General features: G+C 52.1%; 5 protein-coding genes across 21 annotated transcripts; all 5 read left to right on the top strand.

Annotated features, from left to right (window-relative positions):
• Window positions 1-13,284: 13,284 nt before the first annotated feature.
• MEN1 (menin 1) lies at window positions 13,285-22,227 on the top strand. 3 transcript variants are annotated; one of them, XM_038764278.1, is made up of 10 exons: window positions 13,285-13,319; window positions 17,492-17,984; window positions 19,048-19,256; window positions 19,801-19,929; window positions 20,124-20,164; window positions 20,318-20,405; window positions 20,597-20,733; window positions 20,939-21,077; window positions 21,194-21,358; window positions 21,476-22,227. In XM_038764278.1, exons 2-10 carry the CDS (start codon window positions 17,540-17,542, stop codon window positions 21,920-21,922), a joined length of 1,800 nt encoding a protein of 599 aa, XP_038620206.1. In that variant the 5' UTR covers window positions 13,285-13,319; window positions 17,492-17,539; the 3' UTR covers window positions 21,923-22,227. The 3 variants fall into 3 exon arrangements, with proteins under 3 accessions (XP_038620206.1, XP_038620208.1, XP_038620209.1); XM_038764280.1 differs by lacking the exon at window positions 13,285-13,319 and adding an exon at window positions 13,556-13,584; XM_038764281.1 differs by lacking the exon at window positions 13,285-13,319 and adding an exon at window positions 13,572-13,594.
• Window positions 22,228-22,704: 477 nt separating this feature from the next.
• MAP4K2 (mitogen-activated protein kinase kinase kinase kinase 2) lies at window positions 22,705-38,736 on the top strand. Its single transcript, XM_038764684.1, is given in 33 exon segments — window positions 22,705-22,800; window positions 22,896-22,953; window positions 23,030-23,120; window positions 23,263-23,296; window positions 23,298-23,328; window positions 23,522-23,577; window positions 24,062-24,109; window positions 24,238-24,280; window positions 24,602-24,674; window positions 24,765-24,896; window positions 24,977-25,039; window positions 26,393-26,474; window positions 26,609-26,716; window positions 27,330-27,408; window positions 27,564-27,622; window positions 27,804-27,847; window positions 27,942-27,980; window positions 28,240-28,267; window positions 28,595-28,703; window positions 29,958-30,046; window positions 30,143-30,184; window positions 30,298-30,382; window positions 30,498-30,577; window positions 30,875-30,935; window positions 31,062-31,179; window positions 32,892-32,950; window positions 33,046-33,149; window positions 33,261-33,438; window positions 35,196-35,264; window positions 35,354-35,440; window positions 35,566-35,636; window positions 38,011-38,066; window positions 38,205-38,736. Coding segments are annotated over 33 exon segments (2,460 nt in total). The 3' UTR covers window positions 38,293-38,736.
• A 15,108-nt stretch (window positions 38,737-53,844) lies between these two features.
• SF1 (splicing factor 1) lies at window positions 53,845-74,144 on the top strand. 10 transcript variants are annotated; one of them, XM_038764690.1, is made up of 14 exons: window positions 53,845-53,977; window positions 60,221-60,349; window positions 63,254-63,329; window positions 66,641-66,793; window positions 66,995-67,084; window positions 67,792-67,975; window positions 68,119-68,234; window positions 68,347-68,454; window positions 70,533-70,713; window positions 70,943-71,198; window positions 71,587-71,646; window positions 71,798-71,977; window positions 72,696-72,900; window positions 73,395-74,144. In XM_038764690.1, the coding sequence occupies exons 1-14, from the start codon at window positions 53,947-53,949 to the stop codon at window positions 73,519-73,521; spliced, it is 1,896 nt and encodes a 631-aa protein (XP_038620618.1). In that variant the 5' UTR covers window positions 53,845-53,946; the 3' UTR covers window positions 73,522-74,144. The 10 variants fall into 10 exon arrangements, with proteins under 10 accessions (XP_038620618.1, XP_038620614.1, XP_038620621.1 ...); XM_038764686.1 differs by having other exon boundaries at window positions 53,845-54,451; XM_038764693.1 differs by lacking the exon at window positions 72,696-72,900 and having other exon boundaries at window positions 71,592-71,646.
• Window positions 74,145-82,414: 8,270 nt separating this feature from the next.
• On the top strand, window positions 82,415-104,659 carry PYGM (glycogen phosphorylase, muscle associated). The gene is made up of 20 exons (XM_038764321.1): window positions 82,415-82,767; window positions 87,407-87,508; window positions 87,640-87,718; window positions 87,984-88,087; window positions 88,345-88,476; window positions 91,242-91,353; window positions 91,719-91,801; window positions 91,998-92,141; window positions 92,772-92,864; window positions 93,797-93,943; window positions 94,081-94,244; window positions 95,081-95,195; window positions 95,643-95,744; window positions 96,058-96,205; window positions 99,087-99,145; window positions 99,673-99,814; window positions 101,382-101,589; window positions 102,610-102,744; window positions 103,398-103,464; window positions 103,584-104,659. Exons 1-20 carry the CDS (start codon window positions 82,525-82,527, stop codon window positions 103,731-103,733), a joined length of 2,529 nt encoding a protein of 842 aa, XP_038620249.1. The 5' UTR covers window positions 82,415-82,524; the 3' UTR covers window positions 103,734-104,659.
• Window positions 104,660-108,438: 3,779 nt separating this feature from the next.
• On the top strand, window positions 108,439-139,152 carry RASGRP2 (RAS guanyl releasing protein 2). Of its 6 annotated transcripts, none has more exons than XM_038764349.1 (17): window positions 108,439-108,590; window positions 112,156-112,297; window positions 112,989-113,091; window positions 114,911-114,973; window positions 119,798-119,929; window positions 120,166-120,316; window positions 122,352-122,525; window positions 125,489-125,605; window positions 125,951-126,232; window positions 126,383-126,460; window positions 129,047-129,169; window positions 129,367-129,482; window positions 133,776-133,917; window positions 134,643-134,679; window positions 135,080-135,259; window positions 138,871-138,932; window positions 139,055-139,152. In XM_038764349.1, the coding sequence occupies exons 2-16, from the start codon at window positions 112,225-112,227 to the stop codon at window positions 138,927-138,929; spliced, it is 1,830 nt and encodes a 609-aa protein (XP_038620277.1). In that variant the 5' UTR covers window positions 108,439-108,590; window positions 112,156-112,224; the 3' UTR covers window positions 138,930-138,932; window positions 139,055-139,152. The 6 variants fall into 6 exon arrangements, with proteins under 6 accessions (XP_038620277.1, XP_038620274.1, XP_038620279.1 ...); XM_038764346.1 differs by having other exon boundaries at window positions 112,151-112,297; XM_038764351.1 differs by lacking the exon at window positions 108,439-108,590 and adding an exon at window positions 110,624-110,676.
• The last annotated feature ends 1,204 nt before the right edge of the window (window positions 139,153-140,356 follow it).

Below are 140,356 nucleotides of genomic sequence, written 5' to 3'. Positions count from 1 at the left end.
AGCCCATGCTGTTTCCACTGCGCCACGCTGCTTCTCTGCAGGGAAGAAACTTGCCCAGGGTGACGCAGCGGACAAGTGACGGAGATGGGATTAGAACCCAGGAGGCTGTGACTCCCAGGCCCGGGTTCTATAACAGCAATAATAATAATAATAATAATAATAATAACAATGGCATTTGTTAAGTGCTTATTATGTGCCAAGCACTGTTCTAAGCGCTGGGGTAGATACAAGGTAATCAGGTTGTCCCACGTAGGGCTCACAGTCTTTATCCCCATTTTCCAGATGAGATAACTGAGGCCCAGAGAAGTGACTTGCCCAAAGTCACACAGCTAAGTGGCAGAGCTAAGTGGCAGGGGAGAGACTTGCCCAGGGTGACACAGCGGACAAGTGGCGGAGATGGGATTAGAACCCAGGAGGGTCTGACTCCCAGGCCCGGGTTCTATAACGGCAATAATAATAATAATAATAATAATGGCATTTGTTAAGTGCTTATTATGTGCCAAGCACTGTTCTAAGCGCTGGGGTAGATGCAAGGTAATCAGGTTGTCCCACGTAGGGCTCACAGTCTCAATCCCCATTTTCCAGATGAGATAACTGAGGCCCAGAGAAGTGACTTACCCAAAGTCACACAGCTAAGTGGCAGAGCCGGGATTTGAACCCACCACCTCTGACTCCCAAGCCCATGCTCTTTCCACTGAGCCACGCTGCTTCTCTGCAGGGGAGAGACTTGCCCAGGGTGACACAGCGGACAAGTAGCGGAGATGGGATTAGAACCCAGGAGCCTCGGACTCCCAGGCCCGGGTTCTATAACAATAATAATAATAATAATAATAATAATAATAATAGCATTTGTTAAGTGCTTATTATGTGCCAAGCACTGTTCTAAGCACTGGGGGGAATACAAGATAATCAGGTTGTCCCACATGGGGCTCACAATCTTAATCCCCATTTTCCAGATGAGGGAACTGAGGCCCAGTGAAGTGAAGTGACTTGCCCAAAGTCACACAGCTAAGTGGCAGAGCTGGGATTTGAACCCACCACCTCCGACCCCCAAGCCCATGCTGTTTCCACTGAGCCACGCTGCTTCTCTGCAGGGGACAGACTTGCCCAGGGTGACACAGCGGACAAGTGGCGGAGATGGGATTAGAACCCAGGAGCCTCTGACTCCCAGGCCCGGGTTCTATAACAATAATAGTAATAATAATAATAATAATAGCATTTGTTAAGTGCATATTATGTTCCAAGCACTGTTCTAAGCACTGGGGGGAATACAAGGTAATCAGGTTGTCCCACATCGGGTTCACAGTCCTAATCCCCGTTTTCCAGATGAGGTAACTGAGGCCCAGAGAAGTGAAGTGACTTGCCCAAAGTCACACAGCTAAGTGGCAGAGCTGGGATTTGAACCCACCACCTCTGACTCCCAAGCCCGTGCTGTTTCCACTGAGCCACGCTGCTTCTCTGCAGCAGAGTGACTTTCCCAGGGTGACACAGCGGACAAGTGACGGAGATGGGATTAGAACCCAGGAGCCTCTGACTCCCAGGCCCGGGTTCTATAACAATAAATAATAATAATAATAATAATAATAATAATAATAATAATAATAATAATAACAACATTTGTTAAGTGCTTATTATGTGCCAAGCGCTGTTCTAAGCACTGGGAAGAATACAAGGTAATCAGGCTGTCCCACATGGGGCTCACAGTCTTAATCCCCGTTTTCCAGATGAGGTAACTGAGGCCCAGAGAAGTGAAGTGACTTACCCAAAGTCACACAGCTAAGTGGCAGAGCCGGGATTTGAACCCACCACCTCTGACTCCCAAGCCCATGCTGTTTCCGCTGACTTGCCCAGGGTGACACAGCGGACAAGTGGCGGAGATGGGATTAGAACCCAGGAGCCTCTGATTCCCAGGGCCGCGCTGCTTCCCAGGGAGAGGCGCAGTAGAGCCTCTGGGAGATGCCCTCCGGGAGATGGGTCACCTCCGGTCAGCCCCAGTGAACACTCCCTTTGTCGTGGCTCCTCGTCCCGTTCCAAGGACGCCTTGTTTCTTCTTTTTATCAGCGGTCCGGCCTTCTTTGTGCCAGCTGGGACTCTCGGACTCTCGGTTCTCAGCCTCCCTTCCTCCCTCCGGCCCGCCCAGATGAGCCAAGGGCCGGAATTGGATCGGGCCTCCGTCCTCTGGGACACGAATCGATACACGCCCGGGTGGGATCCCAGCGGATGAGTCCAACGCCTTCAACCTTGGCGTTATCCTTGACTCCTGGAACTCGTTGTCCGTGCCCGCATTTAGTCTGTAGTGAAATCCTGCCAGTTTTTCCTCCACCGCGTTTCCCGGCTCCCCTTCTTCCTCTCCATCCAGACGACCTTTTAGACTGTGAGCCCACAGTTGGGTAGGGACTGTCTCTATATGTTGCCAATTTGTACTTCCCAAGAGCTTAGTACAGTGCTCTGCACACAGTAAGCGCTCAATAAATACGATTGATGATGATGACCAACCCTGCGGTCTGGATGATCTTGGAATCCGGGCTAAAGAAGCAGTGTGGCTTACTGGATCCAGCACGGGGCTGGGAGTCGGAAGGACCTGGGTTCTAATCCCGGTTCCTCCACCTGTCTGCTGTGTGACCTTGGACAAGTCACTTCTCTGGACCGCAGTTACCTCATCTATCAAATGGGGATTAAGAGTGTGAGCCCCATGTGGGACAGGGATTCTGTCCAACCTACTAACTTGTACCTACCCCAAGCGCTTAGTACAGTGCTCTGCACACTGTTGGGTAGGGACTGTCTCTATATGTTGCCAACTTGTTCTTCCCAAGCACTTAGTCCAGTGCTCTGCACACAGTAAGCGCTCAATAAATACGATTGATTGATTGATTGAAATACAATTGAATGAATGAATCCTTAGAACAGTGCTTGGCACATAGTAAGCACTTAACAAGTGCCATAATTACTATTATTGTTATCTGCCTCCTCACGGTCTCTCCCTGTCACTGGTTTCCCTGTCTCCTGTCTCTCCCCTCTCTCGCCTAAACTTCATTTTGCTCAAGAAGCAGCGTGGCTCACTGGAAAGAGCCCGGGCTTGGATTCAGAGGTTGTGGGTTCTAATTCCGGCTCTGCCACTTGTCAGCTGTGTGACTTTAGGCAAGTCACTTCATTCATTCATTCAATCGTATTTATTTATTTATTCCCCCTCGTCCCCCTCTCCATCCCCCCATCTTACCTCCTTCGCTTCCCCACAGCACCTGTATATATGTATATATGTTTGTACATATTTATTACTCTATTTATTTATTTATTTATTTATTTTACTTGTACATATCTATTCTATTTATTTTATTTTGTTAGTATGTTTGGTTTTGTTCTCTGTCTCCCCCTTTTAGACTGTGAGCCCACTGTTGGGTAGGGACTGTCTCTATATGTTGCCAACTTGGACTTCCCAAGCGCTTAGTACAGTGCTCTGCACACAGTAAGCGCTCAATAAATACGATTGATGATGATGATGATGATGATGGACCGCAGTTACCTCATCTATCAAATGGGGATTAAGAGTGTGAGCCCCATGTGGGACTGGGATTCTGTCCAACCTATTAACTTGTCCCTACCCCAACCACCTAGTACAGTGCTCTGCACACAGTAAGCACTCCATAAATATGATTGAATGAATTAATGCTTAGAACAGTGCTTGGCACATAGTAAGCACTTAACAAGTACCATAATTATTATCATTATTGTTATCTGCCTCCTCACGGTTTCTCCCTGTCACTGGTCTCCCTGTCTCCTGTCTCTCCCCTCTCTCGCCTATACTTCATTTTGCTCAAGAAGCAGCGTGGCTTAGTGGAAAGAGCCCGGGCTTGGAGTCAGAGGTTGTGGGTTCTAATCCCGGCTCCGCCACTTGTCAGTTGTGTGACTTTATCATTCATTCAATCGTATTTATTGAGCGCTTACTGTGTGCAGAGCACTGTACTAAGCGCTTGGTAAGTACAAGTTGGCAACATATAGAGACGGTCCCTACCCAGCAATGGGCTCACAGTCTAGAAGGGGGAGACAGACAACAAAACAAAACATATTAACAAAATAAAATAAATAGAATAGTTAATATGTACAAGTAAAAACTTCTCTGGGCCTCAGTGACCTCATCTGTAAAATGGAGATCAAGACTGTGAGCCCCAAGTGGGACAACCTAATAACCTTGCATCCCCCCCAGTGCTTAGAAAGTGCCTGGCACATAGTAAGCACTTAACAAATACCACCATTATTATTATTTCACTGCCTGAGTCACCTTCTAAAATGTCCCTCTACACACATCTCCACACTCCTCAAAAATTTCCAATGGTTTCCACCCCTCTCCGCAGCAGACAGAAACTACAGAAACTCATTCATTCATTCATTCATTCATTCATTCATTCATTCATTCAATCGTATTTATTGAGCGCTTACTGTGTGCAGAGCACTGTACTAAGCGCTTGGGAAGTACAAATCGGCAACACACAGAGACGGTCCCTACCCAATAACGGGTTCAACAGTCTAGAAGGGGGAGACAGACAACAAAACGAAACACTCGACCACTAGCTTTAAGATGCTTTAGCAGACCGACTGTCCCTTTTAGACTGTGAGCCCACTGTTGGGTAGGGCCTGTCTCTATATGTTGCCAACTTGTACTTCCCAAGCGCTTAGTACAGTGTTCTGCACACAGTAATCGCTCAATAAATACGATTGATTGATTGATTCTTTCACTACACCCTAGCTAGCTAGGACTCTTTATTCCTCCCAAGCTTATCATCTCCCTGGACCTTATTTTTGATTCTGCACTTACTGTGTGCAGAGCACTGTACTCTGTGGAAAGAGCACGGGCTTTGGAGTCAGAGGTCATGGGTTCTAATCCCGTTTCCGCCACTTGTCTGCTGTGGGACTTTGGGCAAGTCACTTCACTTCTCTGGGCCTGTTACCTCACAGCACCTGTATATATGTATATATGTTTGTACATATTTATTACTCTATTACTCTATTTATTACTCTATTTTAGTTGTACATATCTATTCTATTTATTTTATTTTCTTAATGTGTTTGGTTTTGTTCTCTGTCTCCCCCTTCTAGACTGTGAGCCCACTGTTGGGTAGGGAATGTCTCTATATGTTGCCAACTTGGACTTCCCAAGCGCTTAGTACGGTGCTCTGCACACAGTAAGCGCTCAATAAATACGATTGATTGATTGATTCTCCCACCTTCCTCCTTTAGCTCGGAGCCCTTCCTCCTTCTGGGTGCCCCCTCTTCCAGACCACAAATCCACCAAACCACAGATCCCCCTTTCTTCAAAGCCCTTCTGACAATCCACATCCAGGAAACGGTAGACCATAAGCTCCTCCGGGAAGCAGAGGGAACTAGGAATAGAGAACCAACCTGGGAGTCACAAGGACCTGGGTTCTAATCCCGGTTCCACCACATGTCTTGGAATCACGCTTAACTTTTTCCATTTCTCACCATCTTATTTTACTGTAAAAATGTCTGGGTGTATGAGTGAAGCAATATGATCCATCATCATCATCATCAATTGTATTTATTGAGCGCTTACTATGTGCAGAGCACTGTACTAAGCGCTTGGGAAGTACAAATTGGCAACATATAGAGACAGTCCCTACCCAACAGTGGGCTCACAGTCTAAAAGGGGGAGACAGAGAACAAAACCATACTAACAAAATAAAATAAATAGAATAGGTATGTACAAATAAAATGAATAAATAAATAGAGTAATAAATATGTACAAACATATATACATGTATACAGGTACTGTGGGGAAGGGAAGGAGGTAAGATGGGGGGGATGGAGAGGGGGACGAGGGGGAGTGGAAGGAAGGGTCTCAGTCTGGGAAGGCCTCCTGGAGGAGGTGAGCTCTCAGCAGGGCCTTGAAGGGAGGAAGAGAGCTAGCTTGGTGGATGGGCAGAGGGAGCAGGGCATTCCAGGCCCGGGGGATGACGTGGGCCAGGGGTCGATGGTGGGACAGGCGAGAACGAGGCCTAATGGGTGAGGAGATCAGCGGCAGAGGAGCGGAGGGTGCAGACTGGGCTGGAGAAGGACAGAAGGGAGGTGAGGGAGGAGGGGGCGAGGGGATGGACAGCCTTGAAGCCCAGGGTGAGGAGTTTCTGCCTGATGCACAGATTGATTGGTAACCACTGGAGATTTTTGAGGAGGGGAGTGATATGCCCAGAGCGTTTCTGGACAAAGATAATCCAGGCAGCAGCATGAAGTATGGATTGAAGTAGAGAGAGACACGAGGATGGGAGTTCAGAGAGAAGGCTGATGCAGTAGTCCAGATGGGATAGGATGAGAGCTTGGAATCCATGGCATTAGGATTCCAGAGGGGTTTTCCATTTGAGCTTTCCCATATGGCTTTCCCCATATTCTAACCGAGGATCAGCTCTTACGGGTAGTCCTTTGTCAAGACGCCTTGGGCACCTTGTCATCCTTAGACATAGGGTCCCTTCTAGACTGTTAGCCTGTTGTTGGGTTGGGACCGTCTCTATATGTTGCCAACTTGTACTTCCCAAGCGCTTAGTATAGTGCTCTGCACACAGTAAGCGCTTAATAAATACGATTGAATGAATGGATGAATGTCTGCTGTGTGGCTTTGGGCAAGTCACTTCAGTTACCTCATCTGTAAAATGGAGATGTCCACTGTGAGCCCCATGTGGGACAGGGACTCATGTCCAACCCAATTTGCTTGTGTCCACCCCAGTGCTTAGTACAGTGCCTGGCACATAGTAAGCGCTTAACACATAGCACGGTAATTACTATTATTATTAGATTATAAACTCCTTGTGGGCAGGAATCAGATCTACCAGTTCTATTACATTATTCTATATATATAGTATATGTATATATATATATTATATACTATATATAGTATATATATTATATATTATATAGTATATGCGTATATATTACATACTATATACAATACATGTATATATACACTATATATGGCATGTATATATTATATATAGTATAGCATAGTGTATATATGCACTATGCTATACTGTATACTATGTATATAGTGTATATATATACACTGTATATACTATACTATACCATGCTATGCTAGTCAATATATATATAGTGTATGTGTGTGTGTGTGCATATATATATATATGTATATATATACATATATATATATATATTAGGAGAAGCAGCGTGGCTCAGTGGAAAGAGACCGGGCTTTGGAGTCAGAGGTCATGGGTTCAAATCCCAGCTCCACCACTTGTCAGCTGTGTGGCTTTGGGCAAGTCACTTCACTTCTCTGTGCCTCAGTTACCTCATCTGTAAAATGGGGATTAAGACTGCAAGCCCCCCGTGGGCCAACCTGATCACCTTGTACCCTCTCCAGCGCTTGGAACACTGCTTTGCACATAGTAAGCGCTTAATAAATGCCATTATTATTATTATTATTATTCTCTGTGTCTCAGTTACCTCAACTGGAAAATGAGGATTAAGACTGTGAGCCCCCAGTGGGACAACCTGATCACCTTATAACCTCCCCAGTGCTTAGAACACTGCTTTGCACATAGTAAGCACTTAATAAATGTCATTATTATTATTATTATACTTTACCAAGCTCTTGGTATAGTGCTCTGGATACAGTAGATGCTAAGTAAGTACCATTGACGACTGATTCTTTTAGACTGTGAGCCCACTGTTGGGTAGGGACTGTCTCTATATGTTGCCAACTTGTACTTCCCAAGCGCTTAGTACAGTGCTCTGCACACAGAAAGCGCTCAATAAATACGATTGATTGATTGATTGATTGAGATTTTTCCCAATTAATTTTTCTTTCCCCCAGTTCATCTCCTCCTCTACCACCACAACTTTTGCACTCATAGCCACCGGTAACACTTAGGTACCTACCGATTTACATATTCTGGTTTTAAAGCACTTGATTTTTCACATATCCGCCTTTCCAGTTTCTTCCCCTGATTTGTAAATTCATTCAATTGTATTTATTGAGAGCTTACTGTCTGCAGAGCACTGTACTAAGCGCTTGGGAAGTACAAGTCGGCAACATCTAGTGACGGTCCCTACCCAACAACGGGCTCAAAGTGTAGAAGTAAATCATTTTTCTGTCTTCCCCATTGGATCAGAAGCTCCTTGAGGGCAGGGATGGTGTCTCTATTGTTTTGTACTTTCCCAAGCTCTTCATGCAGTGCTCTGCTCGCAGTAAACACTCAATAAATAATGAAAACGACTAATAATAATTGTGGTATTTGTTAAACGCTTACTGTGTGCTAAGCACTGTACTAAGGGATGGGGTAGATACAAGATGATTGGAGGGAGTAAGCGCTCAATAAATACGATTGTAAATATTTCAAACTGAAACTCCTTACCATCAGCTTGTACTTCCCAAGCGCTTAGTACAGTGCTCTGCACACAGTAAGCGCTCAATAAATACGATTGATGATGATGGTGATGAAAAGCAGCGTGGAGGGAGAACAGGTGTTGACTCTCCATTTTGCAGATGAGGGGACTGAGGCGCAGAGTAGTTAAGCAACTTGCCCAAGGTCACACAGCAGTCAAGTGGCAAAGGCAGGATTAAAACCCAGATCATCTGACCCCCAGGCCCCTGCTGCTTCCACGAGGCCATGCTGCTTCTCAATCAATAAATGCCACTGATTGATACTGAACGGTCAAGAACTTGGGCTGGTGCCCAGTCATCTGCACAGTGCTAAGTACAGTGCTAAGTGCTTAGTACAGTGCTCTGCACACAGTAAGCACTCAATAAACATGATTGAATGAATCTGTACTTCCCAAGAGCTTAGTACGGTGCTCTGCACACAGTAAGCGCTCAATAAATACGATTGAATGAATCTGCATGCTACGTGACTTCTTGGGAAATGTGAGTGATTGACAAGTGATGAGGTGACAGTTGGAATGCCTGGGAATTCAATCAATCAATCTTATTTATGGAGTGCTTACAAGAGAAGCGGTGTGACTCAGTGGGAAGAGCCCGGGCTTTGGAGTCAGAGGTGATGGGTTCAAGTCCCTGTTCCTCCAATTGTCAGCTGTGTGACTTTAGGCAGGTCACTTCACTTCTCTGTGCCTCAGTCCCCTCATCTGTAAAATGGGGATGAAAACTGTGAGCCCCATGTGGGACTACCTGATTACCTTGCGTCTACCCCAGCGCTTAGAACAGTGCTTAGCACACAGTAAGCGCTTAACAGATACCACCATTATTATTATTATGTGCCAAGCATAATAATAATTGGAAGTACAAGTTGGCAACATATAGAGACAGTCCCTACCCAACAGTGGGCTCACAGTCTATCTCACCACCAGCCTCTTTCCCACATCCTCCCCCTAGCCTGGAAGTCCCATCCCCTTCCATATACGCCAGTCCAACCACTCTCTCTACCCTCGAAGATCATACCTTCGCAGTGGAAGATCATATCTTCGAGTGGAAAGAGCTCGGGCTTTGGAGTATATATGTATACATGTTTGTACATATTTATTACTCTATTTATTGATTGATTTTACCTGTTCTATTTATTTTGTTAGTATGTTTGGTTTTGTTTTCTGTCTCCCCCTTTTAGACTGTGAGCCCACTGTTGGGTAGGGACCGTCTCTATATGTTGCCAACTTGTACTTCCCAAGTGCTTAGTACAGTGCTCTGCACACAGTAAGCGCTCAATAAATACGATTGATTGATTGATTGATTGATTGGAGTCAGAGGTCATGGCTTCAAATCCCCGCTCCACCAATTGTCAGCTGTGTGACTTTGGGCAAGTCACGTCACTTCTCTGGGCCTCAGTTACCTCATCTGGAAAATGGGGATTAAGGCTGTGAGCCCCCCCATGGGACAACCTGATCACCTTGTAACCTCCCCAGTGCTTAATACAGTGCTTTGCACATAGTAAGTGCTTAATAAATGCCATTATTATTATTATTATTATTGTTATTATAGCTCCTCCAAGATGCCTTCCCCGATTGAACCCTCTTTTCCCCGGCTCTTTATTGAGCACTTACTGTGTGCAGAGCACTGTACTAAACACTTGGGAAGTACAAGTTGGCAACATATAGAGACAGATCTTACCCAACAATGGGCTCACAGTCTAGAAAGGAATACTTACAAATAGAGAATACAAATACAAGAAGTGAATAAAAACAGAATACTTAATACAAAACAGAACATACAATTCAATAACCACATAAGGATGAGTAAAAGTTCATGTGACAGAGTCTTGCAGTTTGTGATTTTATTATTATTATTATTATCATTATAAAGTGCTGTCGAGTCATTTCCGATTCATGGCTCCATGGACACACTCTCTCCAGAACATCCTGTCCTCTGCCATAATCTGCAACCTTTCTAATGGTTCTTCCTTTATCGTCGTTATTCATTCATTCATTCATTCAATCATATTTATTGAGCGCTTACTGTGTGCAGAGCACTGTACTAAGCGCTTGGGAAGTACAAGTTGGCAACATATAGAGACGGTCCCTACCCAACAGTGGGCTCACAGTCTAAAAGGTCTAAAAGTCTGAAAGTTATGGTCTCTATCCATCTAGCTGCTGGTCTGCCTCTTCCACATTTTCCCTGGACTTTTCCTAGCACTTGTGTCTTCTCCAGGGAATTAGTTCTCGTGATTATGTGTCCAAAATATGTTAATCTAAGTCAAGCCATTTGGTCCTCCAAAGACCACTTTGGTTTAATTGGCTCCCAAATCCATTTGTTTGTCTTTCGGGCCGTCCGTGGTATTCGCAAAAGCCTTTTCCAAAACCACATTTCAAAAGAATCGATGTTCTTTCTATCCTGTTTTTTCACCGCCCAGCTTTCGGATGCTGGGAATTAATTGGGAAGGCTTGTGGGAGGAAGGGGCACGATCTGTAGGAGTAGGAGGAATTGAAGATTATTCTGGATGTAAACTCATTGTGGGCAGTGATCATGTCTACTAATCCTGTTGTATTGTACTCTCCCAAGCGGTCAGTACTGTGCTCTGTACTTAATAAGCGCTTAATAAATGCCATTGATGGACTGACTGATGGAATTTATTAAGCACTGACTGTTTGCTGAGCACTGTATTAAGCTCTGGGAGGGAAATTAGATAGTAAGGGAGGAGAAATAGGGTGTGCCCTAGTGAATAGAGCACGGGCGTGAAAGTCAAAAGGACATGAATTCTAATCCCACCTCTGACACTTGTCAGCTGTGTGACATTAAGTCACTTATCTTCTCTGTGCCTCAGTTAGCTCATCTGTAAAATCATCATAATCATCATCAATCATATTTATTGAGCGCTTACTGTGTGCAGAGCACTGTACTAAGCGCTTGGGAAGTACAAGTTGGCAACAAATGGGGATTAATTGTAAATTAATTGTAAATTAATCCCCATTGTAAAATGGGGATTAATACTGTGAGCCCCATATGGGATATGAACTGTGCCCTGCCTGTTTCCCCTGGATCTTCCCCAGAGGTTAGAACAGTGCCTGGCATGTAGTAAGTGCTTACCGAATACCATCATCATCATCAGATATGGTCCCCGTCCCCCAAAGTGCTCACAATCTAAGAGTGAGGGGTGGGGAGAGTGTAGGCGACAGCCACTCTAAAGAGAGATGAAAACTGATTCACTCATTCATTCATTCATTCAGTGGTATTTATTGAGCGCTTCCTGTGTGCAGAGCACTGTACTAGAGAAGCAGCATGGCTCAGTAGAAAGAGCACGGGCTTTGGAGGTTGTGGGTTCAAACCCCGACTCCGCCACTTGTCAGCTGTGTGACTTTGGGCAAGTGTCACAACTTCTCTGGGCCTCAAGTTACCTCATCTGTAAAATGGGGATGAAGACTGTGAGCCCCCCGTGGGACAACCTGATCACCTTGTAACCTCCCCAGCGCTTAGAACTGTGCTTCGCACATAGCGCTTAACAAATGCCATTATTGTCATTATTATTATTATTATTATTATTATTATTATTATTGTTATTATTACTAAGCTCTTGGAAAGTACAATTCAGCAACAGATAGAGACAATCCCTACCGAACAGAGGGCTCACAGTCTAGAAGGGGGGAGACAGACAATGAAACAAAACAAATAATAATAATGATGATGATGGTACTTGCTAAACACTTAATATGTGCAAAGCACTGTTCTAAGCGGTGGGGGGATACAAGGTGATCAGGTTGTCCCACGTGGGGCTCACAGTCCTAATCCCCATTATACAGATGAGGGAACTGAGGCTCAGAGCTGTGAGCCCACAGTTGGGTAGGGACCGTCTCTATATGTTGCCAACTTGTACTTCCCAAGTGCTTAGTACAGTGCTCTGCACACAGTAAGTGCTCAATAAATATGATTGAATGAATGAATGGATAAGTGACTTGTCAACATCACACAGCTGACAAGTGTCAGAGGTGAGATTAGAATCCATGTCCTTTTGACTTTCATGCCAGCGTTGAGAAGTGATTTGCCCAAGTAGACAGGTGTCAATAGCATCAAAATAAATAAACTGAATTATAGGTATAGACACATCTGATACAGATCAAAGTAACATAGCTATAATTCTATTTATTTTGATGGCATTGACACCTGTTTTGTTTTGTTGTCTGCCTCCCCCTTCTAGACTGTGGGCCCGTTGTTGGGTAGGGATTGTCTCTATCTGTTGCTGAATTGTATTTTTCAAGCGCTTAGTGCGTGCTCTGCACGCAGTAAGTGCTTCTAGACTGTGAGCCCGCTGTTGGGTAGGGACTGTCTCTATATGTTGCCAACTTGTACTTCCCAAGCGCTTAGTCCAGTGCTCTGCACACAGAAAGCATTTCTAGACTGTGAGCCCGCTGTTGGGTAGGGACCGTCTCTATACGTTGCCAACTTGTACTTCCCAAGCGCTTAGTACAGTACTCTGCACACAGTAAGCGCTCAATAAATACAATTGAATGAATGAATGAATTAATGGACTGTGAGCCCGCTGTTGGGTAGAGACCGTCTCCATATGTTGCCAACTTGTACTTCCCAAGCGCTTAGTACAGTGCTCTGCACACAGAAAGCGCTTCTAGACTGTGAGCCCACTGTTGGGTAGGGACCGGCTCTCTATGTTGCCAACTTGTACTTCCCAAGCGCTTAGTACATGCTCTGCACACAGTAAGCGCTCAATAAATACGACTGATTGATTGTGAGCCCACTGTTGGGTAGGGACCGTCTCTATATGTTGCCAACTTGGACTTCCCAAGCGCTTAGTACAGTGCTCTGAACTCAGTAAGCGCTTCTAGACTGTGAGCCTGCTGTTGGGTAGGGACCGTCCCTCTATGTTGCCAACTTGGACTTCCCAAGCGCTTAGTCCAGTGCTCTGCACACAGTAAGCGCTCAATAAATGCAGTTGAATGAATGAATGAATGACTAGGCCTCAGCAAGAAGAGGCAAGAACGGCTCCCACTTCCCCCCGCGGCGACGTTTCCCAGGAGCCCCCGCGCGGGGAGCGGGCGGTCAAAAACTACCAGTCCCGTCAGGCCTTGCGCGCGGGAAGGGCCTCCATTTCCCAGGAGGCACCGCGGGGAGCCCGGACTACATTTCCCACAATGCCCCCGGGTGGCGCGTCGCCTGGCCTGCCTGGGCCGTGAGCGGTGAGTGGAGGTGGGTGCAGGTCCTGGGGGGTGGGGCGGGGGTCATTCATTCATTCAGTCATACTTATTGGGCGCTTACTAGGTGCAGAGCACTGGGCTAAACGTTTGGGAAGGACAAGGGAGGGTGGTGATGGGAGCCTGGGCCCCACATGCGAGGCTCTTTGTCTCCTCCTCGACTGTGAGCCCGTTGGTGGGTAGGGATTGTCTCTATCTGTAGCCGAATTGGACTTTCATTCATTCATTCATTCATGCATTCATGCATTCATTCATTCATTCAATCGTATTTATTGAGCGCTTACTGTGTGCAGAGCACTGGACCAGGCGCTTGGAAGTCCATCTAGAGACGGTCCCCCCCCAACATTGGGCTCACAGTCTAGAAGGGGGAGACAGACAACAAAACAGCACCTATTAATAAAATCAATAGAATAGGAAATATGTACAATTGAAATAAATGGAGTAATAAATCCGTCTAGTACAGTGCTCTGCACACAGGAAGCGCGCAGTAAATGCGATTGAAGGGATGAAAATGCGGGCTGGGGGAGGGCCGCCAATTCGGCCTGGTGGGAGCCCGCTGTTGAGTAGGGACCGTCTCTATATGTTGCCAACTTGGACTTCCCAAGCGCTTAGTACAGTGCTCTGCACACAGTAAGCGCTCAATGAATTACTCTATTTTATTTGTACATATTTATTCTATTTATTTTGTTGATATGTTTTGTTTTGTTCTCTGTCTCCCACTTCTAGACTGTGAGCCCACTGTTGGGTAGGGACCGTCTCTTTATGTTGCCAACTTGGACTTCCCAAGCGCTTAGTACAGTGCTCTGCACACAGTAAGCGCTCAATAAATTACTCTATTTTATTTGTACATATTTATTCTATTTATTTTATTTTGTTAATATGTTTTGTTCTCTGTCTCCCCCTTCTAGACTGTGAGCCCACTGTTGGGTAGGGACTGTCTCTTTATGTTGCCAACTTGGACTTCCCAAGCGCTTAGTACGGTGCTCTGTACACAGTAAGCGCTCAATAAATTACTTTATTTTATTTGTACATATTTATTCTATTTATTTTATTTTGTTAATATGTTTTGTTTTGTTCTCTGTCTCCCCCTTCTAGACTGTGAGCCCACTGTTGGGTAGGGACCGGCTCTAGATGTTGCCAACTTGTACTTCCCAAGCACTTAGTCCAGTGCTCTGCACACAGTAAGCGCTCAATAAATACGATTGAATGAATGAATGAAATGCGATTGAATGAATGAATGGGAGAGGAGGGTCTTGGCGAGGAGGGGGAGGGGGTGGCGAGAAGGTGAGTGTGTTTGTGTGTGTGTGTATGTGTGTCGGGAAGGGGGGGCGGGAGACAGCAAGAGCGGGTCTTTTGTCTCCAGCGGCGTTGCAAGGGTTAAGAGCACCCCAGCCAGCCCTTTTTCATAATAATAATCATAATAATGATGGCATTTATTAAGCGCTTACTATGTGCAAAGCACTGTAACAAGCACTGGGGGAGATCCAAGGGCATCAGGTTATCCCACGTGGGGCTCACGGTCTTCATTCCCATTTTCCAGATGAGGTCACTGAGGCCCAGAGAATAATAATAATAATAATGATGGCATTTATTAAGCGCTTACTATGTGCAAAGCACTGTTCCAAGCGCTGGGGGAGATCCCAGGGCATCAGGTTATCCCACATGGGGCCTCACAGCCTTCATCCCCATTTTCCAGATGAGGTCACTGAGGCCCAGAGAATAATAATAATAATAATAATAATGATGGCATTTATTAAGCACTTACTATGTGCAAAGCACTGTTCCAAGCACTGGGGGAGATCCAAGGGCATCAGGTTATCCCACGTGGGGGCTCACAGTCTTCATCCCCATTTTCCAGATGAGGTCACTGAGGCCCAGAGAATAATAATAATAATAATGGCGTTTATTAAGCGCTTACTATGTGCAAAGCACTGTTCCAAGTGCTGGGGGAGATCCAAGGGCATCAGGTTATCCCACGTGGGGGCTCATGGTCTTTATCCCCATTTTCCAGATGACGTCACTGAGGCCCAGAGAATAATAATAATAATAATGATGATGGCATTTATTAAGCGCTTACTATGTGCAAAGCATTGTTCCAAGCACTGGGGGAGATCCAAGGGCATCAGGTTATCCCTCGTGGGGCTCACAGTCTTCATCCCCATTTTACAGATGAGGTCACTGAGGCCCAGAGAATAATAATAATAATGGCATTTATTAAGCACTTACTATGTGCAAAGCACTGTTCCAAGTGCTGGGGGAGATCCAAGGGCATCAGGTTATCCCATGTGGGGCTCACAGTCTTCATCCCCATTTTCCAGATGAGGTCACTGAGGCCCAGAGAATAATAATAATAATAATGATGACATTTTGCAAAGCACTGTTCCAGGTGCTGGGGGAGATCCAAGGGCATCAGGTTATCCCACGTGGGGGCTCACAGCCTTCATCCCCATTTTCCAGATGAGGTCACTGAGGCCCAGAGAATAATAATAATAATGATGACATTTATTAAGCGCTTACTATGTGCAAAGCACTGTTCCAAGCGCTGGGGGAGATCCAAGGGCATCAGGTTATCCCACGTGGGGGCTCACGGCCTTCATCCCCATTTTCCAGATGAGGTCACTGAGGCCCAGAGAATAATAATAATAATAATGATGATGGTATTTATTAAGCAATTACTATGTGCAAAGCACTGTTCCAAGCGCTGGGGGAGATCCAAGGGCATCAGGTTATCCCACGTGGGGGCTCACGGTCTTCATCCCCATTTTCCAGATGAGGTCACTGAGGCCCAGAGAATAATAATAATAATGGCATTTATTAAGCACTTACTATGTGCAAAGCACTGTTCCAAGCGCTGGGGGAGATCCAAGGGCATCAGGTTATCCCACGTGGGGGCTCACAGTCTTCATCCCCATTTTCCAGATGAGGTCACTGAGGCCCAGAGAATAATAATAATTATAATAACAATGATGGCATTTATTAAGCACTTACTATGTGCAAAGCACTGTTCCAAGCGCTGGGGGAGATCCAAGGGCATCAGGTTATCCCACGGTCTTCATCCCCATTTTCCAGATGAGATCACTGAGGCCCAGAGAATAATAATAATGATGGCATTTATTAAGCGCTTACTATGTGCAAAGCACTGTTCCAAGCGCTGGGGGAGATCCAAGGGCATCAGGTTATCCCACGTGCGGGCTCACGGTCTTCATCCCCATTTTCCAGATGAGGTCACTGAGGCCCAGAGAATAATAATAATAATAATGATGGCATTTATTAAGCGCTTACTATGTGCAAAGCACTGTTCCAAGCGCTGGGGGAGATCCAAGGGCATCAGGTTATCCCACGTGGGGGCCCATGGTCTTCATCCCCATTTTCCAGAAGAGGTCACTGAGGCCCAGAGAATAATAATAATAATGGCATTTATTAAGCGCTTACTATGTGCAAAGCACTGTTCCAAGCGCTGGGGGAGATCCAAGGGCATCAGGTTATCCCACGTGGGGGCTCACGGCCTTCATCCCCATTTTCCAGATGAGGTCACTGAGGCCCAGAGAATAATAATAATAATAATGATGGCATTTATTAAGCGCTTACTATGTGCAAAGCACTGTTCCAAGCGCTGGGGGAGATCCAGATGAGGTCCAGATGAGGTCACTGAGGCCCGGAGAAGCGAAGTGACTAGCCCAAAGTCACACAGCTAAGTGGGCGGGGCCGGGACTAAACCCCACGACCTCTGACTCCCAAGCCCGGGCTCTTTCCATCATCAATCGTATTTATTGAGCGCTTACTATGTGCAGAGCACCGGACTAAGCGCTTGGGAAGTACAAATTGGCAACACATAGAGACGGTCCCTACCCAACGGTGGGCTCACGGTCCAAGCGACGCTCTTTCCCCGCAGGCCGGCCTGCCCCGCTTCCTTCCCCGTCCCCCCGCGCCGGCGGCCGCCATGGGGCTGAAGGCCGCCCAGAAGAGCCTGTTCCCCCTGCGCTCCCTGGACGACGTGGTGCGGCTGTTCGCCGCCGAGCTGAGCCGGGAGGAGCCGGACCTGGTGCTCCTGTCCCTGGTGCTGGGCTTCGTGGAGCACTTCTTGGCCGTCAACCGCGTGATCCCCACCAACGTCCCCGAGCTGAGCTTCCAGCCCAGCCCTGCCCCCGACCCGCCGGGCGGCCTCACCTACTTCCCCGTGGCCGACCTGTCCATCATCGCCGCCCTGTACGCCCGCTTCACGGCCCAGATCCGCGGCGCCGTGGACCTGTCCCTCTACCCCCGGGAGGGCGGCGTGTCCAGCCGCGACCTGGTCAAGAAGGTCTCCGACGTCATCTGGAACAGCCTCAGCCGCTCCTACTTCAAGGACCGGGCCCACATCCAGTCGCTCTTCAGCTTCATCACAGGTTTGGGCCACGGGGCCGGCGCGGCGGGGGGCTCTCCTCCAACCCCGGGAGCCGACTCGGGGCTGAGGCAACCCCGCCCCTCATCACCTCCTTGGGAACCCGTGGTCTGGGGGACAATCGATAATAACAATTAATAATAGACCGTGAGCCCACTGTTGGGTAGGGACTGTCTCTATATGTTGCCAATTTGTACTTCCCAAGCGCTTAGTACAGTGCTCTGCACATAGTAAGCGCTCAGTAAATATGATTGATGATGATGATGATGATGATAATAATAACCATGATGATGCAGCGTGTCCACTTTCCAGGACGGTGGAAAGAGCACGGGCTTTGGAGGCAGAGGTCATGGGTTCCAATCCCGGCTCTTGCAACCGTCAGCTGTGTGACTTTGGGCGAATCACTTGTCTGTGCCTGTTACCTCATCTGTAAAATGGGGATTAAAACTGTGAGCCCCCGCCGGGACAACCTGATCACCTTGTAACCTCCCCAGCTCTTAAAACAGTGCTTCGCACATAGTAGTAAGTGCTTTAACAAATACCATCATTATTATGATTAAGCGCTTACTCCGCGCCAGGCACTGTTCTGATACGAGCCCATCGGATTGGACACGGTCCCTGTCTCACCTGGGGCTCCCAGCCTTAATCCCCATTTTACAGATTGAGGTAACTGAGGCACAGGGAAGGGAACTGACTTGCCTGAAGTCACACAGGTGACAGGTGGTGGAGTTTGGGATTAGAACCCGGGTCCTCTGATTCCCAGGCCTGGGGTCTATCCGTTAGGCCTCGCTACTTCTCTCTGAAGAGGCCCCGCACCCCCGGTAACTCCTAGAGTGGAGCTATTGAACCCTCTCTCCCTCTTCCCGGGGCCAGGGCCGGGCTCCATTACCTCCCCCCGTCGCCCCCCATCTTCCCCGGGCTCCAGCTGGTTCCGTCTTCGTGGACCCTCTCCCTGGAGTTCCCCGTTACCGATTCACCGGTGTTTGGGGTCGCTACCTCCCCCTTCTCGGGCCCTCCCGAGCTGGCCCGGCCATCACACCGGCCCCCCATTTGCCTTCCCCCCCCAGGAACCAAGCTAGACAGCTCAGGGGTGGCCTTCGCGGTGGTGGGGGCCTGCCAGGCCCTGGGGCTCTGGGACGTCCACCTGGCTCTGTCCGAGGACCACGCCTGGGTCGTCTTCGGGCCCGACGGAGAGCAGACGGCCGAGGTCACGTGGCACGGGAAGGGCAACGAGGACCGCAGGGGCCAGACGGTCAACGCCGGTGTGGCCGAGCGGGTAATCGACATCGTCCTCGTTTATCGGGCTGATGTTTCTGGGGAAACGACGGGGGACAGGAAGGACCCGACCCTTGCCCTCCTGGAGCTCCCTGTTCCAACAAGCAGAGGGGCAGGGGGCTGGGGTAGGCCAGCGGGGAGCCGGGCTATGAGGCGGAGTGGGAGCTGGGGGGATGTGCTCTGATCCCAGACTGAGGCCTTCCCAGACTGAGCCCCTTCCTTCCTCTCCCCCTCATCCCCCTCTCCATCCCCCCATCTTACCTCCTTCCCTTCCCCACAGCACCTGTATATATGTTTGTACATATTTATTACTCTATTTATTTTACTTGTACATATCTATTCTATTTATTTTATTTTGTTAGTATGTTTGGTTTTGTTCTCCGTCTCCCCCTTTTAGACTGTGAGCCCACTGTTGGGTAGGGACCGTCTCTAGATGTTGCCAATCTGTACTTCCCAAGCGCTTAGTACAGTGCTCCGCACACTGTAAGCGCTCAATAAATACGATTGATGATGATGATGATGATCCCAGTTCGGGTCCTCCCCAGAGCTGGCTGTACCTGAAAGGCTCCTACCTGCGCTGCGACCGGAAGATGGAGGTGGCTTTCATGGTGTGCGCCATCAACCCCTCCATTGACCTGCACACCGACTCTCTGGAGCTGCTGCAACTGCAGCAAGTGAGACCCTCCCCCCGATCTCTGGCCTTGTCGATCCCCCTCCCCAAACCCCCAGAGCGAACGCACCTTGGCACTCCCGGCTCCGTCCCCAGCCGCTTCCCCGCCCCCTCTCACTTTCCCGGGGCCGCGGGAAAGCTCCCCGGCCCCGGGTGGCTCTTCTGACTCCCCACCTGGCCCGTCCCTTGTCTCCTCAGAAGCTGCTGTGGCTCCTGTATGACTTGGGTCATCTGGAAAGGTGGGCGTGTGAAGAGACTACTGACTGGAGGGGGTGAAGCCCACCGGGCGGCCTGCTGGGATCGCGGGGTGGGGGTGGGAGGAGGGGGACGCTGGGATCAGACTGGGGCAGCCCTTCCTGGAGGGATGCTAGAGCCCGGTGGCTCTTCTCCAGGTACCCGATGGCCCTGGGCAACCTAGCAGACCTGGAGGAATTGGAGCCAACCCCAGACCGCCCCGACCCGCTCACCATCTACCATAAGGTGGGGCCTGGGGGAGGGCAGTGAGCATCGGGGATGGGAAGTCAAACCAGGGCAGCTGCCTCTCCACCCCCGGGACAGCTGACAGCACGGAAGCCCCCAGCCCTCCAGAGTGGACGAAGGGCAGGGAGCACTGGGGCGGGGCGGCGGGATGGGACCCCGCTGGCTCCCTGCAGCTCAGCTGTCGTCACCAGGGCATCGCATCCGCGAAGACCTACTATCGAGACGAGCACATCTACCCCTACATGTACCTGGCCGGTTATCACTGCCGCAACCGCAACGTGCGCGAGGCCCTGCAGGCCTGGGCTGACACCGCCACCGTCATCCAAGAGTGAGGTTCCCCCCCGGGCTCCCTCTCCTCAGCACACCCCCCCCACTCTCCTTCCTTGGCCTCCCCCTCTAGGAGCTCTAGGTCGCCCACCGTCCCGTCCTCTCCCTGAAGCCAAGTGGCCCACTGCTGAGGGCGCGGGGGGATGGGGGTGGGGAGCCCGGGAGAAGAGGATGCACCCATCCATCCTCTCCCGGGGCTCACTCAGTTACAACTACTGCCGGGAGGATGAGGAGATCTACAAGGAGTTCTTCGAGGTGGCCAACGACGTGGTGCCGAACCTACTGAAGGAGGCGGCCAGCCTGCTGGAAGCCAGTGAGGAGCGGGGCGGAGGGGAGCACCCCCAGGTACGGGAAGGCGGGAGGCCCGGCCCCCTCGGCCCTGTGCACACGAGGGTCTGGGGGACTTACGGGGGGACGGGGAGGGGAGGACCTCCACACCCCTGATGCGTCCCCTCCCCCAGGGCTCCCCCGTGCCCAGCTCAGCCCTGCAAGACCCCGAGTGCTTCGCCCACCTGCTGCGCTTCTATGACGGGATCTGCAAGTGGGAGGAGGGCAGCCCCACACCGGTGCTGCACGTGGGCTGGGCCACCTTCCTTGTCCAGTCCCTGGGCCGCTTCGACGGCCAGGTGAGCGGCCGGCCGGAGGGGCGGGGGCCTCGGGGAGAGGCTCCGTCGGCCGGGGGGTGGGAGAGGGGCCCCGGGCCGACTGAGATGCCCCCGCTCCATCCCCTCGCCCGCCCCCAGGTCCGGCAGAAAGTTCACATTGTGAGCCGGGAGGCGGAGGCCACGGAGACGGAGGAGCCGTGGGGAGAGGAGGCCCGGGAGGGCCGCCGGAGGGGGCCCAGGCGGGAGTCGAAGCCCGAAGAGCCGCCACCCCCCAAGAAGCCGGCCCCGGACAAGGCCGGGGGCCGGCGTCCCGGGGCGGCACCCGGCCCGGCGGCGCGGGGGCCCGAGGGCCCGGCCCCGCCCGCCGCGCCCCCGGCCTCGCCGCCCCCCGAGGGCCCCGTCCTCACCTTCCAGAGCGAGAAGATGAAGGGCATGAAGGAGCTGTTGGTGGCCACCAAGATCAACTCCAGCGCCATCAAACTGCAGCTCACTGCCCAGTCCCAGGTGCAGATGAAGAAGCAGAAGGTGTCCACCCCCAGTGACTACACGCTGTCCTTCCTCAAGCGGCAGCGCAAGGGCCTCTGAGCCCTGGGCGGGGGCTGTTTATGTGTTGGGGGGGTCTGACCGTCTGTTTGTGTGTATGTGTGTGTGGATAGAAGAACCCCCTTCCCTCTCCTTCCCCTTTTTCCCTCCGGCCCTGCATCCTAAGAGTTTTCCCTTCCTTTCCCGCCTTGGACGAGGCTCCATCTCCCAAGAGACCCTCCGCACCCCTCAGGGGCACAGATAAGCCCCCCGGTCTGACTTGTACATAGGTTTGTTTTTCAAACTCCACGGCGATAAATACATTTTCTTTTTTTTTTTCTTTTTTCCATAAAAATCCCGAGTCCCCAGGCCTGGTTTCTTTGAGCGGTGGGAAGGGGCTGACGCGCCTGCGCGCTGTGGTTGGTTGGGTTCGGGGGGGGGGGGTGCGCGCCCCCGAGAGGAGGGAGGCGCGCATGCGCGCGAACTCCCGCCTCGCCTGCGCCCCCTGGTGGTGGGGGCGCGCATGCGCGCGAATTCCCGCCTCGCCTGCGCCCCCTGGTGGTGGATGCGCGCATGCGCGCGAATTCCCGCCTCGCCCGCGCCCTCTGGTGGTGGGTGCGCGCATGCGCGCGCACTCCCGCCTCGCCCGCGCCCTCTGGCGGCGGGCGCGCGAGCCGCGGGGGATCCCCGGGCGGCCACGCCCCCTAGCGGCCCCGCCCCGCTCCGCCCCGTCCTGTGCGGCCGGTGCTGGTCCCTCCGTGTGTGTCCATCATCCCTGTGTCCATCCATCCATCCATCCATCCATCCATCCGTCCGTCCGTCCGTCGGTCCCCCGCCCCGGGGCCATGTCGCTGCTCCGGGACGTGTCGCTGCAGGATCCCCGGGAGCGCTTCGAGCTGCTGCAGCGGGTGGGAGCCGGCACCTACGGAGACGTCTACAAGGTTGGGGGGAGGAGAGGGGGAGTGGCGGCGTGGGGGTCCGGCCGGGGGCCAGCGGGGGTCCCTCCCTCGGCTTCACCGGTGTCTTCCCGCGTCAGGCCCGGGACACGGACACGTCTGAGCTGGCCGCGGTGAAGATAGTCAAGCTGGATCCAGGTGAGGCCCGGTGGGGCCTGGCCAAGGGGGGGAGAGTCCGTGGCGCCCGGGACCGACCACCAGTTTTCTCCCCCAGGAGATGACATCAGCTCGCTCCAGCAGGAGATCACCATCCTCAGGGAATGCAGGCACCCCAATGTCGTCGCCTACATAGGCAGCTACCTCAGGTGAGGCCCTGGGCGGGGGGCCCGAGAGGCATTTCACCCCCGGGCAGTGCCAGCACTTGGGGACCTCTTCTTTGCCTTCGTCGGTGGAAGGGGGTCAGGGATGGCATGGGGCCAACGCACCCCTCTCCCCGTTCCCTTTCAGGGGCGATCGGTTATGGATCTGCATGGAGTTCTGCGGGGGGGGGCTCCCTGCAGGAGGTTTATCAGGGTGAGATCCGGGCCTCGGCCCCCAGGGACCTGCCCCCTGCCCCCCAGCTCCCACCCTCTCCCAAGGCCCCAAAGTCCCGCCACACTTGGGGGCTGCCTTCAACACCGGGGGGAGGGGAGGCTTCCCCAAGCCCGTGCCTCAGTTTCCCTCAAGTTGGCCGCAGGCCCCGGCCTGAATCCGCACCCCCTTTCAGCCACGGGACCCCTGGAGGAGAAGCAGATCGCCTACGTGTGCCGGGAGGCCCTGAAGGTGGGTGGGCTCCTCATCCTGTGGAGCTCTGTCAAAGGGCTCCCCCGGTCTCCCCCCACACATCCTCTGCCTGATCTCCATCCGCTTCCCCAACTTTTCCCTTCTTCCTGCCTGCCTGCCCTGTTTTTATCGGGGGAGGTAGACTGAGGGATGCTCAGGACATGGCGCGGACAGGCAGGCGGACAAGCTGTCCTGGGACTGGGTGAGGAGAGGCCCCGGGGGACGGTGGGGGGCACAGGGCTGCGAAGGGAGGGCCCCGTGTGTTCCCCTGTTGCCGGAAGCCACTCGCTTCCCCCTTGGCTCAGCCACTTCCTGTCTGAGGGTGGGGAAGGGAGGGAGGAAGCCGCTTGGGTGGGGAGGAACCCCCCAACTGGGTCTCCTCCTAAGCCCTTCCACCCCTCAGGCCCTGAAGAATGGGTCCCCGGCGGGGCGCGCAGTGTCGGGGGGCTGGGGAGGCTGATTTGGTAGCCTCTCACCCTCCCAGGGTCTGCAGCACCTTCACTCTCAGGGGAAGATACACAGAGACATCAAGGTGAGGCGGAGGGAACCGGAAAGGAACGGGAACCGGAGGAAGGGCCGGGCCTGAAATGAGAGACTCACTATTTTCTCCTCCCTTCCCCTTCCCGTCCCTCTCTTCTCCTTCCTTCCCTGTCCCTCCAGGGAGCCAACCTTCTCCTCACCCTCCACGGAGATGTCAAGTTGGGTCAGTTCCCAAGAGGGAACGGGGGGCAGAACCAGGGCCGGTGGAGGGCACAGAGCTGGGGGAGGGGCCGGTTGGTGCCCAGGAGGACTCAGGGTCCCAGGGTGCTGGGCAGAGGGAGGCCTGGGGGCCGAGGTCATCGTCATCATCATCAATCGTATTTATTGAGCGCTTACTGTGTGCAGAGCACTGGACTAAGCGCTTGGGAAGTACAAATTGGCAACATATAGAGACAGTCCCTACCCAACCCACGGTCTAAAAGGTCGGGAGGAGGCACCCGGAGGTCTGGCCTCACACTTGCCGCCCACCCTCATCTATTCCCAGCGGACTTTGGGGTGGCAGGGGAGCTCACGGCGTCCGTGGCCAAGAGGAGGTCATTCATCGGTACCCCTTACTGGTGAGGGGGAGGACTGGGGATGGGGTGCGGGGGGAAGGAGGGGCCCTGGACCTTTCGGGCGGGTGACGCCCTCCGCCTCCTCACCCGTAGGATGGCGCCTGAGGTGGCGGCGGTGGAGAGGAAAGGCGGCTACAACGAACTGTGTGACGTCTGGGCGCTGGGGATCACTGCCATCGAGCTGGGGGAGCTGCAGCCCCCCCTCTTCCACCTTCACCCCATGAGGTCAGTGCCACCCCGCCCTTCTGACCCTCCAACCCCCGGCACTGACCTCTGACCCTCGGACTTTCTGACCCTACCCGCAGGGCCTTGATGCTTATGTCCAAGAGCAGCTTCCAGCCGCCCAAGCTGCGGGACAAAGCCCACTGGTGAGTGTCTTTTAGGAACCGGTTTAAATTTGCTCCCTTTTATTGGGGGCGGGGACGGGGGGTTGTGACACTTTCATTCAGTTGTATTTATTGAGCGCTTACTCTGTGCAGAGCACTAAGTGCTTGGGAAGTACAAGTTGGCAATCTATAGAAATGTTCCCTACCCAACAACAAGCTCACAGTCTAGAAGGGGGAGACAGACGACAAAACGAAACACGTGGACAGGTGTCAAGTCGTCAGAACAAATAGAATTAAAGCTAAATCATCATCAATCGTATTTATTGAGCGCTTACTGTGTGCAGAGCACTGTACTAAGCGCTTGGGAAGTAGAAGTTGGCAACATATAGAGACAGTCCCTACCCAACAGTGGGCTCGCAGTCTAAAAGACTAAAGTCTAAAAGTCTAAATGCACATCGTTAACAAAATAAGTAGAATAGTAAATATGTACAAGTAAAATAGAGTAATAAATCTGTGCAAACATATATACAGGTGCTGTGGGGGGGGATGGAGGTAGGATGGGGGGGGTGGGGAGGAGGAGAGGAAAAAGGGGGCTCAGTCTGGGAAGGCCTCCTGGAGGAGGTGAGCTCTCAGTAGGGCTTTGAAGGGAGGAAGAGAGCTAGCTTGGCGGATGGGCAGAGGGAGGCCATTCCAGGCCAGGGGGAGGACGTGGGCCGGGGGTCGACGGGGGACGGGCGAGAACGAGGCCTAACGGTGAGGAGGTGAGCGGCGGCAGAGGAGCGGAGGGTGCGGGCTGCGATGGAGAAGGAGAGAAGGGAGGGGAGGTAGGAGAGGGTGAGGGGATGGACAGCCTTGAAGCCCAGGGTGAGGAGTTTTTGCCTGATGCGTAGGTTGATTGGTAGCCACTGGAGATTTTTGAGGAGGGGAGTAACATGCCCAGAGCGTTTCTGCACAAAGATGACCTGGGCAGCAGCGGGAAGTATAGATTGAAGTGGGGAGAGACGGGAGGATGGGAGTCCCTACCGAGCAGCGGGCTCACAGTCTAGAAGGGGGAGACAGACAACAAAACAAAACATGTAAACCAAATAAAATAAGTAGAATAAATATGTACAAGTAAAATAAATAGAGTAATAAGTATGTACAAACATATATACAGGTGTTGTGGGGAGGGGAAGGAGGTAAGGTGGTAGGGAGGGGGAGAGGAAGGAAGGGGTTCAGTTGGCAGTTTAGTACAGTGCTCTGCATGCAGTTAGCGCTCAATAAATATGAATGAATGAATGGACGTTGGGTCGATGCCCGGGTCCGATGAGGGTGGACGGGAAGGGCCGGTGAGCGGAGGAGGGGGCTGGGGGCCCACGCCTGACCCACGGGGTGGGGGTGGGGCTCGTCCCCCAGGTCCCAGGACTTCCACCAGTTCCTCAAGCTCGCCCTCACCAAGAACCCTAAGAAGAGACCCACGGCGGAGAAGCTGCTGCAGGTGGGGGAGGTGGCAGAGGGGCTGTTTTCAGGGGGTGGCTGACCTTCAAGGCTGGGGGAGGGCTGAGGGAACGGTTTAATGGGCGAGGCGGGATGGCTGCTGAGCGCCCCTCCTCTCCCTCCCCCACCCCCCAGCACCCTTTCACGATCCAGGCCCTCCCCCGCACCCTCCTCACTCAGCTTCTGGACAAGGTCAATGACCCCCACCTGGGGGTCCCCTCCTCTGATGACTGTGACCTGGAGGTAATGGGGGCGAGGGGCTTCCAGTTGGGGAGAGGAGGTGGGAGTGGGGCCGGCTGGGGGGAGAAACCAGGCCTGAGACTCGGCCCAGGGAGGAGATACAGGAGAAGCAGCGTGGCTCAGTGGAAAGAACGTGGGCTTGGGAGGCCGAGGTCATGGGTTCGAATCCCCGCTCCGCCACTTGTCAGCTGTGTGACCTGGGGCAAGCCACATAACTTCTCTGTGCTTCTGTTACCTCATCTGTAAAATGGGGATTAAGTCTGTGAGCCCCAAGGGGGACAACCTGATCACCTTGTATCCCCCCAGCGCTTAGAACAGTGCTGTGCACATAGTAAGAGTTTAACAAATACCACCGTTATTATTATTATTACGGGGGTTGGAGGGGAAGGGGCTCGGTTCGGTCCTGGGTGGGGAGAGGAGTGTTTAGTACAGTGTTCTGCATACAGTAAGCGCTCAATAAATAACGATTGAATGAATGAATTGGAGCTGGGGGAGACGGCTGGGTCCGGTCACGGTTGGGGAGGGGGATGAGGAGCCGGGGACGTCGGGAGGCTCGGCCTGATCCTGGTTGGGGAAGTGAGGCGGGGCGAATCCTGACTGGACCCTCTTTTTCCAGACGTACGACACGTTTCCCGATACCATCTACTCCCGGGGACAGCGCAGCCAGGCAGAGAGGACCCCCTCGGAGATCCAGTGTGAGCACCTTGGGGAGCGGGGTGGCCAGGGCCAGGGGGCTGAAGGAGGGAGAGAGAGGGGGGGCTCAGCGCTGCAGACGGCCAGCACCTCACCCCCACCACCCTTTCTGTTCCTCGTCCTCCTCTTCCTCACCTCTCTCCCGCCGGGACCCCAGTTCACCAGGTGCAGTTCGGCACTCCGCGCAGGAAGGAAACCGAGCCTCTCAGTGAGCCAGTAAGGAGGGCCCCGGGGTGGGGACTGTCTCTATATGTTGCCAACTTGTACTTCCCAAGCGCTTAGTCCAGTGCTCTGCACACAGTAAGCGCTCAATAAATACGATTGATGATGATGATGATGGCCTCTGGGAAGAGGGAGCCGGACACGGTGACTGATAACTTCCTTCCTCTCTCCCCAGTGGGAAGAGGAGTGGACGCCGTTGGGGAAGGAAGAACTGACTGGGTGAGTGTGGGACGAGGACGGGGGTGAGGAGGTCGGGGCGGGTGGAGGCGGGTGCTGGCCGACCTCTGACTCCGCCATCTGTGTCCCATGTCAGGAGCTTGTTGCAATCTGTTCAGGAAGCCCTGGAGGAAAGGTGAGGCGGGAGAGCGGACAGGGCGGGAAGGGCATGTCACTGTTTATTGTTATTTTGTATTCTCCCAAGCGCCCATTGCAATGCTCCTGACGTAGTAAGCGCTCAATTAATATGATCAGACAAATGCTTAATGCCATTATTATTATTATTATAAACGATATGTTCTTCCATTATTGTACTCACAAGTGCACATGGAAAGTGCTCAATAAATACGATTAAGTGAACGAGGGCTCATCCACATCCCTTCTCTTCCCCTTAGGAGTCTGACCATGAAGCCTACTCTGGAGGTACAGGAGGAGCTGAGGGGGTGGGGAGGCGGGGTGGGGAGTGGTAGCCCAGCCTTTTCTTTTTTTTTAATGGCATTTATTAAGGGCTTACTATGTGCAAAGCACTGTTCTAAGCGCCAGTCTTCCTTAGCTTGGGAAACTGAGGTCTCCGGTTGCCGGATGGGGAGGAGGATCCGGTGTGGGGAGAGGTGGGCTCCGCCGTGGCGGGCCCGGGCCGGGAGCTCTGAGAGGACAGTGCCAAGGGCACCGCAGGGTGAAGGGGACAGGGGCAGCTGGGGGCCGGAAGGCTGGGCTGCCTTAATGACTGCTCAGGTTTTCTTCTCTTAGTCCCTGATCTTCCCCGAAGACGGGACGGCAACCGTCAAGCGGTCCCCGTTCCAGGGGACAGGATGCTCGGAACCTTCCGACTCCGTCGCAGCCGGCTTCTTTTCCACAGGTAGGGAAACTGACCGTTGCGTTGACTGCTGCCAACCCATTCAGCGCTTAGAACAGTGCTTTGCACATAGTAAGCGCTTAACAAATGCCATCGTTATCATTCGGTGGTAAGAAGAGGCAGGGGGAGGGAAGGAGAGCCTCTCTACTGAGAGCTCACCTCCTCCAGGAGGCCTTCCCAGACTGAGCCTTCCTTCCTCTCCCCCTCGTCCCCCTCTCCATCCCCCCCATCTTACCTCCTTCCCTTCCCCACAGCACGTGTATATATGTATATATGTTTGTACATATTTATTACTCTATTTATTTAGCTTGTACATATCTATTCTATTTATTTTATTTTGTTAGTACGTTTGGTTTTGTTCTCTGTCTCCCCCTTTTAGACTGTGAGCCCACTGTTGGGTAGGGACTGTCTCTATATGTTTCCAACTTGTACTTCCCAAGCGCTTAGTACAGTGCTCTGCACACAGTAAGCGCTCAATAAATACGATTGATGATGATGATGACCGTTGCATTGACTGCTGCCAACCCATTTAGTGCTTAGAACAGTGCTTTGCACATAGTAAGCGCTTAACAAATGCCATCATTATCATTCGGTGGTAAGAAGAGGCAGGGGGAGGGAAGGAGAGGAGGAGGGAGCGGAGAGGGAAGGAGGGAGGGGTCCAGAAGGGGAGATGTGAGGGAGGGAAAGTGGAAGGGGAGGGGGAGGAAAGACAGTGGGCAAGAAGGGAATAATAATAATGATGGCATTTATTAAGCGCTTATTATGTGCAAAGCACTGGAGACAGAAAGAAGACAGCCAGACTGACCCAGGGAGGGGATGGTCTCCCCCAGAAGCAGCTGAAGGGACTTGGGGGGCAAGAAAATCAGGGCTGGTTGGCTGGGTTGTGATCGTGCACCATGGGAGAATGTTTTGGGGAGAGGAGGAGGAGGAGGTGAGGTTCTGAGGATGTGGCGGGAATCGGTCAATCATCCATCAGTCCTATTTATCGTCATCATCAATTGTATTTATTGAGCGCTTACTCTGTGCAGAACACTGTACTAACTGCTTGGGAAGTACAAATTGGCAACATATAGAGACAGTCCCTACCCAACAGTGGGCTCACAGTCTAAAAGGGGGAGCGCTTACTGTGTGCAGAGCATTGTACTAAAAGCTTGGGAGAGTACAACAATACAGCAGACATTCCCTGCCCACAACAAGTGTACAGTCTAGAGGAGGAGACAGACGTTGATAGAACTATGGGCCCCGTGTGCCCAACAGGGCCCCAGGACCTGTCTCTACCTCCTTCGGAAACGTCCCCGGTGCTGTCCACCGAGTGGGCCACGATGAGGCGGAAAGAGGACACCGAGGTGCGTAAGCGAGGGGCGTGGGACTTGGCAGGGAGTGGAGATCCGCGGGCCTGGAGAGCCACCCACCGCGATCCTCCCACCCCCTTTTTCTTCTAGAGATCCTCTTGCCACGGCCTCCCCCCAACACCCAAAGTTCACGTGAGTGCCCTCTCCTTCCGCCCCACAACTGCCTCAGTTCTATAAGTCCCAAATGACTTCCCACTCCGCCCACCTGCCCCACCTGCATCCTTTCTCTTCCTGCCCTCCCCCAGATGGGCGCCTGCTTCTCCAAAGTCTTCAACGGCTGCCCCCTCAAGATCCACGCCGCCGTCACCTGGATCCACCCAGTCACGCGTGGTAGGGGGGTGTCACTTGCTCTGGGGGCATCGTGGGAGGGAGGCGGAGCGGGCATGGTGGCGTTCTGCTGATCTTTGTGCAAAATGGACCTGGGGCTTCTCGCCCCTCCCTCCAGATCAGTTCCTGGTGGTGGGGGCTGAGGAGGGCATTTACACGCTGAATTTGCACGAGTTGCATGAAGACACGCTGGAGAAGGTGAGAAGGGAAGGGTCCCGGGACCTGTGTGACTGGGATCTTCTTCCTGAAGATTTACCCCCTCTTCCCGGGAGCCCATCGCCTTCTCTCGGAATGGATCGGGAGAGCTCCCGGCGGGGGAGCCGGGGGGAGGGCTCCTGGCAGGGAAGCGGAAGGCCTGACTCTGGGATGGGGGGGATTGGGTGGGGACCGTCTCTATGTATTGCCGACTTGTACTTCCCAAGCGCTTAGTCCAGTGCTCTGCACACAGTAAGTGCTCAATAAATACGATTGAATGAATGAATGAATGTCCTGCAGCTGATTGCACATCGCTGCTCCTGGCTCTACTGCATCAACAACGTCCTGCTGTCTCTGTCAGGTGCGGGGCCTTGGGTGGAAATCAGTGGTGGTAGGAGGGCAGTGGGTTTGGCGGCGGCGGCGGGGGGGACGGGACAGGAGAACCTCTGACCATCTGACCTTGCTTCCCTCCCCGCTTGGCTCCCAGGGAAGTCGTCCCACGTCTGGGCTCATGACCTCCTGGGGCTGTTTGAACAGCGACGCCAACAGAGACAGGTCCCCCTCTCCATCCCTACCAACAGGCTCACCCAGCGCATCATACCCAGGTTCGCCGGCCGGGGGTGGCACGGGGGTGGGGGGAGGCGAGGGCAGGTGTGGGATGATGGGGAGAGATGGGAGGGCAGAACTCTGGGCAGTTAGGAACCAGAGGGGAGGACCCGAGCTGGGGACTGTCTCTATGTGTTGCCAACTTGTACTTCCCAAGCGCTTAGTACAGTGCTCTGCACACAGTAAGCGCTCAATAAATACGATTGATGATGATGAGGGTTCCAGCATGGACACCAGCAGGCCGATGCCCTACTCACCGCCCCCCCCCCCCCCCCAGGGGCCCATTTGTAACCTCCCCAGCGCTTAGAACAGTGCTTTGCACATAGTAAGCGCTTAATAAATGCCATTATTATTATTATTATTATTAGTTTTCCTCTTGAATACTGTATCCTCATGACAACACCTTGGATCCCATTTGGGATGCGATGGTAGCAAAGGCCTGGGTATCACCGGATCTGGGTCCTAATACTGGCACATAATAATAGTAATAATAATAATGGCATTTATTAAGCACTTATATTTGTACAAAGCACTGTTCTAAGCGCTGGGGAGTTTACAAGGTGATGAGGTTGTCCCATGTGGGGCTCACAGTCTTAATCCCCATTTTACAGATAATAATAACAATGGCATTTATTAAGCACTGCTTACTATGTGCAAAGCACTGTTCTGAGCGCTGGGGAGGTTACAAGGTGATCAGGTTGTCCCACGGGGGGTTCACAGTCTTCATCCCCATTTTCCAGATGAGGTCACTGAGGCCCAGAGAAATGAAGTGACTTGCCCAAAGTCACACAGCTAAGTGGCAGAGCTGGGATTCGAACCCGTGACCTCCGACTCCAAAGCCCGTGCTCTTCCCACTGAGCCACGCTGCTCTGTGACCTTGGGCCCGTCACTTCACTTCACTTCTCCGGGCCTCAGTTTCCTCATCTGTCAGATGGGGATGAAATACCTGGCCGTCCTTCCCCTAAGACCGTGAGTCCCACACGGATCAGGGACTGTGTCCCAAATGATTGTATGGTGGCTGCATAAGCGCTTACTGTGGAGTCAGCACTTAACAAATACCACAATTACGGTTAATTATTACTTTTAATAGCTGACTCCGTGGGTGCAGATCTGGCCCAGGGGCGACCCTGATTGGTCGCAGGGTGGACCCAGGGGCCAAACTGAGCCCTCCAGGGCTGACCTGCATAATAATAATAATAATAATAATGATGGCATTTATTAAGTGCTTACTATGTGCAAAGCACTGTTCTAAGCGCCGGGGTAGATACGAGGTAATCAAGCTGTCCCACGTGGGGCTCACAGACTTAATCCCCGTTTTCCGGATGAGGGACCTGAGGCCCGGAGAAGTGAAGTGACTTGCCCACAGCTGACAGAGCCGGGATTTGAACCCGTGACCTCTGACTCCAAAGCCCGGGCTCTTTCCACTGGGCCCCGTGGGGATGGAGGCGGGGAGGGGTCGAGCTCCGTCTCCCCCCTTCTAGACTGTGAGCCCACTGTTGGGTAGGGACTGTCTCTAGATGTTGCCAACTTGGACTTCCCAAGCGCTTAGTCCAGTGCTCTGCACACAGTAAGCGCTCAATAAATACGATTGATTGATTGAGGGTGGGGTCACTGGGCAGAAGGGCAGGCGAGTTTGTGCTTGGCCAAACCCGTGCCCTCAGCCTCTCCATCCCTCCGGCCCAGCGCCGACCCACTTCGTCCTTCTCCGCAGGCGGTTTGCGCTGTCCACCAAGATCGCGGACACTAAAGGCTGCCTCATGTGCCGAGTGGGTAGGGACCAGCGCGGCCGGGGTGGGGGGCGTCGAGGGGAGGGGTGAGCTCCTCTCGGGGGGCGCTCACCCCGCGTCCCCCCACTCCTCTTTCAGTCCGGAACCCGTACACGGAGAACACCTTCCTGCTGGCCGCCTTACCGGCCGGCCTGCTGCTGCTGCAGTGGTACGAGCCGCTGCAGAAGTTCATGCTCCTCAAGGTGTGGGGGCCACGGGACGAGGCGGGGAGGGTTTCGGGGGAGGCGGGAGGGGACCACCCGGCCCGGCCCAGGGTGGGCTATGGCCAGGTGAAACATCTCCTTCCCTCCCAGCACTTTTCCACCAACTTACCCACCCCTCTGGGGTTACTCGAGCTGTTGGTCCTGGAGGGAGAGGAGCTGCCCCAGGTGTGTGTCGGGGCAACTGGCCCCGGGCGACCTGGCCCGGAGCTCCGCTTCCACATCGTCCCCTTGGAGGCCGGCCCGGCCCCCAGCCACCCCGTCCCTCCAGGTGAGCCGGGACGGAGGGAAGGGAGTCGGTTGGGAGTTTACAGTCTAGAGGGGGAGACGGGCATGAATATAAATCAATAAACTACAGCTATGGACATGAGCAGCGTGGCTCAGTGGAAAGAGCCCGGGCTTTGGAGTCAGAGGTCAGGGGTTCAAATCCCGGCTCCGCCACCTGTCAGCTGGGCGACTTTAGGCAAGTCGCTTCACTTCTCAGTTCCCTCATCTGTAAAATGGGGATTAAGACTGTGAGCCCCCCGTGGGACAGCATGATCGCCTTGTAACCTCCCCAGCACTTAGAACAGTGCTTTGCACATAGTAAGCGCTTAACAAAATGCCATTGTTATTATCAGACAGAGAAGCAGTGTGGCTCAGTGGAAAGAGCCCGGGCTTTGGAGTCAGGGGTCACGGGTTCGAATCCCGGCTCCGCCACTCGTCAGCAGTGTGACTTTGGGCAAGTCACTTCACTTCTCTGTGCCTCAGTTACCTCATCTGTAAAATGGGGATTAAGACTGTGAGCCCCCCATGGGACAACATGATCACCTTGTAACCTCCCCAGCGCTTAGAACAGTGCTTTGCATATAGTAAGCGCTTAATAAATGCCATCATTATTGTTATTATTCTCTGTGCCTCATTTATCTCATCTGTAAAATGGGGATTACGACTGTGAGCCCCCCGTGGGACAGCATGATCGCCTTGTAACCTCCCCAGTGCTTAGAACAGTGCTTTGCACATAGTAAGCACTTAATAAATGCCATCATTATTATTATTATTCTCTGTGCCTCAGTCATCTCATTTGTAAAATGGGGATTAAGACTCTGTGCCCCCCGTGGGACAACATGATCACCTTGTAACCTCCCCAGCACTTAGAACAGTGCTTTGCACATTGTAAGCGCTTAATAAATGCCATCATTATTATTATTATTCTCTGTGCCTCAGTTATCTCATCTGTAAAATGGGGATTACGACTGTGAGCCCCCCGTGGGACAGCATGATCGCCTTGTAACCTCCCCAGCGCTTAGAACAGTGCTTTGCACATAGTAAGCGCTTAATAAATGCCATCATTATTATTATTATTCTCTGTGCCTCAGTCATCTCATTTGTAAAATGGGGATTAAGACTCTGTGCCCCCCGTGGGACAACATGATCACCTTGTAACCTCCCCAGCACTTAGAACAGTGCTTTGCACATAGTAAGCGCTTACTAAATGCCATCATTATTATTATTATTATTAACTGCATTCTGTGGAGGAATTCAGTCTGTATGGGGGCGGGACGCTTGCCTTTTTGGAAAGGAGTGGAGCCTAGGGTGAGAGCGGAGCCTAGGGTGATTGATGGGTGCCCTACTGAGAGCTCACCCCCTCCTTCCTCTCCCCCTCCCCATCCCCCCAGCCCTACCCCCTTCCCCTCCCCACAGCACCTGTATATATGTTTGTACAGATTTATTACTCTATTTTATTCGTCCATATTTACTATTCTATTTATTTTTATTTTGTTAATACATTTTGTCGTCTGTCTCCCCCTTCTAGACTGTGAGCCCGCTGTTGGGTAGGGACCGCCTCTCTATGTTGCCAACTTGTACTTCCCAAGCGCTTAGTCCAGTGCTCTGCACACAGTAAGCGCTCAATAAATACAATTGAATGAATGAACGAATGAGTAGGGCGCATCTGGGGGTGCTGGAGGGCGGCCTGGCCGAGTTCTGGAGGGGCAAGAAGGGGGCTGTCGTCAGCTGACCGGGCCTTTCTCCTCTCTCCGGCCTCAGAGGGGACACCCGGCTTGGCCCAGCAGGTGATCCAGATGGACAGGGACACGGTCCTCGTGAGCTTTGAACGTGAGTGAGCGCTGCCCCGGGGTGGGCCGGCCTCTTGGGGGGCTCTTCGTTCCCCCGGCGGGAACCGACCCCCGTCCTTCTCTCCGTAGGCTGTGTGAGAATAGTCAACTTGCAAGGGACCCCCACGGGAGCCTTGGCCCCCGAGCTGACCTTTGACTTCCCCATTGAGACCGTGGGTGAGTGAGAGGCCAGTAAATTCACACTTCTAGAGGCCCGGATTTGCTCCCGGAGGCCCAACGGGTAGGTTTGGAGGCCCGACTGGAGGGACCCTGCTTGATTTTGCTTCTCTCCTCACCCACAGTGTGCCTTCAGGACAGCGTCCTGGCTTTCTGGAGGCACGGCATGCAGGGCCGGAGCCTGGAGGCCAATGAGGTGAGGGCTGGCTAGCGGGAGGGCTGGAGTGGGGCCGGTTCGGGTCACATCCCAACCTCGCAACTGGCTTCCTGCAGTGCGCCGGGGCCCAGTCGCTGCTCCTGACTCCTCTGGGCAGGTCGAAATTTGCCGAGCTCAGGAAATGACCATCTAGAGGGGCTTCCGGGGGGGGGCTGAGCACTGGGGAGAATCTGGAGTGAGTTCAGCAGGGACCAGGGTGACCTGGAGAAGCAGCATGGCTCAGTGGAAAGAGCCCGGGCTTTGGAGTCAGAGTTCCTGGCTTCAAATCCCGGCTCCGCCAACTGTCAGCTGTGTGACTTTGGGCAAGTCGCTTCACTTCCCTGGGCCTCAGTTTCCTCATCTGGAAAATGGGGATTAAGACCGTGAGCCCCCCCGTGGGACAACCTGATCACCTTGTATCCCTCTCAGCACTTAGAACGGTGCTTTGCACATAGTAAGTGCTGAAAAAATACCATCATTCATTCATTCAATCATATTTATTGAGCGCTTACTGTGTGCAGAGCACTGTATTAAGCGCTTGGGAAGTACAAGTTGGCAACAGACAGAGACGGTCCCTACCCAACAGTGGGCTCACAGTCTAGAAGGGGGATTATCTGATGGTTTAAGGCAGGGAAAATGGATGGATTCCAGGGTTTAGCATCTGCCGTCTCCACCATTACCCAGGGAGGGAAAGGTTGTGACACCAGGAGCGGTCTGAGAGCCCAAGTAGTAAAGATAATAATAATAATTGTGGTATTTGTTAAGCGCTTTCTATGTGCCAAGCGCTGTTCTAAGCGCTGAGGTGGATACAAGGTCATCAGGTTGTCCCACGTGGCGCTCACAGTCTCAATCCCCATTTTACAGATGAGGGAACTGAGGCCCAGGGAAGTGAAGTGACTTGCCTAAGGTCACACAGCACACAAGTGGCAGAGCCAGGATTAGATTATTAGTAGTAGTAACAGTAGTAGTTGTGGGGAAGCAGCATGGCCTAGTGGAAAAAGGCACAGGCCTGGACGTTAGAGGACCTGGGTTCTAATTCCGGCTCCACCATTTGCCTGCTGTGTGATCCTGGGAAGATCACTTCATTTCTCTATGCCTCGGTTTCCTCATCTACGAAATGGGGATTAAAACTTTCTCCCTCCTACTCAGCCTGTGAGCCTCATGTGGGACTTGCGTCCGACCTGGTTATCTTGTATCCACAGAAGGGTTTAGTACAGTGCTTGGCACATACTAAGCACCAAATATAATAATATAGGAGTTGTAATAGTATTTATCGCTTATGGGAGGAAGAGCACTGTACTAAATACTGGGTGTGAATACACAGATGGTCCTTGTTCCTGCCCTTTAGGGGGCTCACAATCAATCAATCAATCAATCGTATTTATTGAGCGCTTACTGTGTGCACAGCACTGTACTAAGCACTTGGGAAGTACAAGTTGGCACCGTATAGAGATGGTCCCTACCCAACAGTGGGCTCACAGTCTAGAAGGGGGAGACAGAGAACAAAACAAGACATATTAACAAAATAAAATAAATAGAATAGATATGTACAAGTAAAATAAATAAATAGAGTAATAAATCCGTACAAACCTATATACATATATGCAGGTGCTGTGGAGGTAAGGCGGCACAATCTAAGGTCAGAGCTCTAGGAGCAGTGGAGGTCTGGGGGAGAAGACTGTAAATTCCTCTTTTAGATTGTAAGCTCTCTGAGAGCAAGACTCTTGCTTACCGACTGCATTGCACTTTCCCAACTGCTTCACACAATCCTCTGCACAAAGTAAGTGCTCAGTAAATACCACCAAATGAGTGATTGATTGAGAAGAAACCCTTGTTTCGTGGCTTTGGAATGATCCCCTTCTAGACTGTAAGCCCACTGTTGGGTAGGGACTGTCTCTATATGTTGCCAACTTGTACTTCCCAAGCGCTTAGTACAGTGCTCTGCACACAGTAAGCGCTCAATAAATGCGATTGATTGATTGATCCCGGTGGAGACTTGGTTTCCAGGTTTATGCTGGGACTGCCTGAGGTTTTACTTGTTGGTTTTTGTTGGGGCCATGTATAAAAAATGAGTATAAATCAGGGCATCCCTTCCTGGAGCCCTAAGGTTGTCTTGGCTGCTCCTGAACAGGGAGGCAGAAGAGACTGGACTCGGGAGAAGGATTGAGGGATTTGGAGTCTTAGAAAGCGCTTAGTACAGTGCTCTGCAGGCAGTGAGCGCCCAAAGTAACCTCGATTGAGTGATTGGAGGGGAAAGGCGAGGTATTTGTGCAGAGATGGCACCCTTGGGACAGGGAGAGCGCAGACCTCCGAGGGACGTGGGCGTCGGGGCCGTTCTCCCTGGCTCTCTCGCGATCTTGGTTTTCACCCTTAGGTGACTCAGGAGATCACGGATAAGACCCGGGTGTTCCAGGTGTTGGGAGCCCACAAGTAAGAGCAACCTCCTCCTGCTTCACGACCGCCCGGTCTCTGCCCGCTCCCCTTCTCCAGCTTCTCTCCTTCCCACCGGACTGTCTTCCTCCCTCCCTCTGTTCCCGCCCACTGACCTCTCTCCCTCCACCCCGCCAGAGACATCATCCTTCAGAGCCTCCCGACCGACAACCCCGGGGCTCACAGCAACCTGTACATCCTCACGGGCCACCAGAGCAGTTACTGAGCCTCGGCGGGCCCACCCCGGCCGACTCTCCGGGGGTTCTGGGGCCGGCGTGGCCCCTCCAGATGGTGCCTTATCCGCGGGGTCTCCCTGGGCAAGGCCAGGCTCCGTGGTCCCTGAGGGGAGACGTGTTCCTGAGAAGGGTTTTGGGGTGACCCAACTCACCGGGCCTCTGCAATAACTGGACCAGACCGAGCTGCTGTGATTTTATGCTCTCCCGCCTCTCCCCTGGTGCTCACCGGTCCCTCGAGCAGAAGCCGATCCTCCTGAAGACCGGGGATGGGGGCTGCTTGGCCTAGGCTCCCTTGAGCCAGCAGACCGGAGACGGTCCCCTTCTCCCAGCTTCTTCCTTCTCCTCCCGAACCTGGAGGCTGTCCTGCCTGGGTCCCAGGGGAATGTGGTATTTATGAGAGATTCCGTTGACATAAAGCGTGTTGGTTTTTCTTCCTTTGGTTCCTGCTGTTGCTTGGGAGGCGGGAGTGGGGGGCTGAGGTAGGGCGGGGAGAAATGATCACGATTACCACTGTACCCTCCAAGCTCTAAAGCATATGACGTTTTTTTTTTTTACCCCTCAAGAGGTAGGGTAGGGACCGTCTCTATATGTTGCCAACTTGTACTTCCCAAGCGCTTAGTACAGTGCTCTGCATACAGTAAGCGCTCGATAAATACGATCGATGATGATGGGGGAAGTTACGATTCTGGAAGGAGTTACCTGCAGCAGGGAGCGTGGAGGTGCGGCCAGATGGAAGAGATGAGGATGGAGAGGTTTCCCTGCCGGGAGTGAGCGTGAACCCGCTCACGTTCTTGTCTTTTCCACTTTTCATAATAATAATAATGATGATGGCATTTATTAAGCGCTTACTATGTGCAAAGCACTGTTCTAAGCGCCAGGAAGGTTACAAGGTGATCAGTTTGTCCCACGGGGGGCTCAGAGTCTTCATCCCCATTTTACAGATGAGGTAACTGAGGCCCAGAGAAGTGAAGTGACTGGCCCAAAGTCACACAGCTGACCGGGATTTGAACCCATGACCTCTGACTCCAAAGCCCGGGCTCTTTCCACTGAGCCACGCTGCTTCTCCTACATCTTTCATCTTTCTTTAGGAGGTCTGTTGCCAAACCCCTTCCTCACCTGACTCTGAAATGATGGGTTATGAGTTCAAATCCCGGCTCCGCCGCTTGTCAGCTGCGTGACTTTGGGCAAGTCACTTAACATCTCTGTGCCTCAGTTACCTCATCGGTAAAAATGGGGATTATGATTGTGAGCCCCACATGGGACAACCTGATCAACTTGTATCCTCCCCAGCGCTTTTCATTCATTCATTCATTCATTCAGTCGTATTTATTGAGCGCTTACTGTGTGCAGAGCACTGTACTAAGCGCTTGGGAAGTACAAGTTGGCAACATATAGAGACGGCCCCTACCCAACAGTGGGCTCACAGTCTAGAAGGGGGAGACAGAGAACAAAACAAAACATATTAACAAAATAAAATAAATAGAATAAATATGTACAAATAAAATAGAGTAATAAATACGTACAAACATATATACAGGTGCTGTGGGGAGGGGAAGGAGGTAAGGCGGGTTGATGGAGAGGGGGAGGAGGGGGTGCTTTGCACATAGTAAGCGCTTAATACCAAAATTATTATTATTGGACGGGATGGGGGGTGTCCCACCCGTGTGCTTTTTCCCAGTGCTTAGTACAGTGCTCTGCACACAGTAGCGCTATCTTGTCGCTACCTCAGCACTTAATACTGTGCTTGGGATGTAGTAAATTCTTAATAAATACCACAATTAATCAGTGTTTATCCTGGGACTGCCTGAGGTTTTACTTGTTGATTTTTGTTGGAGCCACATATAAAAAATGAATATAAATCAGGACATCCCTTCCTGGAGCACTCAGGTTGTCTTGGAAGCTTGACTGCTCCTGAACAGGGAGGCAGAAGAGACTGGACTCGGGAGAAGGACTGAGGGAGTTGGAGTCTTAGAAAGTGCTTAGTACAGTGCTCTGCACCCTTCCCTTCCCCACAGCACCTGTATATATGTATATATGCTTGTACATATTTATTACTCTATTTATTTATTTATTTTACTTGTACATATCTATTCTATTTTATTTTGTTAGTTTGGTTTTGTTCTCTGTCTCCCCCTTTTAGACTGTGAGCCCACTGTTGGGTAGGGACTGTCTCTATATGTTGCCAACTTGTACTTCCCAAGCGCTTAGTGCAGTGCTCTGCACACAGTAAGCGCTCAATAAATACGATTGATGATGATGATGATGATGCACGCAGTGAGCTCCCAAAATATCCTTGACTGAGGGATTGGATAGGATAGGACACAGTGAACCTAGGGTCTCCAGTCAGGAACAAAGGATAAGCCCCCAATCTGGAGCCTTCAGGTCTGAGAACCTGCACGGAGGAAGCGATTTTCATGTGGATGACTGGGATAGGGCCACTCGGATTCTCTCAGCAGCGTGGCTCAGTGGAAAGCGCTTAGTACAGTGCTCTGCACATAGTAAGCACTCAATAAATACGACTGATGATGAAAAGAGCCCGGGCTCTGGAGTCAGAGGTCATGGGCTCAAATCCCGGCTCTGCCAATTAGCTGTGTGACTTTGGGCAAGTCACTTCACTTCTCTGGGCCTCAGTTCCCTCATCTGTAAAATGGGGATGAAGCCTGGGAGCCCCCCGTGGGACAACCTGATCAATCAATCAATCAATCGTATTTTTTGAGCGCTCACTGTGCGCAGAGCACTGTACTAAGCGCTTGGGAAGTACACGTTGGCAACATGTAGAGAAGGTCCCTACCCAACAGTGGGCTCACAGTCTAGAAGGGGGAGACAGAGAACAAAACCAAACATATTAACAAAATAAAATAAATAGAATAGATATGTACAAGTAAAATAAATAGAGCAATAAATCTGTACAAACATATATACATATATACAGGTGCTGTGGGGAAGGGAAGGAGGTAAGACGGGAGGGATGGAGGGGGAGAGGAAGGAGGGGGCTCATTCATTCATTCGCTCATTCATTCATTCACTCATTCATTCATTCACACAGTAATTGCTTAACAAATACCGTTATTATTACCATTATTATTATTATTTTTATTATTATTATTATCCGGCTTCACCAATTGTCAGCTGCGTGACTTTGGGCAAGTCACTTCACTTCTCTATGCCTCAGTTCCCTCATCTGTCAAATGGGGATTAAGACTGTGAGCCCCCCATGGGACAACCTGATCACCTTGTAAGCTCCCCAGCGCTTAGAACAGTGCTTTGCACATAGTAAGCGCTTAATAAAAATGCCATCATTATTCTCTCGCCCCTGCCGGCTGTGTTTCCAGGGGGTCACGGGCGGGCAGGTGAGTGGCACTTGGGGAAGTGCCAGCGTAGGCCTTTGGTACAGGACCCACTTTAGGCGGGCGTGCCTGCAGCACGGTGCCAATCCTGTGCCGAAGAGGCCTCGTGGACCTCCATGGAGGTCAGTCGAGAGAGAAGTTAGGCAAGTTTGTCCTCGATTGTCGTTGGGTGGGGACTGTCTCTATATGTTGCCAACTTGTACTTCCCAAGCGCTTAGTACAGTGCTCTGCACACAGTAAGCGCTCAATAAATACGATTGATGATGATGGGGGGAAGTTATGGTTCTGGAAGGAGTTACCTGCAGCAGGGAGCGTGGAGGTGCAGCCAGATAATAATAATAATAATAATAATAATGATGGCATTTGTTAAGCGCTTACTATGTGCAAAGCACTGTTCTAAGCGCTGGGGAGTTTACAAGGTGATCAGGTTGTCCCATGTGGGGCTCACAATCTTCATCCCCATTTTACAGATGAGGGAACTGAGGCCCAGAGAAGTTAAGTGACTTGCCCAAAGTCACACAGCTGACAAGCGGCGGAGCCGGGATTTGAACCCATGACCTCTGACTCCAGAGCCCGGGCTCTTTCCAATGAGCCACGCTGCTTCTCTAATAATAATAGCGGCATTTATTAAGCGCTTACTATGTGCAAAGCACTGTTCTAAGCGCTGGGGAGGTTACCAGGTGATCGGGTTGTCCCAGGGGGGACTCACAGTTTTAATCCCCATTTTACAGATGAGGTAACTGAGGCACAGAGAAGTTAAGTGACTTGCCCAAAGTCACACAGCTGGACAGCTGGAAGAGACGAGGACGGAAGCGTGGAAGGCGGCACACCAGAAGCATGCAGCGCTTACAATGGTGCTTTGCACATAGTAAGCGCTTGATACATGCCATCATTAAATTGAATTACAAACCTGTGGGGAGGCATGCACGCCGAGTGGGTAGGGGAGAAGAGAAAGCGGGTGGCTGGGGGCTTGGCACCTAAAGGGGCAGTGTGGTGTTTTAATGGCTAGAACACGAGCCTTGGAGTCAGAAGGGCCTGGCTCCGCCACTTAATAATAATAATAATGACATTTATTAAGCGCTTACTATGTGCAAAGCACTGTACTTGTCTACTGCGTGACCTTGGACAAGTCATAACTTCTCTGTGCTTCAGTTCCCTCATCTGTAAATGGGGATGAAGGCAGTGTGTCCCATGTAGGACGTGGACTGTGTCCAACCTGATTCACTTGTACGTACCCCAGCGCTTAGGACAGTGCCTGGAACATAGTAAGTGCTTAACAAATACCATTTAATAAAAAATGAAGGTGGAGTGATAGGCTGATCTGGAAAGAGTAAGCTTTGCAGGTGAAGGGTGTGGTGTAGAACAAGGTGATGAGAAGCAGCGTGGCTCAGTGGAAAGAGCCCGGGCTTTGGAGTCAGAGGTCATGGGTTCGAATCCCGGCTCCGCCACATGTCTGCTGTGTGACCTTGGGCATGTCACTTCACTTCACTTCTGCCTCAGTGACCTCATCTATAAAATGGGGATTAAGACTGTGAGCCCCACGTGGGACAACCTGATCACCTTGTAGCCCCCCAGTGCTTAGAACAGTGCTTTGCACATCGTAAGTGCTTAATAAATGCTATTATTATTGTTAGGAGTCAGAGGTCATGGGTTCAAATCCCAGTTCCACTGCTTATCAGCTGTGTGCCTTTGGGCAAGTCACTTAACTTCTCTGGGCCTCAGTTACCTCATCTGTAAAATGGGGATGAAGACTGAGCCCCCCACCCGCCCCCGTGGGACCACCTGACACCTTGTATCCTCCCCAGTGCTTAGAACAGTGCTTTGCACATAGTAAGCGCTTAACAAATGCCATCATTATTATTAAGGTGTAAACACGGTTGAGCACCAAATTCCCCACCACCCGGATTAGTCAATGAGTCAGTCAGTCGTAGAACAGTGCTTTGCACATAGTAAGCGCTTAACAAATACCATCATTATTATTTATTGAGCGTTCGGTGTATGCAAAGTAATATACTAAGCACTTGGGAGAGTACAACATGACAGGCACATTCCCTTCCCACAACGAGTTTACACTCTAGAGGGGGAGACAGACATGACTATAAATAAATTACGGACAGGGTCGTAAGTGCTGTGGGACTGGGCGGCCGGAGATAAATCAAGGGAGCGAGTCCGGGTGGAACAGGAGGGAGTTGAAGAAAAGGAAAAGAGGCCTCAGTCGGGGAAGACAACAACAACAACAACAACAATCGTATTTATTGAGCGCTTACTATGTGCAGAGCACTGTACTAAGTGCTTGGGAAGTACAAATTGGCAACATATAGAGACAGTCCCTCCCCAACAGTGGGCTCACAGTCTAAAAGGGGGAGACAGAGAACAAAACCAAACATACTAACAAAATAAAATAAATAGAATAGATATGTACAAAATAAATAAATAAATAAATAGGGTAATATATATGTACAAACATATATACATATATAAGACCTCTTGGAGGAGATGGGCTTCCACAATCTGGGGACTCTGCCCCAAATGTTTCTGAGAGGGTGCAGCCTGGTCTATAGATGAACTGCCATCTGGGTAGGAATGGCAATTGTTTTTGATAATGCGCTGTGGCCGTGGACAGTGGGCAACCGTGTCTTTGTTGGCCACGGACCTCTTGTTTGTCCCTTCCCCAGGCCTGGAACTCCCTCCTCTTTGATGTCCTGGACAGGCCACTGATCTTCCCCATCTTCAAAGCCCTTCTGGAATCCCACCTCTTCTAGGAGGCCTTCCCCATTTTGCTTCTAACCTCCCCTCCAACGGCCATTGAGCACTTTAAGAACTCGCAACCTTGGGAAACACTTTTGCTCAAACCTTATTACATATCTCATTCTTTAAGCATTGCCCTGTACGCATTTCTTCCCTTCTTCCTATCCCTAATTTATTTTAGTGTCTGCTCCCCCCTACCCCCAGAGTGTGAGCATCTTGCGGGCACGGGTCTTATCAATAACCGTAGTGTACCCTCCCCGGAGTTTAGTAGTACTGTGCTCTGCTCTCAGTAGGTACTCAATAAAGATGATTGATTGACTAGTTGGCCAATTGACAGGGCTGCCAGAGGCTTTGGATATATCTAGGGCTGCATGTGGTGTCCCTGGGGATAGGGAGAAGCCAGCCCAACTCTCGATTCCGGGGACCCGAGGGGAAGATCAGGCTAGCCCAAGAGCAAACCCGATCTCTAGACTGTAAGTTTGTGGTGGGCATTCATTCATTCATTCATTCATTCATTCAATCTGGGAATGTGTCTCATATTGTTATACTGTACTCTCCCAAGCGCTTGGTACAGTGTTCTGCACACAGTAAGTGCTCAATAAATATGATTGACTGACTGACCGAGTCGGGTCAGGGTAGCTCCGAACCCGCCCCGGCCTTTCCTCTTGCTTCTTGGGTCTCAGTGAAGACGTTAGTCTAGAGGGATGGAAGGAGGACAAAAAGGAACTGGAAATGTTCTCAGTTTTTGCTTTGTAATAATAATAATAATGATGATGGCATTTATTAAGCGCTTACTATGTGCAAAGCACTGTTCTAAGCGCTGGGGAGGTTACAAGGTGATCAGGTTATCCCACGGGGGGCTCACAGTCTTAATCCCCTTCCAACAGATGAGGGAATTGAGGCACAGAGAAGTGAAGTGGCCCACGCCATCCCCCGGGCCTGGAATGGCCTCCCTCTGCCCATCCGCCAAGCTAGCTCTCTTCCTCCCTTCAAGGCCCTGCTGAGAGCTCACCTCCTCCAGGAGGCCTTCCCAGACTGAGCCCCTTCCTTCCTCTCCCCCTCGTCCCCCTCTCCATCCCCCCATCTTACCTCCTTCCCTTCCCCACAGCACCTGTATATATGTATATATGTTTGTACATATTTATCACTCTATTTATTTTACTTGTACATAGCTATTCTATTTATTTTATTTTGTTAGTATGTTTGGTCTTGTTCTCTGTCTCCCCCTTTTAGACTGTGAGCTCACTGTTGGGTAGGGACTTTCTCTATATGTTGCCAATTTGGACTTCCCAAGCGCTTAGTCCAGTGCTCTGCACGTAGTAAGCGCTCAATAAATACGATTGATGATGATGATGAAGTGACTTGCCCAAAGTCACCCAGCTGACAAGTGGCGGAGCCGGGATTTGAACCCATGACCTCTGACTCCAAAGCCCGGGCTCTTTCCACTGAGCCACGCTGCTTTATCTTCCTAAGTGGGCAGGAGAGCACTGAAATCCGCGCAGGGTGATTACCGTCCCCGGCTCCAGTACTGGGCCCGGCTGCTTTACAAGGCCCAGGTTGGGATTCACTGGGGTGACGCCGCCGTTGTCCCTGCTAGAAAGGAGGGATCTGTGAGAAGAGGAGATGGGTTCGGTTTTCCCCTCACCCACCTCGGTTCTGGGCTGTCTGGCATCATCATCATCAATCGTATTTATTGAGCGCTTACTGTGTGCAGAGCATCCTGCTGGTAGGACCGTGCTGCTTGAGCAGGGGACCTGGGCCCCTTTAACAGGTTGGCCTGCCCTTCACCTCTCCCTGCCCGGCAAAACTTTCATTCGCTCATTTATTTATTCATTCAATCGTATTTATTGAGCGCTTACTGTGTGCAGAGCGCTGGATTAAGCGCTTGGGAAGTCCAAGTTGGCAACATATAGAGACGGTCCCTATCCAACAGCGGGCTCACAGTCTAGAAGGGGGAGACAGACAACAGAACAAAACAAGCAGACAGGCATCAATGCCATCAGAATAGATCAACAGAATTATAGCTATATACACATCATTAATAAAATAGAGTAATAAATCTGTACAAATACACACAAGTGCTGTGGGGAGGGGAAGGAGGTAGGGCGGAGGGGAGGAGGAGGACTGTGACTGTGAGCCCACTGTTGGGTAGGGACCGTCTCTATACGTTGCCAACTTGTACTTCCAGGGACCGTCTCTATGTTGCCAACTTGTACTTCCCAAGCGCTTAGTACAGTGCTCTGCACCCAGTAAGCGCTCAATAAATACGATTGATGATGATGATGACTGAAGCGGGGACTTCTTGATATGTGGGATTTGTTGAGGCAGGATCCAGGACCGCCCCCTTAGACTCATTTTGAGCCAAGACTGTATCTACCAATTCTGTTGTAGTGGATGCTCCCAGTCACTTAGGACAGGGCTGGCCAGTCTATCAGTCAATCGTATATATTGGCGCTTACTGGGTGCAGAGCACTGTACTAAGCGCTGGGGAGAGTACACGATAACGGACGCATTCACTGCCCACAACGACAGTTGGGGCTCAATAAATACTAATAATAATTATGGTATTTTTAAAGTGCTTACTTATGTGCCAAGCACTGTTCTAAGCACTGGGGTAGATACAGGGTTATCAGGTTGTCCCAACGTGGGGCTCACAGTCTTAATAATAATAATAATAATAATGGCATTTATTAAGCGCTTACTATGTGCAAAGCACTGTTCTAAGCACTGGGGATGTGACAAGGTGATCAGGTTGTCCCTCGAGGGGCTCACAGTCTTAATCAGCGTGGCTCAGTGGAAAGAGCACAGGTTTTGGAGTCAGAGGTCATGGGTTCAAATACCCGCTCCGCCAATTGTCAGCTGGGTGACTTTGGGCAAGTCACTTCACTTCTCTGGGCCTCAGTTCCCTCATCTGTAAAATGGGGATTAAGACTGTGAGGCCCCCGTGGGACAACCCGATCACCTTGTAACCTCCCCAGCGCTTCGAACAGTGCTTTGCACATAGTAGCGCTTAATAAATGCGATCATTATTATCCATTCATTCATTCATTCAAATTTATTGAGCGCTTACTGTGTGCCGAGCACTGTACTAAGCGCTTAATAAATGTGATCATTATTATCCATTCATTCATTCATTTAAATTTATTGAGTGCTTACTGTGTGCCGAGCACTGTACTAAGCGCTTGGGAAGTCCAAGTTGGCAACATATAGAGATGGTCCCTACCCAACAGTGGGTTCACAGTCTAGAAGGGGGAGAACAGTCTAGAAGGGGGAGAATCGCTCAGAACAGTGCTTTGCACATACTAAGCGCTTAATAAATGCCATTATTGTTATTATTATTATTATTAATCCCCATTTTACTGATGAGGTAACAGAGGCACAGAGAAGTTAAGTGATTTACCCAGAGTCACACAGCTGATGTGGTGGAGCGGGGATTCGAACCCACGGCCTCGGACTCCCAAGCCCGTGTTCTTGCCACTAAACAACGCTGCTTCTCTGGCACTGATTCATTCAATCGTATTTATTGAGTGCTTCCTGTGTGCGGAGCACTGTACTAAGCGCTTGGGAAGTACAAGTTGGAGTACACTGATGACTGCTGGGTTGGTTTCAGGGGCTCCAGAGGGCAGAGTGCAAGTCTGTCTGCACTGAATTCAGCGTGGCTAAGCGGGCACTTAGTACAGTGCTCTGCACACAGTAAGCGCTCAATAAATATGATCAATTGATTGATTGATTGATCGGAAAGAGCCCGGGCTTGGGAGTCAGAGGTCGTGGGATCTAATCCCGGCTCCGCCGCTTATCTGCTGTGCGACCTTGGGCAAGCCGCTTAACTTCTCAGAGAAGCAGCGTGGCTCAGTGGAAAGAGCACGGGCTTTGGAGTCAGAGGTCATGGGTTCGAGTCCCAGCTCCGCCACACGTCTGCTGTGTGACCTTGGGCAAGTCACTTAACTTCTCGGAGCCTCAGTTCCCTCATCTGTAAAATGGGGATGATGACTGTGAGCCCCACGTGGGACAACCTGATCACCTTGTATCCCCCCCCAGCGCTTAGAACAGTGCTTTGCACATAGTAAGCGCTTAACAAATGCCATCATTTTTTTTTCCCCTCTGGGCCTCAGTTACCTCATCTATAAAACGGGGATTAAAACCGTGAGCCCCACGTGGGACAACCTGATTACCTTGCATCTAACCCAGGGTTTAGAACAGTGCTCGGCACATTCGTTCATTCAATCGCATTTATTGAGCGCTTACTGTGTGCAGAGCACTGCACTAAGCGCTTGGGAAGTACAAGCTGGACTTGAACTTGGACATAGTGAGCGCTTAACAAATACCATAGTAATAATAATAATATTTGGGTATGCCTGGTTTTGATTCATTGCTCTGGCACGTCGTGATGTTGGATGAGTCATTTTCCACTTTCCAGGCCTATGTCTCGGTTCTCAAAGCGGGATGGAGGCCAGGAGAATCCTCAAATATTCCCAGGGGCCGGCGAGGATTTTTTTTTAAAAAAAGGACAGGAAACCGGAATCGATCGTAAGTCTCAGTTCCTTTTTTACAGCGTGAAACTGCTTCCCTAGTTCCACCCCAGGTACAGGGAAGCAGCGTGGCTCAGTGGAAAGAGGCCGCGCTTGGGAGTCAGAGGTCATGGGTTCTAATCCCGCCCCTGCCACTTGACAGCTGTGTGACTTTCACTTCTCTGGGCCTCAGTTACCTCATCTGGAAAATGGGGATTGAGACTGCGAGCCCCACGTGGGACAACCTGATCACCTTGCATCCTCCCCAGCGCTTAGAACAGTGCTTTGCACATAGTAAGCGCTTAACAAATGCCATCATCGTTATTATTATTACGGCTGCCAGGGAAGAAGACCAAGGTGCTCTGGAAAGAGCCCGGGCTTGGGAGTCGGAGGTCACGGGTTCTAATCCCGACTCCGCCACTTGACAGCTGTGTGACTTGGGGCAAGTCACTTCACTTCTCCGGACCTCAGTGACCTCATCTGGAAAATGGGGATGAAGACTGTGAGCCCCACAGGGGTCAACCCGATTACCTTGTATCCCCCCCCAGTGCTTAGAACAGTGCTTGGCACATAGTAAGCACTTAATAATAATGGCATTTGTAGGGCGCTTACTATGTGCAGAGCACTGTTCTAAGCGCTGGGGGGAGACAAGGTGATCGGGTTCATCCCCATTTTACAGATGAGGGAACTGAGGCCCAGAGAAGTGAAGTGACTTGCCCCAAGCCATGATGTCTGACTCCCAAGCCCGGGCTCTTTCCACTGAGCCATGCTTAACAGATATTATTATTATTATTATTATTATTATTATTATTATTATTAAGGAGAACAGTAAAGAAAAGGAGCGTGGCTCAGTGGAAAGAGCCTAGGCTTTGGAGTCAGAGGTCAGGGGTTCAAATCCCTGCTCTGCCACTTGTCAGCTGTGTGTCTTTGGGCAAGTCACCTGATCACCTTGTAATCTCCCCAGCGTTTAGAACAGTGCTTTGCACATAGTAAGCGCTTAACGAATGCCCTCATTACTTTTATTAAAATGGGGATTGACTGTGAGCCCTCCGTGGGACAACTTGATGGCCTTGTAACCTCCCCAGCGCTTAGAAGGGGGCTTTGCACATAGTAAGCGCTTAATAAATGCCATCATTATTATTGTTATTATTAAAATGGGGATTGACTGTGAGCCCTCCGTGGGACAACGTGATGGCCTTGTAACCTCCCCAGCGCTTAGAACGGTGCTTTGCACATAATAGCAGCGCAGCGTGGCTCAGTGGAAAGAGCACAGGCTTTGGAGTCAGAGGTCATGGGTTCTAATCCCGGCTCCACCACGTCTGCTGTGTGACCTTGGGGAAGTCACTTAAATTCTCTGAGCCTCAGTTACCTCATCTGTAAAATGGGGATTATGACTGTGAGCCCCACGTGGGACAACCTGATCACCTTGTATCCCTCCCCAGCGCTTAGAACAGTGCTTTGCACATAGTAAGTGCTTAACAAATGCCATTATTATTATTAATAAAATGGGAATTGACTGTGAGCCCTCCGTGGGACAACCTGATCACCTTGTAACCTCCACAGCGCTTAGAACGGTGCTTTGCACATAGTAAGCGCTTAACGAATGCCCTCATTATTATTATTAAAATAGGGATTGGCTGTGAGCCCTCCGTGGGACAACCTGATCACCTAGTAACCTCCCCAGCGTTTAGAACAGTGCTTTGCACATAGTAAGCACGTAACAAATACCATCATTATTATTATTATTATTATTTGCACACAGTTAAGTGCCATCATTATTATTGTGAGTATTAAAATGGGGATAGATTGTGAGCCCTCCGTGGGACAATCTAGTCACCTTGTAACCTCTCCAGCGCTTAGAACAGTGCTTCGCACATAGTAAGCGCTTAATAAATGCCATCATTAGTATTGTGATTATTAAAATGGGGATGAAGACTGTGAGCCCCCCCGTGGGACAACCTGATCACCTAGTAACCTCCCCAGCGCTTACTTAGAACGGTGCTTTGCACATAGTAAGCGCTTAATACCATCATTATTATTATTATTTGCACACAGCAAGCGCTTAATAAATGCGGTCATTATTATTGTGATTATTAAAATGGGGATGAAGACTGTGAGCCCTCCGTGGGACAACCTGATCACCTGGTAACCTCCCCAGCGCTTAGAACGGTGCTTTGCACATAGTAAGTGCTTAATAGACGCCATTATTATTATTATTAATAAAGAGGAGAGGGCAAGGCCCTACTGAGAGCTCACCTCCTCCAGGAGGCCTTCCCAGACGGAGCCCCTTTCTTCCTCTCCCCCTCTCCATCCCCCTCATCTTACCTCCTTCCCTTCCCCACAGCACCTGTATATATGTATGTACATATTTATTTATTTATTTATTTATTTAACTTCTACATATCTATTCTATTTATTTTATTAGTATGTTTGGTTTTGTTCTCTGTCTCCCCCTTTTAGACTGTGAGCCCACTGTTGGGTAGGGACCGTCTCTAAATGTTGCCTACTTGTACTTCTCAAGCGCTTAGTGAGCCCACTGTTGGGTAGGGACTGTCTCTATATGTTGCCAATTTGTACTTCCCAAGCGCTTAGTACAGTGCTCTGCACATAGTAAGCGCTCAATAAATACAGTTGACGATGATGATGACTGTCTCTATATGTTGCCAACTTGTACTTCCCAAGCGCTTAGTACAGTGCTCTGCACACAGTAAGCCCTCAATAAATACGATTGACTGATTGATTGATTGTTATTAATTATTACATTCCGAGATCTTCTTGTTTATCTTCTGTTCTAGCCATTGTTATGAATTATTACATTCCAAGATCCTCTTGTTTATCTTCTGTTCTAGCCATTGTTATAGGTATATATGTTTGTACATATTTATTACTCTATTTATTTATTTATTTTACTTGTACATATCTATTCTATTTATTTTATTGTGTTAGTATGTTTGGTTTTGTTCTCTGTCTCCCCCTTTTAGACTGTGAGCCCACTGTTGGGTAGGGACTGTCTCTAGATGTCGCCAACTTGTACTTCCCAAGCGCTTAGTACAGTGCTCTGCACACAGTAGGCGCTCAATAAATATGATTGATTGATTGTTATTACATTCCAAGATCTTCTTGTTTATCTTCTGTTCTAGCCATTGTTATAGGTATATATGTTTGTACATATTTATTACTCTATGTATTTACTTGTACATATCTATTCTATTTATTTTATTTTGTTAGTATGTTTGGTTTTGTTCTCTGTCTCCCCCTTTTAGACTGTGAGCCCGCTGTGGGGTAGGGACTGTCTCTAGATGCTGCCAACTTGGACTTCCCAAGCGCTTAGTACAGTGCTCTGCACACAGTAAGCCCTCAATAAATACGATTGACTGATTGATTGATTGTTATTATTACATTCCGAGATCTTCTTGTTTATCTTCTGTTCTAGCCATTGTTATGAATTATTACATTCCAAGATCCTCTTGTTTATCTTCTGTTCTAGCCATTGTTATAGGTATATATGTTTGTACATATTTATTACTCTATTTATTTATTTATTTTACTTGTACATATCTATTCTATTTATTTTATTTTGTTAGTATGTTTGGTTTTGTTCTCTGTCTCCCCCTTTTAGACTGTGAGCCCACTGTTGGGTAGGGACTGTCTCTATATGTTGCCAACTTGGACTTCCCAAGCGCTTAGTACAGTGCTCTGCACACAGTAGGCGCTCAATAAATACGATTGATTGATTGATTGTTATTCTTACATTCCAAGATCTTCTTGTTTATCTTCTGTTCTAGCCATTGTTATATGCATATATGTTTGTACATATTTATTACTCTATTTTACTTGTACATATCTATTCTATTTATTTTATTTTGTTAGTATGTTTGGTTTTGTTCTCTGTCTCCCTCTTTTAGACTGTGAGCCCACTGTTGGGTAGGGACTGTCTCTAGATGTCGCCAACTTGGACTTCCCAAGCGCTTAGTACAGTGCTCTGCACACAGTAGGCGCTCAATAAATACGATTGATTGATTGATTGTTATTCTTACATTCCAAGATCTTCTTGTTTATCTTCTGTTCTAGCCATTGTTATATGCATATATGTTTGTACATATTTATTACTCTATTTTACTTGTACATATCTATTCTATTTATTTTATTTTGTTAGTATGTTTGGTTTTGTTCTCTGTCTCCCCCTTTTAGACTGTGAGCCCACTGCTGGGTAGGGACTGTCTCTAGATGTCGCCAACTTGGACTTCCCAAGCGCTTAGTACAGTGCTCTGCACACAGTAGGTGCTCAATAAATACGACTGATTGATTGATAGCGCTTAATGAGAGAGAGAGAGAGAGAGAGAGAGAGAGAGAGAGAGAGAGAGAGAGAGAGAGAGAGAGAGAGAGAGAGAGAGAGAGAGAGAGAGAGAGAGAGAGAGAGAGAGAGAGAGAGAGAGAGAGCTGCGCGCAGGCGCACTCGCTTCTTCCTCGAGTCCAGGCTTCCTGGCGCCTGAGCGCCGTCCAATCACAAACGTTTATTCTCCGGCGGGCGGGGGAGAAGCGGCGGACGGGAAGGAAGCAGGCCCCGCCAGCCAATCCCTTGGCAGCGCGGCTTACGTCACCGCCCCCGTAGCCAATGAGGAGCCGCCCCTCCCGGCCGTTGCAGAGCGCCCCCCCCAGCCCGTGGGGGGGTCCGGCATCCCGCCTCGCGCTGTATTAAGCGGAGCGCGCGCTGCCCCACTTCCTACCGCCCCCCCCTCCCCGCAACAGGCCGCCATTTCCTTGCCCCCTCCGGCAGCCCCGGCCAATCACGGCTCGCCCCCCGGCCCCGCCAATCGGCGGCCGCCGGCGAGGCCCCGCCCCCCCGCGCCCGGGCCAATGGGCGGCGCCGCCGTCGTCCGCGCCGCGCGCGCGCGCGCGCCCCCCCCGCCTCTTTGTGCGTCTCGCGCCGTCGCCGGGAGGAAGGGGGTGTCTCGCGCGCGCGCGCGCTCCGGAAGGCCGAAGACGGTGAAGCCGTTGCCGAGGAGAAGCGGAGCCGCCGGTGCCGGTCCCCGGGGGCGCCATGGCGACCGGAGCGAACGCCACGCCGCTGGGTAAGATGCACCCGCCGGCCGCGGCCCCTCCGGGGCTTCCCCCCCCCGGGCCCAAGCGGGGCTTCGAGCCGCCGCTGCCGCCGCCGCCTCCGCCGCCGCCAGGGCCCGGGCTTTTGGTCCCCGGGCCTCCGCCACCCCCGCTGATGGGACCCCTGTCTGCGGCCTTCCCGTTCGCGGCCCTGCCGCCGCCGCCGCCTCCGCCGCCTCCTCCTCCGCCGCCGCCGCCGCCCCCTCCGCAGCAGCCGCCCCCGGGGTCCTCGTATCCTCAGCAACAGCAGCAGCAGCAGCAGCCGCCGCCGCCGCCCCCTCCGCCGCCGCCTCCTCCTCCTCCGCCGCCGCCTCCTCCTCCTCCTCCGCCGCCGCCTCAGCCGCCGCCGCTGTTCCAGCACCTGTCGCCGCCTCAGCCTCAACCGCCGCCGCCCCAGCCGCAGCCGCTCCAGGATCAGCAGCCGGGCCCGGCCGGCGGGGGAGGAGGTGAGTCGGGCACAGGCGGCGCGCGGCGGCGGCTGCACGCGGCAGGGGGGCGCGCGCGTGCGCGTGCGCGCGCGCATGCGCGAGAGCGGCGGCGGCGAGTCGATCGTCTTTATTGAGCGCTTACCGCCCTAAGCGCTTGGGAAGTCCCAGTCGGCAACGTTCGTTCATTCATTCACTCAATCGTATTGATTGAGCGCAGGGGGGCGCGCGCGTGCGTGCGCGCATGCGCGAGAGGGAGCGGCGGCGGCGGCGGCGAGTCGATCGTCTTTATTGAGCGCTTACCGCCCTAAGCGCTTGGGAAGTCCAAGTCGGCAACGTTCGTTCGTTCATTCACTCGACCGTCTTGATTGAGCGCAGGGGGGGGGCGCGCGCGTGCGTGCGCATGCGCGAGAGGGAGCGGCGAGCGCTTACCGTCCTAAGCGCTTGGGAAGTCCCAAGTCGGCAACGTTCGTTCGTTCATTCACTCGACCGTCTTGATTGAGCGCAGGGGGGCGCGCGCGTGCGCGCATGCGCGAGAGGGAGCGGCGGCGGCGAGTCGATCTTCTTTATTGAGCGCTTACCGGCCTAAGCGCTTGGGAAGTCCCAGTCGGCAACGTTCATTCATTCATTCACTCAATCGTGTTGATTGAGCGCTTACTGGGTGCAGAGCGCCGTGCTAAGTGCCTGGGAAGTCCAAGTTGGCAACGTAGAGGGACGTTTCCCACCCAACAGCGGGCTCACAGTCTAGAAGGGGGAGATGGAGAGCAAAACGTATTAAGAAAATAAAATAATTAGGGTAAATGTGTGCAAATAAAATAGGCAATCGTGTCGATTGAGCGCTTACTGGGTGCAGAGCGCTGGACCGAGCGCTTGGGAAGTCCGAGGCGGCAACGTAGAGAGGCGGCCCCGACCCAACAGCGGGCTCGCAGTCTAGAAGGGGGAGACGGAGAACAAAACGTATTAAGAAAATAATTAGAATAAATATGTACGTATAAAGTAAATCGGTCAGTCAGTCAATCGTATTGATTGAGCGCTTGGGAAGTCCAAGTCGGCAACGTAGAGAGGCGGCCCCCACCCAACAGCGGGCTCACAGTCTGGAAGGGGGAGACGGGGAACAAAGCATATTAGCAAAATAAGTAGGATAAATATGTACAAATAAAATCAATCAATCAGTCAGTCGTATTTATTGAGCGCTTATTGTGTGCAGAGCGCTGGACTGAGCGCTTGGGAAGTCCGAGTCGGCAACATAGAGAGACGGTCCCGACCCAACAGCGGGCTCACAGTCTAGAAGGGGGAGATGGAGAACAAACCGTATTAAGAAAATAAAATAATTAGGATAAATATGTACAAATAGAATAAATCAATCAGTCAATCGTATTTATTGAGCGCTTACTGTGTGCAGAGCGCTGGACTAAGCGCTTGGGAAGTCCAAGTTGGCAACACATAGAGACGGCCCCTACCCAACAGCGGGCTCACAGTCTAGAAGGGGGAGACGGAGAACCAAACCTATTAACAAGATAAAATAATTAGGATAAATACGTACAAATAAAATAAATAGGGTAATAAATACGTACAAACATATACAGGTGCTGTGAGGAGGGGAAGGAGGTAAGGGAGGGAGGAAGGAGGGGGCTCAGTGTGGGAAGCCCTCCTGGAGGAGGTGAGCTCTCAGTAGGGCCTTGGAGGGAGGAAGAGAGCTTGGCGGATGTGCGGAGGGAGGGCATTCCCTCTAGAGACGGTCCCTACCCAGCAGCGGGCTCACAGTCTAGAAGGGGGCGACAGACAACAAAACATATTAACAAAGTAAAGTAAGTAGAATAGATGAATACAAGTAAAATAAATGGAGAAATGAATGCATACAAACATCTATACATGTATACAGGTGCTGTGGGGAAAGGAAGGAGGTAAGGCAGGGGGGAGGGGGAGAGGAAGGCCTCCTGGAGGAGGTGATGAGGAGGGGTCAGGGCCGCGAGGATTCTGTCCAACCCGATTTGCTTGTATCCAGCCCAGTGCTTAGTCTATATGTGCACATATTTATTACTCTATTTTACATGTACATTTATTTTATTTGGTTTATATGTTCTAATCTGTTAGACTGTGAGCCCACTGTTGGGTAGGGACTGTCTCTAGATGTTGTCAACTTGTACTTCCCAATCGCTTAGTCCAGTGCTCTGCACACACCGTAAGCGCTCAATAAATACGATTGGATGAATGAATGAATGAGTGCGGCGCGCGCCGTTGGTGGGGGGGGGGGGGAAGGGGGGCTGCGCACGCGCGTCCCGCGGGATCAGTCTGGGAGCCGCTGCTGCGCAGGCGCGCCCCGCCGAGGAGGGGGGGCGTTGTGCGCGTGCGCGCCGTTGAAACTGCGCGTGCGTGCGTGGGGGGGGGGGGCGCCGCCCCTGCTGCTGCTGCTGCTGCTGCTGCTGCTACTACTACTACTTGCTGAGCGCCCGCGGGATGTGGCTGCTGAGCGCCCCCTGCCGGGGAGAGAAAGCGCCCCGTGCGTGGGGGGACGGGGACGGGGTGGGTCGTGGGTTCGAATCCCCTCCCCACCTCCTGTCATTCAGTCGTATTTATGGAGTGCTTACTGTGTGCAGAGCACTGGACTAAGCGCTTGGGAGGTACAAGTTGGCAACATTCATTCATTCAGTCGTATTGAGCGCTTACTGTGTGCAGAGCACTGGACTAAGCGCTTCGGAAGTACAAGTTGGCAACATCTAGAGACGGTCCCTACCCAACAGTGAGCTCACAGTCTAGAAGGGGGAGACGGAAAACAAAATATTAGCAAAATAGAATAAATAGGTACAAGTAAAATGCTTCTCTGGGCCTCAGTGACCTCATCTGGAAAATGGGGGTGGAGACTGGGAGCCCCCCCGTGGGACAACCTGATCCCCTTGTAACCTCCCCAGCGCTTAGAACAGGGCTTTGCACATAGTGTTTTATAAATGCTATTATTATTATTATTATTCTGTGGGCCTCAGTGACCTCATTTGGAAAATGGGGGTGAAAACTGGGAGCCCCCCGTGGGACAACCTGATCCCCTTGTAACCTCCCCAGCGTTTGGAACAGTGCTTTGCACATAGTAAGCACTTAATAAATGCCATCATTATTATTATTATTATTATTATTATTCTGTGGGCCTCTGACCTCATTTGGAAAATGGGGGTGAAAACTGTGAGCCCCCTGTGGGAAAACCAGATCCCCTGGTAACCTCCCCAGCGCTTAGAACAGTGCTTTGCACCTAGTAAGCGCTTAATAAATGCCATTATTATTATTCTGTGGGCCTCAGTGACCTCATTTGGAAAATGGGGGTGAAAACTGGGAGCCCCCCGTGGGAAAACCTGATCCCTTAGTAACCTCCCCAGCACGTAGAACAGTGTTTTGCACCTAGTAAGCGCTTAATAAATGCCATTGTTATTATTCTGTGGGCCTCAGTGACCTCATTTGGAAAATGGGGGTGAAGACTGGGAGCCCCCGGTGGGACAACCTGATCCCCTTGTGACCTCCCCAGTGCTTAGAGCAGTGCTTTGCACATAGTAGGTGCTTAATAAATGCCATTATAATTATTCTGTGGGCCTCAGTGACCTCATTTGGAAAATGGGGGTGGAGACTGGCAGTCCCCCGTGGGACAACCTGATCCCCTTGTAACCTCCCCAGCACTTAGAACAGGGCTTTGCACATAGTGCTTAATAAATGCCATTATTATTATTATTCTGTGGGCCTCAGTGACCTCATTTGGAAAATGGGGGTGAAAACTGGGAGCCCCCCGTGGGACAACCTGATCCCTTTGTAACCTCCCCAGCACTTAGAATAGTGCTTTGCACATAGTAAGCGCTTAATAAATGCTATTATTATTATTACTATTATTATTCTGTGGGCCTCAGTGACCTCATTTGGAAAATGGGGATGAAAACTGTGAGCCCCCCATGGGACAAACTGATCGCCTTGTAACCTCCCCTGTGCTTAGAACAGTGCTTTGCACATATTAAGCGCTTAACAAATACCATCATTATTATTATTAATATTCCCTGGGCCTCAGTGACCTCATCTGTAAAGTGGGGATGAAGACTGTGAGCCCCCCCGTGGGACAATCTGATCACCTTGTAACCTCCCCAGCGCTTAGAACAGTGCCTTGCACATAGTAAGCGCTTAACAAATACCATTATTATTATTATTATTCTTTGGGCCTCAGTGACCTCATCTGGAAAATGGGGGTGAAGACTGGGGCCCCACGGGGGACAATCTGATCACCTTGTATCCTCCCTAGCGCGTAGAACAGTGCTCTGCACTTAGTAAGCGTTTAACAAATGCAGTAATAGTAACGATAATAATAATAATAATGAGGATGTCTCCTGCTCCTTGAGAATATAGTGCTTCCTGCTTCCCGCCCCCAAGTCCTCCCGGGAATCCCCGATGGCTTTCATTCATTCAATCAATCATATTGATTGAGCACTTACTGGGTGCAGAGCACTGTACTAAGCGCTTGGAAAGTCCAACTCAGCGATAGAGACAATCCCTTCTTCTCTGGGCCTCAGTTATCTGTTAAATGGGAGGTGAAGACTGTGAGCCCCCCATGGGGCAACCAGATTATCTTGTATCTACTCCAGCGTTTAGAACAGTGCTTGGCACGTAGTAAGCGCTTAACAAATACCACCGTCGTTATTATTATTTCCCCAAGGGCTGGAAGGCGGCCGAGCCCCCGATGGGCCTCCTCCAGGGAGGAAAGCAGCGCTTGGGCCTGGGACAGGAAGCCTAGGAAACTTCTGACTTGGAGGGGGTGGTGGGAGGAAGGAACTACTGCAGGACACTTCACACTATATTTTTAGGTCACTTTTGTGTCCTCCGACGACACCCCCAGAGTTTCTCGTAAGAGCCGACGTGCACAGTGGCCACCTGGCAGTTAAAAGTGAAACGCCACGTCTTCTTAGACGTGGGAGGAAATTTGGGCGTTCTTGAATGGTTCAAGATCTACCTCCCCAGGTTGACGGGCCCAGAAAAATCCTTTGTGCTCTCTCGCTAAACTACGGGCCGCGGACAAAGCGATCGAGAGAGGACCAAGGATTTTGTTGGGAGCCTTTGGTTTGGAAGCCGTTGCATTTGGGAGCTGGTGGATGGGGTCAGTTCTATAAAGGACCAGGACACTCGGGGGAAAACGCGGCGTTTTCTTCCCCAGGCTGTGCGTGGGTATTTGTGAGGGGACCCTCGAGCTTCTCTGCCATGTGTACAGCGCTCTGGGTGGGAGATTGGGAGCTGGGACGATTGGGAGATTGTAATCTGTCATTTGCTGAATAAACTTCCTCTGTAATTTCTTTAAAAAAAAAAAAAACCCACCCCAGCCCCACTTCGGCATTTTAAGATTGTGTCCTGGGAGCAAGCCAAGGTGCCACAAACTTTGTTAGAGCGTTGTAGCCAATGTATTCTGAAATCATTTTCACCTGGTTGACTTCTGGAGTAAAATGCTTCAAACTTCATTGTTCTTGGGGGGCGCGTTCTCTGTATTAAAGTTGTGTTAAACTGTATCCATTCGGTTAGTAGCAATAGTAATTGACCTGACAATCCTCGGTAAACCCTACTTAAAATCGGTTTGTGGTTAACGTGTGTCCCTGTGAAGCATCCCTGTTCCTTCCTTGCCAATTTAAGCCTGGAGTCACTGTCTCCCCCTGAGCCCCACTCGGGGACAAGCCACGGCTGCCGTGAACCAGGCTGGTCAATGGGTTCCGTCTTCTGAGTTTGATGGCTGCCAGCTTTGCTAGTGCCAGGTTGAAGGCTAATGGATCGCTTTGGCCCTAGACTTCCCGAGTAAGAAGCGGAAGAGGAGCCGCTGGAATCAGGACACCATGGAACAGAAGACGGTGATTCCAGGCATGCCTACCGTGATACCCCCAGGACTTACCCGGGAGCAGGAGAGAGCCTACATAGGTAAATACACGTTCTGCATCTGCACGTGGGGTCCGATCCGTCAGCCACTGTTTCCCAGGAGAACCATTTCCAGCTGTCGAAATGTTTTGAGGTGTCAGAACTGACGTTTAATCGTTTTTAATTTTTTTTTTCCCATTTTTAAAGACTAGAGATATTGTCAGGTGTAATGTCCTTATCATGAAATTGGGTCCTGTATTGGCGGCTCTTGGTCCTGGTTTATTCACGACAGAGCAATGTTCTTTTTGGGTGCCAGGAAGGTGCAGGGAATCCACTCTGAGGCCAGCTTAGTGTCCCACCTCTCCCCTTCCCCTTCAAACAGCTTCTCTAATAGTCTCAAAACATCTGAATATAAAGTATCGAGGTGAATGTCTCGTGTCTCAGTGGAAATGTCTTCAATGGAGAACATTGCAGGTGTCTCTCTGTAAAGCAAGTACCTTTCCACAGCAATGTCTTTATACGCCTCAAGTGTCATTTTCCTCCCCACCTACCCCCTCCTTCAAATGTGGTCTCTCGATCTTTACTTCATATAGGTTCTAAGGTTTAGATTTATCTCCCCTCCCCCCAAAAAAAAACGTATGAGCAGCTCGATTGGAGTGTCTAAAGGTGGTAAAGAAAATGCCTGTTTGGTACAAAGGATAACAAGTTTTCCCCACTACCCAAGTAACGTCAAAGATGGTTTGAGGCTTTTTCCTTCAGTATCTGTTCTGGTTTGGTCTCTGGAGAGCATCTTTAAGGAGGCTCTTATATTTGCTCATGAACTCTGCGGGGAAAGGGAAACTGCTTTGAGGTGGGGTGAAAAAATAAACATATATATATATATATATATATTTTTTTTTTAATACTCCCTATGCGGACACTGAATTTTAACAGTGAAGACTTCTGGGTGTCGGGAATAACTTGCACCACACAGGAGTTCCAATTAACCTTAAATTTACCAGTTCTATCCTTTTCATATTTTTTTCCACTAGAAAAGGTTTTAGCCAGACTTTGCCTTCATCTGCCAACACGTGCAAGCGATTACCAAAAGATGGAGCGCTAAATTTATTTCCCACTAACCAAGGAGACCGCCTTTAAAATGGAGACTGGTGGGGAACCTAAGAAAAACCAGCCTAAAAGCCTCTTCAAGAGTGGGTGCGATGGTGTTACTCTCTTGCTTCCTACATTTGCGAAACCACTGGCACTTTTAAGGCACTGAAGTGGTCTGTCTGGGTCCCTTCTGCAAAGCGTCTCCAGGCCCTCCTGGGTCCAGGCCCCCAGAGTCGACTCGCTCACCTTGGGAAAGTTGCCCTGTAGCGGAGAGTTGGGCAGTAGTGGACTGTTAAGGAAGGAGACCCCGGAGTTGGGAGAAAGGAAAAAAAAAATAACCAAGTCTCCTCCTCCCCACCCCACGGCTGCTTGTTAAAAGGACAAAGCCCCAAGTTATTTACAGCAGCAATCAAAGCAGAGTCAAAGGGCAGCCCAGAGTATCTCTCAGCAAACCAAAAGCCACAGAGAGTGAGACACAAAACAACCAGCGGGGAGGGAATTGCATTAAAGTCATTAGCGTGTTGGGCTTTATCCAGAAGGCCGAGGGATGAGAGGGATGAGGGAGATCGTGTCCCTTTGATGCCGTTAGGCCGGTTACGTCTCTCAACCGCTTCAGACCAACTTCAGGTCCTGGTTTCCAAAGCGGTCAGGAGCCTCGGGAGTAGTTCGAACCCGGCCCTGTGCAGAATCTCACCGGACGGGCTTAGCCGCCGTCCCAGTAAGCCACTGCCCTCGGTTAGGTGCTCCTGGCCCACGCTCTTCAGTGGGTGCCAAGGTAAGAAGCAGCCAAGGGCACCCAGTGGTTACCAACGCACCCTTTCCCCGACGGGTTTTATGCCTCCTCGCTCTTTCTACCTGGCTCTAGAAAGAAGCCAAATTCGTTGCACAGGGACACTGGGGAAAACATTTTTTACGTTACACTTAATCTCCTAAACGAATCCCTCCCTTTCCTTCTTCCCATACAGCCTCAAATGTCGAGAACCGGGTGTCGCTCGCAATTCCCGCGATACCGCAGCGGTCCCCAAACCGGTCCCTACGTCTCTGTGGCTACTGGTTTATTTCCGTTCATCGCCTGTAATCTAACACTCGAATAATAGCAGCGGCAGGTATCGGGGGCCCACGTCTAGCGTGGGTCCGGAGGCCTGAAATGAGGGGGGCACGCAAACTTACGGGTCAGAAGGTGTTAGCTGCATAAAGTGTCTCACTTGCCGAAGGAGGATATTTCCGGGGCGATGAACGTGCCCCAGTAGCGGGATCCCGCGAAAAAGCCAGAGTTCTCTGCTCAACCGGTGCCGCTTCTGCAGTTATAATCGTGTCACGTGTTAACTGGACCTCGGCCTGGAGGCTGTCACTCATTTATTGTAGGGAGCCAAAAAACCTCTTGCCAGGAGAGAAGGCTGATTGAGGGAGGACGGGGGGATCGGGGCTGTCCGCCGAGGCTCTGCTGTGGAAGGCCGAACTGGCCCGGGGCCTGGGCCGTTGACCCCCCACCCCCCAGCCCCCGCTCCACCACGAGCTGCTCTGATGGTGGCCGTAGCGGTCGGACAGCCTTTTATTTTTATTCTATTAACTTTTTAAAAAATCGCTAACCCATCTTCCAACCAACTGTTTTTGTTTGCTTCCTAATTGACGAGCATCTCTGAAGTGAAAAGTAGCTCTAGATGGTAATGGACGCAGCCCCGCCGCAGTAGATGATGGCGGTAGGTGGTTGGAGGTTTTTCTCGGTTTGGCTCGTTTTCCCCCACCCCCCCACCCCGATCAGTCGTCCCTTTCAAAGTCTCCGAGTTCTTCATGCTTTGATGATGAGATTTGAGATGTTTTTTGGTAACATTGTCTTTTTTCCATCCTTTTTTTCTTTCCTAACCTGGTTTCTTCCAGTGCAACTGCAGATAGAAGACCTGACTCGCAAACTACGCACAGGAGACCTGGGCATCCCCCCTAACCCTGAGGACAGGTTGGGAAACAGTTTTAACCAGCTGACAGTAACACTTTTACCTTTTTCTCAATACGTTTTTTGGTGGTATCATAATGTGTCAGTTCATTGAAATCCTAATATGACGCCTTCAATATGCTGTGTTTAGGGCTGGGGTGGAGGGAGGGGCGGGGCGGAGGGCTGGGGGCTTGAGGGGGGCAACAGGGGTCTGGGGAGCTACCGATTTCAATATTCTGGGTCCATGTAGCAGGCTAGAGTTGGGGCGGCCTTTTAATGAAACTTAATTTCTAGCAAAATCAAACCACGTGGCAGGGAAACGTTTCAGCCCTGAGAGGGACCCCGCCCGGTTTCCACCCGGTGGGTTTCGGAGGCTTGCCCCCCGGGAGGGCAAGTCAGGTGGCCAGTTAAAAAGCTGCCTTCGCAGAATCTGCTGTGGCCAGGAGCCCAGGGTTACCTGTGGCGGGATTTCAGCTTTTTAATTATTTTTTTTTTTTCCATTTTGGGGGTGTCTCGTTGAGTTTGAGCGGACTGGAAACCCACTTCGATCCGCTGATTCCTGCTCACGGTCTAGAGGCTTTTGAAAAAGCAGACGAGCTTTCTAACAGACCTTCTCTGCCCGTTACTATTACCGCCTTGACCGATGCCCCCGAGGGAGGGGCAGGGGTGTGTCACCTGTATTTTTGGGATGGAGGGTGGCCCCGGGTTTTTTTTTTTAATTTTCTTTTTCTTTTTTTTTTTTTTTTTTTACTTATTCATTTTTACAGTTAGTAAGGGAAAGGGGGCGAGGTCCTCAAATGGCTGTGATCACATTGTTCTTTCAGCTTCAGTCTCTTGACGTGGAAAGTTCACAAGGTGCCCCGAGAGGGCATCACTTTTTTAACAGGGGTTTTATTGGCTCGTTGATCCTTGAACAGCAGAATCTGGTTGCCTCCTCGACGGGCAGTAAGCCCGCCTTTTTCCCTGGGAATCTCTGTCAGAGCATGCAGATAACCGAAAACCTTTTGCTTTTAAAACTGGCGTTTTGTGTCTCTCTCATTTATTTTTGGCTTTTGTTACCCAATTAATGGTGCATTAAATCAGGAAGGTGATGTAATGGCTGCAGAAGCCACTCACTTATGCATCTTTCTGCTGCCCTCTGCCACGAAGCAAATTAACGTCCTTAATTCTCCACCTTGACCCTTTAGTTTTACTTATCACATGGAATTTCATTAATTTTTCACTTGCAGTGCTTTGGCTGGAGGGTGGGGTTGGGGCTTTTGGAAGGGTTGAGCCTCCTGGGTTACAGACCACAACGGTATAGTGCCTTTTTGGCTTTCCCTTCCCTCTCCCCCCACCCCTTCCCCCTCTAACCACGTGTTTACAGGTTATCAAACCATTCTCCACACTGTGAATTTATAACCCCCTTGCTCCCCAGAGGAAATGGGCTTAGCATTTAGTGTATTCTCATCCGCTGCTTTATCCGAGGTGGGGGAAGGAAAAGGAAACACGGGCCAATCTGAACGGCTAGAGCGTTAGTTTCTGCTTTTCACGTTTCCGAAACAGGAAGAGGTTCCAAAATGACTGGGGGGCCCAGGTGAGGCGGTGAGGCTTTTCAGTGACCAGCTTGGCGAAAGACCTGGAAACCTTAATTTTGACGTGCTCGAGTCAGTCCTGCCAGACCCAGGTGTGGGCGGGAGATTGGCCAGGGCCGTGGGCTCCTTTAAACGTCAAGCCCGTGCGGGGGCACAAACCCCAGCCAAATCGGAGTTCCTCCTCTCCGCCCTGCCGAGTCCCCGATCCCTTATCGGTGTGGTGGCACGGCCGGGGCCCGAAGAGACGAGCCTCTTCACGAAAGTTTCACCTTGAAATCCAGCCACTTTCCGCCCTTTCGACGTTGCCTTAACCTGCACGGTTTAAGATGTCTTTTAAGCCTTCTGTAGCTTAAATGTTTTGAAGTCGGTTAGTCCGCCCGGGGAGAGTCTTCGCACTGTGAACGGCTATTGGATTGTGCTAACCGTTGATCCAGGTGCTAGAGTCGGCGGTGCCACTTAGCCGTCATTAGTCACCAACGAACCTGACGTTTTATTCCGTCGTGTGTGTAACATGTGGCGCGACCCGGTTCCCTTTAGGCCGCGGAGACAGCGGGAGCAGCCGCTATGAGTCCTTGCTCTCCAGCTAGGCAAGGTTTTTCTCCGCCAAGGCGGGGGTGGGAGCGGGGTAGGAGCCTTGACTCTCTTCAGGATGTTTTTGGGATAACCTGATCCACACGGTCTCTTCCCTTCTTGCAGCTGCTACTAAATTTTGATTCAGAATGTCAAGCTGTGGTCCTTTTTATAACCTTAATCAAAATTCTAAGGGTGTAACTTCTCTCTTATTATTTTTTTTTTTGTTACCGCAAAGCCAGCTGTGGTAAACTGACCTTTTTATCATTGCTATTTTTTTTTTATTTGTAGCGACATTCCCTGCCAAACCCTCTCCCCCCCCGCCCCCTCAGAAAACATAAGGAGAATCTGCCTTGTGGGACATGTAAAACTGTGGTGGAGAAAGGTGGATTCTCCCTTACCACTTGCGAGGTCCAGACTGTAGGCAGGGGTTGGACCAGAAAAGTACATCTGCAGCCCCTCCCCGAAGCCGCCCTACCACTTTCTCATTTTGCTCTAACCAGACTCCCCAGCCTCTAAATCTGAAAACTGCCCGAGAGCACCACGGAAGCCTTGAACCGTCTCTGTCCGTTGCGGCGGCCACCCCGAGTCCCGGTCGCATCGGATTAAAAGAGTTCGGTGCTTCCTCTGTTTTCAGGGTTCAGGCACTGTTCTCTCCGTAGTTCCTGCGGGGTGAGGGTGGAGAGTCTCTCACTGAGAGCAATTACCTGTCCAAGCTTTGGGCTTCACTAGCTCACAGAGTTGGAAAGTTTGGGGCAGGTCGAACTAACTTCTTAAGAAATAAACGGCGGGGAGGGAGGGGGGGAAATCTTAAAGCCCCACTGCCCGATAATGCCTCACCACCCGATAAAGCACACGCAAAGAAAACTGCAGGCCGAAAACCGCTTTGGTCACGGCCGTCCGAACTGCCGTTCCCTTCTCGTTATGGGCAAAGATCACTTTTCCCCTCTGGTCCTTTGTAGTCACAAATCCACTTTGCCCCCACCCCAAACGGTGAACGGAGCCCATTGCTCTTTCCTGCCCCCCCCAACTCCGAACCCCCTGGATCTCAAAGGGACGGGGCGTGCCTCCGCAGGGTCGCACTAGGGTGTGAGGGGCAGGAGGGGCTGGGGCGGGGTCGGGGGGGTCGTATTGTCATCTGGCAACGGGGGGGCCCGGGTTGGAGGCGTAACGCCGTTTTGTTCCCCACAGGTCCCCTTCCCCCGAGCCCATTTACAATAGCGAGGGGAAGCGGCTGAACACCCGCGAGTTCCGGACCCGCAAGAAGCTGGAGGAGGAACGGCACAATCTCATCACGGAGATGGTTGCGCTCAATCCTGATTTCAAGCCGCCTGCCGACTACAAGTAAATGGGCGGGGGCCGGCTGGTCTTCTCGGGAAGGGGCAGGGGTCCGTGGGTACTCGGGTCGGTGCATCCTCTCCTCCTTCCCGAACCGGGAATTAATCGCCACGGGGCTGCTCGGGACTTCCGGGCTGCCGGCGAGAGGCGCCGAGGGCCGGTGGGGGTTTCGGGATGCCTCCAACGGACCCTCTGTTATCCCCGCAGACCTCCGGCCACCCGGGTGAGCGATAAGGTGATGATCCCCCAGGACGAGTACCCCGAGATCAACTTCGTGGGACTGCTGATTGGGCCCAGGTAAGCGACCGGGAGCCTGGGACTTAGGTGTGGAGCGCCCCGGAATGCGGGGCCCGACCGGCCAAACTTGTTCTGGCTGCTGAGGCCTAGTCCCCTCCTAGGCAGGCAGTCGATGAAGAGGCCTCGAAGGCATTTTTCCTTGCTTACTGCTCCCCTTTTCAGCAGTGAGGGTAGAGGGCGGAGGCCTAAGTTATCAATCGATGGTGTTCCTTGAGTAATTACTGTGTTCAGAGCACGAATACTAAACGAAAGTCGGTAGACGTGATCCCTGCCCATAAGGAGCCGAGCAGGAAGAAGGGTATTTTTTGAGCGCCTGCGTGATGCGGGACCAGGAGCCTGGGAAGAGGAGTAACAAAGTGACGTCTTCCTTGCCCTCCAGGGGCTTCTGCTTTAAAGGGGGAGGCCCACATCAAACTATCAATGACCCAGTCGAGGTAAATAAAGGTGACATGCGCTGTTAGCCATATGCCACAGGAGTTGATTCCCTGGGTCGGACAGCCAGTGACCGGAAAGACCAGGCGTCCCACCCCTTGACTCCATGGTATCCGCTAGCTGAGCGGTGCCAATCTGGAGTGCCACCCGCTCTGGGCTGGGCTGCCCCAGCCCAGCCTCCCGGTGTGAGCAGAGAAGCTGCGGGTGTTGTCGTCTTTTGCCTTTTGGGTTTCCTCACCTCGGGACTTGCGGTGGGGGGCTCTCCCCTTTTCCAGAGGCAACACCCTGAAGAACATCGAGAAGGAATGCAACGCCAAGATCATGATCCGAGGCAAAGGCTCGGTCAAGGAAGGCAAGGTTGGCCGGAAAGATGGGCAGATGCTGCCGGGGGAGGACGAGCCCCTTCATGCCCTGGTGACCGCCAACACCATGGAAAACGTTAAGAAGGCGGTGGAGCAGGTGAGCCGGGCAGCCAGGAGCAGAGATGGGGTTTGGTTTCCCACAGACCCAGCCTGGCTCCGGGCTTCCCCGTGTCCTGCGGGATGCACACCGGGGAGAAGCGGTCGATGGTCGTCACTCATCCCCCTGCCCGTCTTCCCCAGATCCGGAATATCCTGAAGCAAGGCATCGAGACCCCCGAGGATCAGAACGACCTGCGGAAGATGCAGCTGCGGGAGTTGGCCCGTTTGAACGGAACCCTGCGGGAGGATGACAACAGGTACGGAGCCGGGATGGAGAGACCCCCGCCTCCTCTCCCTCCCCTCCACCCGCATCCCCCCACCCCGGCGAAGCTGCCCGGGCCTCCCAATTAACTTTCCGTCTCCCGGCAGGATCTTGAGACCCTGGCAAAGCTCGGAGACACGCAGCATCACCAACACCACCGTTTGTACCAAGTGTGGAGGGGCCGGCCACATCGCCTCGGACTGCAAATTCCAGCGGTAAGGAAGGCCTCGGCCCACCCTCCGGGTTCTGGCGTGGGAACGGCGTGGCAGCATTCCCTCCTGGTTCCCCAGGAGCGGGGGAGCCAGGCCTGCCGATTGCGGTCAATTTGGCTGCATTATAATAATAATGATGACATTTTTTAAGTGCTTAGTATGTGTAAAGCACTGTTCTAAGCGCTGGGGAGGTTACAAGGTGAACAGGTTGTCCCATGGGGGGCCTCACAGTCTTAATCCCCAGTTTACAGATGAGGCAACTGAGGCACAGAGAAGCTAAGTGACTTGTCCAGAGTCACACAGCTGACAAGTGGCGGAGCCAGGGTTTGAACCCATGACCTCTGACTCCAAAGCCTGTGCTCTTTCCACTGAGCCACACTGCTTCGTTCAGAGTTGACCTTTTTAACCTGTTTGGAGCGGTCGCCGCCCAAGTTATGTGCTCCGCGTGAGAGTGTAGACCTTTGGACCCAGTCCCTTTATCTTGGGCGCGTCCCGCTCTCACCAGTGAAATTCCACGTCGGAATTTGGATTTTCCACTGAGGGAGGGCCTCGGTAAGGAACCGGCTAGGCTTTTGGGCAGCAGATCATGGGAGGCAAGGCCTACGGCTGCATAGGACCATTGGCCGTTGCGGGGCGGGGAGCCTCCACTGCCATCCGAAGCCTACAGGAGTGGCTTGTGTCGTTCTGTTGGGATAATAATAATGGCATTTATTAAGCACTTACTCTGTGCAAAGCACTGTTCTAAGTGCTGGGGAGGTTACAAGGTGATCAGGTTGTCCCACTGGGGGCTCATGGTCTCCATCCCCGTTTTACAGGTGAGGTAACTGAGGCCCAGAGAATAAGAATAATAATAATGGCATTTATTAAACGCTTACTATATGCAAAGCACTGTTATAAGCGCTGGGGAGGTTACAAGGTGATCAGGTTGTCCCACGGTGTGGGGCTCACGGTCTTCATCCCCATTTCACAGATGAGGTAACTGAGGCCTAGAAAATGGTAATAATAATGGCATTTATTAAACGCTTACTATGTGCAAAGCACTGTTCTAAGCGCTGGGGAGGTAGCAAGGTGATCAGGTTGTCCCATGGGGGGCTCGTGGTCTCCATCCCCATTTTACAGATGAGGTAGCTGAGGCCCAGAGAATGATAAGAATAATAATGCATTTATTAAATGTCTACTATGTGCAAAGCACTGTTCTAAGCACTGGGGAGGTTACAGGGTGATCAGGTCCCACGGGGGGGGGGCGCTCACGGTCTTCATCCCCATTTTACAGATGAGGTAACTGAGGCTCAGAGAAGTTAAGTGAGCCTTGATGGGTCTCGGCAGGGTTTAAGCGGTTAACTCTTAACACGTTCATCCCACCGCCTTAGCCGCCGGCTCTGCCGGCCGCTGCTTCCCGGCGGGGGGCACCTGGGCCAGTGTTTTGGCTGTCGGGGAGGCTGGGGACATTGTCCCTCCTCTGACCCAATAATAATAATGATGGCTTTTATTAAGCGCTTACTATGTGCAAAGCACTGTTCTAAGCACCAGGGAGGTTCCAAGGTGATCAGGTTGTCCCACGGGGGGCTCACAGCCTTCATCCCCATTTTACAGATGAGGTAACTAAGGCACAGAGAAGTGAAGTGACTTGCCCAGAGTCACCCAGCTGACAAGTGGCGGAGCTGGGATTTGAACCCATGACCTCTGACTCCAAAGCCCGGGCTCTTTCCACTGAGCCACGCGGCTTCTCAAGTTGACCCAAGTTGCGATGCGCTCCTTGGGACGCTGGCGGGGGCTCTCCGACCCTCGCGTCCGGCGGAATGGTCAGTGCGGTGCTGTCCGGTGGACGGCGTAACGGAGCTGGGCACGTCCCCCAAAGACCTCCTGATTTCGGCTCTTTCCCCACCCCAGCCTCCCCATGCCAAGTAGGGAGCTGATGGTGCCAGATTTCTCCAAATCTGGTTTGTCTCTAGGGCCGTCCTGTCTTCTGAGGTCGTTGGGGTGTCTTTGTGCACCAGGAGCCCTGCCTCAGAAGGGCTCACTCCTCGAACGGCTTCTGGGATTTCTAAATTGCGTGTGGGTGTTGTTTCTCCCCCCCCTAGGCCGGGAGACCCCCAGTCTGCCCAGGACAAAGCGCGGATGGATAAGGAATACCTGTCCCTCATGGCCGAGCTGGGCGAAGCTCCCGTCCCGGCTTCCGTGGGCTCGACCTCTGGCCCCACCAGCACGCCTCTGGCCAGCGCCCCGCGGCCCGCGGCCCCCGCCAACAACCCGCCACCACCGGTGAGTGGCCCTCGGCGTTTCCTGCCCCGGCTCTGCCTCGCCGGCCGTCTTGGCGGCGACGGGAGCCCCGGCGTGGGAGGGGAGGTGCTCGGATCCACCGGCGACATTGTCCTCTCGGGCCGTCGGGTCAGGTCTGCCTCGCCGTCCGCGGCGACCCCGCGGCCCGAGAGGGCAATGTTGCCACCCGGGGCGTACGAGCCGAGCAGCGACGGGAAATGCCCTCACGTAGTCTCTCATGTCCACCACCCAGAGCCGCCCGCCGTGGATGAACTCGGGCCCCTCGGAGAGCCGCCCCTACCACGGCATGCACGGAGGAGGTGGACCCCACAGCTTCCCCCACCCGCTGCCCAGCCTGACCGGAGGGCACGGCGGACACCCTATGCAGCACAACCCCAACGGGCCGCCACCCCCCTGGATGCAGCCGCCGCTCCCACCCATGAACCAGGGCCCCCACCCACCTGGGCACCATGGCCCTCCTCCAATGGGTAAGTAAGTGTCAGACCAGAAACCTTGGGGATTTGGGGCAGGTGGCGGTGGGGGTCGTGCGAGGGCACTGGGAGAGCTGGGAGCAGCTTTCGGAGGGCCCGGCCTAGCCTTTGGGGTGAGCATCCGCTCTTGGCCTTCCGGGGGCCCCAACCTGGGTAGCGGGGAGGGAGCTGTGCTCCCGTTCTGGCGGAGGGGAGCTGATCCTTGGGTCGGGCGGGGAGATGGAAGGATCAGCTCTTCCACGGGGCCAGTCAGGGGAGGGCGCGTGGTCCCGTTGAACCCACGCCCGCGGGAGCGGGGCTCCGGGGAAGGGGGCGGGAGCCGGGCCCGGCCCGGCCTGGCCAGACCAGGGGTCCTGCTAAGTTCCTGCCCTTTCCTTCCATCAAGATCAGTACCTGGGAAGTACGCCTGTGGGCTCTGGGGTCTATCGCCTGCATCAAGGAAAAGGTAACGAATGGGCTGGCGGGGTCGGGACCCCCTCCCCACACGCATTTCGGGCCTGCCGGCTCTGGTTGCGGCCTGAGGGTGCCGGACGCTCCCAGGCGCGCGATCCACCCCTGCGGTCCGCGAGCCCTCAGTAAACGCCGTCGGTTTGCAGGTATGATGCCGCCGCCGCCGCCGCCTATGGGCATGATGCCACCGCCGCCGCCTCCCAGTGGGCAGCCCCCGCCCCCTCCCTCTGGCCCTCTTCCCCCATGGCAGCAGCAGCAGCAGCCTCCGCCTCCCCCGCCGCCCAGCAGCAGTATGGCTTCCAGTACCCCCTTGCCATGGCAGCAAAGTGAGTGGACTGTCTTGCGCTCTGAGGCGGGTCGGCGGGATGGGTGTGTGGGTGTGGCGAGTGCGTGTGGCGTTCACGTGTGTGGCGGGGGGGCGCGCGTGCATGTGAGTGTCGGGCTGGGAGTCTAGGCAGCGGTCACCGGTAAGTTCTCCGGGGCCGGGAGCGGGTAAGGTCGCCCCGGTGGCCCTGGGCGTGTGGCCGGGCAAGAGACGGTCAGTCTTGCCGGGGAGCTCGCCGAAGGGGCCGGCGGTTGTCCGGAACTGGACCCGGATCGCAGCGGGAGCGGCGGCGCGCCCGGGCGCGGGGGAGCTGCATGGCGAGGGCAGGGCAGGCCAGGAGCGTAGCGCAGTTGGATGGCGAGGATGGGGGCGCGGAGGGTTGCTCCGGCTGGTTCTCGTGTCTGTTATCTCGGCCGCGGCTCCTCCAGGGGCGTCGGTGACCAGGGGCTGCTTCTTTTCAGCCCGGAGACCTTTAGGCTGACCCCCCCAACCCCACCCTTTGGGTGCGTCCCACCCGCCCGCCCCCACCATGCCCCTCGACCCAGCCCCCGCAAAAAGGAAACCGAACCAAAACCAACCAACCAATTTACCTACCGCATGCCGAGTCCAGAGCAGGCAGGCGTCCCCGGCCCGTTCCTCCCGGTCCCAAGCCGGCAGCCGCAGAGAGCCGCGGTGTGCCCCCCCCGCGCGTGTGACCTTGGGCTTCTTTACCACCCCAGATACGACGACTACCACCACGAGCGCTGGCACAGGGTCCATCCCGCCATGGCAACAGCAGCAGGCGGCTGCCGCAGCTTCTCCAGGAGCCCCTCAGATGCAAGGCAACCCCACTATGGTGCCCCTGCCCCCCGGGGTCCAGCCGCCTCTGCCGCCCGGGGCCCCCCCCCCTCCGCCGCCTCCGCCGCCTGGTTCCGCCGGCATGATGTATGCCCCGCCCCCTCCTCCTCCGCCTCCCATGGACCCTTCTAACTTTGTCACCATGATGGGCATGGGGGTGGCGGGCATGCCGCCCTTCGGGATGCCTCCAGCTCCCCCACCGCCTCCTCCACAGAACTAGACTCGATTTTTTTTTGCTTTTTGGTCTTTTTTTTTTTTTTAAAAGATATATATATTATATATATATATATAACTGGTCTCGTAAAACACACGCTGAACCTCACCATATGGAGCCAGACAGTGGGACGCACGCGTGTGTGTGTGTGCACGCTTGTGTGTGGGTGCGCACGCCCAGGGCAGGGCCGTGCCAGACCGGGGGGGGGGCCACCCCCCCCCCGAGCGGCCGAGGACTCGCTTGGGAGCGGGAGTCGGGGCGCCAGCTCGCTTTGGGGCTCTCCTGGCACCCCGTAGCATCGAGTCTCTTCTTTGTCTTCTCTCTCTCCTCACCCGCCTCCCCCCTTCCCCTCCAACGGGGCCGCCAGGATCCGTCCCCGCGGCGGTGGCCCGCGCCATGCGAGTGAGGACTTTCCGCGCCCACTGGTGACCCTCCCGGGCAGACAGCCCCAGCAACGCCCTTGGTGGACTGGATGGTTCGGCAAAGCGGCCTGACTTATTTTTGTGGACGGAATCGGAACACGCTGGCTCCATATCGTGAAATTTTTATTGATTTTTTTCTCCCCCTTCCTCCTCCTCCTCCTCCTCCTCACTTCCTTTTCTCCTCCTCTTCTCAGACTCCGTCCAAGGAGACGCTGTCCCCGGCCTTCTGCTGCAATTAGATCCCCTTCCGCTCCCCTCTTCCTTCCCCTCCACCTTCACATTCCCCCCGCTCTCTCCGGCGGGGAGAGGAGCAAACAGATCGGGCAAGCCGTCCGGTCCAAGGGATGTCGGGGCTGGGGGAGGGGGTGCGTGTCCGCTCGGCGCCGGCTGCCTTGGGGATCCGTTTGCTCCTCGCCTTGCCGGTTCCTCTTTAATTTTATTTTCTTCCTCCCCAAATGTCTGAATGTTTTGTGGTGTGGGAAGGGGCTCCTGCTCCCCTTCTTCTCTCCCCCCTCTCCTTCATGAAGTGATTACGTTGACAATAATGTGTAAAAATGCACTCTCCTCGCCGTTTTATCTGCAAAAATTCCTCTTGGCTTTTTTTTCGGGGGGGGGGGAGGGAGGGGCGTATGATTTAAGCACTGCATTAAAAGGGGGATGTTCCATTGAATAAAGCAGCAGTGTGGTTTTCTGGGTCTGGTTTCTTTTTCTTCTTTTTTCTTCCTCCTCCCCTCCCCCTTCATCTTCGCTGCCTCAGTCCTGGCCCGGGACTCACCCCCTCCTTCGGCTCCCCCCTTGGCAGGGGACAGTGGCTGTCAAGTTGTAGAACCCATTGAGGGTCTGGGCAGTGCCATCTGATGTCCTCCCCCGCCGCTCTAGTTTTTGGTTAAAGCACGGGACGGGCCCGGCCTTCCGGGCTCTGGGCCCCGCTCCCATCCCGCCCCCTTTCCGCTTCACCCCGCCGGCCTCTGCCCTTTTCAGGGCCTTCCCTGGGGCAGCACCTCAGCTTTGATCACCCCCGTTAGGGATTTATTTCGGTGGGCAGCCGCCTGACAGAGGCGCTGGGGCCCAGGGAGACAGCAGCATTAAAGGTCAGCCCTGCTAATCCCGCCCGTCACGCACAGAACAGCTAAAATTAAAACCGCCAAGTGGCTTTCTCTCCCTACAGTGGTGACTTCCAGCCCGCCAGCGCCTCAGCGGGGGGCGAGGAAGGGAAGGAGTGAGGGACGAATGAACCTCTGCCCAGTGCTCCTTGTTGCGCGCTTAGCATCTCTAAGTTCCTTAAGCGCCTTGACGCTTGTTTAGTAACACCCGGCTCGTGCAGCAGGGCGATGTGGCTGCTCTCCGAGGGAAACCGAGGCAGCTGGGTGCGGGGGGACCATTGCCCTCCCGCTGGCACCCAGAGAGCTGTTTACCCCGCTTTGCTGTTGCTTGGCTGCGCTGTCCCTGGGAGATTCTTTAAGGCTATGTCCCTTCCTTTGCTGTTATCTTTTTCCCTGCAAGTGCTTGTGTGCAGTGTGCTGTACTAAGTGCTTAGGAGAGTCCAATACAATTAGAAGGTAACAATCATTGCCCGCAAAGAACGGGTTAGCCTGACTTGCCGAAGCCCAATTCCTAAATAAGGCCGGGGCATATTTAAGTCGGCAAGCGGGGAGTGGGTCCAGTTTCATCCCAGCCGGGGGCGGGGGAGACCGAAACGTGTCCTCGGGTCTCTCGCTGCTCCTCCTCCTGCCTTGGTTTCCCCCCCGGTGGACTCCCAGGGTGGTTAATTAGCTCTTTGAAGCTTTGGAAGAGGCGAAGTGGTGCTATGTGGGTTTTAGAAATAAAATCAATAAATGACTTAACCACAGCCCAGCAGCTAACTGGTCCGTTTCTCTCCCCCGGGGCCCGGCTGCATTCCACCACTCTCGTTGGCTCTGCCAGCTCCGCCTCGCTTAAAGAGCCCGGCGAGGAACACGACAGCTGCCTGAGGCCCCTCTCCAGAGAGCTCCGAGCCCGGAGTGGGAAATGGAGGTGCTGCGAGGAGGGGTGGGCCCCCCGATCCCACCAATCCCACCAGGAGCTAACGTCAGGGGCAGGGAATAGAGGCTGGTAGCCCGGCTCCCTGGACGGAATGCCTGCTAGTCCCCAGGGTCGGGAAAGAAAGCGTATAATGAGAGTCCATCAACACCATGCGGGCCCCCTTCCAGGCTCTAGTTTCTCCAGAATTCTCCCACTTTTTCCCATCCCGGGGGGGGATCAGGTTGCTGAGAACCGAAGCCGTTTGGGAAAGGTCGTGGGGAATTTGAGTTGGGGCTTCTCTTACCAAGGGCCGGCCAAGGACTTGGGCTCCGGCTCCAGAGAGACTCCCGAGCCCGAGACGGGCCCCGAGGAAGGAGTGGTAGGGGGCTGCAGCCCCCCTGGAGAAGACTGGGTCCTCCTTACCACTGCCAGGAAGGAAATGGGTCTAGGGAAGGGGCCGGGGGTCACTGGCATCGGGACTGACCCCACCCTGGCCCACCCGCCTTCCCAGGCTTGCTCTCCCAAGCCAACTGGGATAGTTTGTCCCTATTCTCAGGGCTTGGCTTTTAGACTGTGAGCCCACTGTTGGGTAGGGACTGTCTCTATATGTTGCCAACTTGTACTTCCCAAGCGCTTAGTACAGTGCTCTGCACACAGTAAGCGCTCAATAAATACGATTGATTGGATGATACACCTCCCCACCCTACCTATAATAATGATGACATTAATAATAATAATAATTTTGGTATTTGTTAAGTGCTTACTATGTGCAAAGCACTGTTCTAAGTGCTGAGGAGGATACAAGGTGATCAGGTTGTCCCATGTGGGGCTCACAATCATAATCCCCATCTTACAGATGAGGTAACAGGCATAGAGAAGTGAAGTGACTTGTCCAAAGTCACACAGCTGACAAGTGGTGGAGGTGGGATTTGAACCCATGACCTCTGACCCCAAAGCCCGGGCTCTTTCCACTGAGCCACGCTGCTTCCCCTTAGCACATTGTGCTAACTATGTGCAAAGCACTGTTCTAAGCGCTGGGGAGGTTGCAAGGTGATCAGGTTGTCCTCTGGGGGGTTCACAGTCTTAATCCCCATTTTCCAGATGAGGTAACTGAGGCCCAGATAATAATAATGGCCTTTATTAAGCGCTTACTATGTGCAAAGCACTATTCTAAGCGCTGGGGAGGTTACAAGGTGATCAGGTTGTCCTATGGGGGGCTCACAGTCTTCATCCCCATTTTCCAGATGAGGTAACTGAGGCCCAGAGAAGTTAAGTGACTTGCTCAAAGTCATACAGCTGACAATTGGCGGAGCTGGGATTTGAACCCATGACCACTGACTCCAAACCCCGGGCTCTTTCCGCTGAGTCACGCTGCTTCTCTACCCTACAGGGCCTGGGTACCCTAAAATGATAGAGTAGTTGTGGGTGGCTGGTTGGCTGGCATCTTTTGTACTCCAAGGATAAAGGGCAGGTTCAGTTGCCATGCAAGGAAGTGTGGGCCTTCCCGCTGGCCTCTTTCAGGCCGCAGCAGCGTCTGCTCCAAATTGGGCCTCTCCAAGTCTGGGGCTGATGGACGGAGCTGGTGGTTCACAGAGGGACCCGGGGGGGAGGTTTACCTGGGTTCTCGACACGTCGTAAGGGCCAAGTGGATAAATGGACAGGTCAGCTCTACAGCATCAGCCTCCTGGCCGATCTCACTGCCTCCCGTCTCTTTGCTCTGCTGCGTGGATCCTTTTTCTAAAGAAAAAAATTCAGTCCATGTTTCCCCACGCCTCAAGAACCTCCACTGTCTGCCCATCCACTGGTACACCGAACAGAAAGGCCTCACCCTTGGCTTGAAAAAACTCAATCACCTTCCCCCCCTCCAGTTTTACCTTGCTGATTTCGTACTAGGACCTGGCACAATCACTTTGCTTCTCTAACCCCAATCTACCCAATTACACCTTGATCTTGCCACCCCTGCCCATGTCCTGTCTCTGGCCTGAAACTCCCTTTATAATGGGCAGACAAACACTCCTTCCCCCTGCCCCAGAAGCCTTATTAAAATCACATTTCCAAGAGGAAAAGTCTTCATTTCCCCTACTCCCTCTCCCTTCTGTGTCACCACTGCTTCGGGTCTGTGCCCTTCGTTCGCTCCACCCCTCAACCCCACAGCCCTATAACACTTATGTCCGTATCTGTAGTTTATTTTAATGTCCGTCTCCCTCTCTGGACTAAGCTCATTGTGAGCAGGGAATAATAATAATAATAATAATAATAATAATAATAATGATGGCATTTATTAAGCGCGTACTAGGTGCAAAGCACTGTTCCAAGCGCTGGGGTGGTTACAAGGAGATCAGGTTGTTCCCAGTTTTCACCCCCATTTTCCAAATGAGGTCACTGAGGACCACAGAATAATAATAATAATGGCATTTATTAATCAATCAATCAATCAATCAATCATATTTATTGAGTGCTTACTGTGTGCACAGCACTGTACTAAGCGCTTGGGAAGTACAAGTTGGCAACATATAGAGACAGTCCCTACCCAACAGTGGGCTCACAACCTAAAAGGGGGAAGTGCTTACTATGTGCAAAGCACTGTTCCAAGCACTGGGGAGGTTACAAGAGGATCAGGTTGTCCCACGGGGGGTTCAGAATTTTCACCCCCATTTTCCAAATGAGGTCACTGAGGCCCACAGAATAATTATGATAATGGCATTTATTAAGCGCTTACTAGGTGCAAAGCACAGTTCCAAGCGCTGGGGAGGTTACAAGGGAATCAGGTTGTCCCACGGGGGGTTCCCAGTTTTCACCCCCATTTTCCAAATGAGGTCACTGAGGCCCACAGAATAATAATAATGGCATTAATTAAGTGCTTACTATGTGCAAAGCACTTTTCTAAGCGCTGGGGAGGTTACAAGGGGATCAGGTTGTCCCACGTGGGGCTCACAGTCTTCATCCCCATTTTACAGATGAGGTAACTGAGGCTCACAGAATAATAATAATGGCATTTATTAAGCGCTTACTAGGTGCAAAGCCCTGTTCTAAGCGCTGGGGAGGTTACAAGGGAATCAGGTTGTCCCACAGGGGGTTCCTAGTTTTCACCCCCATTTTCCAAATGAGGTCACTGAGGCTCACAAAATAATAATAATGGCATTTATTAAGCGCTTACTAGGTGCAAAGCCCTGTTCTAAGCGCTGGGGAGGTTACAAGGGAATCAGGTTGTCCCACGGGGGGCTCACAGGCTTCTACCAACTCTTATTATATAGTACTTTCTCAAGTACTCAGTACAGTGGCTCACCCACTGTATGTCCTGGATTGATTGCGAAAAGCAGCGCGGCTCGGTGGAAAGAGCCCGGGCTTTGGAGTCAGAGGTCGTGGGTTCGAATCCTGACTCCACCACAAGTCTGCTGTGTGACCTTGGGCAAGTCACTTCACTTCTCTGAGCCTCAGTTACCTCATCTGTAAAAATGGGGATGAAGACTGTGAGCCCCACGTGGGACAACTTGATCACATTGTATCCGCCCCCGGCGCTTAGAACAGTGCTTTGCACATAGTAAGCGCTTAACAAATGCCATCATTATTATTATTATTAACAGCCAGATTCAGATAAGCGCTTAGTCCAGTGCTCTGCACCCAGTAAGCGCTCAATAAATACGATTGAATGAAAGAATGAATTCAGGAGGTTGCAGGACGGACAGGATTCTGGGACAACGACGGGTAGGAGAGCCCAGGGGGGGCGGAGGGAAGGACTTGGGGGGCTTTTTGCCCCCACCCCGGTGGGCCCGGGGGGAACTACGGTTCCCAGGGAGCCCTGTGACCGGAAAAGGCGACGATGTTAGTCTGTTGGTGAGGAGCCAGGAGCTGTAACCTGACCTCCAGTCTCTGAAGGTCACAGTATTTAAGGGCTCCTTTGAAGGACAGCAACAGAAGGGGTTAGGGTAGGATCGCCTTTGGTGGGGGAAGGGAGTCCTTTTCCAAAACATGTTTTTCACAGGGGGAAATCCCCGGGTTCAGGATCCCTGAGGCCTCTCCGTCAGCACCCTCAACTCTGCCCTCTATTTTCCCCAATCCTGACCCCCCAGTTGAGCACCCAGAGTGCAAAGCACTATACTAAGCCCTTGGGAGAGTAGAACAGTGTCCCCTGTCCTCAAAGAGTCTAAAGTCTAGTCTCCCCAACTTTCCCAACTCCCCTTCCCCACCTTTCCCTCTGTATAAACATACATACATACATACATACCTCTGTACAAACAAACATACCTCTAGTATGTTTGGTTTTGTTCTCTGTCTCCCCCTTTTAGACTGTGAGCCCACTGCTGGGTAGGGACTGTCTCTATATGTTGCCAACTTGTACTTCCCAAGCGCTTAGTACAGTGCTCTGCACACAGTAAGCGCTCAATAAGTACGATTGATGATGATGATATAACCAATGCACTTGGGTCTGTAAGCAAACAGGCTTGGGAGTCAGAAGGACCTGGGTTCTAATCCCGGCTCCGCCACGTAGTTGCTCTTTGTCCTTGGGCAAGTCATTTAATTCCCCTGGGCTGCAGTTACTCATCTGGAAGCAGTGTGGCTCAGTGGAAAGAGCCCGGGCTTTGGAGTCAGAGGCCGCGGGTTCAAATCCCGGCCTCGCCACTTGTCGGCTGTGTGACTTTGGGCAAGTCACTTCACTTCTCTGGGCCTCAGTTCCCTCATCCGTAAAATGGGGAGGAAGACTGTGAGCCCCTCGTGGGACAACCTGCTTACCTTGTATCTACCCCAGCGCTTAGAACAGTGCTTTGCACATAGTAAGCACTTAACAAATACCAACATTATTATTATTATTATCTGTGAAATGGGGATTAAGACTGAGCCCCCTAAGCACTTCGATACTCACCCCAGCCCCACAGCAATGAGGTACATATCCTTAAACTTGTTGCCTTATGTTGCCAACTTGTACTTCCCAAGAGCTTAGTACAGTGCTCTGCACACAGTAAGCGCTCACTAAATACGATTGACTGAATGAATGAATTAAACACTCCCATTTCCCCCAATTTATTTTAATGTCTGTAAGCTTCTTGAAGACAGTGATCAGGTCTGCCAACTCTAAAGTATTGCACTTTTCCCAGCACTTAGTAGAGCGTTCTACATACGGGAGGCATATAATAAATACCATTCGTTGAGGGAATCAATCCTCAGGGCCCTGTGAAAGGTTTTCTAAAACCTAGCCGTGTCTCCTCCCCCAAATTTCACCTTAAACTCAGATGACCTGGTTCTTGGCCCTTCCCCTTTCAGGCCCCCAGCCCTTCTCTCTGCCCAGTTCAATTCAATTCAAGGGCTTACTCTGCGGAGAGGAATGTACTAAGCGCTTGGGGAAGTACAAAACAATGATAGAGGGACAATCCCTGCCCACAATGAGTTCCCGGTCTGGAAAGGGGGAGACAAATATCAATACAAATAGACAGCAATACATCTGAGAATACATTAGAGAATACATTAGAGAAGCAGCGTGGCTCAGTGGAAAAGAGCCCGGGCTTTGGAGTCAGAGGTCATGGGTTCGAAAGCCGGCTCCACCAATCGTCAGCTGTGTGACTTTGGGCAAATCACTTGACTTCTCTGTGCCTCAGTTACCTCACCTGTAAAATGGGGATTAAGACTGTGAGCCCCACGTGGGACAGCTGATCACCTTGTAACCTCCCCAGCGCTTAGAACAGTGCTCTGCACGTAGTAAGCGCTTAATAAATGCCATCATTATTATTATTATCTGAAATTCTATCTTGCTCCACTGCCGCTCTTCAGAGAGAGAGAGAGAGAGAAAGGGAGCCGGGGCTCAGACACCCGGGTCCCTTGGCAGTCCCCTCTGATCAGGAAGTCTGGACAAAACACATCCAAACGGCATCTGCTTCCCCGCTGAGATGAGCCAAATGGCGTGACTCCCACCATCTGTTCTCCCCATTTCCCAGGGAACCCCCTCCCGAGGGTTTGGAAGAGGAATCTCTTCTCGGCTTGGACCCTGAAGAGATGAGGGACCCTGATTTCTCCCCTCTCCTACAGACATTAAAATAAATTAGGGGACATGGGAGAGGGTTAGGCTATGTACCTCAGTGCTGTGGGGCTGGGGTGAGTATCGAAGTACTGAGAAGCAGCGTGGCTCAGTGGAAAGAGCACGGGCTTGGGAGCCAGAGGTCACAGGTTCTAATCCCGGCTCCGCCACATGTCTGCTGTGTGACCTTGGGCAAGTCCACTTAACTTCTCTGAGCCTCAGTTCCCTCATCTGTCAAATGGGGATGAAGAGTGTGAGCCCCACGTGGGACAACCTGATCACCTTGTATCTCCCCTAGCTCTTAGAACAGTGCTTCGCACATAGTAAGCGCTTAACAAATGCCATTATTATTATTATTAAGGGGCTCACAGTCTTAATCCCCATTTTACAGATGAGTAACTGCGACCCAGAGCAATTAAGTGACTTGCCCAAGGTCAAAGAGCAGTCAAGTCAAGGAGCTTGTGGCCTGGTGGAATGGGGCCTTCAGGTAGGGGAAGACTAAGGGAAGCAGAGGTCATGGGTTCAAATCCCGGCTCCACCAATTGTCAGCTGTGTGGCTTTGGGCAAGTCACTTCTCCGGGCCTCAGTTCCCTCGTCTGGAAAATGGGGATGAAGACTGAGCCCACCCCGTGGGACAAGCTGATCACCTTGTAACCTCCCCAGTGCTTTGCACGTAGTAAGTGCTTAATAAATGCCATCGTTATTATTATTATCGTTGAAGTGAGCGATTCAGAGATTAGGCCTCTGGGCTCTTGGGGAGGGCGGGTGACCCGATCCAGCGCCGGCCACTCAATCCTCAAAATAACTCCCTCGGCGCAACCCCCAGGACCTACCCTATGCATAGTCATGAGCGGCAGGGCCGGGCCTCATGTATAATGCAGCGAACGAGTTCCTTAACCCTGGACAGAGGAGGGTGGACCCACCACTCGGGACTCAGGGGTTGGAGGCGGCATCCGTGGCATCGGCCGCAGAAGCGCAATAACGTCGACCGGATCCCCCCACCGGTGCCCGCAGACCACCCCGCCTCCCCCAGCTTCCTCGTGCCCGGCGACACCCGCTCCCCCGCCATGTCGCTTCCCCTGTCGGACTACGACAAACGCAAGCAGATCAGCGTGCGGGGCCTGGCCGGGGTGGAGAACGTCTCCGACCTGAAGAAGAACTTCAACCGGCACCTGCATTTCACGCTGGTCAAGGACCGGAATGTGGCCACCCCGCGCGACTACTTCTTCGCCCTGGCACACACCGTGCGGGACCACCTGGTGGGCCGCTGGATTCGCACCCAGCAGCACTACTACGAGAAGGACCCCAAGGTGCCGTGGAGGACGGAGTGGGTGGGGCGAGGGTTGAGTGACGGCGGGCCCCGGGGATGCCGGAGGACACCGAGCTGACCTCCGGGGCTGACTGAGCCACGTTGGAGGCTGCAGCTGCCGTTAACAATCACAATTGTAATAATAACAATGGTATTTTTTAAGCGCTTACTGTGTGCCAGGCACTGTACTAAGCGCTGGGGTGGATACAAGCAGATCGGGTTCATCATCATCATCAATCGTATTTATTGAGCGCTTACTATGTGCAGAGCACTGTACTAAGCGCTTGGGAAGTACAAATTGGCAACATATAGAGACAGTCCCTACCCAACAGTGGGCTCACAGTCTAAAAGGGGGAGACAGAGAACAAAACCAAACATACTAACAAAATAAAATGAATAGAATAGATATGTACAAGTAAAATAAATAAATAAATAAATAGAGCAATAAATATGTACAACCATATATACATATATACAGGTGCTGTGGGGAAGGGAAGGAGGTAAGATGGGGGGGATGGAGAGGGGGACGAGGGGGAGAGGAAGGAATGGGCTCAGTCTGGGAAGGCCTCCTGGAGGAGGTGAGCTCTCAGTAGGGCCTTGAAGGGAGGAAGAGGGCTAGCTTGGCGAATGGGCAGAGGGAGGGCATTCCAGGCCCGGGGGATGACATGGGCCGGGGGTCGATGGTGGGACAGGCGAGAACGAGGTATGGGTTGGACGCAGTCCCTCTCCTATGTGGGGCTCACAGACTCAATCCCCATTTTAAAGATGAGGGAACTGAGGCATGGAGAAGTGAAGGGATTTGCCCTAGGTCCCCCAGCAGACAAGTGTCAGAGACAGGATTAAAACCCATGACCTTCTGACTCTTAGGCTTGTGGTCTATTCTCTACGCCACTCAGTCAGTCATTTGTATTTATTGAGCGCTTACTGTATGCAGAGAACTGTATTAAGCGCTTATTGGGATAACATAATAACTTTGGTATTTGCTAAGCACTTACTAAGTGCTAAGCACTGTTCTAAGCGCTGGGGTAATCAGTTAATCAGGTTGCATACAGGCCCTGTCCCACATGGGGCTCACACTCTTAATCCCCATTTTACAGGAGAAGCAGCGTGGCTCAGTGGAAAGAGCCCGGGCTTTGGAGTCAGAGGTCATGGGTTCAAATCCCAGCTCTGCCAACTTTCAGCTGTGTGACTTTGAGCAAGTCACTTCACTACTCTGGGCCTCAGTTCCCTCATCTGTAAAATGGGGATTAAAACTGTGAGCCCTCCCCATGGGACAACCTGATCACCTTGTAACCTCCCCAGTGCTTAGGACAGTGCTTTGCACATAGTAAGTGCTTAACAAATACTATTATTATTATTACAGCTGAGGGAACTGAGGCCCAGAGAAGTTAAGTGACTTGCCCAAGGTCACGCGACAGACACGTGGCAGAGCCGAGATTAGAACCCAGGTCCTTCTGAGTCCCAGGCCTGTGCTCTATCCACTAAGCCATGCTGCTTCCTTAGGAGAGGACAATATAACACAAAACAGATACATTTCCTGCCCACAACGAGTTTGCAGTCTAGAGGGCCCTGGGGGTTCTTCTCCTCGGTCCTCCTTAATAATAATAATAATAATAATAATGGCATTTATTAAGTGCTTACTATGTGCAAAGCACTATTCTAAGTGCTGGGGAGGTTACAAGGTGATCAGGTCGTCCCACGGGAGGCTCACAGTCTTCATCCCCATTTTACAGATGAGGTAACTGAGGCACAGAGAGGTTAAGTGACGCCCAAAGTCACACAGCTGACAATTGGCAGAGCCTGGATTTGAACCCATGACCTCTGACTCCAAAGCCCGGGCTCTTTTCCACTGAGCCACGCTGCTTCCCCTCCCACCCCCCACCGGCCGGCCCCCCAGGGGATCGGGTGGCAGGGGTCAAGTCAAAATGTCAGGAACTTGATACCCAAGGGGGGAGAGGAGAGCTGGGAATGCCCATCCTGATGGAGTTTAGAGACTCACTGGGCTGGAGGATCTGGGCTACTGCTGCTGGGACAGAGGCCGGGGGTGTCCCTAACCCAGGGTCCGGCCGCTGGCCCTCTCCCCCCTGACCCCACGGATTGACTACCCTCTGGGCAGAGCTCTGAACTGAACAGTGTGGCAGCCACAGAGAGAGGACGAGACACTGCCCCCATCCTCTATTCATTCATTCATTCATTCATTCATTCATTCATTCAATCGTATTTATTGAGCCCTTTCTGTGTGCAGAGCACTGTACTAAGCACTTGGGAAGTACAAGTTGGCAACATATAGAGACGGTCCCTACCCAACAGTGGGCTCACAGTCTAGACACACACAGTCTAGACACAGTCAATCAATCAATCAATCAATCGTATTTATTGAGCGCTTACTGTGTACAGAGCACTGTACTAAGCACCTGGGAAGTACAAGTTGGCAACATATAGAGACATACAGAGTCTAGTCTTTTAGACTGTGAGCCCACTGTTGGGTAGGGACTGCCACTATATGTTGCCAACTTGGACTTCCCAAGCGCTTAGTACAGTGCTCTGCACACAGTAAGCGCTCAATAAATACGATTGATTGATTAGATTAGAAAGTCTCTAGCCTCTAGGGACTCACCGTCCAGCAGGGAGACAGAACAAACAGACCAGCCAGGCCAACTCCAGGAGCGTAAGAGGCCTTGGGAGAAGGACGGACATCCGCCAAGCTCCCTCCGCACATAATAATAATAATAGCATTTATTAAGCGCTTACTATGTGCAAAGCACTGTTTTAAGCGCTGGGGAGGTTACAAGGTCCAAGCTAGCTCTCTTCCTCCCTTCAAAGCCCTACTGAGAGCTCACCTCCTCCAGGAGGCCTTCCCACACTCAGCCCCCTTTTTCCTCTCCTCCTCCCCATCCCCCCACCCTACCTCCTTCCCCTCCCCTCAGCACCTGCATATATATTTATACAGATTTATTACTCCATTTATTTATTTATTTTACTTGTATGTATTTATTCTATTTATTTTATTTAGTTTATATGCTTTGTTTTGTTGTCTGTCTCCCCCTTCTAGACTGTGAGCCTGCTGTTGGATAGGGACCGTCTCTATATGTTGCAAACTTGTACTTCCCAAGCGCTTAGTACAGTGCTCTGCACACAGTAAGCGCTCAATCAATACGACTGAATGAATGAATGAAGAAGCAGCGTGGCTCAATGGAAAGAGCACGGGCTTTGGAGTCAGAGGTCATGGGTTCAAATCCCGGCTCCGCCGCTTGTCAGCTGTGTGACTTTGGGCAAGTCACTTCACTTCTCTGTGCCTCAGTTACCTCATCTGTAAAATGAGGATTTCTGTGAGCCTCACGAGGGGCAACCTGATCACCTTGTAACCTCCCCAGCGCTTAGAACAGTGCTCTGCGCATAGTAAGCGTTTAATAAATGCCATCATCATCATCAGTGAATGAATGAAATCGAAACCCAAGGGCCACCCTGGCGACCATTTTCAAAGACAGATCAGGGAGGGCCAGGGTCTGGGGGAATTGGTCAGGTCACAAGGACATGGGTACGGTAAATCTGGGGGTGGGAGGAATATTTCTTTCCTAGGATAATGAGGAGCCTGCTTAGGGCTACTCCACATTTCCAGCCCTGGCGTTTCTCATTCGCTCAATCGAATTTATTGAACACTGAACTAAGCGTTTGGGAGAGTACAATATACCAATAAAAAGACACATTCCCTGCCCACAACAGGCTTACAGTCTAGAGGGGGAGACAGACATTAATCTAAATGAATAAACCCCACTGCTCACCCACTGGGGACTGAATCAGTCTCGGAGGCATGGGCGGTGGGCCACCTACTAGACACCGGAAATCCAGGGCTCGGACAAACTCCGGCAGACCAGAAGTGTAGACCAAGAGGCCACCCCTGTTCCGGGAGCTGCCCACAGAGGCAGTAGCTGTGTCACTCACGTCCCAGTGCCGGAATAAGATGAGACCCGAGGGTTCCACATATCCATTCATTCATTCATTCAATCGTATTTATTGAGCACTTACTGTGTGCAGAGCACTGTACTAAGCACTCGGGAATTACAATTTGGCAGCGTATAGAGACGGTCCCTACCCAACAACGGGCTCACAGTGTAGAAGGCGGAGACAGACAACAAAACAAAACATGTGGACAGGTGTCAAGTCGTCAGAACTAAAACCCCTTTTAGACTGTGAGCCCACTGTTGGGTAGGGACTGTCTCTATGTGATGCCAATTTGTACTTCCCAAGCGCTTAGTACAGTGCTCCGCACATAGTAAGCGCTCAATAAATACGATTGATTGATTGATTGATTGATTGATATCCAGAATATCCAGCTGGGCCCCAGCAACTGCCTCCAGAGTGGAAAGCAATAGGGCCATGTCAATCCATCATGCCATCAATGGGATTTACTTAGTACCCATTATGTTCAGGACACCATCTTAGGTGGCTATCTATGCACAGGGCACCATCCTAGGAGCTCGGAAGAGTGCAACAGATTCAGAAGACACTGTCCCTGTCCTTGGGGGCTTAGAGTCAGACCACTCAGTCCCAGCCAAGGCCAGGGTCCCTTGGGCCACCTGAAGAGAGGGAAGTCGGGGGGTGGATTGTCGGGGAGGAAACTTACTCCGTCTGCTCTCCAGAGGATCTACTACCTCTCGCTGGAGTTCTACATGGGCCGGACACTGCAGAACACCATGGTGAACTTGGCCCTGGAGAATGCCTGTGATGAGGCCATGTACCAGGTATCTGGAAGCAGGAACCACCGGGAGTCGGGGAGATAGTCCGGGGGTCCCAGAGGGCTCGCTGGGGTCGGTCCTCCCTCGCCCCTGCCTTGATTTATTCCCTGACTGCTTCCCCCACCCTTCCCCCGCAGCTGGGCTTGGATATGGAGGAGCTGGAGGAGATAGAAGAGGATGCCGGGCTTGGGAATGGGGGGCTGGGCCGCCTGGCAGGTGAGTCGAAGGTGTTGTGGAGGACCTCAAGGAGTGGGAGTTGCCTCAAGGAGGCTGGGAAAGAAGGGCTGAAGTCCTCTCCCAGGGAAGCCAGGGAGGACCCATGGAGATCCCACGGGAATGTCAGGAGGGACTACGGGGGCAGGAGTTGCTGGGAGGTGGCGAGGGGTGGGGGTCGTTCCCCGTAGGAACGGCTTCCAGAAGTGGGGCGGGCTCCCGGAGGCCGCGTCCGAGATCCCTTGCGACCTCGCCGTTCTGCCTCCAGCCTGCTTCCTGGACTCCATGGCCACTCTGGGCCTGGCCGCCTACGGCTACGGGATCCGTTACGAGTTTGGGATTTTCAACCAGAAGATCAGTAACGGCTGGCAGGTGAGCATACTCTGCAGCCCTCCCAACTCCTCCTGGGAGCCTCCTTTCGGTTTTGTTCTAGTAGGCTTTGACACTCCAGCCCTGAGCCATCTGCATCTTGGGCCAGGCGGAGATCGTCTCTTTTCCTTCCCGGGGCCTGTCTCCTGTCAGTCACCCGGAAAAACGCGGAAGGGGAGGGAAGAGCCATTCCTTGCCTCCACCTGGAGTCGCTACGGGGAAGGGTCGGGGGGCAGAGCTGACGCCCATCTCCCGGCCAGATGGAGGAGGCTGATGACTGGCTGCGTTACGGGAACCCCTGGGAGAAGGCCCGGCCCGAATTTACCCTGCCCGTCCACTTCTACGGCCGAGTGGAGCATACCGACCAAGGAGCCAAATGGGTGGACACCCAGGTACGTTTCTGGCCCGGGGGGATGGGGATGAGGGTTAGGACCAACAGAGAGAGTCCAGCCAGGACCAGCTGAGGGAGAGAAGTCCAAATTCACCAGGTGAGAGGAAGTGGGGGAATTCCCTCCCAGGCTCAGCCCCAGTTAGGCACCGATGGTATCCATCAACTGCAAACGACCGCTCATTCGGTAACGGTCACTCGGTATTTGCCCTCGGCTTTGTGGGTTATGAAGGGTTGAGCTGTGATTCAGTTGAGTGGATCAGTTATCCGCACCGATGTAGCGCAGAGTCAATAGCTGTTGATCATTCAGGGGTTTTTGATTATCACTAGGTGTGGGAGCTGCCCGTTAGTCGTGGATTTTTTTAATAATTGTATATTTTTCATGGTTTTCGTCAAGCTCTTACTATCTGCTGGACACTCTACTAAGCGCTGAGGTAGATACAAGCTAATTGGGTTGAACACAGTCTATGTCCTTCATGGGGTGTGCAGTCTTCATCCCTATTTTACAGAAGAGGTAACTGAGGCACTGAGAAGTTAAGTGACTTACCCAAGGTCATACGGAAGACAAGTGGCAGAGCTGGGATTAGAACCCAGTCCCTTTTGACCCCCAGGCAGGTGCTCCATCCACTAGGCCAAGCTGCTTATTGACTGGACATTGATAAGTTGGTTTTGAAATGGATTACATATAACCTATTGAGCAATTAATAGTTTCATTCAGCATCAAGGATGGAGGCTGAGTTGTTAATAATTCGGTAATGATTTATTAGTGGCTATTACTCATTGCTGATTACATACACACACACACACAACTGCTGATTAGACATACACACATACCACACCCCCACCATGATCCCACCTTACTGCGCTCTGCTTGTTATAAAAAACGGAGACCAGTTTTGTATCCTCAGAAGCAGCATGGTCCAGTCAGGATTTATTATTTGTTTTCCCTCTCCCTTACACCATGAGCCCCATGTAGGACAGAGACTGGATCCAATCTGAGTATCTTGTATCTACCCCAGCGCCTAGAACAGTGCTCTGCATATAGTAAACACCTAACAAATGCCACAATTATTTATTATTATCCTCACTGAGGATGAATGTTCTTCAAGTCCGGGCAGGGGGCACTGGGCAGCGATCAATTAATTAATCAATAGTGTTTAGTGCATGCTTACTGTGTGAAGAATACTATACTAAATGCTTGGGAAAGTCCAATGCAGTGTAGTTGGTAGACAAAATCCCTGCCCTTAAGAAGCCAAGCCAAGTTCTGCTGCCTGGGCATCTAGAGTTCTAGAGCCATATGATGATAATAATAATAATAATAATGATGATAATAATAATGGTATTTGTTAAGCAATTACTCTGTGCCAAGCACTGTTCTAAGTGCCGGGGTAGATTCAATGTAATCAGGTTGTCCCACGTGGGGCTCAGAGTCTTCATCCCCATGGAGCTTCTAGACTGTGAGCCCACTGTTGGGTAGGGACCGTCTCTATATGTTGCCAACTTGTGCATCCCAAGCGCTTAGTACAGTGCTCCGCACACAGTAAGCGTTCAATAAATATGATTGAATGAATGAATGAATTTTACAGATGAGGTCACTGAGGCCCAGAGAAGTTGAGTGACTTGCCCAAAGTCACACAGCAGACAAGTGGCGGGGCCGGGATTAGAACCCATGACCTCCGACTCCCAAGCCCGGGCTCTTTCCACTGAGCCACGCTGCTTCCCAATGTGATGTCCAATGAAAAACCGTTACCAGGAGTCACAAGGAACGATTACCGACACTGGAGAGCTGGGGGAGACCATCCCAGATGGTCCAGCACCCTGCTAATAACAAGTGATTGATCGCAGCTCCCCCACCTCCCTGCCCCATCATTGGGAGGGAGAGTTCATTGTAATCAATAGCTGGCTAATCACCAACCAAGAATGACTCACGATGGGTGACATTTAATAATCGGCCATCGATCACTTGTACGCTGGACCAACATTGACTCCTGATCTTTAACAGTCGGTGACGATTAATGACCGTTTCATTAATTGTTCATTAATACCGCTACTATGGCTGTTCCCTTGAGCCTAGACAGCTCAGAGACCGACCTTCTCCGGGAGGAAGGGGCTGAGGGTTAGGATGGGGGCTCCCCAGCCACAGGGGCCCACGACGGGCAGCTGCAACCCTGTGGTTGCCGTCTCCTTGTATGACGAGAGGCGATGCTGCTGTCTTGAAGCAGCGTGGCTCAGTGAAAGGAGCCCGGGCTTTGGAGTCAGAGGTCATGGGTTCAAATCCCGGCTCCTCCACTTGTCAGCTGTGGGACTTTGGGCAAGTCACTTTACTTCTCTGGGCCTCAGTTACCTCATCTGTACAATGGGGATTAAGACTGTGAGCCCCGCGTGGGACAAGCTGATCACCTTGTATCCTCCCCAGCACTTAGAACGGTGCTTTGCACGTAGTAAGTGCTTAACAAATGCCATTATTATTATTATTATTATTGTCCTTGCAGGAGGCGGAGCCAGGCAGGGACAGGGATCCTTCCCCTCGCTTTACAGGTGGAACAGAGAGGTTAAGGAACTTACCCCGAGTTGCACAGTGCATCGGTGACAGGGCTGGAGTCACTGTCACCAGTCCTGTCTCCCTTTCTGCCCTGGGTTGGTGGCGACCGAGTGACCCGTTGGCCCTGGTTCAGAGCCGCTGGCCAGCTCCCAGGAAACCAGGGTCCTGAGCCCGCTGTGGTCAGCCTACAACTCCTGGAGGCCTCTGACCGGTCCATATGTCCGTAGGTCGTGCTGGCCATGCCCTATGACACCCCTGTGCCCGGCTATCGCAACAATACTGTCAACACCATGCGGCTGTGGTCTGCCAAGGCCCCCAATGACTTCAATCTCAAGGACTGTGAGTCCCTCCTGTGCCATCTCCCTCGGATCCATCCTCTCCGATCCCCCCCCCGCCGACCCTGGCTGGCACTAAGGGGAAGTGCTGGACTCTTCTCCCCGATCGCCTCCCGGTCCCGGACCATGGAAAGGGTTGGGGGTGGGCCATCAGGACTGCCCACTCCCCCAGTTTGCCTTGTCCATGCTGGAGGGTTGGGCTTTCTCACTGACCCAAAGACTAACAGATGACTGTTCCCCCTGCTCCTCAGCCCAGGCAGTGTTCCCGTTGGCTGGTGTATGGCCATTCCCCCGCAGAGGTAGGCACCGCTCCCAAAGCCAAGGCGGGAGCTTCCATAATTCTTCTTCCTCTCTCTCCACTCCCTCCAGTTAACGTCGGCGGGTACATCCAGGCTGTGCTGGACCGGAATTTGGCCGAGAACATCTCCCGAGTCTTATATCCCAATGACAACGTGGGTAGCAATCCCCTCAGTCGGGATGGCCGGGGGCGGCGAAGGAGCTGGAATGGGTGGAAGGGTGTAGAGTGGAGGGAGACAAGGAGGCCTCGTTGTGTGGGGAGGGTGGCAGGTACCAGGGTGTCAGCTCTCCCACACCCTTGTGGCCTCCGGTCCGTGTTCCCCCCTTTTCTCCCCCCTCCGACCCCCACAGTTCTTCGAGGGGAAGGAGCTGAGGCTGAAGCAGGAATACTTCGTGGTGGCTGCCACCCTCCAGGACATCATCCGCCGCTTCAAGTCCTCCAAATTTGGGTGCCGGGACCCCGTGCGCACCAACTTCGAATACTTTCCGGAGAAGGTACCCACAGGCGGAGGGACCCTGGGGGAGAGGGCGGTGAGAGGCCGGCCCACAGAGGCTTCATCCAGTAAGGGGTGTTGTTGGCGGGGGAAAGTGACTTGTTCCTGTTAGCGGTATTGCTCCACCCGACACCCGCCTTTTGGAGATAAATAATAATAATAATAAAACAATGATGGCGTTTGTTAGGCGCTTACTATGTGCAAAGCACTGTTCTAAGCGCTGGGGAGGTTACAAGGTGATCAGGTTGTCCCACGGGGGGCTCACAGTCTTAATCCCCATTTTACAGATGAGGTCACTGAGGCACAGGGAAGTGACTTGCCCAAGGTCACACAGCTGACAATTGGCAGAGCCGGGATTTGATGAAAGGTGGCTGGAGGGGGAGCAGTGTGGGGCCGTAGGTCTGCCCATCAGGAGTTCCCAGAGAGGCAGGGGTAGGAAAAACTTCCTTTTGGTGGGGATATTGGCCTTTTTCCCCAGAGGAAGCCACACGGGAGCTTGACCGGGAAAACCCCTCCATGGGGAGGGGGAGCCATTCGTCTGGGGTCTTGACACTCCTCTCCAGAGCTCTCGGCCTCTTTGGGGGGCAGGCTGGGTGGGCTCTAAGGCTAAGCCCTTTCCTGCACCTCCTAGGTGGCCATCCAGTTGAACGACACTCACCCGTCGCTGGCTATCCCGGAGCTGATGAGGGTCCTGGTGGATGAGGAGAAGCTCGAATGGGACAAGGTGACTGCAAGGGACGGCTGCTACATCCCCCCCACACTCAGTGCCCACCGGGGGCCAAATGGGCCCTTCCCACCCGCTCCGTCCCCTGATCCGGGCTGACATGGGTCAAACCCGCTTCCCAGGAGGGTGAGCTTGGCTGACTCAGGTGGCAGCTACCTCGGCTCGTCCTGCCCGCACCGTAGCACCAGGAGAGGGGACAGGTCTGGAAAGGCAGCAGTGAACCCGGACCCGCCCTCTACGCCGAGCAGGGCCCTGTCACCCAGACCTCCTGACCACTGTGCCTTTCTTAAAGCCTATGACGCCCACTGGCCCTTGGCCCGAATCCAGGCCGGGAATCCAGCCCTGTCTACGTGTTTTGTTTTGTTGTCTGTCTCCCCCTTCTAGACTGTGAGCCCGTTGTTGGGTAGGGACCATCTCTAAATGTTGCCAAGTCCTTAGTACAGTGCTCTGCACACAGTAAGCGCTCAATAAATACGATTGAATGGTCCGGGGAGGTTGGGCGTTGTCAACTTGTACTTTCCAAGCGCTTAGTCCAGTGCTCTGCACACAGTAAGCGCTCAGTAAATACGATTGAATGAATGAACGAATGAATCATCATCATCATCATCATCAGTCGTATTTATTGAGCGCTTACTATGTGCAGAGCACTGTACTAAGCGCTTGGGAAGTACAAATTGGCAACATATAGAGACAGTCCCTACCCAACAGTGGGCTCACAGTCTAAAATGAATGGCCCACAGAGGTCGGGCGTTGTGTTAAGGAGAGGCAGAGGGGGCTCTGGGCTCCTTTCCCAGGGGCCGGACACATTACTGTGGTTGAGGACGGTGGGGGTGGCAGTCCAGGGCTGGGCCTTGGATCGGGAGCGGGTGAGGCCGGAGCGGGGCCGGGTTTTGAAGATGACTTCCTCCCACTCCTGTCTGCCCCTGCTGCAGGCGTGGGATGTGACGGTGAAAACCTGTGCTTACACCAACCACACGGTGCTGCCCGAAGCCCTGGAGCGCTGGCCCGTCCAGCTGCTGGAGACCCTCCTGCCCCGTCACCTGCAGATCATCTACGAGATCAACCAGCGGTTCCTCAACGTGAGGCGGGAGGAAGCGCGGGGAGGCTGGGGGCTGGGAGATGGGCGGCGGTGGGCCTGAGCGGTTGGGTCCCAGCCGGGGTGCCCGAGTGTGTAGATCTGAGCGTGTGTGTCTGCACACGCGTGTGCCCCGTTCAGAGGGTGGCGCAGGCGTTTCCCGGAGACATGGACCGACTGCGGCGCATGTCCTTGGTGGAGGAGGGAGGAGTGAAGCGCATCAATATGGCACACCTGTGCATCGCCGGGTCCCACGCCGTCAATGGCGTCGCCCGCATCCACTCCGAAATCCTCAAGAAGACCATGTGAGGCGCCCCCTGCCCCCCAACTCTCCATCTCACCCATCCCCCCATCTTCCCTGTCCTTCCCATCCTCCCCTACTTTTTTTTAATGGTATTTATTAAGCATTTACTATGTGCCTGGCACTGTACTAAGTGCTGGGGTAGATAGTGCTGGGGTAGACGGAGAAGCAGCATGGCTCAGTGGAAAGAGCCCGGGCTTTGGAGTCAGAGGTCGTGGGTTCAAATCCCGGCTCTGCCGCTTCTCAGCTGTGTGACAACTTCTCTGGGCCTCAGTTACCTCGTCTGTAAAATGGGGATTAAGACTGTGAGCCTCAGTTACCTCGTCTGTAAAATGGGGATTAAGACTGTGAGCCTCAGTTACCTCATCTGTAAAATGGGGATTAAGACTGTGAGCCCCCCGTGGGACAACCTGATCACCTTGTAACCTCCCCAGCGCTTAGAACAGTGCTTTGCATATAGTAAGCACTTAATAAATGCCATTCTGATTATACCAGCTAATGAAATTGGACACAGTCCATGTCCCACACGGGGCTCAGTCTTACTCCCACTTTACAGATGAGGTAACTGTGGCCCAGAGAAGTGAAGTGACTTGCTCAAGGTCACACAGCAGACATGTGACATGTGGCAGAGCAGGGGCTAGATCCCAGATCCCTCTGACTCTCAGGCCTGTGCTCTAGCCATCCCCCATCCGTAAGACCCTCTGGCCCCCAGAACTCTCCCCTGTGGGTGGTCTCCTCAGCCATTCGGATCCTGGGCTGCCCCCAGGGAAGGTCGACAGTGACCTCGTGCGCTCTCCCTCCTAAACCCCTCCACCCTGGGCCTCCCCTATGGCTCCACAGCTTCAAGGACTTCTACGAGCTGGAGCCACACAAGTTCCAGAACAAGACCAACGGGATCACGCCCCGGCGCTGGCTTGTACTGTGCAATCCGGGCCTGGCCGAGGTCATTGCTGAGGTAGGCGAGGGTCACTGCGCGCTCCCGCGGGGGTCACCGAGGGCCGGCAGCCGAGCCGAGCCCCCGATCCGGCCGCCTGCTTTGGCTTAACTCCCATCCGGGCCTAGCTCAGACCCTCCGGACCCCCACTTCTGACCCTGACTACCGGCTGGCTTGGAGTCCGTGGGCTGACCCTCACCCCAGCAGGCCTCGAAGGGGCAGCCCAGAGAGGAAAATGCAATGGTCATTGCTGAAGAGAGGGTCAAGATTGGTCCCTAAGGGGTCCGATGTCACCTCCAGGATCCAACAACCTCCTGAAGAGCTGGGTGGGCGCTTGGATGGGGGTAGCTTGGCAAGGACTGGAGGGGCCTCAAGGGCTGGGGGACAAGGTGCAGGTATGGTCTCGCCGGACAAGGGGGTCCTGGGGGCATCTTGGGGTAACGCCTCCGCCTCCCCCAACCCCGGCAGAGAATCGGTGAGGAGTACATCTCAGATCTGGACCAGCTGCGCAAACTGCTGGGCTACGTGGACGATGAGAGCTTCATCCGAGATGTGGCTAAAATCAAACAGGTAAGAGGGGATCGGGGAGGGGGCTGGGAGCACCTAGAGAAGACTTGGGGCATTCCTGAGGGGGAGCCGGGGATACCCCAGGATTGGGGTGCTGGGGGGGTGGGGGGATCGGGGCCTGGGGCACAGGGGCTGAGGACAATGGGAGCTTCCAAATCTCATCCCTGGAAATGCAGGGAGCAGCGGAGGCTATTTAGGGTTATGGTTCAGGGACATCAAAGACTCTTGGTTTGCTCTGGGATGGGGGGATGGGGTTTGCTCTGGGCTCCAACCTTCTGGAGTCGGGCCAGTGACGGCCCTGCCCCACCGCCCTCAGGAGAACAAGCTGAAGTTTGCGGCCTACCTGGAGAAGGAGTACAACGTTCACATCAATCCCAACTCACTCTTCGACGTCCAGGTGAAGAGGATCCACGAATACAAGCGTCAGCTCCTCAACTGCCTCCACGTCATCACCCTGTACAACCGTGAGCAGCAGGGGCTTCCTCTTCCCCTCATCCTCCACCTGCCTTCTCCCCTCCTCTTCCCCTTCCCTCCTTCCATCTCTGCCCTCCTTCAGCCAGGACGATGGCAGAGACCACAATTCCCATCAGATTCTGGGGCAACCCTTTTCTTGACTGTTAGGAGGTCATTACCACCACCATCATCATCATCATCAATCGTATTTATTGAGCGCTTACTATGTGCAGAGCACTGGACTAAGCACTTGGGAAGTACAAATTACCTCATAGAGACAGTCCCTACCCAACAGTGGGCTCACAGTCTAAAAGGGGGAGACAGAGAACAAAACCAAACATACTAACAAAATAAAATAAATAGAATAGCTATGCACCAGGTGCAGATGGGAATTGTAGTCTACTTGTGGATCAGCAGGGTGAGTGGCGATCAATCAATCAATCAATCAGTCAATCAATCAATCGTATTTATTGAGCACTTACTGTGTGCAGAGCACTGTACTAAGCGCTTGGGAAGTACAAGTTGGCAACATATAGAGACAGTCCCTACCCAACAGTGGGCTCACAGTCTAAAAGATAAATCAATGGCATTTATTGAGTGTTTACTATGTGCAGAGCACTGTAATAAGCACTTGGGACATGCAATATAACAGAACCAGCAGGCACGTTCCCGGCTCATAACGAAATTAGGCTCTTAAAGCAGCGTGGCTCAGCGGCAAGAGCACGGACTTGGGAGTTAGAGGTCGTGGGTTCTAATCCCGGCTCCCCCACATGTCTGCTGTGTGACCTTGGGCAAGTCACTTAACATCTCTGAGCCTCAGTTACCTCATCTGTAAAGCGGGGATGAAGACTGTGAGCCCCACGTGGGACAACCTGATCACCTCGTATTCCCCCCAGCGCTTAGAACAGTGCTTCACACATAGTAAGCGCTTAAGAAATGCCATTATTATTATGATGTCTGCTGTGTGACCTTGGGCAAGTCACTTAACTTCTCTGAGCCTCAGTTACCTCATCTGTAAAGTGGGGATGAAGACTGTGAGCCCCCCGTGGGACAACCTGATCACCCTGTTACCTCCCCAGCACTTAGAACAGTGCTTTGCACATAGTAAGCACTTAACAAATGCCATTATTATTATTATTATTATTATTATCTTCATGCACTTTCACTTCCTTCCTTCTAATTTATTTTAGTGTCCATCTACCCTATTAAATGGTAAGCTCCTTGAGGGCAGGAGTCAAGTCTACTAATTCTCTACTACTTCTCTACTACTGAGAAGCAACGTGGCTCGGTGGAAAGAGCCCGGGCTTTGGAGTCAAAGGACATGGGTTCAAATCCCAGCTCTGCCACTTGTCAGCTGTGTGACTTTGGGCAAGTCACTTCACATCTCTGGGCCTCAGTGACCTCATCTTTAAAATGGGGATTAAAACTGCGCGCCCCCCGTGGGGCAACTCGATCACCTTGTAACCTCCCCAGCGCTTAGAACAGTGTTTTGCACATAGTAAGTGCTTAAAAAATACCATCATTATTATTATTATTACTAATAATAATCACAGTCTTTTAGACTGTGAGCCCACTATTGGGTAGGGACTGCCTCTATATGTTGCCAAATTGTACTTCCCAAGCGCTTAGTACAGTGCTCTGCACACAGTAAGTGCTCAATAAATACGATTGATAATGATGATGACTAATTCTATTATATTCTCCCAAGTGCCAATAAGAAGATTAGAATTTAGAAGACTTTGGCAGGTGGCAGAGAGTACCCATTGGCTTTAAGGAACTCAATCATATCTCTCCCTCATACTCTCTTCTGCACAACATCCCAGCTCTCAGCCTTTATTCGTTCATTCATTCAATCGTATTTACTGAGCGCTCACCGTGTGCACGGCACTGTACTGAGTGCTTGGGAGAGTACAACACAACAACAGACACATTCCCTGCCCACCACGAGCTAACCTCCAAACCCGGGCATTGGAGTCAGAGGTCATGGGTTCAAATTTCAGCTCTGCCACTTGTCAGCTGTGTGACTTTGGGCAAGTCACTTCACTTCTCTGGGCCTCAGTTCCCTCGTCTGTAAAATGGGGATGAAGACTGTGAGCCACCCGTGAGATAACCTGATCACCTTGTAACCTCCCCAGCGCTTAGAACAGTGCTTTGCACATAGTAAGCGCTTCATCTCTCCCTGCTGCTGGCCTCTTGCCTCACAGCCTCCCTCCTCCCTGGCACACCCTCCACTTCTCTGCTCTCCTCTTCTTCAGAGCCCTCTTCCTCACATCTTTTCCAGGAGGTTTTTCCCCAAATGAGTTCGAACCTTCTCACTTTGTATCCCTGCTACTGCCGCTTCAGCTACTTCACCTAGGGAGTAGGTTTTTCACCCCCTCCCCAAAACCCATAACACTTATCAATCAATCAGTCATATTTATTGAGCACTTACTAGAAGCAGAGCACTGTACTAAGCACTTGGGTGCATACGATACGACAGATTGAGCGGAGATGTTCCCCACTCATAACGAGCTTACACTTTTATTCATATCTTCATACTCTTTTACTTCTTCCTAATTTATTTTAGTGTCCATCTCCCCTACTAAATTGTAAGCTCCGTGAAGGCGGGAGTCATATGTACTAATTTTATTGTACTCTCCCAAGTGCTCAGCACAATGCTCTCAACACAGTAGGTGCTCAATAAATACTACTGATTCAAGAGCTTAGTACAGTGTTCCACACCCAATAAGTGCTCAGTAAATACCATTGATAATTTAGGGTTTTTTTCCCCCTAGATTGATCCAGGTGTTTCTGTGGGCTGATTCCTGGCTGTTCTTCCCTAGGGTCAGCAGGTACAAATAGCTGGGAGTTCCTTGCCTTGACACCATGGCTCTCCCTTCCTTGCCCCCACAGGCATCAAGAAGGATCCCAACAAGTTTTTTGTCCCGCGGACAGTGATGATCGGAGGGAAGGTGAGAGACTGAATCTGGGAGAGCTGGCAGTGGGGGGGCTTTCCCTCCCTTCCCTCAAGTGCCCTGAACGTGGGTGGGGGGGATTATAACTTTGGTTAACACGAGGAAGGCCGTTTCTGCCAGGTCTGATGGGAGTTGAAGTTTAGGTTGCAGTTTCTAGACCGTGAGCCTAGAACGTTGCCAACTTGTACTTCCCAAGCGCTTAGTACAGTGCTCTGTACACAGTAAGTGCTCAATAAATACGATTGAATGAGTGAATGAATGAATGAGCCCGTTGTTGGGAAGGGACCGTCTCTATATGTTGCTGATTTGTACTTCCCAAGTGCTTAGTGCTCTGCACACAGTAAGTGCTCGATAAATACGATTGAATGAATGTACAGATGAGGGAGGTCGTACCTGAAAGGGCTGAGGGGCGTGTTGTAGTTCAGGGGGCACGGGTTCCCCCACCTGCTCCCCAATACCCGTGGGGAGTACAGTGAATCAGGGGGGCTGAGGTGGAGCTGACTCCATTTGGTGGCCCTTCCTAGGCAGCCCCTGGATACCACATGGCCAAGATGATCATCAAACTCATCACCTCCATCGGGGACGTGGTCAATAATGACCCAGTTGTGGGGGATCGCCTCAAAATGATCTTCCTGGAGAACTACCGGGTGTCTCTGGCTGAGAAAGGTGGGCAGTGGGGGGGTACCCCAACTTCCTCCTCTTATCCTTGGGCCCCCTCCCACCCCGGGGCTGCACTCTGATTCTAATTTTGCCTTCTCCATATATAACCCTTTCCTCAACCTCTGACTCCCCTTGACCTCTCATCACTTTTGACTCAATTGCTCGATACACTTGGGTATGTGTTGTTCACAGTATACTGTTCTAACCTTTCTTTCTAGAGAAGCAGAACAGTATAGTGGATAGAACACAGGCCTGGAAGTCAGCAGGTCGTGGGTTCTAATCCTGGCTCTGCCACTTGGCTGCTGTGTGGCCTTGGGCAAGTCATTTTACATCTCTGTGCCTCAGTTCCCTCATGTCTAAAATGGGGATTAAGACTGTGAGCCCCATGTGGGACAGGGACTGTGTCCAACCCGATTTGCCTGTAATAATAATAGTAATAATAATAATAATAATAATAATGGCATTTATTAAGCACTTACTATGTACAAAGCACTGTTCTAAAGGCTGGGGAGGTTACAAAGTGATCAGGTTGTCCCACAGAAGGCTCACAATCTTAATCCCCATTTTCCAGATGAGGTAACTGAGGCCCGGAGAAGTGAAGTGACTTGCCCAAAGTCACCCAGCTGACAATTGGCAGAGCCGGGATTTGAACCCATGACCTCTGACTCCAAAGCCCAGGCTCTTTCCACGCTGCTTCTCCTGTATCCACCCCAGTGCTTAGTACAGTGCCTGGCACACAGTAAGCGCTTAACAAATGTCACAGTTATTATTATTATTATTAGTAGTAGTACTTTTCCCTTCTACTTGTAGATAATAATAATGTTGATATTTGTTATGCGCTTACTATGTGCCAAGCCCTGTTCTAAGTGCTGGGGTAGATACAAGGTCATCAGGTGGGGCTCACAGCCTTCATCCCCATTTTACAGATGAGGTAACTGAGGCACCGAGAAGTTAAGTGACTTGCCCAACGTCACACAGCTGACAAACGGGGGAGTTGGGATTAGAACCCATGACCTCTGACTCCCAAGCCCGTGCTTTTTCCACTAAGCCAAGCTGCTTCCCAAGATGATTTCATCCTCTCTCCCTGGATAGATTGTAAGCTCCTAGTGGGCAGGGATTGTGTCTCTTACATGCTCTCTCAAGTGCTTAGAGCAATGCTTTCGCAGTAGGCACTCAAAATAATTGTTGAGTGGCCCCATAACCCTTTTGCAACCCCTGACTCCTGTACCTTGAGGAGGACCATGTGACTTAATAATAATAATAATAATAATGATGGCATTTGTTAAGTGCTTACTATGTGCAAAGCACTGTTCTAAGCGCTGGGGAGGTTACAAGGTGATCAGGTTGTCCCGGGGGGGCTCACAGTCTTAATCCCCATTTTACAGATGAGGTAACTGAGGCACAGAGAAGTTAAGTGACTTGCCCAAAGTCACACAGCTGACAATTGGTGGAGCCGGGATTTGAACCCAAAGCCCGGGCTCTTTCCACTGAGCCACGCTGCTTCCGTGACCTCTGACCCTTCTGGGGCCCCCTTCCCCTCCACGCCCTCCGCCTCCCTCCCCCATCTCTGCAGTGATCCCAGCCTCAGACCTGTCGGAGCAGATCTCCACCGCTGGCACCGAGGCCTCGGGCACCGGGAACATGAAGTTTATGCTGAACGGAGCCCTGACCATCGGCACCATGGACGGTGCCAACGTGGAGATGGCCGAAGAGGCGGGCGAGGAGAACTTCTTTATCTTCGGCATGAGGGTCGAGGACGTAGACCGGCTGGACAAGAAGGGGTGCGGGAGCCGGGGCCGAGGGGCTGCCCGGGGGGGGACGCGGCTGAGTGGCGAGCTCAGCTTGGATCCCTGCGGGGCGAGCCCTGCAGAGGTGGTTGTTTCTGCCCTCGCTGGGGTGGCACCCAGGAATCCAGTGCCCGTGCTACTTGGGACCCCTGAGGGAAGGTGCCTACCCCCTTGGGGCTGGAAGTTAGTGACAGCAGTGGGAACCTGTGACCCCCCTTAGACCACCTAGGGGACAGGCCCAAGTCCATAAAGACTCCAGGGGCTGATACGCTCTGAGGGGCTCACGTGGCAGGGAGAGTTGAGGTTGGGGAAAGGAGGAAGGTCTCCCCTGTTGCCCCCCATCCTGCAATGAGAACTCTGGGCTGGGTGTTCCCACCTGGGAATGTGTGAGAAAGACTGTCCCCTCCATTCACACTCCGCCACCACCCTGGGCCTGTGTCTGGGCTGGGTGTTCCCACCTGGGACTGTGTGAGAAAGACTGTCCCCTCCATTCACACTCCGCCACCACCCTGGGCCTGTGCCGGGAGCCCTGAGGCTGGTGTCCCCCAAGGGTCTGTAGGAGAGGGGCTGGTCCCTCTGTCCTCTCCATCCACCCCCTGCTATCCCAAGCCTGCCTTGAGAGCACTGGGGCCAGTGTCCCCCTCTGTCTATGGGTGAGGGGCTTGTCTCTCCATCCTCCACGTCCACACTGTTACCCCGGGGCCTGTACAGGGACCACTGGAGCCAGGGAATACAAGGATGGGTCGTGAGGCGATGGCTGCAGGGAGATGGACCCTCTCAGGGGACTAGGCGGGGGAGGAGGATGCTGAGTGATGGGGATGAAGGGCAGCTTGGGTCCCCCAGTCCCTCCAACCTCTGATCATCATCATCATCATCATCATCAATCGTATTTATTGAGCGCTTACTGTGTGCAGAGCACTGTACTAAGCGCTTTGGAAGTACAAGTTGACAACAAATAGAGACAGTCCCTACCCAACAGTGGGCTCACAGTCTGATCTGCCTCTCCCCACCCAGGTACAACGCTCAGGAATTCTACGACAGCCTCCCTGAGCTCAAACAGGTCATAGAGCAGCTGAGGAGTGGCTTCTTCTCCCCGAAGCAGCCGGATCTGTTCAAGGACATCGTCAATATGCTCATGCACCACGACCGGTCAGCACAGGGCCGGATGCTGGGCCAGACCTGGGGCCTGGGCGCCTGGGTCCCGAGAGGGTGGGGAGAGGGGCCGAACTTGGTCACTATCATTATTATTATTAAGAGAAGCAGCATGGCGTAGTGGAAGGAGCCCGGGCTTTGGAGTCGGAGGTCATGGGTTTGAATTCTGGCTCTGTCACTTGTCAGCTGGGTGACTTTGGGCAAGTCACTTCACTTCTCTGTGCCTCAGTTTCCTCAGCTGTAAAATGGGGATTAAGACTGTGAGCCCCATGTGGGACAACCTGATTTCCTTGTATCCCCGCAGTGCTTAGAACAGTGCTTGGCACATAGTAAGCACTTAAAAAATACCACAATTATTATTATTATTATTACCCCAGCGCTTAGAACCAGGTGCTTTGCACCTAGTAAGTGCTTCACAAACACCATCATTATTGTTATTATTATTGATGCCTGGTTCCACCACTGATTCACCATCTCCCCCCACCCCCACTTTCTCCCCACCCCGAGGACCTCAGTTTCCCCAACTGCCCTTGTCAAGGGACAGTCATTGTCGGTCCGTGTCCATCACAGCTGAACCAGGGGACCCCCCCCCCCCCCCCGCAAAACTCCCCACCTTAATCTCCGGCTCTGGATCTCTCTCCCTGCCCCAGGTTTAAGGTGTTTGCTGACTTTGAAGACTACGTCCACTGCCAAGAGAGAGTGAGCGCCTTGTACAAGGTGAGAAAAAAGCCCAGGCCCTGGGAGTTCGGGGCCGGGGGGTGTTAGGGGTGCCTGTGTGGGGTCAGGGATTGGGTGGGCTGCCTGCCGGGATGTGTGACTGACCCTCCGGCCCCCAGAACCCACGGGAGTGGACGCGGATGGTGATCAGGAACATCGCCACTTCGGGCAAGTTCTCCAGCGACCGCACCATCGCTCAGTATGCCAGGGAGATCTGGGGCGTGGAGCCCTCCTACCAGCGCCTGGCGGCCCCTGATGAGCACCTCTGAGCTCTCGGGACCCCTGGGCTCAGCCCCAGATCTGCTCCCCCCCACCCCACCGCTGGCTCAGCCCTTCTCATTGCATCTGTGTCCCGCCCTGCCCCCGGCCCCGGGGGACCATCTGACGTCTCCCTGTGCCCTCACGCCACCCCTGAGACCCAATTCCATGTCAAGTGTGCTATTTGTGAAGCGCTCATCACGGCCCAAGCACTGTGCTAACCGCTAGGGTGGATACAAAGATAATCAGGTGGGACCCCGTTCCGGTCCCACAGGGGACTCACAATCTAAGCCCCACCGCAGCCCCCCGCCGGGGTCTGAGGCCCTGCTTCCTCCAGCCTTCCTCCTCCATTCCCTTTATTTATGGGGCAGGGGGGTTCCCCCATCCCAGCGTCTGGCACTCTGAGGGCCTAGTGACGGGTCTGGGGTCTGCCTCTAATAAACCAGCCCGGGGACAATTCTGCGTGGGCTCATGTGTGGTGGTTCGGAGAGGGGAAGAGATTCATTTTCACCCCAACCTGGATAGAGCTCAGCAGCTATGGCCCTCGGCCAGTCCCCCCCTCCACCCCTGGCCAGCCCTGATCTGGGCGAGCAGGTGCTGCCCTGGGCTGGGGGCTGGGGCTGCCCTCTGGACGCCCCCTCCCTCAGCCCGTGACCGTTCTCTGGCGAGGTCCTCTGTCTCTGCGTTCCTCTCTCTCCCTGGAGGCTTTGGGGCTGGCGGCAGCGCTGTGCCCATACTAGGCTCTTTCTGGCCTGCAAGGGAGGGGAGGGGAGAAAAGAGGCGGGTCATTGGCGCCTAGTGGAAGGGTCAGGACTGGCTCCGCTTCCTCTCACGGCATCTTCTCCCGCCCTACCCACACCCCTCGCTCTGGACTTCATTCAGTCATATTTATTGAGCGCTTACTGTGTGCAGAGCACTGTACTAAGTGCTTGCACTGTACTGGCTGTCCATCCCGGGGGGAGGGGTCTCTCTTGAACTGGGGGACAGTAGTGGCCAGGGGTTAGGGTGGCGGAGGGCATGGTGTGGCCTTCAGGGAAGATGAAGCCCTCACTCACAATCCTCATCCCCACGAAGCCCTTTTAATCTCCTCTCAAGCCCCATTCTCTCCCTGGGTGTGAGGAGAGGATGGGGCCTTCCCCCAGCCTGCTGGGGTAATACTACTACTACTACTACTACTACTACTACTACTACTACTACTACTACTACTACTACTACTACTACTACTATTACTACTACTAATAATGGTATTTATTAAGCACTTACTATGTGCTAGAAGCAGCGTGGCTCAGTGGAAGGAGCACGGGCTTTGGAGTCAGTGGTCATGGGTTCAAATTCCAGCTCTGTCAGCTGTGTGACTTTGGGCAAGTCACTCAACTTCTCTGTGCCTCAGTTACCTCATCTGTAAAATGGGGATTAATGCTGTGAGCCCCCCATGGGACAACCTGATAATAATAATAATGATGGTATTTGTTAAGCGCTTACTATGTGCAAAGCACTGCTCTAAGCGTTGGGGAGGTTACAAGGTGATCAGGTTGTCCCACGGGGGGCTCAGAGTTTTAATCCCCATTTTACAGATGAGGGAACTGAGGCACAGAGAAGTGAAGTGGCTTGCCCAAAGTCACACAGCTGACAGTTGAGAGAGCCGGGATTTGAACCCATGACCTCTGACTCCAAAGCCCGGGCTCTTTCCACTGAGCCACACTGCTTCTCCAGCACTTAGAACAGTGCTTTGCACATAGTAAGTGCTTAATAAATGCCATTATTATTATTATTAAGTGCAGAGGTGGATACAAGCAAATGGAGTTGGACACAGTCCCGGTCCCATGTGGGGCTCACAGTTTCAATCCCCATTTTACAGATGAGGTAACTGAGGCACAGAGAAGTGAGGTGATTTAACCAAGGTTTCTGAGCAGACAAGTGCAGTGTGGCTCAGTGGAAAAGAATACGGGCTTTGGAGTCAGAGGTCATGGGTTCAAATCCCAGCTCTGTCAGTTGTCAGCTGCGTGACTTTGGGCAAGTCACTTCACTTCTCTGGGCCTCAGTAACCTCATCTGTAAAATGGGGATGAAGACTGTGAGCCCCACGTGGGACAACCTGATCACCTTGTATCCTTCCCAGCGCTTAGAACAGTGCTTTGCACATAGTAAGCGCTTAACAAATGCCATTATTATTATTATTATTAACAGTGCTTTGCACATAGTAAATGCTTAATAAATGCCATTATTATTGTTATTATTATTCTCTGGGCCTCTGTTACCTCATCTGTAAAATGGGGATTAAGACTGTGAGCCGACCATGGGACAACCTGATCACCTTGTAACCTCCCCAGCGCTTAGAACAGTGCTTTGCACATAGTAAATGCTTAATAAAGGCCATTATTATTAAGTGGTGAAGCTGGGATAGAACCCATGATTAAGACTGTGAGCCCCCGTGGGACAACCTGATCACCTTGTAACCTCCCCGGGATTAGAACAGTGCTTTGCGCATAGTAAGCGCTTAATAAATGCCATTATTATTATTATTGTTATTATTATTATTATGACCTTCTGACTCCCAGGCTCGGGTTCTAAGAGATTTGAGGGAGGGCCGCTGAGGTGCGTCCTTCGTCCTTCACATGTGGCTTTCCTGGGCACGCATTTGCGCCTGAGCAGTGCCCCTCCCCACTTCCCCCTTCCCCCCAACACTCCCCCGCTCCCCCATCCCCCCATCCCTGCTGGTTCCGTCCTGTGTGCCGCCTTGCGGCTCCTGGGGCAGGTCTGGGCCCTGCTGATTCTTCCAAGGGCCTGTTCCACTCTCCGGCTCCTCAGCGAGACTGGGCATCACCCAGAGCAGTGGGCAGGACCTGCCTGCCCCCGCCCCTTCTCCCTGCCCACTGGGGACACCAGCCTAGATCCCAGGGGTCCCTCACCCTAGCTCCCACTGTCCCCTGGACCCCAGCATCCTGCCCCCCAGAGACTCCCAACTATCATCATCATCATCATCAATCGTATTTATTGAGCACTTACTATGTGCAGAGCACTGTACTAAGCGCTTGGGAAGTACAAATTGGCAACATATAGAGACAGTCCCTACCCAACAGTGGGCTCACAGTCTAAAAACTATCTCCAGGACCCTGACATCCTAACCCCCCCAGGGACTCCCAACGGTCTCTCTGGACCCCAGATTCTTCCAAGGGCCTAGTCCACTCTCTGGTTCCTCAGCGAGACTGGGCATCGCCCAGAGCAGTGGGCAGGACCTGCCTGCTCCCGCCCCTTCTCCCTGCCCATTGGGGGCACCAGCCTAGATCCCAGGGGTCCCTCACCCTAGCTCCCACTGTCCCCTGGACCCCAGCATCCCACCCCCCAGAGACTCCCAACTGTCCCCAGTACCCTGACATCCTGCCCCCCGGGGACTCCCAACGGTCTCCCCGGACCCCAGATTCTTCCAAGGGCCTGGTCCACTCTACAGCTCCTCAGCGAGACTGGGCATCGCCCAGAGCAGTGGGCAGGACCTGCCTGCTCCCGCCCCTTCTCCCTGCCCATTGGGGGCACCAGCCTAGATCCCAGGGGTCCCTCACCCTAGCTCCCACTGTCCCCTGGACCCCAGCATCCCACCCCCCAGAGACTCCCAACTGTCCCCAGTACCCTGACATCCTGCCCCCCGGGGACTCCCAACGGTCTCCCCGGACCCCAGATTCTTCCAAGGGCCTGGTCCACTCTACAGCTCCTCAGCGAGACTGGGCATCGCCCAGAGCAGTGGGCAGGACCAGCCTGCCCCTGCCCCTCTCCCTGCCATTGGGGCACCAGCCTAGATCCCAGGGGTCCCTCACCCTAGCTCCCACTGTCCCCTGGACCCCAGCATCCTGCCCCCAGGGACTCCCAACTGACTCCCCGGACCCCAGCATCCTTCCCCCTGGGCCGGGGGGGTCCCAACTGTCATCCGTACCCCCACATCCTGGCCTCCGGCCGGAAGGCAGGGATGGGCAGCTCGGGGTGGGGAGGGGAGGGGGGAGGAGAAGAGCCCGTGGGAACTGCTTGTTTCGAAAACAGGAACCTGGCCTCTGAGCTGGGGTGCGGTGCCCTCCCCCCACCGCAGCCCGTTTCCTGCCCCTCCCCCTATTTCCTGCCTCAGAACACCCCATTCGCAGAGAGGGTACCCGAGGGCCCTGGTCCCGGCGGGGTGGGGAGGGGAAGACTCATCCCCACTGCTCCCCACCCTCTGGTCCCGCCAATTTTTCGCCCCAACCCTTCCCCAGCTATCATGGGTCCTGCCTCCAATCTTGAGATCCTGTTCATTCTAATATTGTCCTCTTCCAAGCGCTTAGTCCAGTGCTCTGCGCACAGTAAGCACTCAGTAAATATGATGGACCGACTATAAATCTTGGCCCACTCTTCAGCCCCCTTAGCCACTTCGGCTCCCCTTTACCTGGGCATCCCACCTTTCGGTCTGGGCCCTCTCCCCTCCTCCCACCCACCCCCAGAGTGAAGGCCTGAACCACCCCTGGTGGTTCAACCCCCCGACCCCCCAGCCGAGCAGGGCGACGGTTTAGGCCTCCTGCGGTAGCTGCGGTGTGCCAGGAGCACGACGGGCTGACAGAGGAGGGGAGGGACAGTCAGAGAGGGAGGGATCAAGGGGGAGGAGGGAGACAGTGAGGGGGAGAGGAGCTAGGAGAGGAAGGCCCAGCCAGCCAGAAGGGAGAGATAGACAGAGGGAGGGAGAAAGAGAGAGGGGGAAGAGGAGGAGCGGAGGACAGCAGCAGTAGCAGCAGCAGCAGAGAGAGAGGAACGAAGGAAAGCAGCCAAGGGCGAGCTGGTGGCCAGGGGGTGACGGCTGTGCCCAGCCTTGGCTAGTAAAGGGAGCTGGAGGGCATCGCCGCTGAGACCCCGCGGGTGAGTGTCCCAGCGACCACCAGGGGGCAGAAGGCGCCCTCCTCGTGCCCCTGGCCCAGCTTCATCATCAATCGTATTTATTGAGCGCTTACTATGTGCAGAGCACTGTACTAAGCGCTTGGGCCCCGGGAAGGATGCCACGGAGGGAGGGAAAGCGCTTTGTACAGTGCTCTGCACACAGTAAGCGCTCAATAAATACGACTGATGAGGGAAAACAGGTTGGCATGCAAGACGGAAGGCCAGTCACCCGGGAGTTCATCACCTTCCGTCTGCCCCAGCGCTCAGTGCAGGGACTGGCACTTAGTGAGCGCTTCGTAAGCACCAAATTAATCATTAGGACAAGGCTCAGCCCCGCAAGGGAGAAGAAGGCACCGGGCTGGTGGGGGGGCGAAGGCACTCACGTGCCAGGGGCAGGGGGCTGCGTGGGAATCAATCAATCAATCAATCAATCAATTGTATTTATTGAGCGCTTACTATGTGCAGAGCACTGTACTAAGCGCTTGGGAAGTACGAATTGGCAACATATAGAGACAGTCCCTACCCAACAGTGGGCTCACAGTCTAAAAGGGGGAAAGGACTCGTGCCCCTGGCCTTGGGAGTGGGTGGGGAAGGAGATCCTCTGTCAGGGTTGGGAAGGGTGGAGGGTGTCTCTTGGGGGTCTCAGCCTGGTTTGGGGCCGAGAAAGGGGGAGCAGGTCAGAGGAGGCGTTCCCAGACTGAGCCTCTTCCTTCCTCTCCCCCTCGTCCCCCTCTCCATCCCCCCATCTTACCTCCTTCCCTTCCCCACAGCACCTGTATATATGTATATATGTTTGTACATATTTGTTACTCTATCTATTTTACTTGTACATATCTATTCATTTTATTTTATCAGTATGTTTGGTTTGGTTCTCTGTCTCCCCCTTTTAGACTGTGAGCCCACTGTTGGGTAGGGACTGTCTCTATATGTTGCCAACTTGGACTTCCCAAGCGCTTAGTACAGTGCTCTGCACACAGTAAGCGCTCAATAAATACGATTGATGATGATGAGGATGAGGTCAGGGTGAAACGGGAAGAGGGGTCGGCTGCAGAGGTGTGAGTGTATCGAAGGTTGGGTGTTGCCATATGTTTGAGAAGCTGGGGTGGGGGTGGGGGGAGCCTGGCATGAACTCTGCTGAGGTGCATGAACTGGCTGCTGGATTTTTTTTTTCTAATGGCATTTATTAAGCGCTTACTAGGTGCAAAGCACGGCTCTAAGCGCTGGGTTTGCATCCCTCTGAGTGGGAATGCGTCTGTCTGAAGCATTTCTGCATTCTGCAGGTATGGCCAATGCACCTTTATGCCTGTGTGTCTCTCCAGGTGTGTGTGTGGTTGCGCGCGCGTGCATGTGTGTGCTTGTGTTGCCGTGTTTGCAAAAGAAGCCTGGTCTGTTTATGGAAGTGTGTGGCTTGGTGTTTTGGAGTGCTTGGGTGTGGGTGTCTGTATTTTTGTGCCTTTATGAATGTGTACAGAGCTGTGTATCTGCATGTATCCCCATGTGTATATTTAACCCGCCCTGTGGGTGGGGTGATGCGGCTGTCGGTTGGGGCGTATATTTACAACCCACACGTTGCCGGGGTGGGAAGCTTAGGGAGCCACCGTGACCCTAGATTCTCACCCCGAAGCCCCTGGGATGCAACCCCCTCCCCATCCAACGGAGAGCTTGGAGGGTGAGGGTGCAGGGGGAGGCTGAAGAGAATTTCTGGGTGCTGGGAAGAGGTGGGGGGGTTGTCAGGGTCGTTGGGGGGAGTGCTCTGGGCTGCATTTAGGGTTCCTGGCCAGTGGATTGGGATGCAGTAAACTGGGTCAGATCCTTGAGTTTCAGAGGGAGGAGAAGTGGGGAAGGGGGGCTGAGGAAGGGGGTTAGGGCCTGGCCGCAGGATTCAAGGATTCGGGGTTCAAGGGAGCTGGAAGGGGGGCCTGGGGAAATGGGACCCCAGGTTTGGAGTAGGAAGTGGGACTATTTCCCAGGCCGTCTCTCGGTGACTCATCTTAGGTCTCAGCCCCTCCAGCCCCTTGACTAGGATTGCCTCTTCTCCTGTCAGTTCCTGCACCAAGGCAGAGGGGAGGTGAGGTATCTGGGCAGCTTCTTCCCCTCTGCCTCCCCACACATTGCGTCCCCGGGCCTCAGGGGCAGGAGGAGGAAGAGGGAGAGGAAGAAGAGGAGGAGGAAGAGAAAGGAAAGGAGGAGGAGGAAGAGAAGGGGAGAGGAGGAGGAAGAGAAGGGGAGAGGAGGAGGAAGAGAAGGGGAGAGGAGGAGGAAGAGAAGGGGAGAGAAAGAGGAGGGTGAAGAGAAGGGGAGAGAAGGAGGAGGAGGAGAAGAGGAGGAGGGAGATCAGGAGGAGGGGGAGGAAGAACAGGAGGATGAAGAGAAGGGAAAGGAGGAGAATGGAGAGAAGGGGAAAGGAGGAGGAGGGTGAAGAGAAGGGGAGAGGAGGGGGAGGAGGGAGAGCAGGAGGGGGAGGAAGAAGAGGAGGAGGAAGAGAAGGGAAAGGAGGATGAAGAGAAGGAGAAAGAAAGAGGAGAAGAAGGGGAGAGGAAGAAGGGGAGGAAGAAGAGGAGGAAGGAGAGAAGAGAAGAGGAGGAGGAAGAGAAGGGAAGAGGAGGAGGGAGAGAAGGGACGAGGAGGAGGGAGAGAAGGGAAGAGGAGGGAGAGAAAGAAGAGGAGAGAAGGAGGGAGAGAAGGGGAGAGGAGGGAGAGAAAGAAGGGGAGAGGAGGAGGGAGAGAAGGGGAGAGGAGGAGAGGGAGAGAAGGAGGATGAAGAAGAGAGGAGGGGAGAAGGAGGAAGAGAAGGGGAGGAGGATGAGGAGGAAGAAGAGCAGGAGGGAGAAGAGGATGACGAGAGGAGGAAGAAAAGGAAGAGACTCGGGGGAGCGAAGCTGGGCGCCTGGGTTCTGCCGTTCTCCTCCGCTGTCCCGCCCAGAGGAGAAATTCCTCCTAGGTCCCTGCAGGCTCCTCATTCCCAAAATAGCCCTGGCGGGGAGGGGAAAAGCCGGGAGGAGCGGGGCGGAGCAGCAATCGTCCTGGGCCCCGGGGGCAGAGGTGGGCGCTCCCCCGGGCCCTGGCTGGACTCCAGAGGCCCCCGCGCCCCACTTCCAGCGTTGGACAGCGGGAAGCCAAGCCCTCTCCTCCGTCCCTCCCGCCCCCTTTCCCAGCCCTGTCCACTCCAGCCCAGCTCCCCCAGCTCATTGGCCCCGGAGGGTGGTCCCTCCCTCCACCCCACCCCCGCTCACACCTCTCCCTCCCTGCCCCCCATCTCCCCCGGCCCTATCGAGCTGCTCCCAGCCCAGCTGGCCACCCCGGCTCCCTCACCCCCCACATTGGGGGGCCGGAAGACGCCGGAGAGAACATTTCCCAACGACCTGGTTGCACAATTTGTAGGTCAGGGCTTAACCTTCTCTGTGCTGCTAGAGGAGGGGGCACGGCGGGGTGGGAGCGGGGAGGTGGGGGCGTCCCTGGGGTCGTGCATTCCCCTACTCCGCATTCCCAGGAGCAGGGATGCTCTGCCCCAGAGCCACTTGCCTAGAGAGTGTTTTTCTCAGGGCAGATCGGATCCCCGAGTAGCTGGTTCCCAGGGAGACAGCCAAGGCAGACCCCTCTTCACTGGGGGGCAGAGATGGCGGAGACCCTGGACCTGGAGAAGGGCTGCACGGTGGAGGAGCTATTGCAGGGTTGCATCGAGGCCTTTGGTGAGTTGGGAGTGTGTGTGTCTTTGGGGGGCGGGGGGTTTCTGTTCCTGTTGGGGCTGCAACTCCCAGGAGCTGGATGCATTTTAGAGCTCAGCCTTCTTCTGAGAAGGTTGGAGAGGGCTGGCGTGGATGTCCTAGAAAACCCAAGGAAGCCCTTGTCCCACAACTTGGTGACATATGAGGGACGCAAGCTGGGGCCAAGCGGAGGCCAAGGAAACCGCTATCTCTGCCCCCGGGCCTGTTTCCGGGTGATGGGGAGAATTCGCTTTGGAGGACGGCCCCAGGGAGTGGGGTGGGGGTGCCCCCCCCCCCCCCAGCTGGGTGTGCTCCCCTCCCCTCCCCCACTTGTCCTCAGGAAATGGTCTGGACTCCTGACCCTGCGGTTCCCCCGTGGGACCTCACTCCTTCCGCCCCAGCTGGTTCCCCTCGGCCCTCCATCCCTCCCCTCCGGGATGCGTCCCAAACCTCTCACTCTCCCGCTTCCCCTTCTGCTGTCTTCACCCCTCGCTCCAAGGGAGGTGGCGAAGAGCCCAGGAGAGCTGAGGGAGGAGGACGGGACTGTTGGGTGGCGGAGGGAGAGGTGGGCCTAGAAGGGCAGAAGGCCACAGCCGGTACCCACAGCTAGTGGAGTTTATGGGGTTGGGGCAGAGAGGGGGCTGCGGGGAGGCTGAGCTGCCATGTTTTCCTCCAGATGACTCTGGAAAGGTGCGGGACCCTCAGCTGGTGCGGATGTTCCTCATGATGCATCCCTGGTACATCCCCTCTTCCCAGCTCGCTGCCAAGCTGCTCCATATATATCCTTCCCCGGACTTCCGTGTCCTCATCCGCCACCAGACCGGACACTCCTCCCCGGACCCCATGTCCTCACCCACCCCAAGATGGGTCATTCCTCCCTGAACCCCCTTGCCCTCTCTGCTCCCAGACCAGTAGTTCCTCCCTCACCCCATGTGCTCACCTGCCCTCTAAATCAGTCATTCTTCCCCAGACCCCCCCCCCCCCCCCCCCCACTGGTCATTCCTCTCTGAATTCCTGCACCCTCATCCACTCCTAGACCGGTCACTCCTCACTGGACACCTGTGCCCTCACTCACCCCCCAGACCTGTTGTTCCTTCCTGGGACCCTGCGCCCTCACCCAGCCCCAGACCGGTCACTCCTCGAGACTGGACCCCCATGCTCTCACCCGCCCCCAGCTTGGTCATTCCTCCCCTGTCCCTCGTGCCCTCACTCACCCCCAAGACTAGTCATTCCTCTCCAAACCCCAGGCCCCTGCCTTCCCTCACCCACCCCCCAGACAGTCATTCCTCCCCAGAACCCGGGGAATCCCTCCCCACAGCTCCTTTATACGTATTTTTACAATTATAATTACGGTACTTGTTTGGCGCTTACTGTTCTAAGCACTGGGGTAGATACAGGATCATCAGGTTGAACACAGACCGTCCTTATCCCACATGGGGCTCAGGGTCTAAATCTAATCCCAGCTCCGCCACTTAGCAGCTGTGTGACTTTGGGCCAGTCACTTAACTTCTCTGTGCCTCAGTTACCTCATCTGGAAAATGGGGATTAAGACTGTGAGCCCCATGTGGGGCAACTTGATTGCATTGTATCTACCCAGCACTTAGTACAGTGCTTGGCACAGAGTAGGCACTTAGCAAATACCAAAATTATAATAATAATTATTAAATAGGAAGGAATAGGATTGAATCCTCATTTGAAAGATGAGGAAACTGAGGCACAAAGAAATGAAGTGACTTGCCCAAGGACACACAGCAGACCAAATGGTGGAGTGGGATTAGAACGCAGGTCCTCTGACTCCCGGGACCAGGCTTTTCCCACTAGGCCACGCTGCTTCCTTTTTACTCCGTTACCTCCCCTACATGCAATTGATTTTACTGTCTGTGTCCCACCACTAGACTGCAAGCTCCTTGAGGACAGCGGCCGTGTCTATTGATTCTATTGTATTCTTCCAAGCACTTAGTACAGTCCTCTGCCCCAGGAAGTGCTCAATAAATACTACTGGAGGTCACCTCCTGGAGGGCAGGGCGTCATGTCTACTGACTACTGGACTTTGCCAAGTGCGTAATACAGTGCTCTGAACCCAGTAACTGCTCAATAAATACCATCGATTGAGTGCTGTGCACACGGTAAATGCTCAATAAGTACCATTGATCCAGAGTTTAGAACAGTGCTTGGCACATAGTAAGCGCTTAACAAATACTGTAATTATTACTGTCCTCTCATAGAGGACAGGGATTGTGTCTACTGACTCTATTGTACTCTCCCAAACAGTGCAGTACTTACTTAAGTAAGCGCTTAATAGGTACCACTGATGGATTGGGGTGGCTCTTACCCTAGAGTTTCACTCCCTCCTTAGAACCAGGACTCTTGGGGTCAGACCCCCCCCAACCGTCCACTGCCCTCGCCCCAGAAGCTGGGCAACTTCCCCCTTTTAGACTGTGAGCCCACTATTGGGTAGGGACTGTCTCTATATGTTGCCAACTTGTACTTCCCAAGCACTTAGTTACAGTGCTCTGCACACAGTAAGCGCTTAATAAATAGGATTGATGATGATGATGATGATGATGCCCCCAGCCCATTCTCCTTAACTGTCTCCACTTACCAGCAGTCCCGGAAGGACAATTCCAACTCGCTGCAGGTGAAGACCTGCCACCTGGTCAGGTGAGTCTAACCCGAACCCTTGCGGGATTGGAGAGCCCTGGGGCCCAGCTCCCTCTTTGGGGTCACCCAGTCTGTTGTCAACCAGTGTGACAATGGGGCTTTTCTAGCTCCCAGCTCTGGAATCGCCTCAAACATCTTTGGGGAGCAACGCAAGAACCCCCTAATAGCTCTCAGGGGACAACAAGTATATTAGCCCCTTGGGACGGCCTGTGTCACTGTGGAGGGAGGCCAGATTCCTAAATCTGCTGGGAACTCGAGTCTATTCAGTAATGAGTCCATAGGAGTAGTAGTAGAAGTAATAATAATAATAATAATAATAATAGTAATAATTGCAGGATTTATAAAGTGTTATCTATGTGCCAAGCACTGTACTAAGTGCTGGGGCAGATATGAGATCCTCAGGTTGGACATGGTCCTCGTCCTTTATGGAACTCACAGCCTGTCTCTTCCTTCTAGACTGTGAGCCTGTTGTTGGGTAGGGACCGTCTCTCTATGTCGCCAATTTGTACTTCCCAAGCGTTTAGTACAGTGCTCTGCACACAGTAAGTGCTCAATAAATACGATTGAATGAATGAATGAATGAATGAACAGGTATTGAATCCCCGTTTAATAGAAGAGGAAACTAAAGTGCAGAAAAGTTAAGTGAGTAGACCAAGGTCACACATCAAGCAAGTGGCAGAGCCAGGATTAGAACCCAGGTTCTCTGATTCCCAGGCCTGTGCTCTTTCTAATAGATCTTTTAGACTGTGAGCCCACTGTTGGGTAGGGACTGTCTCTATATGTTGCCAACTTGTACTTCCCAAGCGCTTAGTATAGTGCTGTGCACACGGTAAGCGCTCAATAAATATGATTGATTGATTGATTGATTGATTGATTGACCACACTGCTACTCAGATGATTTTTTTTTAATGGTGTTTGTTAAGCCTTACTGTATACCAGGCATTGTGCTAAGCCCTGGATTAGTACAAGGTTGGACACAGTCCATGTCCCACATGGGGATCGGACACAGTCTTATCCCCCATTTTACAGATGAGGTAACTGAGGCCCTGAGAAATTAAGTGACTTGCTCAAGGTCACACAGCAGACAAGTGGTGGAGCTGGAAATAGAAGTAGCATGGCTTAGTGGAAAGAGCCCGGGCTTTGGGGTCAGAGGTCATAGGTTCAAATCCCGGCTCCACCAATTGTTAGCTGTGTGACTTTGGGCAAGTCACTTCTCTGTGCCTCAGTTACCTCATCTGTAAAATGGGGATTAAGACTGTGAGCCCCACGTGGGACTACCTGATCACCTTGTAACCTCCCCAGCGCTTAGAACAGTGCTTTGCACATAGTAAGCGCTTAACAAATACCGTCATCATCATCAAGTGACTTGCCCAAGGACATATAGTAGGCAAGTGGCGGAGCCAGAATTAGAACTCAGGTCCTCTGATGCCCAGGACTGGGCTGTTTCCACTTGGTGACGTTGCTTCTGCAAACAGTAAACGCTTGCTCCGATTGATTCCTCTAAACAATAAGCTTCTTGTGGGCAGGGAACTTATGTACCAGCTCTGTTATATTGTATTCTTCCAAGCGCTTAGTACAGTGCTCTGCACTCAATCTCTCCTGCAGCTCTCCAATCCCTTTCTTCTACTGCCTCCTCTTGACTCTCCCATCATTGGAACTGGACTCTTCAAACACTTGATATTCACCTCACCCTCAGCCCCCGAGGCCTTGTGTACGTATCTGTAATGTATTTTATTGTCTCTTTCCCCCTTTAGACTGTAAGCTCCTTGTGGGTGGAGAACTCTGTTGTACTCCCCCAAGCACTTTGGACAGTGCTCAGCACACAGTAAGTGCTCAGTGAATACCATCGATTGATTTTCTGATTTTTCTCAAGAGGAGATCTCTCACCTAATCGCAAAATCTACCCCTTCCACCTACGCCTCCAAAACACTTGCCCCCTTTCTTTTTCCCTCCCTGAGAAGGCAATTGGTATGGGAGTCATCTTCAATCGCTCATTCTCCAATGGCTCCTTCCCCGTTGCCTTCAAAAATGCCCGTGTATCCACCATCCTGAAAAAAATCTCCCTTGATCCCATGACTTCTTCCAGTTATCATCTCATCTTCCTCCTACCATTCCTCTCCAAACTCTTTGAGCCAGTTGTCTACGTCGACTGCTTCCACTTCCTCTCCTCCACCTCTACAGAAACTACCTTCTCTAAGGTCGCCAATGACCTCCTTCTTAACAAATCCAATGGCCTCTACTCCATGCTAACCCTCCGCAACCCCTCGGCTGCTGTGAACACTATTGACCACCTACTTCTCCTGGAAACACTAACCTTGGCTTCGCTGGCATTATTCTTTTTTCATTCTCTTCCTATCTCTCTGGCTGCTCCTTCTCGGTCTTTTTCTCCGGCTCCTCTCCGCTTTCCACCTCTAACTGTGGGGGTCCTTAAGGGCTCTGTTCCAGATCCCTTTTTATTTTTCATCCAAACCCATTCCCTTGAAGAATTTATTCACTCCCATAGTTTCAACCACCATCTCTATGCTGATGGTTCCCAAATCTACTTTTCCACTCCTCTACAGTCTCACATCTCCTCCTGCCTTCAGGACATGTCTACTTGGATGTCCTGCTGACGCCTCAAATTTAACATGTCCAAAAGAGAAACTCCTCATCTTCTTACCCAGTCCCTCTCTTTTCCTTGACTTTCTCATCCTTCACGCCGCTGCCTGGATTGTCTTTGTCCAGAAACGCTCTGGGCATGTTACTCCCCTCCTCAAAAATCTCCAGTGGCTACCAATCAACCTACATATCAGGCAGAAACTCCTCACCCTGGGCTTCAAGGCTGTCCATCACCTTGCCCCCTCCTACCTCACCTCCCTTCTCTCCTTCTCCAGCCCAGCCCTCACCCTCCGCTCCTCTGCCGCTAAACTCCTCACCGTGCCTCGCTCTCACCTGTCCCGCCGTCTACCCCCGGCCCACGTCATCCCCCTGGCCTGGAATGCCCTCCCTCCGCACATCCACCAAGCTAGCTCTCTTCCTCCCTTCCAGGCCCTACTGAGAGCTCACCTCCTCCAGGAGGCCTTCCCACACTGAGCCCCCTCCCCCCTCCATCCCTCCCGCCTTACCTTCTTCCCCTCCCCACAGCACCTGTATATATGTTTGTATGTATTTATTACTCTATTTCATTTGTACATATTTATTCTATTTATTTTATTTTGTTAATATGTTTTGTTTTGTTCTCTGTCTTCCCCTTCTAGACTGTGAGCCCACTGTTGGGTAGGGACCGTCTCTATATGTTGCCGACTTGTACTTCCCAAGCGCTTAGTACAGTGCTCTGCACACAGTAAGCGCTCAATAAATATGATTGAATGAATGAATGAATCCTCCCTGTCTCAGAAGCTCATAACCTCAGCATGATCCTCAACTCATTTCTTCCATTCAACATGCATATTCAATCTGTCACCCAATCCTTCACACCGTCTCGAGAATCTGACCCATCCTACCTTGCCTGGCTAATTTTTTACTACAACCCAGCCCACACGCTTCACTCTCTAACACCAACCTACTCACTATACTTTGATGTTGTCCCTTTCGCCACTGACCTGTAGCCCACATCCTCCCTCCAGCCTGGAACATCCACCACTCTCTCCACCTTTAAAGCCGTACTAAAATGGAAACTCCTTGATATACCCCTCACCTCCCCATCCTATTCGCCCTCCTCTCTGCGCCGTTTATGCCTTCCGTCCTTCTGCCTCACCCCCACAGCGATTATGTCCATATTCCTCTTCTCTGCTGCTTCCCCAATTTGTAATTTATTTTAATATCTGTCTCCCACGCTAGGTTGTAGACTCGTGGGCAGGCATCGTGTCTACTAACTGTACTGTACCATCTACTCCCGAGCGCTCACTGCAGTGCCCTGCACACAGTAAATGCTCAATGAATACCACAGATGGATTGAAGTCACTGCTCTGTACCTCAGTTTCCCCACCTATAAAATGGAAATAGTAATATCTGCCTCGCCTTACCTCTCAGTGGTGTTATGAGGGTAAAATGACATCGAGAAGCCATGTGACTCACTGGAAAGAGCAAGGGTTTAAGAGTCAGAGGACATGGGTTCTAATCCTGGTTCTGCCTGGTTCTGCCACTTGTCGGCTGTGTGACTTTGGGCAACCTGACTTCTCTGTGACTAACTTCTCTGTGTCTCAGTTCCCTCACCTGTAAAATGGGAATTAAGACTGTTAGCCCCAAGTGGGATGACCTGATTACCTTGTATCCCCCCCAGTGCTTAGAACAGTGCTTGGCACATCATCATCATCATCAATCGTATTTATTGAGCGCTTACTGTGTGCAGAGCACTGTACTAAGCGCTTGGGAAGTACAAATTGGCAACATATAGAGACAGTCCCTACCCAACAGTGGACTCACAGTCTAAAAGGCACATAGTAAGCGCTTAACAAATGCCATTATTATTATTATCGTTGATAATTTCGTTGATGTGAAATCACTTTGGGAAATGTAAAAGGATCACTCTACGAACTGAAGGGATGATTATGGGAGGTAGAGGCAGAGCCCCGGTGAATCATCATCATCAATCGTATTTATTGAGCGCTTACTATGTGCAGAGCACTGTACTAAGCACTTGGGAAGTACAAATTGGCAACATATAGAGTCAGTCCCTACCCAACAGTGGGCTCACAGTCTAAAAGGGGGAGACAGAGAACAAAACCAAACATACTAACAAAATAAAATAAATAGGATAGATATGTACAAGTAAAATAAATAAATAAATAGAGTAATAAATATTGCTCTGGGATCCCCCCCCCCCCCCGCCAATCATTCCCTCAGGTACTGGATCTCGGCCTTTCCTGCCGAGTTCGACTTGAACCCAGAACTGGCTGAACAGATCAAGGAGTTGAAATCTCTGCTGGACCGGGAGGGCAACCGCAGGCACAGCAGCCTCATCGACATCGACAGCGTGTGCGTGGGGTGGGCAGGGCGTGGGAGACCCGGAGGGGGTGAGGTGCTGGGCCCCTAGCTGGGGTTGGGGTGCCGGGACCGGGAGCAGACTAAGTCTGCGGGGGAGAGCAAATGTGTGTTTGTGTGACTGCGTGGGGAGGACCAGGATGCTCGGGCCCTGGGAGGGGCGTCCAGGGGCCGACAGGATGGGGGGGCCTGAGCTCACCACCCCTTAACAACCCACCGCCCCCCATCAGGCCCACCTATAAGTGGAAGCGTCAGGTGACCCAGCGGAATCCAGTGAGCCAGAAGAAGAGGAAGATGTCCCTGCTGTTCGATCACCTGGAGCCCACGGAGCTGGCCGAACATCTCACCTTCTTGGAGTACCGCTCTTTCTGCAAGATCCTGGTGTGGGCGCGGGGGGTGCGGGAGGGCGCCGCTGGGCGGGTGGGCCGGGGGCATGGCACCGCACCCAAGGGTCTTAATCAATCAATCAATCAATCAATCAGTCGTATTTATTGAGCGCTTACTGTGTGCAGAGCACTGTACTAAGCGCTTGGGAAGTACAAGCTGGCAACATATAGAGACAGTACCTACCCAACAGTGGGCTCACAGTCTAGAAGGGGGAGACAGAGACCAAAAGTAAACATACTAACAAAATAAAATAGATAGGTACAAGTAAAATAAATAAATAAATAGAGTAATAAATATTAGAATAATGATAATAATAATAGTGGCATTTATTAAGCGCTTACTATATGCAAAGCACTGTTCTAAGCGCTGGGGAGGTGACAAGGTGATCAGGTTGTCCCACGGGGGGGCTCATGGTCTTCATCCCCATTTTACAGATGAGGCAACTGAGGCACAGAGCAGTGAAGGGACTTGCCCAAAGTCACACAGCTGGCAGTTGGTGGACCTCTGACTCCAAAGCCTGTGCTCTTTTCCACTGAGCCACGCTGCTTCTCTTGCTGCCAGTCACTCGGTGGCATCTCCTTGGTGGAGAAGCAGCGTGGCTCAGTGGAAAGAGCCCGGGCTTGGGAGTCAGAGGTCTTGGGTTCAAATCCCGGCTCCGCCAATTGTCAGCTGGGTGACTATGGGCAAGTCACTCAACTTCTCTGTGCCTCAGTTCCCTCATCTGTAAAATGGGGATTAAGACTGTGAGCCCCACGTGGGACAACCTGATCACCTTGCATCCTCCCCAGCGCTTGGAACAGTGCTTTGCACATAGTAAGCGCTTAATAAATGCCATTATTATTATTATTATTATCTCCTGGGCAGCTGTTGAGCTCCAAACACTGGTCTAAGCAGGCTTGGGAGCATGCAGCAATAGTGGGACAAACCAGCCCTGCCCCCCTGCCTGCGGGGAGCTCCCAATCTAACAGGGGGGAGCCCTGGCACTGAGGGTCCTTGGGAGTGCTCCCTGGGGGGAGCTGACTCTGGGGAGGAGCCCCGACAGCAATGGGGAAGGGGAAGCAGGAGTCGGGGAGAGTTTGGGAGATAAGGGAAAATGTGGGATGGGCTCCCATTCCAGGATTAATTATAATAATAATAATAATAATAATAATAATGGCATTTATTAAGCGCTTACTATGTGCAAAGCACTGTTCTAAGCACTGGGGAGGTTACAAGGTGATCAGGTTGTCCCATAGGGGGCTCACAGTCTTAATCCCCCTTTTACAGATGAGGTAACTGAGGCACAGAGAAGTGACATGCCCAAAGTCACAAGCTGACAATTGGCAGAGCCGGGATTTGAACCCACAAACAAATACCATTATTATCAGTGCTTAGAAAGTGCTTTGCACATAGTAAGCGCTTAACAAATACCATTATTATTATTCTTATTATTATTCTCTGGGCCTCAATTACCTCATTTGTAAAATGGGAATGAAGACTGTGAGCCCCCTGTGGGACAACTTCATCACCTTGTAACCTCCCCAGCGCTTAGAACAGTGCTTTGCACATAGTAAGCGCCTAACAAATACCATTATTATCAGCGCTTAGAAAGTGCTTTGCGCATAGTAAGCGCTTAACAAATGCCATTATTATTATTATTCTCTGGGCCTCAATTGCGTCATCTGTAAAATGGGGATGAAGACGGTGAGCCCCCTGTGGGCCAACCTGATCACCTTGTAACCACCCCAGCGCTTAGAACAGTGCTCTGCACATAGTAAGCGCTTAATAAATGCCATTATTATTATTAGTCCAGTGCTCTGCACACAGTAAGTGCTCAATAAATGTGATGGAATGAATGAGGAGCTGGGGGAGGGAGAAGGGGTCCTGACTTTTAGACTGTGAGCCCACTGTTGGGTAGGGACTGTCTCTATATGTTGCCAATTTGTACTTCCCAAGCGCTTAGTGCAGTGCTCTGCACATAGTAAGCGCTCAATAAATACGATTGATGATGATGATGATGATGATGACTTCTCCCCCGGGGGGGCTGCAGTTCCAGGACTATCACAGCTTCGTGACGCACGGCTGCACGGTGGACAACCCCATCCTGGAGCGTTTCATCTCCCTCTTCAACAGCGTTTCTCAATGGGTGCAGCTCATGGTCCTCAGCAAGCCCACGGCACAGCAGAGAGCACTGGTCATCACCCACTTCATCCACGTGGCAGAGGTCAGTCAGTATTCAATAATAATAATAATAATAATGGCATTTATTAAGCGCTCACTATGTGCAAAGCACTGTTCTAAGTGTTGCGGAGGATACAAGTTGATCAGGTATTTTAATAATAATAACGATGGTATTTGTTAAGCTCCTACTATGTGCCAAGCACTGTTCTAAGCACAGGGCTAGGTACAAGGTGATCAGGTTGTCCCACGGGGGGCTCACAGTCTTCATCCCCATTTTACAGATAAGGGAACTGAGGCCCAGAGAAGTTAAGTGACTTGCCCAGAGTCACACAGCTGTATTTACTTAGCGCTTCCTGGGGGTGGAGCACTGCACTAATAATAATAATAATAATGATGGCATTTATTATGCACTTACTATGTGCAAAACACTGTTCCAAGCACTGGGGGTGGGGGGTGGGGGGGTGGAAATAAAAGGTGATCAGGTGGTCCCCCGTGGGGCTTGCAGTCTTCACCCCCATTTTCCAGATGAGGGAACTGAGGCCCAGAGAAGTGAAGTGACTTGCCCAAAGTCACACAGCTGACAAGTGGCTGAGCCAGGATTCAAACCCACGACCTCTGACTCCAAATGATGATGATGATGATGATGATGGGCATTTATTAAGCACTTACTATGTGCAGGGCACTGTTCTTAGCGCTGGGGAGGTTGCAAGGTGATCAAGCTGTCCCACGGGGGGCTCACGGTCTTTACCCCTATTTTCCAGATGAGGGAACTGAGGCCCAGAGAAGTGAAGTGACTTGCCCAACATCACACGGCTGACAAGTGGCTGAGCCAGGATTCGAACCCACGACCTCGGACTCCAAATGATGATGATGATGATGATGGCATTTATTAAGCGCTTACTATGTGCAGGGCACTGTTCTTAGCGCTGGGGAGGTTATAAGGTGATCAAGCTGTCCCACGGGGGGCTCACAGTCTTCACCCCCATTTTCCAGATGAGGGAACTGAGGCCCTGAGAAGTGAAGTGACTTGCCCAAAGTCACACAGCTGACAAGTGGCTGATCCAGGATTCGAACCCACGACCTCTGACTCCAAAGCCCGGCATCTTTCCACTGAGCCACAGTGACTAAGCGCTTGGAAAGGACAATTCGGCAACAAATAGAACAATCCCTGCCCAACTCTCAGTCAGTCAGTCAGTCGTATTGATTGAGCGCTTATGGTGTGCAGAGTACCATACCCAGCATTTGGGAGGTTGAGAAGCAGCAGGGCTCAGTGGCAAGACCCCGGGCTTGGGAGTCAGAGGTCGTGGGTTCGAATCCCGGCTCCAGAACTTGTCAGGTGCATGACTTGGGACAAGTCACTTCATTTCTCTGGGCCTCAGTTCCCTCATCTGTAAAATGGGGATGAAGACTGTGAGCCGCACGTGGGACAACCTGATCACCTTGTATCCCCCCAGTGCTTAGAACAGTGCTTGGCACATAGTACAAGCTTAACAAATACCATTGTTGTTATTATTAAAATACAATAGTAAACAGTCACATTCCCTGCCCACAAAGAGCTTACAGTCTAGAGAGGTGAGGTGAGGCGGGCAGGGCCACCTGAGATTCAGAGTCCTCCTTGCCTTCTGCCTCCCTCCACTCATTCATTCATTCATTCAATTGTATTTATCGTGGCTCAGTGGAAAGAGCCCGGGCTTGGGAGTCAGAGGTCATGGGTTCAAATCCCAGCTCCGCCGCTTGTCAGCTGTGTGACTTTGGGCAAGTCGCTTAACGTCTCTGAGCCTCAGTTACCTCACCTGTAAAATGGGGATGAAGACTGTGAGCCCCCCGTGGGACAACCTGATCACCTTGTAACCTCCCCAGCGCTTAGAACACTGCTTTGCACATAGTAAGCGCTTAATGAATGCTATCATTATTATTATTCAGAGTCCTCCTTGCATTCCGCCTCCCTCCACTCATTCATTCATTCAGTCATTCAATCGTATTTAGCGTGGCTCAGTGGAAAGAGCCCGGGCTTGGGAGTCAGAGGTCCTGGGTTCAAATCCCGGCTCCGACGCTTGTCAGCTGTGTGACTTTGGGCAAGTCGCTTAACGTCTCCGGGCCTCAGTTCCCTCATCTGTAAAATGGGGATGAAGATTGTGAGCCCCACCTGGGACAACCCGATCACCTTGTATCCTCCCCAGCTCTTAGAACAGTGCTTGGCACATAGTAAGCGCTTACAAATGCCACCATTATTATTATTATTAAGCGCTTACTGTGTGCAGAGCACTGTACGAAGCACTTGGGAAAGTACAATGCTCCCATCCCAGATTTAGAGAGCCGAGTCCCTTCTTCCCAGAGCTGGGGATGCTCCCGTTGTGGAATGGCTGGCTGGCTGACCATCCCCAGCCCCCCCCGGCCCCGCGGCCTGTGTGTGTCTGTCTATCCATCCGTCCATCCGTCTGTCCCTACCTCACCTCCCTTCTCTCCTTCTACAGCCCAGCCCGCACCCTCCGCTCCTCCGCCGCTAATCTCCTCACTGTACCTCGTTCTCGCCTGTCCCGCCATCGACCCCCGGCCCACGTCATCCCCCGGGCCTGGAATGCCCCCAATCCCTCTGCCCATCCGCCAAGCTCGCTCTCTTCCTCCCTTCAAGGCCCTGCTGAGAGCTCACCTCCTCCAGGAGGCCTTCCCACACTGAGCCCCTTCCTTCCTCTCCCCCTCGTCCCCCTCTCCATCCCCTCCATCTTACCTCCTTCCCTTCCCCACAGCACCTGCATATATGTATATATGTTTGTACATATTTATTACTCTATTTATTTATTTATTTTACTTGTACATATCTATTCTATTTATTTTGTTTTGTTGGCATGTTTGGTTTTGTTCTCTGTCTCCCCCTTTTAGACTGTGAGCCCACTGTTGGGTAGGGACTGTCTCTATGTGTTGCCAATTAAGCGCTTAGTACGGTGCTCTGCACATAGTAAGCGCCCAATAAATACAATTGATGATGATGATGATGATGTCCCACAGAAGCTGCTGCAGCTGCAAAACTTCAACACGCTGATGGCCGTGGTTGGGGGGCTGAGTCACAGCTCCATTTCCCGCCTCAAGGAGACGCACGGCTTCGTCAGCTCGGAGACCGTCAAGGTGGGGGTCCCAGAGGCGGGGGGTCGGGAGGAACCATGGGGGAGGTGACCACTCCCACCTTTGACCTTTGTCCATTGGCCTTTTTCCTCAGGGTGAGCTACCTATTCTATTTATTCTATTTTGTCTGTATGTTTGGTTTTGTTCTGTCTCCCCCTTTTAGACTGTGAGCCCACTGGTGGGTAGGGACTGTCTCTATATGTTGCCGACTTGTACTTCCCAAGCACTTAGTCCAGTGCTCTGCACACAGTAAGCGCTCAATAAATACGATTGAATGAATGATTGAATGAATGAATGACTGAATTAGTGCCTTTCTGGCCTCTTGACCTCTGACCCGAACCTCCCCAGCTCTGGGAAAGCCTGACGGAGCTGGTGACGGCCACGGGCAACTACGGCAACTACCGGCGGCGGCTGGCAGCCTGCGTGGGCTTCCGCTTCCCCATCCTGGGGGTGCACCTCAAAGACCTGGTGGCCCTGCAGCTGGCGCTGCCCGACTGGCTGGACCCCGCTCACACCCGGCTCAACGGCGCCAAGATGCGCCAGCTCTTCAGCATCCTGGAGGAGCTGGCCATGGTGACCAGCCTGCGGCCCCCCGTGCAGGCCAACCCGGACCTGCTCAGCCTGTTGACGGTGCAGGGCTACTGTGGGCCCAGGGTGGGGGGAGAGGAGGGGCCGAGGAGCACGGGAGTGTATGGGCGTGCAAGCGTGGGAAAGGTGGAGTCAACATCCAGGGAGTCCGGGGGTCTGCGGCAGGCTTACAGTCTTACCCTCCCCACCCAGGTGTCTCTGGATCAGTACCAGACAGAGGATGAACTGTACCAGCTTTCCCTGCAGCGAGAGCCCCGCTCCAAAACCTCGGTAAGACTCCTCCCGGGGCCGGGGACCACTGTACCTGGGGGTGGTCTCCAACCCTGGGACCACGGGACCCGGGTATCCCAGCTTGGCCTCGCTCTCTCCCCCACAGTTGGTTCCTCTGGGGAGGGCTTTGAACAAACAGTCTTCATTTTTAAAATGATTATTGATTTATTTTTTTAAAGGAACTTGCTAAGCGCCGACCTCGGGGTGGTCTCCAACCCTGGGACCCCGGGACCCGGGTATCCCAGCTCGGCCTCGCTCTTTCCCCAACAGTTGGTTCCTCTGGGGAAGGATTCGATCAAACCGTCTTCATTTTTAAAATGATTATTGATTTATTTTTTTAAAGGTACTTGCTAAGCGCCTACCTGGGGGTGGTCTCCAACCCTGGGACCCCGGGACCCGGGTATCCCAGCTCGGCCTAGCTCTCTCCCCCAAAGTTGGTTCCTCTGGGGAGGGCTTTGATCAAACAGTCTTCATTTTAAAAATGATTATTGATTTATTTTTTTAAAGGTACTTGCTAAGTGCCTACCTGGGGGTGGTCTCCAACCCTGGGACCCCGGGACCCGGGTATCCCAGCTCGGCCTCGCTCTTTCCCCCACAGTTGGTTCCTCTGGGGAGGGCTTCGATCAAACAGTCTTAATTTTTAAAATGATTATTGATTTATTTTTTTAAATGTACTTGCTAAGTGCCTATCTGGGGGTGGTCTCCAACCCTGGGACCCCAGGACCCGGGTATCCCAGCTCGGCCTAGCTCTCTCCCCCAAAGTTGGTTCCTCTGGGGAGGGCTTTGATCAAACAGTCTTCATTTTAAAAATGATTATTGATTTATTTTTTTAAAGGTACTTGCTAAGTGCCTACCTGGGGGTGGTCTCCAACCCTGGGACCCCGGGACCCGGGTATCCCAGCTCGGCCTCGCTCTTTCCCCCACAGTTGGTTCCTCTGGGGAGGGCTTCGATCAAACAGTCTTAATTTTTAAAATGATTATTGATTTATTTTTTTAAATGTACTTGCTAAGTGCCTACCTGGGGGTGGTCTCCATCCCTGGGACCCCAGGACCCGGGTATCCTAGCTCGGCCTCTCTCTCTCCCCCACAGTTGGTTCCTCTGGGGAGGGCTTCGATCAAACAGTCTTCATTTTTAAAATGATTATTGATTTATTTTTTTAAAGGTACTTGCTAGGCATCTACTATTTGCCAAACGTTGTACTAAGCGCTGGGGTAGATGCAACATAATCAGGTTGGACTGAGTCCCTGACCCACATGGGCGCCCTGATCTTAAATAGGAGGGAGTAGGATTTAATCCCCATTTTAGAGGGAGAAGGATTTAATCCCCCACCTACAGGTGAAGAAATTTGGCCCAGAGAAGTGACTTCACTTCCCTGTTCCTCAGTTACCTCTTCTGTAAAATCATCAATAGCATTTATTGAGTGCTTACTGTGTGCAGAGCACTGTACTAAGTGCTTGGGAAGTACAAGTTGGACTTTGGCCTAAAATGGGGATTAAGATTGTGAACCCCACCTGGGACATGGACTGTGTCCAACCAGATTCGTTTGTATAATAATAGTAATGATGGTATTTGTTAAGCGCTTACTATGTGCAAAGCACTCTACCCCAGTGCTTAGAACAGAGGCTGGCACATAATGAGCGCTTAACAAATACCATTAAAAAAAAAATGATTTGCCCATGTTCACACAGCAGACAAATGGTGGAGCCAGGGTTAGAACCCAAGTCCTCCGGAGCCCGTGTTCATTCTCCCAGACCACGCTCCTTCATTGAGAGCACTTCCTGGGGGCAGAGCAGTGGGCTATGCCAACTTGTACTTCCTAAGCGCTTAGTACAGTGCTCTGCACACAGTAAGCACTCAGTAAATACGATTGAATGACTGAATGAATGACTAAGGGACAGCCATGATCCCTGCCCTCAAGAACCACACTCTGGCAGGGAAGACAGACAAAAAATACAGTACACATAGGAGGAAGCAGGGCTCAAATAGCAGAACCTGAAAGTTGGGCGTGTGAGTGCAGAAGTGCTGAGGTGGTAGTGGAGAGGATCATCATCATCATCATCATCAATCGTATTTATTGAGCGCTTACTGTGTGCAGAGCACTGTACTAAGCACTTGGGAAGTACAAATTGGCAGCATATAGAGACAGTCCCTACCCAACAGTGGGCTCACAGTCTAAAAGGGGGAGACAGAGAACAAAACCAAACATACTAACAAAATAAAATAAATAGAATAGATATGTACAAGTAAAATAAATAGAGTAATAAACATGTACAAACATATATACATATATACAGGTGCTGTGGGGAAGGGAAGGAGGTAAGATGAGGGGGATGGAGAGGGGGACGAGGGGGAGAGGAAGGAAGGGGCTCAGTCTTGGAAGACCTCCTGGAGGAGGTGAGCTCTCAGTAGGGCCTTGAAGAGGATGTGAGAAGAATCGGGGAAGGCCTCCTGGAGGAGGAGGAAGGATTTGGAGATGGTATCGAGGGTGAGGAGAGCGGTGCTGAGGTAAAATGACGGGAGAAGGGTGTTCCAGGCTGCTTTCCCGCGTCAAGCCGGGCCCCCCTTGCCTGTCCCTCCTCCCGCAGCCGACCAGCCCCACCGCCTGCTCCCCGCCGCCTCGTCCCCCCGTGATGGAGGAGTGGACTGCGGCCGCCAAGCCCAAACTGGACCAGGCCCTGGTGGTGGAGCACATTGAGAAGATGGTGGAGGTGGCTCTCTGTGACCCCCCTGTCTGTCTGTCTGTCTGTCCATCCATCCGTCACCCCTTCCAGCCCTGGTTGGGAGTGGAGGTCTCTGCCCCGATGCCACTGCTGCCTACCCCGGGGGTGCTGAATCCCCCCAATCTAGGTGGTGGAGGGGTGGCCCCAGGCCCACACTCACCCATCTGTCTCTGCCTGTCCGTTAGTCTGTGTTCCGGAATTTCGACGTGGATGGCGATGGGCACATCTCGCAGGAGGAATTCCAGATCATCCGGGGAAACTTTCCCTACCTCAGCACCTTCAGGGATCTCGACCAGAACAAGTGAGGCCAGGAAGTGGTCGTGGCAGGGGAAAGGGGAAGGAGGGACTCTGATTTTGACAGGGAGGTGAAATGCTCTTAGTAATACTAATAATGACGATGATGATGGCATTTGTTAAGCACTTACTATGTGCCAAACAGTGTACTAAGCGCTGGGGTAGATACAAGATTATCAGGATGTCCCACGTGGGACTCACAGTCTCCATCCCCATTTTGCAGATGAGGTAACTGAAGCACAGAAAGTGAAGTGTCACACAGCTGATAAGTGGAGAAGTTCAGATTAAAGCCCATGACCTCTGACTCCCAAGTCCGTGCTCTTTCCACTAAATCACGCTGAGATCATTCATTCAATCATTCATTCAATCGTATTTATTGAGCGCTTACTGTGTGCAGAGCACTGTACTAAGCACTTGGGAAGTACAAGCTGGCAACAGAGTAAATATGTACAAGTAAAATATGGAATGTGGGTTGTGGTTCTGGTTGCATTTTAGGGAAGAACATAAAGCTGAAGGTGGGACAGAAAAGGTCAACCAGTAATAATAATAATAATAATAATAATAATAATGATGGTGTTTGTTAAGCGCTTGCTATGTGTCAAGCACTGTTCTAAGCACTGGGATAGATATCCGTTTATCAGGTCCCTCACCGGGCTCACAATCTAAGTAGGAGAGAGAACAGGTATCGCATCCCCATTTTACAGATGAGGTAACAAAAGCACAGAGAAGTGAAGTGACTTGTCCAAGGTCACCCAACAGGCAAGAGGCATTGTGGGGAATAATGATAATAATAATAATGATGGCATTTGTTAAGCACTTACTGTGTGCCAAGCACTGTTCTAAGCACTGGGAAGGATACAAGGTGATCAGGTTGTCCCACGTGGGGCTCACAGTCTTAATCCCCATTTTGCAGATGAGGGAACTGAGGCACAGAGAAGTTAAGTGACTTGCTCAAAGTCACACAGCTGACAGGTGGCGGTCGGGATTGGAACCCATGACCTCTGACTCCCAAGCCCGTGCTCTTTCCTCTTAGTCACGCTGCTTCTCCACTCAATCACTCAATCACTTAATCAATCACTTCAATCACTCAAGTCCCCAAAGGCTCCTGCTTCACTGCTTTCAAACTTGCCCATGTATTCCCTAACCTAAAAAACCCCTTTTCTTGACCCCGTGGCTCCCTCCAGTAATTGCCCCATCTCCTGGCTTAAATTACCTTCTCCTTGAGGATGATTCCCAAATCGACCTTTCTAGCTCTGACCTCTCTCCTTCTCCACAGCATCATCTTTTCTCCTGCCTTCAGGGCATCTCTACTTGGATAGCCTGCAGTCACCTCAAACTTAAATATACCCAAATAAGAACTCCTCAACTCCCCACCCAGACCCTCTCCTCCCCCAGACTTTCCAAAACACTATAGACAACACCACTATCCTCCCTGTCTCCAAGCCTGTAACCTCAACTCATCAACCTGCCGCTTCAGACTGTCGCCAAATTCTTTCTTTTCTACCTTCAAAATCTCTCTAGAATCTGCCCCTTCTGCTCCACCCATGCCGATCCAAGTATTTATCATATCCCTCCTTGACTATTGCATCGGCCTCCTTGTTGACGTCCCAGCTTCCGACCTCTCCCCCATCCAGGCAGTATTTTGCTACCCAATAACCTTTCTAAAAAAACTGTTCTGTGCAAGTTTTCCCACTCCTTAAAACGCCCCCACCGATGGTTGCCCATCCATGTCCACAGCAAGGAGAAGCTCCTCACTCGCAGCTTTGGGGTGCTTAATCAGCTCTCTCACTCTTTTTTTTAAATATTAAGGGCTTACTACGTGCCAGGCCCTGTTTTAAGCGCTGGAGTAGATACAAAACAATCAGGTTGGACACAGTCCATGTCCTCTATGGGGCTCACAGTCTTAAAGCCCATTTAATAGGTGAGGTAACTGAGACACAGGGAAGTGAAGTGACTTGCCCAAGGTCACACAGCACCCCATCCCCCCGCCCTACCTCCTTCCCCTCTCCACAGCACCTGTATATATGTTTGTACAGATTTATTACTCTGTCTATTTTGCTTGTATATATTTACTATTCATTTTGTTAATGATGTACACCTAGCCTTAATTCTATTTGTTCTGATGACTTGACACCTGTCCCCATGCTTTGTTTTGTTGTCTGTCTCCCCCTTCTAGACTGTGAGCCCGCTGTTGGGTAGGGACCGTCTCTATATGTTGCCAACTTGTACTTCCCAAGCGCTTAGTCCAGTGCTCTGCACACAGTAAGTGCTCAATAAATACGATTGAATGAATGAATGAAGTGGCAGAGCCGGGATTAGAACCCAGGTCCTTCTGCCTCCCAGCCCTATGCTCTATCCATTAGGCCACGCTGGTCCCTACCCTAACTTACCTAGCCTCATTCCTCTCCCATTACAACCCAAACTGCTCATTTCACTCCTCTAACATCAACGTATTTACTGTACCTTGATCTCATCTCTCTCGGTGTCTGACCCTTACACCCTCCCTCCAGCCTGAAATATACCTGGCAGACTGTCATTCTCCCCATCTTCAAACCCCTACTAAAAATCATATCAATCAATCAATCGTATTTACTGAGCACTTACTGTGTGCAGAGCACCTCCAAGAAGCTTACTCCGACTAACCTCTCATTTCCCCACCCTATTCGTCCTCACTTTAGCATCATCTATGCATTTGGGTCTGTATAATAATAATGATGGCATTTATTAAGCGCTTACTATGTGCACAGCACTGTTCTAAGTGCTGGGGAGGTTACAAGGTGACCAGGTTGTCCCACGGGGGGCTCACAGTCTTAATCCCCGTTTTACAGATGAGGTCACTGAGGCACAGAGAAGTTAAGTGGGTTCGAATCCCGGCCAAGCCGCTTGTCAGCTGGGTGACTTTGGGCAAGTCACTTCACTTCTCTGGGCCTCAGTGACCTCATCTGGAAAATGGGGATTAAGACTGTGAGCCCCCCGTGTGACAACCTGGTCACCTTGTAACCTCCCCAGTGTTTAGAACAGTGCTTTGCACATAGTAAGTGCTTAACAAATACTATTATTATTATTATTAAGTGACTTGCCCGAAGTCACACAGCTGAAAATTGGCAGATTCGGGATTTGAACTCATGACTTCTGACTCTAAAGCCCGTGCTCTTTCCACTGAGCCACGCTGCTCTTTGATTGATACTTACCCCACTCCCCCAACTCCTATGTCCAACGCCTTATTCTCGGCTGGTTTTGTTCTCTGTAATTTATTTGAATGTATGTCTCCCCCACCAGACTGTGTGCAGTTTGAGAGCAGGGATTGTGTCTACCAACTCTCTTGTATTATTCTCTCCCATTCATTCATTCATATTTATGGAGCGCTTACTGTGTGCAGATCGCTGTACTAAGCACTTGGGAAAGTACAATACAGCAATAAAGAGAGAAAATCCCTGCCCACAGCGAGCTCGCAGTCTGGGGTCATGGGGGAGACGGACATCAATACATGTAAACGGACATCAATATTAATAAATAAAATGACATCTATACCTAAGTGCTTCGGGGCGGAGAGAGGTGGGGATGAGCGAAGGGAGCAAGTCAGGGTAACGTGGGATTGGGAGATGAGGAAAAGTAGGGGTTAGTCTGGGAAGGCCTCTTGGAGGAGATGTACCTTCAGTAAGCCTTTGAAGGGGGGCTTTGAAGTACTTCTGAACACTGAACACAGTGCTCTGCACGCAGTAAGCCGTCAATCGATTGATTGATTGGAGGAACGGTTAGGAATGGAGAGGAAGAGAAAGAGAGGGGTGTTGGATGGTCAATTCCTTACCGTAAGCCTGGGCATCCAGTTATTCAATCCAGCTAGGTACTTATTGAGCACTTACTGTTCATTCATTCATTCATTCAATCGTATTTATTGAGCGTTTACTGTGGGCAGGGCACTGTACTAAACGCTTGGGAAGTACAAGTTGGCGACATATAGAGACTGTCCCTACCCAACAACGGGCTTACAGTCTAGAAGGGGGAGACAGACAACAAAACAAAACATGTGGACAGGTGATACTGTGTGCAGAGCACTGTTCTAACCATCTGGGAGAGTTCAGTAGCAATCCCTGCCCCCAAGGAGTTTACACTCTAGCGGGAACCACCAGCCTGCAGCTCCTCCAGGGGTGTCCCAGTGATAGCATTGCTCATGATTTTAGGTCACAGGTTGTGGCCTTTTATTTTGCTCAGGGAGGGTGTGTATGGGGAGGACACTTATTTGGAGGGGTGAATCGGGGTAGGGGTCAGATGCTGACCCCCGCCCCCACCCCCACCGCAGGGATGGCTGCATCAGTCGGGAGGAGATGGTCTCCTACTTCCTGCGCTCCAGCTCCGTGCTGGGTGGCCGCATGGGCTTCGTGCACAACTTCCAAGAGAGCAGCTCCCTGCGCCCTGTCACTTGCCGCCACTGCAAGACCTTGGTGAGACCCCTCCGCCCATCCCAGCCTCCTTCTGAGACCCCCTCATGAACTCTCAGCCCGCACAGCCTCCCTCCCCAGCCCCGCTACCATCCCAGAAACCCCCAGCCTGGCCCAAGCCCTCCTTCGTCCTCAACATCCCACCCCCGGGGGCTGGGGTACCAGATTATAATAGTAATGATGGCATTTGTTAAGCGCTTACTATGTGCCAAGCACGATTCGAAGCGCTAGGGGGGATATAAGGTAATCACGTTGTCCCACATGGGGCCCACAGTCTTCATTCCCGTTTTCATGATGTGGTAACTGAGGCCCAGTGGAAAGAGCACGGGCTTTGGAGTCAGAGGTCATGGGTTCAAATGCCGGCTCTGCCAATTGACTTTGGGCAAGTCACTTAACTTCTCTGGGCCTCAGTTGCCTCATCTGTAAAATGGGGATTAAGACTGTGAGCCCTCCGTGGGACAACCTCATCACTTTGTAACCCCCCCAGCGCTTAGAACAGTACTTTGCACATAGTAAGTGCTTAATAAATGTTATTTTATTATTATTGCTATTAAATGACTTACCCAAAGTCACACCGTTGACAAGTGGCGGAGCCCGGACTAGAAGCCATGACCTCTGATTCCCAAGCCCATGTTCTTTCCACTGAGCCACGCTTGATTCCTTCCTCTCGTGGCCTCCCCCCTTGACCCCCTTTCTTCCCCTCAGCTCTGCCCCCTCTTCCTTTCCAGATCCTGGGCATCTACAAACAGGGGCTCAAGTGCCGAGGTGAGGGGGCTTCTGGAGCGGGATGGAAGGGGGTTAGAAGGGAGGCTTTTGGCCTGAGGACAGGGAAAGTTTGCAGAGAACCAGGGAGGGAGGGGCTGGGGAACTGAGGGGACTGCCCTCAAAGAGGACTCTCATTATGGTGGGCTGACTGCCAAAGTATGAAGGGGAAATTTGTCTCCTGAGAGTGTATTTGTGTGTGTGTGTGTGTGTGATGGGGGGGGGGGGATTCATTCAATAGTGTTTATTGTGCGCTTACCGTGTGCGAAGCACTGTACAAAGCAGTTGGGGGAGTACAATATGAGATCCCTGGGTATAATATGAGAGCCCTGTCCCCACAGGGGGTGGGATTTGAAGGGCAGTCAGGCAGCCCTCCCTGATGCGGCCTTCCTATCAACCCCAGCCTGCGGCGTCAGCTGCCACAAGCAGTGCCGGGAGCAGCTGTCCGTGGAATGCCGTCGACGGGCCCAGAGCATGAGCCTGGAGCAACCCGTATCTTCCCCGTCCCACACGCACACCCACCTCCGCGCCTTTAGCTTTTCCCTACCCAGACCCGGGAAGCGTGGATCCCGGGGGCCTCCAGGTAAAAAGGCCCTCGTATTTCGGTGAGGAACAGCGGGGCGGGTTGATTCTCTTGAAGAGCCAGGAACTTGTATTTTGTTGGGGGGCTGAAGAGGAACTGAGACTTTTGTTGTGTTGGGGAGGTGCCCCCTCGGGAAAGGGAGGCAGTGGCCTAGGAGGATGTTGTCAGTGAGATGAGACTTTGTTGGGGGCCCTCCCTCCGCACATCCGCCAAGCTGGCTGTCTTCCTCCCTTCAAAGCCCTACTGAGAGCTCACCTCCTCCAGGAGGCCTTTCCGAACTGAGCCCCCTTTCTCCTCTCCTCCTCCCCATCCCCCCCGCCCTGCCTCCTTCTCCTCCCCACTACACCTACATATATGTGTGTACAGATTTATTACTCTATTGATTTTACTTGTACAAATTTACTATTTTATTTATGTTCTTAATGATGTGCATCCAGCGCTTAGAACAGTGCTTTGCACATAGTAAGCGCTTAATAAATGCCGTCATCATCATCACCATCATCAACGAGCTTAATTTCTATTTATTCTGATGACTTGACGCCTGTCCACATGTTTAGTTTTGTTGTCCGTCTCCCCCTTCTAGACTGTGAGCCCGCGGTTGGGTAGGGGCCGTCTCCAGATGTTGCCAACTTGGACTTCCCAAGCGCTTGGTCCAGTGCTCTGCATACAGTAAGCGCTCAATCAATACGATTGAGTGAATGGATGGTGGGGGAGCTTCTCTGTGGGCCACCCGCCCCCAACCCCAGGCAATTCCCCAGCCGGATGTTGCCTGCCGTCCCCGATAAGCTTGGCCTGTTCCCTCCTGTTTCCTGGCCTAGGCCCGGTCGATAGGCAGCCCCCTTTTCGTTTCCTGTTTGCTCCCTGGCTGGGGCTGGGGCTGGGAGGGGTCTGGGAAGCCCCCCTCCCCTAAGACCCCCAGCGCACTCTCGGGTGGCCGCTCCGGGGACCAGACAGGAGACCCAGGCCTGCTTTCTTCTCCCCCAAGACCCACTCTTCGTTCGTTCGTTCATTCGTTCATTCATTCATTCATTCTCATAATGATGATGATGGCATTTGTTCATTCATTCTAATAATAATGATGATGACATTTGTTCATTCATACATTCTAATAGTAATAACGATGATGATAATACTAATAATAATGATGGTATTTGTTAAGCGCTTACTATGTGCAAAGCACTGTTCTAAGCGCTGGGGGGATACAAGGTGATCAAGTTGTCCCACGTGGGGCTCACAGTCTTAATCCTCATTTTACAGATGAGGGAACTGAGGCCCAGAGAAGTTAAGTGACTTGCCCAAAGTCACACAGCTGACAATGGGCAGAGCTGAGATTTGAACCCATGACCTCCGACTCCAAAGCCCGTGCTCTTTCCACTGAGCCATGGTATTCATTTCCCCCTTTTAGACTGTGAGCCCACCGTTGGGTAGGGACTGTCTCTGTATGTTGCCAACTTGTACTTCCCAAGCGCTTAGTACAGTGCTTTGCACACAGTAAGCGCTCAGTAAATACGATTGATTGATTGATTCATTCATTCATTCTAATAATGATGAGGATGAGGATGGCATTTGTTCATTCATTCATTTATTCTAATGATAATAACGATGATGGCATTTGTTCATTCATTCATCCATCCATCCATCCATTCATTCATTCTAATAATAATAGTGGTGGAATTTGTTCATTCATTCATTCTAATAATAATAACGATGATGGCATTCATTCATTCTAATAATAATGATGATGATGGCATTTGTTCATTCATTCTAATAATAATAATGACAGGAGACCCAGGCCTGCTTTCCTCTCCCCCAAGACCCACTCTTCGTTCGTTCATTCATTCATTCATTCATTCATTCATTCATTCTCATAATGATGATGATGGCATTTGTTCATTCATTCTAATAATAATAATGATGATGACATTTGTTCATTCATTCATTCTAATAATAACGATGATGGCATTTATTAATTCTAATAATGATGATGATGATGATGATGATGTCATTTGTTCATTCATTCACTCATTTATTCTAATGATAATAATGATGATGGCATTTGTTAATTCATTCATCCATCCATTCCTTCATTCTAATAATAATAATGATGATGATGGCATTTGTTCATTCATTCATTCTAATAATAATAACGATGATGGCATTCATTCATTCTAATAATAATGATGATGATGGCATTTGTTCATTCATTCTAATAATAATAACGATGATGACATTCATTCATTCTAATAATAATGATGATGATGGCATTTGTTCATTCATTCTAATAATAATAACTATGATGGTATTTGTTCATTCATTCATTCATTCTAATAATAATAACGATGATGGCATTCATTGATTCATTCATTCATTCATTCTAATAGTAATGATGTTGATGGCATTTGTTCATTCATTCTAATAATAATAACGATGATGGTATTTGTTCACTCATTCATTCATTCTAATAATAATAACGATGATGGCATTCATTCATTCATTCTAATAGTAATGATGATGATGGCATTTGTTCATTCATTCATCAATTCATTCATTCTAATAATAATAACGATGATGGCATTTGTTCATCCATCCATCCATCCATCCATCCATCCATCCATTCTAATAATAATAATGATGATGGCATTTGTTCATTCATTCATTCATTCATTCATTCATTCTAATAATGATGATGGCATTTGTTCATTCATTCATTCATTCATTCTAATAATAATGATGATGGCATTGGTTCATTCATTCATTCAATTGTATTTATTGAGCGCTTACTGCATGCAGAGCACTGGACTAAGCGCTTGGAAAGTACAATTTGGCAACAGACAGAGACAGTCCCTACCCAACAACAGGCTCACAGTCTAGAAGAGCACTTACTGTGTACAGAGCACTGTACTCAGCGCCTGGGAAAGTACAATACAGCAATAAAGAGTGACAATCCCTGCCCACAATGAGCTTACAGCTTAGAGGGGAGGAGACAGACATCAGTATAAATAAACAGACATCAAAATACAAATAAACAGATATCAACAGAAATAAATACAATGACAGATATAATAATAATAATAATAATGGTGGTATTTGTTAAGCGCTTACTTTGTGCGAAGCACTGTTCTAAGTGCTGGGGGGATACAAGGTGATCAGGTTGTCCCCATGTGGGGCTCACAGTCTTAATCCCCATTTTACAGATGAGGTAACTGAGGCCCAGAGAAGTTAAGTGACTTGCCCAAAGTCACACAGCTGACAACTGGCGGAGCCGGGATTTGAACCCATGACCTCTGACTCCAAAGCCCGGGCTCTTTCCACTGAGCCATGCTGCTTCTCTTATATATTGTAGCAGATATATTGTATCTGTCATTATACTTATATACTTATATATAACTTATATATACTTATATAGTATAATTTATATACTTATATTGTATATAAGTGCTGCGGGGTTGGGGAGAGGGGAGAAGAGCCAAGGGAGCAAGTCAGGGCTATGCAGAAGGGAGTAGGGGATGAGGAAAAGTGGGGCTTAGTCCGGGAAGGCCTCTTGGAGGAGATGGGCCTTCTATTAAGACTTTGAAGGAGGGAGGGCCTTGACCTTGTCTCCCACCCCACAGAGATCCGGGAGGAGGAGGTCCAGGACGTGGAAGACGGGGTGTTTGATATTCACTTGTAACACGTGAGTCGGAGCTGAGCCGCTGCAACGGAGGCCCACCCCTGGGAGAAGGGGATGCAGGGGTGGGGGGATACTTCTATTTTGCTAGGGGGATTGCTTCACTAGGGCTGTTTTCGTCTCCTCAGTGGCTGGGACTGCGGCCGAAGCACGGACCCATCTCCACCACCAGGCCCGGGTTCGGACTGGACCGGACGGCTCCCACCCGGGCCGGGGAAGGGGATGGTGGGGGAGAGATGGGAGGGGGAGCAGATGGGGGGAACTGGGGACCCCGAGATTGTACAGAATCCTTGTGAATATTTGTACCTTCCAGAAGGAATAAAGATATCCACGAACCAGGGAGCTTTGGAACTGGGCTCTCATTTTGGTGTTGGGGGGAGGCCTGGAAATTCTGGGGAAGCCAGAGTGGTGGGTAGGAGAAGGAGAAGGGGTGTGGTTGAGGAACCATTGAACTCTTCTTTTAGACTGTGAGCCCACTGTTGGGTAGGGACTGTCTCTATATGTTGCCAACTTGTACTTCCCAAGCGCTTAGTACAGTGCTCTGCACACAGTAAGCGCTCAATAAATACAATTGATTGATTGATTGATTGATTCTTAGTCTAGCACTGCCTTCCTCCCACCCCCACGGCTCTAGCCAGCCTTCGCCAGGCTCCCCCGTCCTAGGAACCCAGGTGCCCCCGGCCCCTCCTCTCCCCAGCCCCTTCCCTCCCACCCAGCCGTTCTGAGGGATTAAAGAAAAATCATTTCGAGAGGAAATGCATATTGATCCCAAGCTCCTCACCTCCGGGCCCATCCCCTCTCCTGCCAAGGCTGCTTCACCGCTTCCCCCTCCCCGCCTCCCTCCAAGCCAAATCTCCTACCCTGGGGTTCCTTGAGCTTGGGGAGACCCCGACAGGTCCTGCAGGCCGTACCCCGACCCGTCAGCACCTCCCATAGAAGAAAATCCGGGGTGGGGTGGTGAGGGGGTCGGAGTCTGATACCCCAGAGCCTACAGTGCTTCCCCGGATGAGGGGTGGGGGGGCGAACCCCGGAGTGGAAAGAGCGAGGGCTTGGGAGTCAGAGGTCATGGGTTCGAATCCCAGCTCCGCCACTTGTCAGCTGTGTGACCTTGGGCAAGCCACTTAACTTCTCTGTGCCTCGGTGACCTCATCTGGAAAATGGGGATTAAGACTGTGAGCCCCAAGTGGGACAACCTGATCACCTTGTAGCCTCCCCCCCAGCGCTTAGAACAGTGCTTTGTACATAGTAAGCGCCTAACAAATACCACCATTATTATTATTATTATTGACTCCCAGACACCCCCTTCCCTGTCATAGCCCGGGGGTGAGAACCTTCACTGGCTTGGAGATGACCCCCTCCCCTATTCTCCGCCCCCCACCCCCAAGTCTGTCCCTGATTTCCTCTGCGCCCCCGGCTCCCCCCGACCCTCC

This window comes from Tachyglossus aculeatus, chromosome 22 (genome assembly GCF_015852505.1).
Source record: "Tachyglossus aculeatus isolate mTacAcu1 chromosome 22, mTacAcu1.pri, whole genome shotgun sequence".
In the NCBI taxonomy this organism is placed as follows: Eukaryota; Metazoa; Chordata; class Mammalia; order Monotremata; family Tachyglossidae; genus Tachyglossus; species Tachyglossus aculeatus.
The sequence above is the reverse complement of the archived record's forward strand: the minus strand, read 5'-3'. Positions and strand labels throughout refer to the sequence as shown.

Bases quoted from the DNA above. Each gene is read 5' to 3' on its own strand.
- MEN1 (XM_038764278.1), top strand. From the start codon at position 17,540: ATGGGGCTGAAGGCCGCCCAGAAGAGCCTGTTCCCCCTGCGCTCCCTG. The intron at 19,930-20,123 runs GTGAGACCCTCC...TTGTCTCCTCAG, and splicing joins AGCTGCTGCAACTGCAGCAA to AAGCTGCTGTGGCTCCTGTA. The intron at 20,406-20,596 runs GTGGGGCCTGGG...TGTCGTCACCAG, and splicing joins CGCTCACCATCTACCATAAG to GGCATCGCATCCGCGAAGAC.
- SF1 (XM_038764685.1), top strand. From the start codon at position 53,947: ATGGCGACCGGAGCGAACGCCACGCCGCTGGGTAAGATGCACCCGCCG. The intron at 60,350-63,253 runs GTAAATACACGT...GGTTTCTTCCAG, and splicing joins GCAGGAGAGAGCCTACATAG to TGCAACTGCAGATAGAAGAC. The intron at 71,978-72,695 runs GTGAGTGGACTG...TTACCACCCCAG, and splicing joins CCCCTTGCCATGGCAGCAAA to ATACGACGACTACCACCACG.
- PYGM (XM_038764321.1), top strand. From the start codon at position 82,525: ATGTCGCTTCCCCTGTCGGACTACGACAAACGCAAGCAGATCAGCGTG. The intron at 92,865-93,796 runs GTGACTGCAAGG...CCCCTGCTGCAG, and splicing joins AGAAGCTCGAATGGGACAAG to GCGTGGGATGTGACGGTGAA. The intron at 95,196-95,642 runs GTAGGCGAGGGT...CAACCCCGGCAG, and splicing joins TGGCCGAGGTCATTGCTGAG to AGAATCGGTGAGGAGTACAT.
- RASGRP2 (XM_038764349.1), top strand. From the start codon at position 112,225: ATGGCGGAGACCCTGGACCTGGAGAAGGGCTGCACGGTGGAGGAGCTA. The intron at 114,974-119,797 runs GTGAGTCTAACC...TCATTCCCTCAG, and splicing joins AAGACCTGCCACCTGGTCAG to GTACTGGATCTCGGCCTTTC. The intron at 134,680-135,079 runs GTGAGGGGGCTT...TATCAACCCCAG, and splicing joins ACAGGGGCTCAAGTGCCGAG to CCTGCGGCGTCAGCTGCCAC.